This window comes from Prunus dulcis, chromosome 1 (genome assembly GCF_902201215.1).
Source record: "Prunus dulcis chromosome 1, ALMONDv2, whole genome shotgun sequence".
Lineage (NCBI taxonomy): Eukaryota > Viridiplantae > Streptophyta > Magnoliopsida > Rosales > Rosaceae > Prunus > Prunus dulcis.
Window position 1 is genome coordinate 36,666,274 of NC_047650.1, and position 135,326 is coordinate 36,801,599.

At 36.7% G+C, this 135,326-nt stretch overlaps 23 protein-coding genes and 1 pseudogene across 41 annotated transcripts; 13 read left to right on the forward strand and 11 right to left on the reverse strand.

Moving 5' to 3' along the window:
* The first annotated feature begins 8,060 nt into the window (after positions 1–8,060).
* Positions 8,061–12,537, forward strand: LOC117615567 (E3 ubiquitin-protein ligase KEG). 6 transcript variants are annotated; one of them, XM_034344704.1, is made up of 5 exons: positions 8,061–8,189; positions 8,968–9,341; positions 9,437–9,528; positions 9,625–10,098; positions 11,302–12,537. In XM_034344704.1, the coding sequence occupies exons 2-5, from the start codon at positions 8,976–8,978 to the stop codon at positions 12,266–12,268; spliced, it is 1,899 nt and encodes a 632-aa protein (XP_034200595.1). In that variant the 5' UTR covers positions 8,061–8,189; positions 8,968–8,975; the 3' UTR covers positions 12,269–12,537. The 6 variants fall into 6 exon arrangements, with proteins under 6 accessions (XP_034200595.1, XP_034200874.1, XP_034200803.1 ...); XM_034344983.1 differs by having other exon boundaries at positions 11,305–12,537; XM_034344912.1 differs by having other exon boundaries at positions 8,079–8,189; positions 8,807–9,341.
* A 211-nt stretch (positions 12,538–12,748) lies between these two features.
* LOC117615479 (myosin-2 heavy chain, non muscle) lies at positions 12,749–16,186 on the reverse strand. The gene is made up of 2 exons (XM_034344596.1): positions 15,793–16,186; positions 12,749–15,260 (listed from the first exon to the last, which is right to left on the reverse strand). Exons 1-2 carry the CDS (start codon positions 15,853–15,855, stop codon positions 12,984–12,986), a joined length of 2,340 nt encoding a protein of 779 aa, XP_034200487.1. The 5' UTR covers positions 15,856–16,186; the 3' UTR covers positions 12,749–12,983.
* Positions 16,187–23,688: 7,502 nt separating this feature from the next.
* LOC117616421 (adenine phosphoribosyltransferase 5-like) lies at positions 23,689–27,785 on the forward strand. Of its 4 annotated transcripts, none has more exons than XM_034345739.1 (7): positions 23,689–24,110; positions 24,242–24,352; positions 25,669–25,761; positions 26,437–26,586; positions 26,701–26,759; positions 27,181–27,253; positions 27,537–27,785. In XM_034345739.1, exons 1-6 carry the CDS (start codon positions 24,020–24,022, stop codon positions 27,250–27,252), a joined length of 576 nt encoding a protein of 191 aa, XP_034201630.1. In that variant the 5' UTR covers positions 23,689–24,019; the 3' UTR covers position 27,253; positions 27,537–27,785. The 4 variants fall into 4 exon arrangements, with proteins under 4 accessions (XP_034201630.1, XP_034201631.1, XP_034201629.1 ...); XM_034345738.1 differs by having other exon boundaries at positions 23,713–24,110; positions 27,139–27,253; XM_034345740.1 differs by lacking the exon at positions 25,669–25,761 and having other exon boundaries at positions 23,710–24,110; positions 27,139–27,253.
* Positions 27,786–28,322: 537 nt separating this feature from the next.
* Positions 28,323–34,325, reverse strand: LOC117613802 (PX domain-containing protein EREL1). Of its 6 annotated transcripts, XM_034342376.1 has the most exons (10): positions 33,812–34,325; positions 32,841–32,951; positions 32,147–32,245; positions 31,868–31,954; positions 31,519–31,627; positions 30,619–31,403; positions 29,917–30,081; positions 29,543–29,785; positions 29,009–29,203; positions 28,323–28,830 (listed from the first exon to the last, which is right to left on the reverse strand). In XM_034342376.1, the coding sequence occupies exons 1-10, from the start codon at positions 33,899–33,901 to the stop codon at positions 28,639–28,641; spliced, it is 2,076 nt and encodes a 691-aa protein (XP_034198267.1). In that variant the 5' UTR covers positions 33,902–34,325; the 3' UTR covers positions 28,323–28,638. The 6 variants fall into 6 exon arrangements, with proteins under 6 accessions (XP_034198267.1, XP_034198269.1, XP_034198268.1 ...); XM_034342378.1 differs by lacking the exon at positions 33,812–34,325 and having other exon boundaries at positions 32,147–32,237; positions 32,798–32,946; XM_034342377.1 differs by lacking the exon at positions 33,812–34,325 and having other exon boundaries at positions 32,798–32,946.
* A 4,107-nt stretch (positions 34,326–38,432) lies between these two features.
* Positions 38,433–39,189, reverse strand: LOC117615057 (putative lipid-binding protein AIR1). The gene has a single exon (XM_034344051.1). It carries the CDS (start codon positions 39,084–39,086, stop codon positions 38,697–38,699), a length of 390 nt encoding a protein of 129 aa, XP_034199942.1. The 5' UTR covers positions 39,087–39,189; the 3' UTR covers positions 38,433–38,696.
* Positions 39,190–42,112: 2,923 nt separating this feature from the next.
* Positions 42,113–44,035, forward strand: LOC117615114 (vesicle-associated membrane protein 711). The gene is made up of 4 exons (XM_034344120.1): positions 42,113–42,579; positions 42,665–42,855; positions 42,959–43,122; positions 43,641–44,035. Exons 1-4 carry the CDS (start codon positions 42,363–42,365, stop codon positions 43,729–43,731), a joined length of 663 nt encoding a protein of 220 aa, XP_034200011.1. The 5' UTR covers positions 42,113–42,362; the 3' UTR covers positions 43,732–44,035.
* Positions 44,036–44,527: 492 nt separating this feature from the next.
* Positions 44,528–47,544, reverse strand: LOC117615113 (protein FAR1-RELATED SEQUENCE 6-like). The gene is made up of 2 exons (XM_034344119.1): positions 47,406–47,544; positions 44,528–46,588 (listed from the first exon to the last, which is right to left on the reverse strand). The coding sequence occupies exon 2, from the start codon at positions 46,586–46,588 to the stop codon at positions 44,582–44,584; it is 2,007 nt and encodes a 668-aa protein (XP_034200010.1). The 5' UTR covers positions 47,406–47,544; the 3' UTR covers positions 44,528–44,581.
* A 2,065-nt stretch (positions 47,545–49,609) lies between these two features.
* LOC117615112 lies at positions 49,610–57,550 on the forward strand. The gene is made up of 10 exons (XM_034344118.1): positions 49,610–51,154; positions 51,694–52,167; positions 52,262–52,563; positions 53,087–53,809; positions 53,890–54,168; positions 54,381–54,542; positions 54,696–55,634; positions 55,732–55,947; positions 56,448–56,708; positions 56,906–57,550. The coding sequence occupies exons 1-10, from the start codon at positions 49,762–49,764 to the stop codon at positions 57,251–57,253; spliced, it is 5,097 nt and encodes a 1,698-aa protein (XP_034200009.1). The 5' UTR covers positions 49,610–49,761; the 3' UTR covers positions 57,254–57,550.
* A 1,231-nt stretch (positions 57,551–58,781) lies between these two features.
* LOC117637363 (ACT domain-containing protein ACR2) lies at positions 58,782–62,038 on the forward strand. Its single transcript, XM_034372240.1, has 8 exons — positions 58,782–59,015; positions 59,489–59,560; positions 59,668–59,719; positions 59,799–59,913; positions 60,018–60,085; positions 60,242–60,952; positions 61,196–61,300; positions 61,424–62,038. Exons 2-8 carry the CDS (start codon positions 59,490–59,492, stop codon positions 61,775–61,777), a joined length of 1,476 nt encoding a protein of 491 aa, XP_034228131.1. The 5' UTR covers positions 58,782–59,015; position 59,489; the 3' UTR covers positions 61,778–62,038.
* Positions 62,039–62,340: 302 nt separating this feature from the next.
* On the reverse strand, positions 62,341–66,134 carry LOC117619312 (probable glycosyltransferase At5g25310). Its single transcript, XM_034349237.1, has 4 exons — positions 65,844–66,134; positions 65,463–65,638; positions 63,759–64,116; positions 62,341–63,006 (listed from the first exon to the last, which is right to left on the reverse strand). Exons 1-4 carry the CDS (start codon positions 66,132–66,134, stop codon positions 62,341–62,343), a joined length of 1,491 nt encoding a protein of 496 aa, XP_034205128.1.
* Positions 66,135–67,381: 1,247 nt separating this feature from the next.
* LOC117614682 (probable glycosyltransferase At5g11130) lies at positions 67,382–69,716 on the reverse strand. The gene is made up of 3 exons (XM_034343569.1): positions 69,595–69,716; positions 68,176–68,527; positions 67,382–68,044 (listed from the first exon to the last, which is right to left on the reverse strand). The coding sequence occupies exons 2-3, from the start codon at positions 68,512–68,514 to the stop codon at positions 67,382–67,384; spliced, it is 1,002 nt and encodes a 333-aa protein (XP_034199460.1). The 5' UTR covers positions 68,515–68,527; positions 69,595–69,716.
* Positions 69,717–70,931: 1,215 nt separating this feature from the next.
* LOC117614681 (probable sucrose-phosphate synthase 1) lies at positions 70,932–77,463 on the reverse strand. The gene is made up of 13 exons (XM_034343568.1): positions 77,138–77,463; positions 76,960–77,052; positions 76,295–76,539; positions 76,056–76,119; positions 75,209–75,907; positions 74,967–75,083; positions 74,656–74,787; positions 74,330–74,506; positions 73,568–73,621; positions 73,423–73,485; positions 72,340–73,290; positions 71,969–72,096; positions 70,932–71,542 (listed from the first exon to the last, which is right to left on the reverse strand). The coding sequence occupies exons 1-13, from the start codon at positions 77,318–77,320 to the stop codon at positions 71,269–71,271; spliced, it is 3,180 nt and encodes a 1,059-aa protein (XP_034199459.1). The 5' UTR covers positions 77,321–77,463; the 3' UTR covers positions 70,932–71,268.
* Positions 77,464–79,834: 2,371 nt separating this feature from the next.
* Positions 79,835–83,491, forward strand: LOC117615005 (synaptotagmin-4-like). Its single transcript, XM_034343965.1, has 14 exons — positions 79,835–80,079; positions 80,194–80,297; position 80,567; positions 80,743–80,793; positions 80,913–81,033; positions 81,136–81,263; positions 81,357–81,458; positions 81,595–81,669; positions 81,864–81,943; positions 82,062–82,212; positions 82,296–82,526; positions 82,759–83,055; positions 83,139–83,252; positions 83,345–83,491. The coding sequence occupies exons 1-14, from the start codon at positions 79,975–79,977 to the stop codon at positions 83,489–83,491; spliced, it is 1,707 nt and encodes a 568-aa protein (XP_034199856.1). The 5' UTR covers positions 79,835–79,974.
* A 4,066-nt stretch (positions 83,492–87,557) lies between these two features.
* Positions 87,558–89,123, forward strand: LOC117614011. Its single transcript, XM_034342677.1, has one exon. It carries the CDS (start codon positions 87,648–87,650, stop codon positions 88,809–88,811), a length of 1,164 nt encoding a protein of 387 aa, XP_034198568.1. The 5' UTR covers positions 87,558–87,647; the 3' UTR covers positions 88,812–89,123.
* A 2,499-nt stretch (positions 89,124–91,622) lies between these two features.
* LOC117628593 (uncharacterized vacuolar membrane protein YML018C) lies at positions 91,623–95,819 on the forward strand. 2 transcript variants are annotated; one of them, XM_034361083.1, is made up of 8 exons: positions 91,623–92,025; positions 93,032–93,433; positions 93,669–93,883; positions 94,069–94,139; positions 94,238–94,339; positions 94,840–94,957; positions 95,065–95,200; positions 95,458–95,819. In XM_034361083.1, the coding sequence occupies exons 1-8, from the start codon at positions 91,945–91,947 to the stop codon at positions 95,518–95,520; spliced, it is 1,188 nt and encodes a 395-aa protein (XP_034216974.1). In that variant the 5' UTR covers positions 91,623–91,944; the 3' UTR covers positions 95,521–95,819. The 2 variants fall into 2 exon arrangements, with proteins under 2 accessions (XP_034216974.1, XP_034216982.1); XM_034361091.1 differs by lacking the exon at positions 91,623–92,025 and having other exon boundaries at positions 93,038–93,091; positions 93,177–93,433.
* A 601-nt stretch (positions 95,820–96,420) lies between these two features.
* On the forward strand, positions 96,421–98,951 carry LOC117628609 (ER membrane protein complex subunit 7 homolog). Its single transcript, XM_034361099.1, has 7 exons — positions 96,421–96,674; positions 96,769–96,812; positions 97,308–97,416; positions 97,577–97,640; positions 97,726–97,842; positions 97,943–98,051; positions 98,478–98,951. Exons 1-7 carry the CDS (start codon positions 96,580–96,582, stop codon positions 98,567–98,569), a joined length of 630 nt encoding a protein of 209 aa, XP_034216990.1. The 5' UTR covers positions 96,421–96,579; the 3' UTR covers positions 98,570–98,951.
* A 516-nt stretch (positions 98,952–99,467) lies between these two features.
* LOC117622581 (hydroxyproline O-galactosyltransferase HPGT3-like) lies at positions 99,468–103,370 on the forward strand. Its single transcript, XM_034353317.1, has 12 exons — positions 99,468–99,810; positions 100,010–100,073; positions 100,320–100,369; positions 100,456–100,643; positions 100,751–100,811; positions 100,920–100,992; positions 101,355–101,478; positions 101,581–101,668; positions 101,796–101,846; positions 102,198–102,269; positions 102,422–102,534; positions 102,905–103,370. Exons 1-12 carry the CDS (start codon positions 99,686–99,688, stop codon positions 102,925–102,927), a joined length of 1,032 nt encoding a protein of 343 aa, XP_034209208.1. The 5' UTR covers positions 99,468–99,685; the 3' UTR covers positions 102,928–103,370.
* Positions 103,371–103,395: 25 nt separating this feature from the next.
* Positions 103,396–107,681, reverse strand: LOC117622546 (cysteine--tRNA ligase, chloroplastic/mitochondrial). 3 transcript variants are annotated; one of them, XM_034353279.1, is made up of 9 exons: positions 107,237–107,681; positions 107,087–107,150; positions 106,583–106,744; positions 106,161–106,331; positions 105,670–105,951; positions 105,395–105,520; positions 104,751–104,954; positions 104,209–104,310; positions 103,396–103,909 (listed from the first exon to the last, which is right to left on the reverse strand). In XM_034353279.1, exons 1-9 carry the CDS (start codon positions 107,578–107,580, stop codon positions 103,673–103,675), a joined length of 1,692 nt encoding a protein of 563 aa, XP_034209170.1. In that variant the 5' UTR covers positions 107,581–107,681; the 3' UTR covers positions 103,396–103,672. The 3 variants fall into 3 exon arrangements, with proteins under 3 accessions (XP_034209170.1, XP_034209161.1, XP_034209178.1); XM_034353270.1 differs by having other exon boundaries at positions 103,421–103,909; positions 105,299–105,520; positions 107,237–107,679; XM_034353287.1 differs by having other exon boundaries at positions 103,421–103,909; positions 105,299–105,520; positions 107,087–107,154; positions 107,237–107,581.
* A 682-nt stretch (positions 107,682–108,363) lies between these two features.
* LOC117622566 (heparanase-like protein 3) lies at positions 108,364–111,695 on the reverse strand. Of its 2 annotated transcripts, none has more exons than XM_034353306.1 (9): positions 111,286–111,695; positions 110,550–110,586; positions 110,262–110,445; positions 109,950–110,098; positions 109,640–109,870; positions 109,341–109,530; positions 109,116–109,241; positions 108,915–109,014; positions 108,364–108,814 (listed from the first exon to the last, which is right to left on the reverse strand). In XM_034353306.1, exons 1-9 carry the CDS (start codon positions 111,532–111,534, stop codon positions 108,476–108,478), a joined length of 1,605 nt encoding a protein of 534 aa, XP_034209197.1. In that variant the 5' UTR covers positions 111,535–111,695; the 3' UTR covers positions 108,364–108,475. The 2 variants fall into 2 exon arrangements, with proteins under 2 accessions (XP_034209197.1, XP_034209189.1); XM_034353298.1 differs by having other exon boundaries at positions 108,364–108,817; positions 111,286–111,693.
* A 1,862-nt stretch (positions 111,696–113,557) lies between these two features.
* On the forward strand, positions 113,558–114,037 carry LOC117619321 (TPD1 protein homolog 1-like). The gene is made up of 2 exons (XM_034349248.1): positions 113,558–113,615; positions 113,724–114,037. Exons 1-2 carry the CDS (start codon positions 113,558–113,560, stop codon positions 114,035–114,037), a joined length of 372 nt encoding a protein of 123 aa, XP_034205139.1.
* Positions 114,038–117,165: 3,128 nt separating this feature from the next.
* On the forward strand, positions 117,166–117,799 carry LOC117616366 (uncharacterized protein At1g05835-like). Its single transcript, XM_034345668.1, has 2 exons — positions 117,166–117,248; positions 117,403–117,799. Exons 1-2 carry the CDS (start codon positions 117,188–117,190, stop codon positions 117,714–117,716), a joined length of 375 nt encoding a protein of 124 aa, XP_034201559.1. The 5' UTR covers positions 117,166–117,187; the 3' UTR covers positions 117,717–117,799.
* Positions 117,800–120,296: 2,497 nt separating this feature from the next.
* On the forward strand, positions 120,297–120,893 carry LOC117619330. Its single transcript, XM_034349259.1, has 2 exons — positions 120,297–120,354; positions 120,580–120,893. Exons 1-2 carry the CDS (start codon positions 120,297–120,299, stop codon positions 120,891–120,893), a joined length of 372 nt encoding a protein of 123 aa, XP_034205150.1.
* A 1,138-nt stretch (positions 120,894–122,031) lies between these two features.
* On the reverse strand, positions 122,032–124,383 carry LOC117616659 (pheromone-processing carboxypeptidase KEX1-like). Its single transcript, XM_034346039.1, has 3 exons — positions 124,074–124,383; positions 122,699–122,757; positions 122,032–122,613 (listed from the first exon to the last, which is right to left on the reverse strand). Exons 1-3 carry the CDS (start codon positions 124,197–124,199, stop codon positions 122,241–122,243), a joined length of 558 nt encoding a protein of 185 aa, XP_034201930.1. The 5' UTR covers positions 124,200–124,383; the 3' UTR covers positions 122,032–122,240.
* A 579-nt stretch (positions 124,384–124,962) lies between these two features.
* LOC117626347 lies at positions 124,963–132,251 on the reverse strand (annotated as a pseudogene). Its single transcript, XR_004585545.1, has 25 exons — positions 132,105–132,251; positions 131,385–131,753; positions 131,107–131,286; positions 130,876–130,989; positions 130,620–130,778; positions 130,186–130,399; positions 129,959–130,082; positions 129,788–129,858; positions 129,571–129,715; positions 129,355–129,464; positions 129,191–129,260; positions 129,047–129,120; positions 128,873–128,968; positions 128,703–128,798; positions 128,479–128,606; positions 128,154–128,388; positions 127,903–128,067; positions 127,536–127,676; positions 127,158–127,268; positions 126,835–127,014; positions 126,536–126,664; positions 126,349–126,444; positions 125,956–126,144; positions 125,551–125,717; positions 124,963–125,386 (listed from the first exon to the last, which is right to left on the reverse strand). The product of XR_004585545.1 is annotated as a protein TPR3-like (transcript).
* Between the last annotated feature and the right edge of the window lie 3,075 nt (positions 132,252–135,326).

Consider the following 135,326-nt stretch of genomic DNA (forward strand, 5'->3'; position numbering starts at 1 on the left):
TAAACGCAAACCCTGCGTTCACATGAACAAATAGCCAGTTTGTTTGAAAAAGTAAGTTAGTTTGGCCATTTTTTCCGGGAACGGGGAATTTTACTCAACGAACGCAACCCATGCATTCGCGTGAACAAATAGCCTTTTTTCTTGAAAAAGTAAGTTAGTTGGGACCATTTTTTCGGAGAACGAACAACTTTACTCAACGAAAGCAAACCATTGCGTTCGCGTGAACAAATAGCCCGTTTGTTTGAAAAAGTAAGTTAATTGGGCCCATTTTTTTCGGGGAACGAGTAACTTTACTCAACGAACGCAACCCTTGCGTTTATGTGAACAAATAGCTCGTTTGTTTAAAAAAGTAAGAAAGTTTGGCCATTTTTCAGGGGAACGGGCAACTTTACTCAACGAACGCAACCCCTGCGTTCGCACGAACAAATAGTCTGTTTGTTTGAAAAAGTAAGTTAGTATAGCCCATTTTTTCAGGGAACTGGCAACTTTACTTAACAACGCAACCCCTGTATTTACGTGAACAAATAGCCCGTTTGTTTGAAAAAGTAAGTTAGTTTGGCCCATTTTTTAGAAGAACGAGCAACTTTACTCAATTAACGCAACCCCTGCATTTACATGAACAAATAGCCCGTTTATTTGGAAAAGTAAGTTGGTTGGATATATTTTTTCGGCGAACAGAAAACTTTCCTCAACGAACGCACCTGTTGCGTTGGTGTGAAAAAAATACCTCGTTTGTTTGAAAAAGTAAGGTGGTTGGGGCATGTTTTCGGTGAACAGGTAACTTTTCTCCAGGAACGCACGTATTGCGTTCGTTTGAACAAATACCCTGTTAGTTTAAAAAAGTGACTATGTTGGCCTTCTTTTTCGGCGGAACGTCGAGTAATTTTGAACGAAAGCAAACCCTTACGTTCGTTTGAACAAACTCCCCGTTTGTTTGAAAAAGTAAGTTGGTTGGGCCCATTTTATGGGGAACGGATAACTTTACTAAACGAACGCAACCCTTGCGTTCACTAGAACAAACACCCCGTTTGTTTGAAAAAGTAAGTTGGTTGGATATATTTTTTCGGCGAATAGAAAACTTTCCTCAACGAACTCACTTGTTGCATTGGTGTGAAAAAATACCCCGTTTGTTTGAAAAAGTAAGGTAGTTGGGGCATGTTTTCGACGAACTAGTAACTTTTCTCAAGTAACGCACATATTGCGTTCGTGTGAATAAATACCATGTTGGTTTGAACAAGTAAGATTGTTGGCCCTCTTTTTCGGGGGAACGTCGAGTATTTCTGAAGGAAAGCAAACCTTTGCGTTCGATTGAACGAACTACCAGTTTGTTTGCAAATGTAAATTGGTTGGGCCCATTTTTCGGGGAACGGGTAACTTTACTGAATGAACGCAACCCTTGCGTTCGCTAGAACAAACACCGCGTTTGTTTGAAAAAGTAAGGTGGTTGGGGATATTTTATCGGCGAACAGGTAACATTTCTCAACGAACTCAATCCTTTCGTTTGTGTGAACAAAACCCTCATTTGTTTGAAAACGTTAGTTGGTTGGGTTAATTTTTCTGGGTAACCCTTGCGTTAACATTTTAAACCATCCATTCTATTATAAAGGGCATTTGAGTGACTGCCTCTTTGACTCTATCCATTACAAATGCATGGCTTCCTCTTCAAACCAACCTCACGTTGTCAAAAACCCAAAACAGCAAGGTTGGGATCCAAATGATCCCAAAGTTCATGTTACGACTAACTTCTGTAACCATGTTCCGCATGATTTGCGTCCATGTGGACTTTGCAAGGATCTTTTAATATGTTCGGCTTATTGCCCCTTACCGTTTCTCATGCTCTGTATTTTGGTTCATTTCGCCCTTCGATTTATAGTTCAAAAAATAGGTCTAATTATGCATGTACAAAAAAATATGATCCATTTTTCCTTATTAGGGGTTTGCGCACAGTCACTCTTGCATTGCATCATCGTCATGCAATTGCATATGTGAAATGCAAATGCAAACCGGCTGTGTGCAAACTAAACATACCTTAAAAACGCAAACCTAATTAATGTATAGCGCAAAGACAAAGAAAACCAAGCAAATACTTTATTATGACCATATGTCTATTATTCAATATTAGGTTAATCACATTGTGTTTTACGAAATTCGGGATTTTTTGGAAAATCATTTGTGCTACATAACAATGTCCATTACTACGTAATTTCGATAATAGGCCCATTTTTCCGATGAACGAGCAATTTTACTCAACCTACCCAACCGTTGCATTCGCATGAACAAATAGCTGTTTGTTTGAAAAAGTAAGTTAGTTGAGTCTATTTTTCCGGGGAACATGCAACTTTACTCAATGAACGCAACCTTCTGCGTTTGCGTGAACAAATAGTCTGTTTGTTTAAAAAAGTAAGTTAGTTTGGCCCATTTTTCTGAAGAACGAGGAATGGGCAACTTTACTCAATGAACGCAACCCCTGCATTCGCATGAACAAATAGCCCATTTGTTTGAAAAAGTAAGTTAGTTGGTCCAATTTCCCGATGAAACGACCAACTTTATTCAACGAACGCACCCCTTGCGTTCAAGTGAAAAAATAGCGCGTTTGTTTGATAAAATATTTTAGTTAGTCCAATTTCTCGGGGAACGACGAGCTTTACTCACCGAGCGCTCCCCTTGCGTCTTCGAAGTAAAATACCTTTTTTGTTGAGTAAATCAAGGAGTTCGTTGGGTAATTTGGTCAACGAACAACATTATTTACCCGACGAACGAGTCGCTTAGCGTTCTTTAGGTAGGTTTGTTGGGCATAAATTACTGAATATAACTTTCATGATTTACTACTAATTTAACCCAATGAAGTATTGAGAATAAAATTGAACTTTGTTGATTATCTCCAATTATTCCTATATTGTTAATTTAAAAAAAATTCAATAAAATCAAACATATGATTGTTGGTACAAATATAAATTTAAAAGCTTTCAACAAAAATTATTACTTAATGGTCGATTGATTGAGTCACATTGAATTGACGAAAAAGAAAATTGGACTTTTTCAATTATGATCAATGCCCAATTGATAATATATGACCACGAAGTGAAGTGGAAATATGAGAAGTCTTCTTATATCCAATCTCATTGCTTAGCCCACAAACGAATCATATTCCAAGGATTGTTGTGCTGTTATGATTGTAGACTAAATAACATAGATGAAAACAACGATTTTGCCCATAAATGATGGTGAAATATCCAAAAAAGAACGCAATATCACATGTTTGGCTTTAAGGCATATATTTAATATCCTTTCATATTATTTTATTTTACATAATTCAATTATGTTTAACGTATGAAATGATCAATGTGCCCTCATATTTAATGACAGATTGGACGAAATGTTAGGGAATTAAACGGCAGGGGAGACATTGGCAATAAAGAAAATTCATATCCGTAATATTATAAAAAAAAAATGTCATGCGGTAAATTGAAAATTGGATACAAGTTCAAGGACTAAATCAACAATTTAACCATGTTAATGGTTTTTGTGGGCATATATCGCATATTTGATAGCACGTGTGCAATTCGCAATTTACAGTATCCATATGCATATGCCTGTATGCAATCTCGTAGCATATGTGCAATCTCATTTTACAATATGCAATTGCATATATATATATATACGCAATTTCGTAACGTCTGTTTGCAATTATTAGTTTACAATATGCAATTGCATTCCGCCCTTCTTTTGGTTTTTAACTTTTTTCATTCATATACTGTATGCAATCTCGTAGCATTTATGTGCAATTCTCATTTTACAATATGCAATTGCATATATATGTATGCAATTTCGTAACATCTGTTTGCAATTCTTAGTTTACAATATGCAATTGCATTCCGCCCTTCTTTTGGTTTTTAACTTCTTTCGTTTTTACTAGAAGGCTCATTGGCTCACACTCTTATAACGTATGCAAAGATCACCAAATTTCCTCTTTTTGGCTAGAGGGCCTCTTTTTTGTGTGTGTTCATTTGCATGACAATACGGATAATCTACTACTACCTAAAAGCTATAGAAAATTATATGTGATATCATCTATTTTCTCTAACCAAGACTACATGTCACATAAATAAGAAATAAGATCTCAAAAAAGAAACATAAACAAAGAAAACACTTCACCTAAAATATTTTGTAATACGTTTAGCTCAATTTATAACTTGTAGAGTACACAAATGTTAGCCCCTAAATATTAGGCTCTCAGAAGGTGAGAATCTCACCAAGTATGCATGAAAAGTCCAAGTGAGCATACCCCTTTCTGCAAATGAGAGGGAGGTAGAGAGAGATTATTCAAACACTGTGATGGTATCTCAAAACACATATTTCAGTGTAACAAAAATGCACTTGTCTTAACTGCTCTTTTCCTGAATCCTTAGCCAGAGCAACCAAAATATAGCAGTTACGGCAATCACAACAACCAATATCAATCATGAACATCACATTTAAACCATACACTTACAGATTTAGCAATACAGTCTTTGAAATGGTAATGGCAACCCAAGACACTTCACCTTAAAAAAATAAAAAAAAAATCATGTCTTCTTCTTTCTCGTGAACTCTTATTTTTTCTTACCGAACATACCAACATTTAAATTTATCAAATGAATGCAACATACTCAACGAACGAAACCTCAATTGTTACTAGATTGTTAATGGGTAAATAACTCAATGACATAGCATTCAAGTCAAGCGATTCTTTAAACATCACACTATCGCTAATTGCATACAGGGGGTCAAAATTTGCATAAACTGTATGCAATTGCACAAAAACTATATGCAATTGCACATAAGAAATAATATAGCCAAAACCAAAACCAGTTATGAGGTTTCTCAGTTAAAGAACTCATCTTTCTCTTTTGATGCCAACCTCAGTTCTCCACTAACAAGCCCGAAAACTCCAATTGGATTCATCATGACCAGAGTTCTTGAGTAATAAAACAAATCTCAAATTGAAAAAAAAAAAAAGTAGGAAGAAAATTCAAGAATCCAAGACTTTAAAGAAAATCAACAACCTGATTGTTCAAAATTTCATACCTTATTTTGAAGCACAAATCCATAACCTCATACATGGAAGAAAACAAATCCTCCATAAAACGAAAATTACATGGGTTTGATGGAGAAAGGATCACAGTGGGTCTGATGCTGTGATGAAATTAAGAGAAAATATTAAAATATTAAAATATTAAAAATTATTAAAAGAGGGAAAAAAAAATCACCAAGATTCAGTCCAAGGCGTTGAATTTTTTCTCCCATCAAAGGCTCTGCAACACAGACATCCTCACTCCAGATTCAATACTAAGTCGTTGAATTTCTACCCAAATAAAGGCCTTTCACACCACCCCCGTCGAACTGGACTGAATCACCCCACTTTGTCTCCTCTCCGATGGTTCTTGCATCGTGGCATCGGCAGAGAGGAGATGCTCAGATTCCGACTTGGGGACAAAGATGAGGATTGGATTTGAGAGAGAGAGAGAGAGAGAGAGAGAGAGAGAGAGAGAGAGAGAGAGAGAGAGATATATTGCAAAGATGAAGCAGCTTCCAGTGCACACTACGTCTTCCTCGCGTTCGTCAAAGCTTTTTCGTTTGTTTTCTCAGTCACGTGTATTTCACGTGCTCTTTAATAAAAAAGGAGTGAACAAGTCATCAGCTCATTCAATCTCAACCCTTAATTTTTAAAATGAAATATGAACCCTTAGATGATTGGCTGTACCGGTACAGCTAAGGCACCACATAATTTTCCTACATTGAGTTAGATCAGTTGATCAAGTCAACATGTCCGATCCTTTGCATATGAATTCGATCTCATTTTTATTAATTAGAGTACTTTAAACTATCACTTGTGTTTTGAAATATGTTGAGAATGCAAAGCCATAACAGTTTTACCAATACATGTTCATCGCCACACGATGGTGACCAATGGCAGGAGCGGTGGATGGTGTTGATGCTCTCGCACTTCGTTTTTGCTTTGCCGTCACAGCCTTTACATGGTTAACAAGAAAAATAAAAATAAAAATAAAAAAAAAAAATTGGGCAATGTGGAGTAGTATTTGGACTTTAGTTCAAGGCTATTATTCATTCGGCCAAAAATTAAGCCGGATGCATTCAATCATTATTGGGGAACAGTCTCAATACAAGAGCTATAGACATTTCGTGCGACTTGTACTTAAACGAGTCACTGATGAGTAAAGCTTCCGTTCATCCAGTTCCAAACAAAGGCGGAATCAAGAATTTTTTAATTGGTGGATTAATTAAAGTTATTAATTTAAAATTTAATAATTATATTTTTTAATACTTACAAATAAAAAGTATATATTAAATTATATAAATTATGTTAATTCATAGCTCTATTGATTAATTCTTAATAATCTCTAACATAAAATAAATACATATTAAATGCAACCGAAAACACATTATTAAAATGAAAGTATGTTCAACTTGATATTGTACATATTTTAATATGTATTTTTATTGATGCCCAACAATTAAATTCATAAGGAATTAGAATTTTTTGATTTTAAATTAATACATATTGGCTATATTTAGAACAATCCAAATATATAGTTTCTAATTCTTAACTAAATAAAAATGGGGAATTTCAAAATTTTCTGAAATTTTGACTGATAAATTCTTGAGTGATTAAGAAAAAAAAATGATAATTTTTTGTGTGAAAATTCAGCTAGACGATACGGATGTATATACCGGCGGAGGATATGATCTAGGAGATGTGTTAGTTAACAAATTGTAACGTGGTTGGAAACGTTATTTGAGGTCTAGATGTAGTAATTATTTAAGCTGGAAAGATAGAGAATTAGGGAAAGGCACTATGAAGAAAGGTTGATTTATGGGTGCTTTGGAAATTAATTATAAGATTTTGGGGTTTCTACTTCTTGGATTGTGTAAACAAGAAGGTCATTGATGACCAAATAAAAGAATTGAGTGTTTGTGTAAACAAGCAGGTCAGTGAAAAGTATGTAATCCTTAATATGATTAATTGTGGTATAGAGATGTAGTAATTATTTAATCCCAAAACCTTCTTGGGCCAGCTACGGTGGGCTGTAGCCCATAGGGTAGCTCCGCCCGTGGTTTCGAACAATCACTTGTACGCATGGAAGTTTGTTCGTTGTTAATATGATCAGGAATTCATTTGTATATAAAGATAGGGTAGTTCCGCCCGTGGTTTCGAACAATCACTTGTACGCATGGAAGTTTGTTCGTTGTTAATATGATCAGGAATTCATTTGTATATAAAGTTACGAACAAACTCTTGCACGCATGAATAATTATCAATCACCGATGTGATGTAGGACTCATTGGTATCCAGCGTCAAACAACCATCTATTCTATATGCTGATGGACAAATGTGTTTAGTCACTGTTAGTGTGTTTGATTTACTTAACCATAATATACAATTGTTTTGACAACTCGTACGACCAACACTAGGAAGTTTTTACTAAGGGGGACGAAGCACAATTTTGCACGCAAACAATATACAATTAAATGAATCGACAAAATATTTTTCTAGTTTTTCAGCTAGTCATAATAAGCCACAGAAGAAGAAAATGAAAGTACCATTTTGACCATTATTGTCACTTCCAAAACTTGCAATTCTCTCAGGAGTAACTTGCCCATCACTACCGTTTATAAAAATTTAGAAAATTAAAATTAAAAAAACAAGTGACAGATGTGAGCCAATTAGTTTCCCAATAAAATAAAACAATTCAACAATCAAATTATTCTTCTTTTATTTATTTATTTATTTTATTTTTCTTGGGTCAAAATTCAACATCAATAATTCCCTGTCATTAATTGCTTCTTAAACTCCTCTGCCTTTGCCATATTCAAGAGAGATTGATTGAAGAAGAAGCTTGATGAAAGTTTATTGGCGTGCACACTTTTGTAAAAGGCTAATTTGGCGCAGCATTTGATAAAGGAAAATTATAAAAAGAAAAAGAAAAAGAAAAAGAAAAAGCTTCCGGATTCGCAGGGGGCCCAGCTTCACCGCTACAAGCCCAACTAGAGGAGTTCCCATTTGCTGTATATACACCATTATTAGTCTCTATCTCTCTCTCTCTCTCTGAGTCTGACGCATGTAAATTTTCTCTAAATTCGTCAAAATCTCAAACTCATCGGAATTCAACAACATAGTCTCAGTTTCAGTGAGTATATTGTTTATCTGTAAAAATGCTTCTGACCCTTTTGTTTATTTATTTAAATTTGTAATTTTTCTTTTTAGTCTCTGTTCCGTTGAAACATTTCAGGTGAAAAGTTGAGAAATTTTTCATGTGGATGCTATGCTGTCTGATGATTATCATAGAATGATCAAATTGGGTAGAACCCATATAGCTTTTTTGTTATTGGGTTTAACAGAAAATTATGAAATAGTTGAATTACTAGAGGTAAATTTATCTGTGCTTCTCCGATTTCTCAGCAACCAAAGGGAGCTTTGGATACTTTTATTTATGTTCCATTTGGTTTCTGGGAAAATTGAAGAATCTGAAAGAAATTGAAGTGTTGGTGCCTTTAAACCGCACGTAAGGGTAAAAAACTTTTGATGCTTAGTTATGAAGTGTGAGAATTGTAGTAAGAGTAGTGCTACCTTGTGTTCCTGTAAAAACGTTTCAGTCACGCTTCGTAATGTCATATGAGATTTTGAGCTAAATGAACAGAGAGGGGAGAGGATCTTGGGGCTCAAAATAATTTTATTAACATATGCTTTTCGATTATTGTTTGACACTTTTTCAGCTGATAGGGCATATACATATCTGATTCACAGTGTGCCAGTTCGCCCGTGGTTCAGTGGCAGAACTCTGTTGACAAATACTCCCTTGCAATTAGAAGATCATAGGATTCTTGTTCATTTGTATGATTTTGTTTAAATTTTTTTTTAATGGTGACCTCAATTAGAAATTTTTCAATAATAAAAAATCACTTCAGATCGAGGAATGGCTAAACAAGTTGTCGCCGCCCAACCGTCAGTTTCATTTGAGTATGAGCTTTTAGATGGTGATTCTGATCACCTAAGGACTGTCGTAGGCTCTACAGACCAGAAAAGTCCGTGGATTGAACCTTCAAAGTTGAAACTTAGACACAGAATTGGGCGGGGACCCTTTGGTGATGTTTGGTTAGCAACCCATCATCAGTCGACTGAAGATTATGATGAGTATCATGAGGTGGCTATCAAGATGCTTCATCCAATTAAAGAAGACAACATGAGAATTGTGTTGGATAAACTAGAAGATATGTTCCGTAAGTGTCAAGGAGTAAGAGGTGTTTGTTGGCTACATGGAACTTCAATAATCAGTGGAAAGGTGAGTGACATTTTTGTACTCGAAGCACTATCAGTAGATTTCCATACATATATGAGTTCTAGCTTGCTAAAATCAATTCGAGTTTGTACTCTCAGATATGCATCATAATGAAATTATATGAGGGATCAGTTGGTGACAAAATGGCTCAAATCAGAGGAGGAAAGCTTGCACTTTCTGATGTTCTGAGGTGATTTGAGTCTTGATTAGACAGTAAAAAAATCCTCAATTTTACTATTTTTCTAAGCTTTCGGTGCTCAGTTCTCACTTGGGCTATTGGTTACAGGTATGGGATAGGGTTGGCTGCGGGGGTTTTTGAACTACATTCCAAAGGGATCTTGGTTCTTAACCTAAAACCTTCTAATGTTCTTCTAAATGAAAATGACCAAGCAATACTTGGAGATTTTGGTATTCCTTATCTATTGCTTGGCATTCCATTGATAAGCTCAGATATGACTCGGAGGATCGGAACGCCAAACTACATGGCACCTGAACAGTGGCAACCAGAAGTACGAGGTCCAATATCCTTTGAGACCGACTCTTGGGGTTTTGGGTGCAGCATTGTGGAACTGTTGACTGGTGTCCGACCTTGGGGTGGGAAATCTGTTGATGAAATATCTGATTCAGTAGTCAGAAGGCAAGAAAAACCAGATATACCAAGTGGACTTCCTCCTGCAATAGAGAATCTTCTTCTTGGTTGCTTTGAGTATGACTTGAGGAGTCGCCCTTTAATAACGGACATATTGAATGTATTTAAAAGGTATGTGTCTCTTCTATGTTTATATCCTGTTTTGAGTTTTTGAGATGATGAATATAATGATGCCTTTCTAGGTAGTTGCAGGTACTCCTGTTAGGTTGCTTTTCACTTATATATTGCTCTTCAGATGATGGGTTGGGATCTATAACTTGCTGTAGGTCAGGGGCATATACAGTGCCTGTTTAATATTGGCTGAAGTAGCTTATATAAGTTGAGAGAATGATCATAAGAGTGAATGATTCATATTTAGATTTGTTAAGCAATATTGGGTACAAACTACTCTACCTCTAATACATGTACTTGATGATAGGACTCTATCTTTCAACTTAGATAATAACCAAGATTGGTAATAAAGCCACCGTCAAGGATACATCAGTAATTGTAACAGATTCCCCAACTAACACTTGACACGTGGCTAACAAACTATCCAAAACTGTTTTACAGTTTTGGCTCCAACTCCTAATTCCTATCATTTGATAAAAACCTCATTGTTCTTAATAACCCAAATCAGAATATATGCATACAAAGCAGGTTTTATGGTGTGAAGTATTGATTTTTAAGGTACATGTGAGCAGGAGAAATCACTTCGTTGTGTGTTATGTGGAACCATATTCATATACACTTCGAAAGATTTAACTTATGTTTGTATCATATATAAATCTAGAATCATAACTAAAAGTGTGGTTACCTTTTTCAGTATAGGCAGTTCTTTAGGTCCACCATAAACAGTCTCTTCATTTAGAGAATGCACATGTGCTTTACAAAGTACAAACAAAACTTTGCTGGTTCTTGTGCCCAGCCAGATTCGATCATGCAAGGTTTTTAATATTAATGCTTAATTAAGTTGTTATCACATGATTATTATATGGTTGTGGAAGCCTTTGTATTGCATGAACTTTCTGTAATTGCATAGAAAGCAAAAAATTCTGAAGAAAAAAAAAAAAATTGCAAAAATGACTTCCCAGGCAACATTTCAAATCTCATAATTTAATATAGAGAATATGCATGTAGGGTTATCTCTGCAGATGTTGAAAGAAACCCTTTGTAATGGGTTGGTCAATATCACAAAATTTTGCAGATGCTTATTTATGCCCCTCTTCATATAATTATATAATCAACTGTGTTACTGCTTGCTGCTTGTTTTTGGGGGGTGAAATAGAAGTGTTCACCGCTTGTACCCATTTTTATTAATTTCTACCACACTAGCAGCTTGCAGAATGCAATCTCCAGTGGTGGAGACTGGACAGGTCTTGGGACTAGAACAATCACGGAGAAATCAAGTAGCACTGGTTACACGGAGTGGTTCCTTTCGAAGGATCATCTCCAAGTGGGTGACACAGTGCGTTCCAGAAAGCCAGCAAACTCCTGCAAACCTGAAAATATGTATGTCCCAGAAGGCACAGTAGTGGGTGTAGAAGGTGACACAGATCACCATGGGTTTGTTTTGGTGAGGATTCATGGCATCCATGACCCATTAAGGGTTCATGTTTCAACACTGGAGCGGGTAACTTTTGGCTTGGCAGCTGGTGATTGGGTGCGCTTGAAGAAAGAAGACAAGAAACACTCACCAGTAGGTATTCTTCATTCCATCCATCGCGATGGTAATGTAGCTGTTGGATTTATAGGGTTGGAAACTCTCTGGAAGGGGAATTCTTCAGAGTTTCAAATGGCAGAATCCTACTGTGTGGGTCAGTTTGTTAGGCTGAAAGCTAATGTTTTGAGCCCTCGTTTTGAATGGCCTCGTAAGAGGGGAGGGATATGGGCTACTGGGAGGATATCGTGGATCCTACCAAATGGGTGCCTTATTGTGAAGTTCCCAGGAATGCTGACTCTTGGGGATGAGAACTCGACCTTTGTAGCTGATCCTGCTGAAGTGGCATTGGTTACGTTTAATACTTGCCCGGGAATCGTGAAGAAGTACCAACATCTTGAGGATTTCCATTGGGCAGTGAGACCACTTCTGGTTGCATTGGGGCTATTCACAGCCATGAAGCTAGGCATCTTTGTTGGGTCAAAAATGGGGAGATATAAGGTGAGGAAACAACAGACTGGTGCTGCACAGAATGAGAATCAACACACAGACGGTCAGAATTCCGGCAATCCGGCATGGAGGCCTCCTAACGTGGCAAATATCCTTTTCCGAGAGGGTGCTTCAACAGGTCTTACTCGGTAGTTTTATGCACAGTTCATCTGCCCAGAGCTAGTGAAGTTTGCTGTAAATCATACTTATCTGCTGTAACTAGTTTGTTGGGTAGTATAGGGCATCTTACTATTTAACTTCTGCGTGCTGGAGAGCAGCAGAACAAACAATTATCAGTGTCAAATTTGGGGCAAACAGATTCGCTCGTTATGTATATAAAAATGTAAATATGTTAACTGACTTATTTGTGTGATTAAGACTGCAATGTATCCAACTTTGACCCATAATTTTATGGGGTATCATTTCCTGGAAACTACGAAAGGACAAGGTCGAAGCTTTCCATGTGAAACAAGCCTGTATCGCTTGAAGGTCATGCTGCCTTTCAAGTTTCAAGAAGAGAAAATAGCTTGAAATACAAGAAAATCAAGTATAAATCAAGGAACAGGAATCTCTATCGACCCTTTGGTTTGGTGCTCATCTTCCCATCTTGTGTTTTATGTTCAAAGCAAGTCGTTTTGTTGTTTAAAAAATACATTGAAAATAAGAAAACACCAACTAAATTTTATACAACTCATAAGTCATATTATACAACTCATAAGTCATATTATACAACGTTTAACATCTCGACATTAGATGCTATTTATGGTGGTGAGTGGTGCAAACAATCACTTCTACCAAATCTAAGAAAGTAGATCGGTTGGATATCTGTACAGAACACGATATCAGGTCACTAACTTCTGAATTACCTCTATTGCCCTGCAGGCCCTGCTCTTACAACAATACCAGCCTCTTTCACAAGCTGATCGGTCAAGGCCAAAATCCGGGAAACTTCTGTTGTAACCTCCGTTAAACATTCATCATTCTCCGCCGCACTTCTGCTGGGATCAGAACCATTTGGCAGGAAGATGGTGGTATAAGCATCAGCCTCAATGCTCAAGCTAGCCTTATGCAAAAATTCCCCGCTCATTTCTGCAAGTTTATGGAGTGCATTGGTTGCTGCTTCAACTTCCAGTTGGGCTGCCTCAATTTGAAGCTTCTCGATTGCCAAGTCTCCGATACTCTTCTCCCCTAATCTCTCTTGTGCCAAAGCATATAGCTTTCTCAGATCATTAGGATCTTCGGCCTCTTCTTTCATTTTCTTTACTTCTTTTTCTTTTGCATCTAATCTCCCCAGAACCATCTTAAGCTCCTCATCTTTGATTGTGAGAGCCCTCTGAAAAGCTAGGACTTCCATTTCTTTTGTTCTTAAGCTGTCCCTTGCTAATTCAAGCTCAGTTTCAAGCGGTTTTATCTGCAACCTAAAATCATCAGCTGGATTCTCCAATAGTTGCTGCAGTAAGTCTTGGCCCATGTCATCAAACGTTCTGGGTGCATTGGAGTCGTCATCCTTGATGGATATAACCAACTTATTAGTGAGCTCTACAATCCGTCCTACCACAGTTTCAGCTTCTGAATATTTCAGCTTTGTGTCATTCAACTCATTTTGCATTGTGTTTACATGTTCGTCTTTCTCCTTGAGCATAGTAGTTGCTTGAATAAGCTGGTCCTCTTTACTGTTCAAAAGCATCTTCAGGTCTGCAATTTCGTTGTTTACTTCCTCAAGCTTATTCCTTGCATTTAAAAGTTCCAAATCTTTTTCGTCCAAAATAAGCTTAAGTGAATCCTGCTCAGATTTCAAATGCTGAATTTCGAGCTTAGCCTCCACCATTTCTGATTCTTTAACCTGAAGAAGATCACGCATTTTCCCAAAGTCAGCATTTTTCTTGTCTAGCTTCTTTTGGAGCGAAGAAATCCCATTGATAGCCTGATGCAGAGAGTATCTCTCTTTCTTCAACAGCTCTTGTAACTCTTCCATAAGCTCCTTCTCCATGGATAAATCCCGTTCAAGCTCCTTTTTTTGAGCCTCTGCAACCTTAAGCTTTGCTCTTTCACTCTGTACTTCTATTTGGGCATCTTTCAAAGTTGTTAAGTAAGTCATAACACTTCCCTTGTGTTCTTCGAGCTCTTCCCATTGAGTTTCCAAAAGCTTCTCTTGTTCTTCCATTTTCTGTCTAGAGGAAGCCAGAGATTTCTGAGAGGAAACCAACTCAGACCTCACATCAGCGAGAAGCTTCTTCACTCTTCTGAAATCCTCTAAAGTTTCATTAGTTTCTCCAGCATGTCTAGATGCTTCCTCTGCTAGTTTCTTAAGTTCTTCCTGTGCCAATAACCACTCCATTGTTTGCTTCTCCAACTTTTCCTCTGCAACTTTGAGCTTCTCCACTTCAAGTTTCCTTTGCATCTGAGAAACTTCCAATTCTTCTTCTTTCTCCTGTAGAGATTTCCGGAGTCCTTGAACCTCAACTGCTTGTCTCTTGACCACTTCATTGGCTTCATTCAGCAGGTGAGACTTGGATTTAAGCTCAGACTCAGTCTTAGCAGCTTCTTCACTCTTTAGCAGCAATTCATTTCTCATTTTGTCCAATTCCTCTTCTTTCAAAGAAAGTGTGGACTGTGCAGCCGCGATCTCCTGATCTCTCTCTCTCAGCCGAAGCTTTATGTCATCTATGTGCCTGGCTTGGGAAGCTAAGAGGAGATTAGCCTGCTTCAATTCCTCCCCTATTTTTTCATACCTACAAGAAGCTGCAGCAATTTCTTTCTCCCGTTGCTCCAGCTCCTCCTTTGTGCGGTGTAATTCACAATGCTCGAAGAAAACCGTTCTTTCAGCATCCTGCAAATCTTCTTCCTTCTTCTTCAGTGCTGCCAATGCAGCATGAAGATCAGACTCCAGGATTTCAAGGTTAAAACCTAGCTGGATATCCTGAGGATGATGAGAATTTCGGTTCATCTGTTCTTCCAGTTTCTGAGTCTGTGCAAACAACCTCTCAAGAAGAATCCTTGCAGGTTCCGATGCTCCATTGCCACTAATGCTCGACTTCCTATTATTTAAGACCGATCTAATAATCCTCAAGGAAGAACCTTTTCGCTTTGTGGTAGTTATAAAAGCTACTTTATTCTGCTTCCTGCTGAACCTAAGGGAGCATAACTGCAAAAATGTTGCATCCGTATAAGTAACTACTCTTCTGATAAGAAACCAACCAAGCATTAAAGTACAAAGCGTTTTTCGCAGTCAAAATTCCTAAACAAAAGCAATTAAATGGGAAAAACTGAAATCACACTGCATGGCAATAAACAATGATAGCTAACCGATATCACAGACCCATGCTGCAGGAACACATCAATTTCCAAAACAGTTCAACTTTGTCCACACTAATCTTAACCCCTGCCATTTGCATAAAACCCTAATGTCCTAGAAAGCTCCCAAAAAATTCATTTATTGACATTATAAACCCTAGCTTTTACTTCAATTGGAAATTAATGAGCAGCAAACAACTAGCCACTTCCAAAATTTCATTCATACTCACCATATTTCCCTACTTTCTTCTTCTACTTTCACGCAAACCAAACGCAAGTTATGGCTATTTAAACCTACAAACACACACGCAAATGCATACATACATATATGTAGAGAGAGAGAGAGAGAGAGAGAGAGAGAGAGAGAGAGAGAGAGAGAGGACCTTGCCGTAGGATTGAGAAGAAGAGGTGGGGAGATTGGAGCGAGAAGCGGCAGAGAAGGCCATGGTTCAACTCTGGAGCACCTCAGGGCTCCGCCATCTCCGTTGGATCGATTTATGATCTGAGCCAGCGATTATCCATTTGAATCAAATCTTTGGGTTTATACCAAAACAAATTAACTTCCGACCGAAAAATTAAACGCAGAGAATCTAAAGAAGGAGAGGGTCCGAAGCTTCCGGAGCGAAACACAAGGGCGCTACAGGCTCACGTTAGCATCCACCAGTGAGCCTGGGCCTTTCTGCTTTAGCTTCCTTCACTCTTCAGGGGCTTTCTGGGTGAAGCTATGTTGCGCCTTAGAGATAAAAATTAGCAAAAATCAAATCAAATCAGAAAATGACATATTGGATAAAAAGAATCCTACGTGTCAGCCGACGTAACATGGGAGGACAAATTGGTGTGGAAGCGCCTTGGGCTGACACGTGTGATAACTGGAACCATGAATGTGCACGGGAATTAATTACGTACACAACAACTTGTGCGTCAAAAGGGTTCTATTTCAAAATCTTTTGATTTTATAGTTATGAACACAACAAGACGTAAGTCAAAAGAGTTTTGGGATGCCAAACTTAATTATTTGCAAGATTATATGGTAGAAAATGCGATGATTTTGACTCAACCGTGATAAGTAGGACATGGTTTGATAAAGACAAATAACATAAATCAAATTTAAATATAAAATTTTAAGAAAACTTCATAATTTATATAAATAGGTTTTTATCAATAAACTCATTTTAGCATGACATAATATATAAAAATCCGTATAGAGTCTATTTGGAGTGACAAACTCAAAACTAGCCGCTTGTCATTTTCTAATTGCCCTGATCTCTTGGACCCCTGTAGTCCAAGAGATTTATGGTCACTCACCGTTGGATGTAAATTCAACGGTTCACTCATTTATGACTTGAATCGGATAATAATCATTTATGTCATATTGCATTTATATATATCATTTTAAACCATTGGATTAATATCCAACGGTGGGTGACCACAATCTCTTGGACTCCTGTGGTCCAAGAGATCGGGACTGTTGCTTCTTATAAAATTTTAACACACTAAGAACTAATTAAAAAAACGACAAGTGGCTAGTTTGAGTTTTTCTCTCCAATAGGCCTCAAAGTCATGACATTTGCTAATGGAACTGAGAATTATAGAATTTGGTTACCTCGGATGTAGACATGTACAGCATAGTTCCCTTCCATGTGAGGAAAGTTCTGGGCTGAGCGCTTGGTGAGAAGTCCAAAAATCCGTCACAATCAAAACATCAAACACTTAGCCGACAACACGATCGAAAATTCACAACTATACCAAAAACAAAGCAAAAAGAGAGAAAATGTATTGCAATTAGTAGTTACCAAAGGAATTGGGGCTGTTGAGTAGTGACAAAGGATGTGGGGGTAGAGGAGAGCTCGATTCTTCGGAGGTGGTGGTGGAAATTTATGGAGGGCAATATATTTATAAAGTATAGCGGCGCTAATTTTTAAATATATTCGAATATTTAAAGAGTATACTTGTGCGGCTATACGCTTTAAATATTCTTTAAATAATTTTTTTTTTCATTTAAGGCGTATATACGCGCGGTTATACTATTTATATATATTTTTTATTTAAATAGTATGGACGCACTGCTATACTATTTAAATATTTTTTTTATTTCACTAGTATAGCCGAGCGGCCATACTATTTAGATATATTTTTTATTCATAGGACATCCGCCCGGTTATACTACTTAAATTTATTAAGGATTATAGCCGCGAGGCTATACTATTTAAATATATTTTTTAATTTAAGTATAGCCACCCGGCTCTACTATTTAACTATTTTTTAAATTTAAAGAGTATAGCCGTGAGGCGCTAATATTTAAATAATAAAAAAATTTGTTACAGGAGTATAGCCGTGCGGTTATACTATTTAAATAATAAAAAATTTGGATTTTTTAGGAGTTATAGTTCCTGAACTTATACCTGAATGACATTTTAGTCCCTCAATTGCAAAAATGGCTGTGATAATCCCTCAACTCTACTTTTGTTAGCATTTTTTGTCTTGGTGTTACTTTTGTTAGCTATTTCCGTCATTTTAAGCACCTGATGCACTGTAGAGAGTCAAAAATGACTTTTTGCAATTTATTTGTCATCACAAGAAACTTCACTTTCAAAAGTCTCCTAATTGTAATCTGGTCATTTGCATAAGCCCACGTAGACCCGAACCCAATCAAGTGAGAGCGTCTTATAAGCCCAATTGTAAGGACCCAAACCCAATGAAATGAGCCCATGACACCGTTGCAATAGCACATGATCGGACTTGTAATAGTCACACAACAAATTTATGCAATACATAAACAAATTGGATTATTTGAAACTAATGAAGAGCTTCAATTGGGGAATCCTTAAAATAAATTTATTTGAGAAACACTTTTGTGAAGCTCATTATATATTGTATTGTATTTTACTAATTTATATTGTTTATTTTTTAGATATTTACTCAAAGATCATTTATGTAAAAAAAAATTCAAATCTGAAACCGTTTATGCTTGAATCTTATATAAAATTTTATGGGTATGTATGTATGTACAGACCCGTGAAACATCATTCTCTTGTTGACTTTAAAGTATATATTCTGACAAAACTTAACATTATCAATCGTTCTTATTGTCTAACAACATTAATATCCACATATATTAGCAAAAAAAGGTTTCCGTACATACATACGTACCCACACAATTTCATATAAGATCCAAGCACAACGAATCTAGTGCAAAACACTCAACATCCAATTTAAATTGATTGTCTAAGTTTATGTCCCCAACTTTTCCTAAAAACAACCACTTTCTTTAATCTCAATGTCATTATCAATATGGCCATAATTTAGTGCCCAAGTAGGAGCTCCGGGAAAACATGATTGGTGAAAGGTGAGACCACATGTATCCATAGCCCTAGCCCACAAATCTTCCACTTCGTGCATCTAGTTATGGAGATCAAGAAAATAATAAAATTAAATACAACTATTCACGATAACCGATGAAAATCACATTAATAAATCCACAACCTAAATCTCCATGATAATCCTTTTTGTCTCAATCACCAATCACCAATAATGAAGTTTTTTTGAGGACCTTTCTTATTGAGAGGGGCGATATAATATACTAAACTCACACACACTACACGAATGCTATGACTCAAACCAAGAATCTTGCCTGAATGAGTAAATACTCTAACCCACTACACTAGTGGGTCATTTGCGCCAATAATGAAGCTTAAAGCATAAGAAAATGAACATTTTTTAACCCTAAAAATTTCGTTGTCTCGTAAAAAAAAAAGAGCTAAATTAACAACCGAAATGAGATTGTCTTTTGATATGATATCTAAACAAGAAGCATAGGTGGACCCAAAATGAGCACTTTTTTTGTAGCTAGGAGTGTGACTTACTCAGATAAGGTATTATAAATTTACAACATGGTCGCTAATAAACCAAAACATGTCATTATTTAAGTGAAAGAAACAGCTAAAATACACTATCGCCTAGTTGATTATCTTATTATTATAAAGTTGAAGATTTGGTTAAGGTTAGGTATTAAGGGAGATGTGAGGCCATAAAGGATAAGCCTCATAATAACCTCATGGTACGAGGTCCATGACTAATTAATTAATCATAAACAAGATCATGCGCTAATATTAGTAGGTCCCAATCCCAAAAGGATTTGATTTCATATCAACCACAAAATTGTAAAAAAGGGGTAGGATTAAGAAATAGAGGGAGGAGGAGAATTTACTCTTTGATACCAAATGAAAGAGTATTCGACTTTATGCTTTGCATGCTCCTAATGAGGGCATGTTTTTTTTTCTTCTCTTTTTTTATCTTTTTTCTCGTGAATGAAAGAATAAATAACGAAGTTGGCTTATGAAAAAGAATATAAATAATTCGAAGAAGAGGGTTGAAGAAGTAGAGTGGAGTGTGCGGACCTTTTTCTCTTTTACACTTTATCCTTTGCATTTGACTTTGCGTGTAAAATAGAAAAAGGCAAAGATCTTGGATGATATAGTAGGCGATATTGATTTAGACGGCCATGATGGAATCCTAGAGTACGTTAGTGGATCTCCACCATCCAAAAGCAGCCACCGTACAAGAAGACCTCACTCATAAAGATGGAAGGAAGTGATGAGATTGTAATCTAATAAAGAGATTTTGTTTGTGAGGTTTGAGTTTTTGAGATTTTGGGGAGAGAGAGAGAGAGAGTAGAGAGTAGAGAGTAGAGTGGTCCTCCGTGCGTATCCAAGGAGACCTTAATGATAATGTTATCATGTTTTTTGATGGTACACTCGCGTGCATATGAACAGCGATCCTGTACGCTGATCTTAATTCGTAGGGCCCACCCTCTGCTCCCACTTGCTTTTCTACTGCATTTATCTCACTTGCTAATTTACTTAAATTTGCTAAACACAATTGCTAATGCATGTTAGAGCAAAATCTAATCGTTGATGCACTATGCATAAATATTTAAAAATCATCTTATTGAGTTCAGAGCCTTAATGTTATAGCAAAGCAATAAGGTCGCTCTTAGTGGTTCGAACTCAATTGAATTTTTTAATTAATCTGGACAATGTTTTGGACACTGTTTGATGAACTTATAAGTACTAAAATTAGACTTATTAAATTGAATAACAGTCCACTATGTTGTGTTTTACAAATTTCAAACTTTTAAGAATTAATTTGACTTCAATTTAATTCAATTCAAATGAGTCACCAACGAACGAGAGCCTTGAAAAAAATATATGTACACATCGTTTCGCACGCGCCAGGTTGAAAACGAGACATGGTTTCCACTAGCTGGGAACAATGGCGTCACTCGTATCTACAGCTGGGGCCCGCAACAATAAAGTAACAATGGTCAATAGATAAAAGAGACAAAGTAATGGGTCACTGATCTCCAAACGTGGCACGCTCGCAAAGCTAGTTAGTGCCGTAACTCCTTCATCATGCCACGTGTAGGGTGCACATCAGTTCAATTAGATTTGCTAGAGCCACACAAGCACGTAGTAAAAAGGGTGGGGGGGACCACCTTGGGACCACCTCCAAAATCTGTAAAATCTCCTGCGGCTGGATTCTTTGCCAATACTTCGCCGTCAATTTGTGTGGAATGACGATAATGCTCCTTTACCTCGTTATTCACAAAAGTGCACGCCGGGCAATTGGGCGAAGTCACAGTGGAATTGGGCGCTGGTATTGTTTTTACAGCGGCACCTAGCACTGATTTTCACAACAGGAATGCTAGTCTCCTTTGCACATTCTCTTTTGTTTTGGATTAATAAGTGTTATTCTTTTTACATTTAAAATAATATTATTAATATATTATATAAGTTAACTTTTACTTTTCAAATTTATTTTTATTAAATGTATTCAATTTATTCAAAAAAAAATCACAACTTTCTTACCATCTTATTAATTAAACGTCAATTATTTTTTTAAAGAAAATGTCAGCTTTTTAAAAAAAAGAGAAAATGTCCTTTTTTTAAAAAACACAAAGGACTTTTTTTTTTCCTATCTAAACCCTTTGTGTTTTTTTTTTTTTGGTTAAAAAGGACATTTCCTCTTAAAAGCATATATTTTCTTTAAAAAAAATAATTAACGTTAGAAAAAAATTAATAAGATTGTAAGAAAGTTGTGATTTTTTTTTGTTGATAAATTGAATATATTTAATAAAGATAAACTTGGAAATCAAAAGTTAACTTGTATAATATATTAATGACATTGTTTTAAGTGTAAAGAGAATGACACATGCAAGCAAAAAATGGAGAAGGTGCAAAGAAGAAGGTTAGAAAGAAGATTGTTAGCATTCCTCTTTTTGGAAATAAGTCTATTCTAGCATCACAATTTATAAACAAATCATTCAAGTTCAATTCTTCAGGAAAAATTCATGTTATACTTTCAAGGGTAAAAGTTGTAACACACTAAGAGTATATTCATAAGAGTCTCTAAATTTTAGCTGAAATAGCTAGAAAGTCAAATAACCAAGTTTGATGGAGCTGCGTTTTCTCCTCATTTTAGCCAAAATGGCTAAGGATCAGAATATAGCAACTCTACTGGAGATGCTCTAAGAATCAGAGTATAGTAACTCTGTTGGAGATTCTCTAAGAACCAATTAGAAAATGACAAATGATTAGTTAGAGAGTTGGTTTTTTTTTTTCTTTCTCCAAATAGACTCTCTAACGATTTTTGTATAAAATGTAATATTCGAATGAGTCTATTTATAAAAAGCACTTTAATTTACCAATCTTTCTAACAAATTTTGATTTGTCAACACAACCTATTACCAATTAATAAAATTAAGAGTTTAAAATAAAAATAAGCATTTATTTAACTTTTTGTGTGTGGTTGTTTTAAAAGAGTTCTAAGTGTTTGTGTGACAAATTTCAAGCTCAATATATGAATAATTTAATGGTGTGACGTGAAACACGTGTGAATGTTGAGATTGAATAGTAGGCAAAACATACAAGTTTAGATTTCAAACTCAATATTAATTGGTAATGAAAAAGCCAACTAACTCATTAGTCCCCATAAAATTTCTTAATTGTTGAACGGGATAGATCGTGGCCGTTGGATTATGGGTTGCAATAGTAAATGGAAGATCGGGGGCATAAAAACTTTCGTTTCTCGGATTTGGAAAACGTAGGTGAAGTAGCTAGATACACTCAACAGGGAAAAACATCCACAAGTCAGACCTCTCTCTCTCTCTCTCTCTCTCTCTCTCTCTCTCTCTCCCTTTTTACTACGTCAAATTATGGCGCGTGATACCTTTTATTTTTTAGTTTTTGCTACCACCCCTCACGAATTAATAATTGATAAGTTTATATATGTACACTACACATCATCAACTAATAGAATAGGTGATAAACAAGTTTTATCTACAATAGATATACATTTTAAAGAATCAATACATACTAATATAATTTTCAATATGGAAAATAGTTTGTTGTTTACTAAAGTTTATATTTTTCTATAAATAACTTAAGAAGCAGTACAAAGGAAAAATTTATTTAACTTGAAATAGAAATTGAAACAGGAAACATAAACATGACACATTCAATGTAAGATCCCACATCAACTAACGGAGAGGGGTGATGTGCCTTATATGTGCACACCTGCATCTATCTAGCACGAGGCCTTTTGAGAGCTCACTGGCTTCGGAATCGTAGGAACTCAGAAGTTAAGCGAGTTGGGGGCTAGAGCAATCTCAGGATGGGTGACCCACTGGGAAGTTGCTCGTGAGCTCACAGAAACAAAACCTTGCGGGCAGAGAGGGGGGCCCAAAGCGGACAATATCGTGTTACGATGGAGTTGATCCCGGGATGTGACATTCAATAATAATCTCTACAACAAGGGGACTTCAATAAGTTTGAAACGGCAACTAGGGAAGCGTTACTCATGCTTTTCACTTAATTTATTCCACTTGTGTATGTTGAAACAGAAACTACAGAAGCATCATTCAAACTTTTTACTTGATTTCTTTCACTTTTGTAAATGAGTATAAATAACACTTGTTTTAATAATGTAATTAAAAAAAGTTGAAATTTTGCGAAGAACTCAAATAGTGCTACTCTCTTCATTCATTTGTGGCAAAATATATAAATGCAAACATGACATTTGACTATAACTTGTTTGTTTCCTTGTTCAAGCATGTGGTAAAACTTGTTAAGACCTCTTGAATTTCAATCAAGAATTTGAAAAGAAGAATCATCATCAACTTTGATATGAATCATGGGAAAAAGCATCGTGCAGTACACGTGCATTAAAACCGCGTCACCATCAGCTTCACCTACGTATCTTCCAAAGTACTGTGGTTTGGCCAACATAATAAATGAAGAAACAAAAAACCACTTGCAGGCAATTACTCCCTCCCTCTCTGTCTCTCTCTCTGTCTCTCTCTCTCACATACAGAACCCAACACAACACACAGAAAGATTTGAGCTTTCAGGTCAGTTTTAGGAGGGAAAATTCCAAATTCCAAAACCCAAAACCCAAAACCCCATTTGATTAGAGCAAACAAAGAGAGAGAAGGGCCAAGGCAACAAAAGCCTAAAGATTTATAAAGCCATTGAAGTGTTTGAAGTTTGAAGAGAATTTCGACCAAAAAAAAAAGAAGTCTGAAGAGAGCGAGAGAGAAAACCAGAGAAAAAAATGTTTGCAGCAGAAAATGGACTCAAAGGAGACCCAAGGCTCCAAGCCATATCTGAAGCCATAAGGGTTGTGCCTCACTTTCCAAAACCAGGTTCCTTGCTTTTTCTCTTCTTCTTTTTCTTGGGTAATATTTTAATTATTATTATATTTATTTTTCAGCTGTCAGTGTTTGTTTGTTTAGTTTGATCAAGCAAGGCTGTTGTTTGTTTACTATGTTGGCAGGAATAATGTTTCAAGACATAACAACATTGTTGCTTGATCACAAGGCCTTCAAGCATACTGTCGACATTTTTGTTGATCGCTACAGAGACATGGACATCTCTGTTGTTGCTGGTACATTTTTTAAGTTTTTTTTAAAGGTTTATTAATGTTTTGAATATTGAAATGTGGGCTTAATTAGTTTATTTATGGGTTTCTTGCACAGAGGATGGTACTTTATCTTTGCCTCTTTCGTTTGGCTTTTGCTGCTACTTTGATTGTTTGGAGATATGTTTTGGTCTTTGAAGCTGCAATCCTTGTTGATTTCATGGATGATTTTTAAGGGCTCGATATGGGAATGGGTTTTTTTTAATATTTTTTTTTGGGTATCACAGTATCACCCATCTTAGTTTAATATGACCACTTTTATTGATTTGAAAATATTTTCTCCAATTTACCCCCCTCAAGAATTATATCCGTGGAGGAAATACAACTACTCTAGTTTCACAACAGAGCAGATTAGTTCCTTTTCCTTGGGATTTTTTTTTTGGAGCTATGACAGATTATTTTAGCTCAGTGCTATCAATTTGTTATTGTTGTTGATACAAGCGATATTCTACTTTAATCTAATCTAAACTATGGGGGAGGGGATTCAAACTCGGGTGCATAGTTGGGAGCACATCTGCTCTAGCCAACTTGGCTAAGCATATTTCTGCAGTTCTATCAATTTTTATCCATACGGTTAAAGAAGGTTTTGATGAAATTCAATTTTTTTTTCTTGGCATTTCATTTAATAATAAGCTATTTGCATTTTCTCCCGCATTGCTGCAGTTTTGGTTGCTCGGAACGCTGTTTCTGATTTTTGAGGATATTTTAGCCATTTGAAGAAAAAAAATATCCTTAATTTTTTGTTTTCAATCAATAAACTGTTGACCTCAAACTTATCCTATCAACAATATTGTGTGACTAGCACGGTTACTATTACTCTGTGTATGTTAGTGTCTGGTTTTTTCTAAACCTGTCATTTGCTGTACCACATTGTCATAGTTAATTTCCTGAGCTGAAGGGTAAGGACCAATTGTCCGCATAGATCAATCTTTGTGCTCCTTGAAAACTTACGTTCTTGTCGGTACTTTAAGTGAGTGAAGAAAGCTAGCTATTGATGTTGATGGTTAACTCCAAGTGGAGTTCTTCATTTTTTGCTGTCCTCATGACAGATGAACAGGCACATGAGTGTCATTGTTAAAAAAATGGTTGTTTGAAATGAGTCTATGTCGTTAGACTATCTCAATTATTGGTCTTAATCATTCACTATTTTCTCCAAGTTGGTTGTATAGTTTACCCAACAGTAGTAGCATGATGGTGACCTTGATTAGAAAATCTAATTAAACATAATTGTCTTTTTTTTGGTGGTCTGCTTTGCATACTTCTCATCTAGTGATTAAATGCAGGAGTGGAAGCCAGAGGGTTCATGTTTGGTCCTTCGATTGCCTTAGCTATTGGCGCCAAGTTTGTCCCTTTACGTAAACCTAGAAAGTTGCCGGGTATGCTACTTTAGCTCTGCTAATTTTTTGAAAGTCAAGGGGTTAATTACTCTTTAATTGGTGCACTCAGTCCACCTTAATCAAATTTTGAAGGAGATAATTAAAGTGAGTGTCCTTTGAGCCTTTGAAAGGCTGATTTAGGCTACTAAAAATTCAACCAACAGTTGAAGTAAACAGTGGGCTAATTTAATATGCTTGGCCATACTTTTGATGTCTGGTAATGTCGCTTTATCAATTGCTTACTTTCATTTAGGTCTTCACGAGGGTCATTATGAGCAGCAAGCTAATTTCTTGAAGGATCAGTAAAAGACATCTTTAATATGTAAACAAAAGCTATTCCTCCATTTCTATTAAAATTCAAGAGTGATTCAATTAATTATAGTCTTGTGCACTTGCCAAGGTCTCAAAATACTTTATTCATTTCTTATTTGGTGGACAGATGAAACTTTTCTTAGCACCTTGATCTAATGAACCTTAGCCAGATCTAGCTGTTTCTTTAAGAAAAGAATAAACCCTTTGAATTCGTTTTAAACCACCAGCGCGTCCACATCGGGAATTCTTCTTCCCTACGACTAGCTATATACAACCATGGGTCTATCTCTCGGTGTTTTTTTCGTACTTGCATTTTTCACATTCAATGTACTTTAGTCTTCACTTCAGATGCTGCTTATGCAGGAGAAGTAATTTCAGAAGCATATGAGCTTGAGTATGGGACTGATTGCCTGGAGATGCATGTTGGTGCTGTTCAGCCTGGTGAACGTGCATTGATAATTGATGATTTAATAGCTACAGGTGGGACCTTGTCAGCAGCAATAACACTTTTGGGTGAGTAGTTGCTATTAGGCCTGTGATATTTCTTCTTCATTTTCTTTCTTCTACTGCTTCTTTACCCAACTGGAAACTCACATCATCCCAAAAAAAAAAAACCTGTTTTTCTAGAACGTGTAGGGGCTGAAGTGGTCGAATGTGGATGCGTTATTGGTTTGCCTGAGGTTAAGGTAAAGTTTGAGCCTTTATCAACTTAAAAATGGGGTTAAGTTATGATTTTGCTCCTTATAGTTTGGCCGAAGATCCGCTTTTTGCGATTTTAGGCGTGTAGTTTAGTAGTTGTTGCAATTTTAGGACAATTACTTGATTTCACCAAGTTTAATGTGAGGGTAGGTTGCCCTCAAATTACGAAATCACGAAAATTGAAACTACATGTACCAAAGTAGAACTTCGGACAAACTGTAAGGACCAAATCATAATTTGTCCCAAAAATTGGAGGTATTCTTTAATGTGTGAGGAGCATTTTGTTATTCATTTTCAAATTTGAAAGCATTGTGTATTGAGTGCATAGCCACTCATGCTCTCTCATACTCCTTTTCTTATCTCAAGTGCTATGCAGTTGAGCTGCTCTTGATGATTGTGACCTTTCAGGGACAGTGCAGGCTTAATGGAAAGCCACTTTATATCCTTGTGGAGCCACGCGAGATAGATAACTGTTGTTGAGGTACTGCACCATTGTCCTTAGTTGGCAATTCAAAATTGTATGTAGAGTTTTAAAAAAGAAAAAAAGAAAGATATCTTTTCATTATTTAGGGAAGAAAAAAAAAAAAGTTCAGTCAGTTGGGATACTCTGACAGCCGTGTTTTGCCTTCTATGGCTGACTGTTGATGTATATGGGGCCTGCATCTCATCAACGGTCAGAAATCGTGCAGACTACTGACCATAGTAAAATCCGTGGCATGCTTACAAGTTCTCCAAGTTAATTCTTTACTTTTTCATTCATGCAGATCTGGTTTAGTTCTGCTTGGGCTGACTGCAGAAACAATGATGCTTGACTTTGAGCAAAAGAGGCCATGAATGTCTCGGGTGACTGAGTTCTGCCGCACAAAGCTCATTGCGTCGCCTGCATCTCTTGTAGATTGCTGTGTAACATTAGCCATTTCGAACAAAATTCATGAACAAATGTTGTTTTGAGAGATTGATTTATTCTTATTCAAATGGGAAACCTTTGTTGCCGCATTATGCAATTTTGTTTTTCCTTTTTAATGAAAAATTATACGTCTGCTATTTTGTTTTGCTGAAGAGGGTAAAGCCAACCACGAGTATCAACCAAGCTGCTCCAAAAGGACATTGAAAGAATCTAAACATGCACCTCAACTGACGTATGACATCACAAGCATTTGTGTACCAAATAAAGGCAAAATCTTATCTCCTGTGGTACATTTTTGAGGACTGCATTTTTGTTCTCTCTTCCCCAAATTGCATGGTACATTTTGTAGATATGGCGTGGCTTGAAAAGGTACATTTGTTGTCCGCCAAAGAAAATGGTTCCTACGTTTGAGTGCTATTATTGATATACAAGTTACCTGATAAAACTACGATTGTGAAAGAAGAAATCGAAAAGATTCTGTTTAACCCGAAACAACCAGCCAAAAAAAAGAATTCGAAAAGTTACTGTTTAAGCCAGAACAACCAGCACAAAAAATGTTACTGGCATTTGAAAATTTTGAGAAGTATTTTTGGATCCAGTTCTCAAATCATGCACATAATAGACTAGGGCAAAATTGCTTTCGATCTCTAAGCCAATACGAAAAGGAAACCGCTTTCCACTAGTAATTTCCTTTCATCTCTTTCTATTATTCATGCCCTTGAAAAACAGAAGAATACAACATTGTGCTAATGCAGAGAATGCACAAACTTTCTGGAGACTTGTACGTGTGTAACCACAAGCTTAAAGAGTGTCGTGTGTAAAGAGAGCTATATGAAACAACAGATGATGAAGGACTCAGATTATTCTTTTTCTTTTTTTTTAAAGAAAAAACAAAAATTTACAATATTCATCCCTACATTTTCCTACTTACTCATGAGTGAAGTTTGTCTTGAGGGGCATCAAGACGGGATGTCCATTTTGCAAGCCTGACGTATAACACTGTTCACCTGTTTCCGTAAGCTAGCATTTTCAGAAAAAATGTCGGCAAGCATCTTCCTCAACTCATCATCAGTTGTTCTTGTATCATCAACAAAATTGTCAACTTCACCAACATCAGTAGTGGCTCCATTGTCTTGAGCTAGGAGTTGTACCTGATCAATTGAAGCAAAGTTTACTTGAGATATGGTTTAAAAAGAAGGCTAGCAACAAACGAATTTTAAGTTCAAGATTTTTAGAAGCCGGGCCAAATTGAAGTGTTGAATAATGTGACAAGATGCCAGAAAATAAAGAGTGGCAAACAAAAGAGACTGGGGAAGAAATAAAAGTTACCTCTGAAAGTAGGAGGCTAATACGATTGTCTGATGTTGCCAACAAATCTGAAGCCTCTGGTAGCATTGACGGGTCTTCAGGAAAATTGATATTACACTCTTGAAGCTGCTTATGAAGAATCCTACAGTCATGCAACAATCTTTTTCTAGCAGTTTCTCCAAGCTTGCTTGTTTGTTTTTCCTGTTGGAGAAGCTTCTGAAAAATTGAAAAATAAATGAAAGCTTTAAACATCAAAGTTTCATTAATAATTTACTCTCTGATTCATCTGCTACATATCAATTAATTGAAGTTACTCGGGAAAACCATGAAAAATGAATGGACTTTTTTGTTTACATTTTAGAATGCAAAATGATAATAAGTCCTATTCTTGTATGCAAACATCTATCTTAGAAGAATAACAGAAATGCAAGTAATAACAAAAATGCAAAGAAGCCAATTGTTAAGAAGAATAACAGAAAGCAGAACCACTTCAAAACAATAACTAGTTAGAAATAGTTGGAATTTAATAATGCTTTAGCAAGGGTAACAAACTACCTCAGCGTCAGATTTCTCCTTTAGTGATTTACTGAGTTCATGCTTCAGTTCTTTTTGGGAACTGCGTAAGGATTTAACTTCTTTAACAAGAACTTTAATATCTGCTTTAGATTTTGCCTCTAGCTCTTCATATCGCTTTGACAAATTATCAAGCTGCTCCTTATAAGGATCCAACTCCTGCGGCATTATGCCTTTCTCCTGAACAGTGGAATCTTTTGTTGTATCTGCACATGACTTGTTATCCTGGTACCATTCAATGTATAAATCCCAAATCATTAACAAATGACAGAAGCAAACTGACACAAAAGAAAAAAACCGTGACAGATGCAAAAGACATAATAAAAGTAGACAAGACAAACATTAGGAATTATAACCTGTTCAGACTTCAACTTCAACTCCATCTCCAATGACTTCCGCCGGAGTTCCTCCATATCCCACTGCATTTTGGTAAACCTTTCCCTCTCAATTAAAATAGCTTGCTGCAGGTTTTCTTTACTTTTCTGTCTAGTAGTTTCAAGTTCAACTTCCAAATCCTTGACCTGCAGAGACCCAATCAATTAGGCCATGAAATCCATCTGTGAAATCAAACGGTGTACGAATTCTATCAGCAGACAACTGTAACTAATTTTTATCAACATTTATAACTTCACAAGTGCGGCAGCTATTGCCTTCATCATTCTTACACAATACACCAAACTAAGATTTACAACGCATAATTATGCCAATTAATCTTCTAAGAGTATGTGAGCAAAGCATACTTCATAACTGGACACTGCACATTTATTAAATATATAGATTACTCTGGTGAAGAATTTTAGACATGAATTTATGACAGGATTCCTAGTGCTCTTGGCAAATGAAAAAGAACATTTTCTTACAGGTTGTTTATAATGGCTTACTTCTCTTATTAAGCATTCTTAATACTAAAACTGTACTTTCTAATTTTTAATTTTATTTTAAATATCAAGTTACAAATAATCAACTTAGATATAATCAAGAAGTTCATCTACAGCCCAAAAAAATATAATTCCAAAAATTGACACCACGAAAAGCATGATTAATTTAAATTGACATACCTTTGTTGTGAGGTAATCTTTCACTGCTATTTCTTGATTTAACCTAGCTATAAGATCTTCCATGTCTGTTTTTGCCGTGACTAGTCTTCGCTGCATAGTCAAGAGAACCCTGCTTAATTTATGCCGCTGATCTAACGGGAGAACTACCTGAGTGCCACCTGAAGTTTGTAACTCTGCGTTGCCAAGAATTTCTGTGATGCTTGAAACCTCGGCACCTCCAACAAGGTCGAAAGAACCATCACCAGATGAATTTGGAACCCCAGAGTTAGACATTTCACTACCTCTTTGAGAACTAACATCACTTCCCACACTTTCATTTGAGAGCTTGCGAGAATGGCCGAATACTTTACTATGCTCTGGTGCAGAGAAAAGTTCCATTCCATTACGAGCTTGAATTGAAGTTTTAGAAGCATTTCCATTATATGTATCCTTCCCTATAACATTATTGACATTTCTTGCATGCACTTTATGCTTAGGAAGGCCTTCCAACTGCTCTAGTATAGTCTGTCCCATAAACAGTCCTTCGTCAATATTGGTCATGCCATACTTCACAAGCTTTTCTATTGGGCTTGTTAAATCTTCATCCAACAAAAGATCTTCGATACCAATTTCAGAACTGTCATCCCTTGCTAGCCTAGGTGTTCCTAGCTCAGATGTCTCATATGCGGTATCACTTCCATAATCTGATGCGATTGATGAACTACCAACAATGACAGGTAAGGCAGAATTGGGAGGTGATTGAAGTGAATTCACTTCTGAAGTGTTTTGACTTGCATCTTGGAATGCTGAAATGTATTATGACAAGGAACTGATACATTAGCATCTACAACACTTAGTGCACAAGGTATTACACAAGATAAAGATGTATTACAACACTTAATGCACAAGGTAGTCACATACAAGACCTAGCTGCAGACTCTAGTTCCAGAAAGGATGCAACTGCAACACTTCTTGATATATCAATATCAGAAAGCAGCTTTGTCATCCAAGCCTCCAAAGAGCATCTTCTCTGCAACAAAACTAAAACTTCTTAGAAATATTAGTCAGCATCTCGGAAGTGTACGAGTGTATGCACAGCCCATGTTTGAAGATTGCAAATAATACTGTTTCTTGGAAAAAAATTACTTTTCAGTTAAGACTTGAGACTAATCTTCCCTTATGTGAATATGAACAAACCCGAGGGAGTTTCTTGCTTTCCGTTGAATACCACTCATGTTAAACTGATTAAGCAAGAGAACACTTCACCTACCTCTTCCAACAGTTCCCGGCTCTTCATCCGCAAAAGCCCCTTGGGTGGAGTTGGTGGGAGATTTTTCTTGGGAAATGCTTTTTTAAGCTGCAAGTGACAGCACACAAAGAAAATAATAAGCGTCCTTTGATTAGTTTACTTAAAAAGAAAAAGTCATGAACACATTTCCTTAAAGAGTGCTCAGAGAACAGTCAAGTAGCCATCATGATGTGAATTACCATACTACCATAAAGTAAATACCAATTTTACTGAATATGACAGCCTGAAGTCAGTACTTACATCATTAAATAACTTCAGAAAATCATTAAATCTTCTTAGCACTCCACTTGTAGTTGTAATACCTTCTGGTGATTGTACACCAACCTGAACCCTGTAGAACTGTCCCTTAAAATGTTACAATAGAACATGCAAAAGACTGGTATAGACTGAAAAAAAATGTGAAAGTCTAAAAGATGAAGTATCAGCTTGAAATAGCCATTGTGCATGCAGGTAGTGTAAATGTTTATTTTGCAAGAAACTAATATATATATATATATATATATATATATATATATATATGTTTATTCACATTCAACCGAAAAAGTTAAATCTATCCAAATGGGAATCTTTGTATGGTCTGAAAACATTATTTTTGAATAGAGTCTGAAAACATTATAATGTAATACAAGGAAGACTTGCTAGGGTCAATGATGAATGACAATGCACCTACAGGATCACCTACAACTTTATGTTCACCAAACTGACTGCTATACCACCCAAATGCATTGCAGAAACCTAAAAGACCATGAAGTTAATTAAACACATTTAATTTACTTGTGGACGAGGCTACCACCATATTATTCAAAGCTTCAAGCATGGAAAGTTCAACCATGGACATAGATTTCCTAATTGTACTCGGATCCCAAAAGATGATATAAAACAACATCTAACCCTGGGCATAGATAAACACTGGAGAGTCATTCAATTTGAATACCACTACGGGATCTGAATTTCTTGATTTTGGAAGGACAACCCAGGAGGGTATAATGACACAATAACTCCACCCTGTGCGAGGATCATGTGGCCAAACTGTGTCCCGCCCATTCTGCAAAATGAATGTGAACCTTTTGGATTAGAAGATACCCAGAAATTATGTTCAACTTTGATTGACAATAAATAGTGCAATAATGGCAAAAGGGGAAAAACAATTATCCACACTAGAGAGCAGAAATGCAACTGTTGAGAAAAGGTCAAATCTGTTCTTTCTGATGAAGAGCTCGCTTAACCCCCCAAAAAAAACTACCCACCATATAAAATGACAGAAAAGCAATTCTTTTTTCATCTTTTGGTAACATGATGTTCGAAGTGTGGATCCACCTCAACTTATGTTTGCAAGATTAATGGGTATTATTCCTAAATGCTATGAGATTGCTCGATGAAGAAATAGAATTGTAATCTTAATTAATAAGTGGCATGACTTGTGAAGAAATTGGGCAACAAGAAATTTTTTATGCCAAATTGGAAAGCAGCTAAGGGAAAAAAAAACAAGAAAGCGTTCAAATTTAAAGCGTAGATAGTCTAAACACACAGAGTCCAAGAAGTCATACCCATTGACATTAGATGGAACCCTGGGCAAGAGTGATTAAAGTAATGGTAAGAATTGAATGCCTAGAGATGATTAAAAAGTAAAAAACTTTTCAAGAAATGTGAGTGCATTGCTGAAACTGTAAGAGAACAGAGTTGAGGAGGTGCATCCAACCACTATAACCGATGAACTGATCGATTGTATAAAAGACAGGATTAAACTAATAATTAAAAGCTTAAATTAGAAATTAATGAGCTTAAAATTAGACCAAGTAAGCGGAAGGCTCGTATTTACAAACCCAATGAGAATGTAATTCAAAGTGAGGAACTTTAAATGAAACTTGAAATGAACGGAATTGAAGAGAGCGAAAGCAAACGAACCCATTTCCGCGGAGGAGGACTCCAATCCATCCCAAGGGGCAGCGGCGAAGTCCCATCGTGCCGGTGCTTCGGAGGACTCCGTCTCTGCATTTTCCGATCTTTCTACAACACACTCGCTCTCAAGAATTCACTTTCTCTCACTAAGAATTGAAATCGATCATCGCCGGCTCTCTCTCAGGAAGTGGGAAAGAGAGACGGAGCTAGGGTTTTTGATGATCGGATCGGACGGGCCGGCCAAGGAGAATCTCTCGGTCAAATAGAAACAGAAACAGGTGGCCTCCGCACAATTTCCATTGCCCGCTTCATCGTCACTGCGAGAGCGATGGCGCACGTTAGCAGAAGAATGGGCAACGTGGCTAATCGGAGCCGCGAGCGTTGCGTATCACCTGCAGCTTCGATTCGTTCTCTTTCTTCTTCTTCTGTAGCAAAAAATTTCGAATGGCGAGTCTTCTCTCTCTCTTTCTCTTTCTTTTTCTCTTTCTGGAAAGAGAGTCTGCCTGTTTTTTTTTTTGGTGGAAAGAAAGAGAGTCTGTCAGTATTCGATTCGAAAGGCCACCACCGATTGCACCTCTTTTCTTTTTTTTTTCTTTTTCTTTTTTCCTTTTAAAATTTTTCGATTTTATTAAATAATATTTTTAATTTCCTTTTTGGTAATATTAAACAGTCTCACCTAACTGTCTTCATTTGCAGTTGCATTGAGCTTCACGGCGGGGACAGAAAAGCAGGCGGAAGGCTACTTTGGACCTTTGCGTTGAGTGAAAACCCCTTATTACCCTTGGGCCTTTACGGCATTGGCATCAAATGCTTCTTTTGGTGTTGTTTAGGGTTCTTTAATCAATTCAACCCACTATCTAATTTAATTGTTTTTTAGATTGAATTGGTTGGTTTGATTCATTTGGGCTTGACCCATGAAAGTTCCTTTTGTTTTTTGTTTCACTCTTTTGACCCCAAAAATTGGTGGGTGTGGCCTTTCTTTGTGTATAGATTGGCCCATGAAGTTACATTTGTTTCTTTGCTCTATCCATCAACTTAGCATCTAAAATTGAACAATCTAATGGCTCCGAAGCTTAATTGGGTACCCTCAAGCATGCCAAGTCTTTCTCATTGGCCATTTGTTGAACCAACTTTGGTTGTGTGGGCACGTTGGCAGAGTCAGAAATTCATGTTATGAGGGATATTTTGGACTATGTGAAAAAATTTAATAGAATGCCGTAATAAAACGTAAAGTGAACGATTTTCTTAGAGATCAAATTTCATTTGTAATACAAATGATAGATGATGAAGATAATGGTCTATATAAAATTTTCCATTTTTCATAGAACCAAATTCAAAAAGTAGAGCAATACAGATGAACATAACTTTGCCACAGAGACAAACCAAAAATCCCAAAAGATTTGTATGTGCGTTCACCTTTTATTGCCATCTATAGATGGCAAAAAAAGACCCTCCTTTCTTTATCTTTTGACTCACCTTTGTTCCCAAAAATGAGATTTTGACAATAAGATCCAAAACAAATCCCAAAGCTTTGGCTTTTTTAAAAATTTCCAACCCAATTTTAATAAAAAAGCAAGTGTGAGCTTCCATGGTCATGATAATCTCTGAATAGAGAGGAGGCAAGACAAGACCCATGTTTCCTGAGCTTCAGCAAAAGGACTTCACACCCTTTCTGTAGTACTCAGCTGCTGCTGCTGCAACCATCACACGCATTCTCTTACAGTGTGAAAGAAATGTGCTTGGGATTGATACCCAGGAATCATAGGCTCTATTTTACTATATATACCCACAAACCAAAGTGAAGAAAACGCTTCTTGTACTAATTACCATCAAACTTTGTTGTATACACATATTCACCATGTTTTATCTCACAAAAGAAATCATCTCGATATATAAAGGGAACTGTTATTCTCACTCTCGGCACTCTTATCTCATACAAAAGTGCGGGAGAATCAACAACAACCGTGGCGAGGGTAAAGTTTTACTTAAGTAACTAATCCTCCGCTAACAGTTTATACATGGGGGAAATTTTTTTTAAATATATTTCTATTATTATTATTTTGCAAATTTTGCACTAACTGTTACATATGGTCATGAATTTCAACCCTCACATCCTGATTTTGTGAGTATTGATTGGAAATGATAATGCAGAGAAAAAACAATTAATTAATCTGTACAATTGGTCACGCACTGAAACACATGTACATGCAAGCCTAGAGCTACAAGAGTTATAACAGCATAAAACCAGGCCTAATCTCAGGGGTGGTAGCTTAGGCTTCCCTGCCTTTCTAGGCACTTCCCTTGAACCAGCCTATTTGTCGGTGCAATTACAGTGACATTCAAGCAATGCCTAATAATATATTTATTAGGAAGAACATGACAAGTTTGAGGCTCTCATCAGTGCCTAGTCTACCTTAGGTGGCATTTTCTTCAAGGGAAGGAATCAAACAAAGGGAAAGGCACTTTGGAGTTTCCAGAGCTGCAGCAAGAAAAGAAAAAAAAAAAACTAGACAGAAATTTTTACAAATTCCCTGATCATATGTTTCTTAATTGCTTGCAATCTAATTCTGTGACTAACTGTTCAAGATCTTGCAATTTAAACCACCTGCATGAAAAGGGGTAAAAGGAGAAAAGGGCTAACACAGAAGCTTACATTTTATAGAGCTAGAAAGAGGATTTTCTTTCAGAATTGCAGTGGCAAAGTAGTGACCATTGAAGGGCAGAGAGAGAGAGAGAGAGAGAGAGAGAGAGAGAGCTGTAGAAGGAAGATGAGAATCTTTTTATGACCAATTCAGATCCTGCCAGTGGTGTTTCACAGCTTTCTTGAACTGTTTTTGTGCTATTGGAACTGCATGAAAATTATCTGATAGTTCCTGAAAGGGCACAGACGTTCAAGAAAGCTGTGGAAAATCACAAGGAGGATCATCTGTACACACATCGAAAACTTCAACTTATGATTCATGGGATACATGATTTCTCAATTCTAGCATAGCATCTGATGCTTATTCTGATTTTGAAGAAGGAAATGGAAAAAAATGGAGGCATGTAGGTGATTGATGAACTGAGAGGTTATTTATAGAACAAAATGTCAGTATTTTCTGATGATCTACCAATTACATTCTAGCACATCAGCACCAAACACAATTTGGACCCACCACTTGGCACTGCCATTTTGGTCATTCTTAATCAAAAGCAGCTGATTGAATCAGTAACTAATTATATTGATTAACTTAGGGAGGAGAAAGAGCTTTTGATGATGCTTTTATGTTCACTTTCCAGACTGAATTTTCAATATCAGATCTCTATAAGTCTATTTCTATGTGCCATCAGTATCACTATGCTAGAAAAGATGCATGGAAATAGCCATATCTAAAACTATAACACTGAATGCAATATCCACTCTATCCCTCATTTTATGAAATGTTTTGGGAAAAGGTGCATTTGTTTTGCTTAATCAATTTATTAGTGACCTTGTTATTCACGCCGATTAGTAGTACATAAATGCAAAGATAAGTGGTTCAACCATGTGTTCCACGTGGCTCGCGATATTTAGAAAGTGTTTCGAGAATGCATTCCACGTGCATCACAACATTCATAAAGTATTTCGAGAATGCGTTCCACGTGGATTTTCATATAAGATATTACGTACTACCAAAAATCATAAAAGAAAACTTGAGATGAATAGTATTTTTCATGTATAGATATATAAACCAGCTGTGATGTTAGGGATGTTAGTTTTCTCAAACATCCCAATTTTTTGGTCATGTGTGATGAAGAATATGATTAACCCTTCGAAGTTCCTTTTCTTCTTGAGTAGGTTGTAGGGAATAGTTTTAAAATCCCAAAAGAGAACTTACTAGAAAAGAAGGTTCAAAAGAAAAGCTTCTGAGGTTTGCTTTTCTCATATTTGCTCTTCTTTCAGATATAAATGGATGATGGTTCTTTTGTAGCTTGACAGGCATGGAAGTTAGGGCCATTTATAGCCAGAATTGGATTTTCTTGTATTGGTTGCTATGCAATCGTACCAGACTTAATGTCCAATTTTATATTGGGATCCGGGCAAGATTTCATGTTCAGATTTCTTTCGAATCAAATTTTCAATTCTCATCCATTGAACTAATTAATATGTATATAAAAAAAAAACATCCCATGTTACAACATAGTTTTTTTATTTTATACCAGCAATAATCTATATATATATATATATATATATCTCATATCTATATATATAAAGCAAAAGACAAAAAATTGTGAAACATTTAAAATACCAAAAAATGCCATTAGTTAATGCAAACATTAAGAATTGAAATTATTAATTAAATATGGATAATATGGTTAATTCATACTTTTTCATATTAAAAAAAAATTAAAAGAAAAATCAGATAATTGATCCTATTTTTTTGGAACACAACTACCCATTATCTTTTTTAATTCTAAAATAAATTTAAAATCTTTTTATAAAAAAAGTCTCTTGCAGGCGCAGAAGCGTGTGTTGGGAGGGGAATTAGAACTCAGCTATAGAGTGGAGAGCACATATGCTCTTGCCAACTTGACTAAGCTCATATATGCTGATACAAAGCGATTTAAAGCAGCAGCTAAAATGCATAATTCATAGCAACAAATTACATAAACAACAACAATTATATAACAATAAAGGAAAACAGGCAAACAGGCTTGTCTGCTTATTATTACAAATTGGGCATTGCCCTACAAGACTATTAATTAATTAATTAATTTCCTTGTTCTAGAAATTGGAACAAACAAGGCAAGATAAAGGGCATAAAAAACCAACATTGGAACCATTAGCAACATACAACAACAACACTGTACCTCACACATCCTAACAATCTAATGCAGCACAATTTTAAATAGTACTAAGAGCTTGTAATTCTCATTCACATTTGAAACCAGGGGGCACTGATTTTTGGCAAGCACTAACTAGCAAACTCAATGCAACTGGCACTTCCAAGTTGACAAGCCCTAGCACATTGGCCTTGATGACAGTGCAGAGACAAAGGGCAGCTTCCAAATCAGCCAAGCCTTCAAGCAATGCACAGCATTTGCTTGTAGGAGGGGTCCCAACTGGAAGGTTAACAAGTCCTAGAAGATCCAGACAAACCCCCAACTTCAATGTGTCTTTTGGGCAAGTTTCAGGTTGGGGTGCTGGTGCGGGAGGCTTGGGGTGAGGCTTGCAGGTGTTGCAAGCAAGAGAGAATGTTGATGAGTAGAAAAGGATTGAAAAGATGAGAATGGTTGCAGAGAGCTGCTTGTTGGAAGCCATGGCTGAAGTGGTTTAAGGGTTTGATGAAGGGTGCCTCTATTTTAAAGGCAGATTGTGAGGTTCATGTTTGAGAATCTGATTGAGTGGAAGAGAAATGAAAATGGATGATAATGTACGGCAGTAATTTTTTGTATGCTTGTGAGGAAGAGAAGTATGTTTTTTTTTTGTTCCACTAATATAAAAAAAAATTGTTCATTTCTCAGAATCTCTGTTCCCTCTGCTGCCAATTTTCTACATATTACATGTTCAATGCTTTTCTGGTAACAAATAATGTGAGGCTCTGCATGTACAATGTACATCCCATAAAAGGGTAAAACAAATTAAACTAAAAAAATTAAATTGAAAAAATAGGAAAAGAGGAACAATTGCATGCCAATAGCAAAACCTATTTTGGGGTGCTGCAGAAAAATTACCTTAAGTTAGTCATTGAAAGCAATTGTTGTGGATGCATGATCAGTAAATGGGTTCCAGCTTGTGGGTTGTGACAAAGATGAAAAGGCCCATTTGGCTTTTTGGTCGTTTCATTTTCTTGTCTATTGGGATATTCTTATGTCAATAATTGAAGGCAATGTGGCTAGGTTCACATGGGATGGACACAATTGTCGCAGGCTGGGGGCTACTGTTGGAAATTTTTTCAAAAAAAAGGCAATAGAGCCCCACTTTTTTTCTGTACAGAAAATAATCCAGATTTCAGTTTCAGCCAATGTGGTAAAGAGTTGATGTACATTTGAAATTATAGTTGGATTTACATGTAAATTGCACGATTCTCTAACAAGGATCGGATATTCAGACAAAAATAATGTAGATTAAGTTAGTTGATCAATATAATATGTCAGCTTCCATGAACCCAAGTTCGATCATCCTCTCCGTATGGTTTTAAAGTTTACAATACAACACCAAAAATAGGAGCAGACATTGTGTGGTGGGGCTTTTAATAACCCAACCTACTGTTTGCTAGGCCCAAGCCTGCCCAAGGCTACTATCTTCTGGGCCAAGCGATGTTAATTTTGGGTCCCAATTCTTACAAAGGAGTTTGGACAATTCCATAGCTCTGAATCTGATCAAATATAGGCCTTCACCAGAAGATACATGCGAACACTTTTTTCTTTTTCTTTTTTTGGGGGCCGAAACCTATGAACTTCTTTGAACTTTTGAAAAGGGATCATGTCAACCACTGAAGAAGATATGTTATCAGATATTTGGTATGTTATGTACAAAGATGTGTATCAAGGAGGGAGGAAACTTACATGACTCTGATTCACATTTTGGGGCGACCTTAAGTGGCCTTGGCCCCCTCTACCTTCTCACCTCATTGATTATATAGAGAGTATAAGCCTAAATTGCAAAAATAATAATAATAATAATAATTCGCACAACCAGCTTTTGAATGTGGACTAGGACGAGACAAGCTGGAATAAAATTTTCCTTATGATTTGGGATGGGTAAGGAAACCTAGAAAATATGAGCCGATTCATGAAAATGAAGTTGAATTGGGCTTTACATGCCAGGTATATGGACCCTATATTGGTATCTTCCTCCTTACATATGACACCACATGAGGAAAGATATATAAATAAGGGTTGCACATATCAGTAGCAGTCAAAAATATTTTTTTTTCGTGTATTAATTTTTGATGCAAGCGATATTGAGGGAGTGGAGGGATTCGAACACACTACTCCAAGAGTACAGAGAACTATTAACACTCGAACTGCAAGTCCCTTGCAACTATACATTAAGAAATTAGACATGATCCATTTAGTTGATTTATAGTTTGATTACATAAGATAGTGATGAATTTATGCTTCCAAAGACATGGGACATATAGCAATTCAAATAAAAATCCCAGAAATATCTGTACTGTGTTAAAGAGACCATTTACGTTGGTTGGCGGGTTTTTGTTTTTGATATTTAAGGCGGGCACATCACAGATCACACACACACGCGTGGGACCATCACAAAACCCGCCTTCGTTGTGCTTTGGATATGGGCCACTCAAGTCGTCAACCACCAGCGCTGGCCGCCCAAACACTTCAAAATTTAAAACTATTTTGTTTCCTTTAAAAATATATATATACACAAATGGCATTGTACTTGTAGCTAGCCGAAGCTTCCTTGCCTTTTGTTATAGCTATTAGCACCTTCCTCCTTTTTTTTTTTTTTTTTTTTTTTTTTTTTTTTTTTTTTTTTTTCTGTTTAAACATTTCTGGAAAATATATTACAGGTGGATAAAAAGAATTGAGAATCGTTATTGGCGCATCATACACTTCTTCAATTGTAATTTATTTTTCATGTTTTTATAAAGTGAGTATTGTATGATGATTTTTTTGGAGTGTCAATAATTACTCCGTTAAAATTTAATTTAATTTTCTAGATGTGTGAATAATCAAAGTTTAATTAGTATTTGAATAATTTGAAGTTTGAACAATTTGGAGCAATATTCTCTTAATAATAGCGCATGGGCAATTTGAAGTTGGAATCATCCATCCAATATTATAGAAAAATTATTGTACACATCATGTCGCATGAAATCCAACGCGCCCTGGAAGGAAACTTCTCCACATTGGATGGCTCACTTCAATATACAGTCCACCCATATAGGAATGGACAACTATATTTAGCAACTGTTGATAAATAAATTAAAAACTTCGAACTGTAAAATTGTTAATCTTTAATCCCGTATTGAGGAGAACAACTTGTAATTGTATGTTGATGAGATAATATTATTTTGTTATTCTTAATTATTTAAATTTTATTATATGAAAAAGTTATCACGCGTAATTAGATGAGGGACTTACTCCAATTGATAGTCAATGTAGAAATATGCTAGCTACAATTGTTTAACATTCGCATAAGTGGATGTTAACTGTTGATGCGTTGTAGGACTCGCTTGCATCAACGGTAGACATCGACCGTAAACCTCCAATCCACATGTCGGCCATGTATTTGACAAAGACCCATTCCACATGTCGCCCAATTATCGTTTCGTTGTATTTCAGTTTTATACCAATCCAATAGGCCAACACTACAAACAATAATTTCACCCATTTTCTGACCCCAAAAAAAAATAAAATTACAGAGAGAGAGAGAGCGCTCTCAACTTTCATATTCGAAGATTCAATAAGGCTTGATTTGAGGTCATACTGAACCAAAAGCGGAAAAGTCGGTCGCCATCACCACGAGCTCACTGTAATTGTTTACACAGAGAGAGAGAGAGAGAGAGAGAGAGAGAGAGGGGGGGATTTGAGCTGATCTTGGTGGTGGCTGGTGGGTGGGGAGATGGCGATACTGTACGCGCTGGTAGCGCGGGGATCGGTGGTGCTGGCGGAGTTCAGCGCCACGTCGACGAACGCGAGCACAATCTCCAGACAAATCCTCGAGAAAATTCCCGGCAACAGCGACACCCACGTCTCCTACTCTCAGGATCGCTACATCTTCCACGTCAAGCGCACCGATGGCCTCACCGTCCTCTGTATGGCCGACGAGACCGCCGCCCGTACGTCGTCGTTTCATCAATGCCTTCCCTCCAATTCCCCCAATTTCCCTCCTCAAATTTTCAATTTTTGATCTTTTTTGTGCAGGGAGAATGCCTTTCGCTTTCCTCGAAGACATTCATCAGAGATTCGTCAGGACCTATGGCCGCGCTGTTCATTCGGCTCAGGCATACGGCATGAACGATGAGTTTTCTAGGGTTTTGAGCCAGCAGATGGAATACTACTCTAATGATCCTAATGCCGATAGGATCAATCGCCTGAAAGGTGAAATGAGCCAGGTAAATGTTTAAACTTTGTCACTAATTTATTAGGTTCAATTATGGATCCGATTTTGTTTTTGAATGTATTTTCAATTTCTGTTTCATTGTTTTGAATTTGTAGGTGCGAAATGTGATGATTGAGAACATTGACAAAGTTTTAGAAAGAGGGGATCGCTTGGAATTGCTGGTTGATAAAACTGCTAATATGCAAGGGAATACCTTCCGATTTAGAAAGCAAGCTCGCCGTTTCAGAAGCACTGTGTGGTGGAGAAATGTCAAGCTCACGTATGGTTTCTGAACTCAAATCTCAATTGCTCAAAGAGTAACTTCGAAATTACAAATTTTTTTTGAAATTTTAAATTATGATTTGTAAGATTCTCGTTTTATGTAATGGGTAATGTTTTCGTGTCAGACAGTGTGGCATACATTAGGCTAGAGTGTCAATTCAACTATGTATTCAAACCGCAGTTTGTGCATATTATGTTGCTAGAGTGTCAATTCAACAGCAAATTCAAACCACAAGTTTGTGCATGTTACTTTGCTAGACTGTTAATTCAACTAGGTATTCAAACACAGACTGGGTCAGATTTTATGGAAAGAGCGTTTTATATAATGGTAATGTTTTTATGTCAGACAGTATGGTGTGTTCCATTTGTAGACTGTCAAGTCAATTCAACTACGTATTCAAACCACGGTTTATTGTTTAGATTGTCTGGCATGAGAGTATTTTCCTTCGTGTAATTATGATTATGCAAATGCATTACTTGCATGCCCTCACTTACCAGATGCTTTGAATCTTGCAGGGTTGCATTGATATTCCTTGTGCTGGTGATAATTTATGTTGTGCTGGCTTTTGTTTGCCATGGCCTTGCACTACCCTCCTGCTTGAAGTGATAGTGAGAAACAAGTAGATTGGAATGTGCTTCCTCTTCATATTCCTCCTCTTCTGGGTATATGGGATTCTTCTATTTAAACTTCCACTGTTGTAAGTTGTGTCAGAGTGTCATTTCTATGTGATTTGAAATGGCTCAGTTGTGTGTGTTAGCCCGTGGGAGTTTTGAACTGGTTCCGGTTGTATGTTTGTTTTTCTTTTTTGGCCAAAAGGTTGTATGTTTCTTAAAACCGTGGCTTGATGAGTTTATATTTGTGGCTGGTCTCATTTATCTAATTGTTTTATTCGATTGTGAATTTTGACTAATTGTCCGAAGAGCTTAATTTATGTTCATCGACAAACTGCAACTTGTGAGACACATGGGTGATATCTTCTTCTTGGTTTTGCCTATCTTCCACGTCTGTACAGTAATCGGCTGTAACTTTTTACTCAAGTCTGTTGCCCGTATTGATGTGCATTATTATTGTGCAGAGTCTCATATTTATTTTTGAGTAGGCAAAGCAGCAGCTAAATATGAGGGAGATTAGAAAGTCAAGAATGAAACATAGAGAATGAATTTTGTTACTTCTGCGGTTCTAAATGCACTCAGATCAGAAGAGCTTTTATTTGATAACTTGTATGCTTGGATTTCTCTGGGTTGGCAGGCCTTATCTAAATTGAATCAGTGAACAAAAAGCTTCTGGACTTCGTCTACCTATTAGTTGGCACGTGCTGTCCACGAATGCTAAGAACAGTTTCTTAGTCACAGAGTTAATTCTATTGCCTTAGTCAGAAAGAAGGATAAAAGGATTCATTGAGAGAGAGAGAGAGAGAGATCTTTGTATACATTTAAGTAATATATATTGTTCTATGTTACACTAGGGTATCCTCTACAAGATGAAACTTGTTTAACAACTCCTCCAATGCTTGCAAGGTAGTCTTATAATGTTCTTCAGATTGTGCCCCTTCTTCCGCAACCGGAAGGGCGAGTTTATAAAGATGATTATGCCAGTACACTGGGTTATACACATCAATATTACTGGAGCCATGATGCAGAAGATACCTGCACTTGAAATCTTTTCTCCACCGCGACAGAATGTAGCGCGATGGGACTTCTTCCACGCCGCTATAGTTGAGAACGTTTAATGCATGCCTGCATAGGTAACCTTTGTAGTTGAACAAACTGCAGATGCATCGGATATCGACTTGTGTTGTTTCGTACAAAACCTCATAGCATCTGACTTCCTTCTCCTTTCCTTCAACTTCAACTCGTTCTTTGACTATGTAGGTTATTATAGGGCCATTCACACTCACCTGCCTCGTGTTGAAGCAGGAGTACATCCCCTCAACCTCCAACTGGAACCTCTTGAAAATCTCCCTTGTATATACCTTACATAGCTGCACTTCAAAATTACATTTTGTCTTCAGTTCAAAGCTTGAACTTCTTGACTCCAGATCTGCCACCACCTCTTTCATGCGCTTCCTATGTAGAGCTAGATCGTACTTATCGACGAATTCCTTAAACGACGTATGTTTATGTACATAACCATCAAAAAATGCAGTTAAGCTCTCGTTTTCTTGGATGGGGATCATTCCGGAAAAAAATGTGTCTTTCAAGTAAACTGGAACCCACATTTGCCGATCTTCATACAATATCTGAAGCCATCTATTCTCTCCCAGTTCATGACACTTTACCATTTCCGCCCACGAAGTTTCAAACTCAGCTATTTTCAATGAATTATAGACTGATTTGTGCAATTGTCTCTTGATTGCTTCATAGCCCTTCAGTCCTCCCAACTTCTCCGGAACTTTCTGCATGATATACCACAAACAATAGCAATGCCGAGCATTTGGGATAACCTCAGACACTGCAATTTGCAAGGGCTTGCATTGATCAGTAATCAAAACTTGCGGTGGCTGCCCTAGCATGCATTTAAGCCATGCCCTGAGCATCCAAACAAAATTTTCTACTGACTCATGGCCAAGGAAACCACAGCCTAACAACACAGATTGCCCGTGATGGTTAACACCAACAAATGAAATCAGGGGGATTTCATACTTGTTTGACAAGCATGTTGTATCTATTGCAACTGTGTCACAGAAGTAGCCATATGCAGCCCTGGACCTGGCATCCGCCCAGAACACATTCCTCAGGTGTCCGTCATCATCAAGATCCATCAAATAATAGAAATTAGGGTTCATCAATTTCATGCGGCAAAAGTAGTTGTAAACTGCATGAGCATCTCCTTCTTTAAGTTCCAAGTGCTTAAAGAGATCAATAGAATTCAAACCTTCACTTTCAGTAAAATTTGAGTATCCATTGCTCCCAACATCCATAACAGGCGTTCGGTACAGCTTGATCGTATGAATTTCTGTCACCGGCTCTGGCAGCGGTTGCGCGCTTTTGGCAGCAAGGATCATTTTCTTATGTGACTTGTAGAACCTTTTGATTTGTGGACTCACCTGATGGTTGTGTTCAAGCTCTACTTCAACTATTCTCCACCTTTTCGAGTCCACCAGTCGGATAACTACCATGGCAGGACAACCGGTTCTTGTTTCTGGTCTTGGATTATTGGCTTCACTCTTTTTCTTAAAACCTGCACTGCTGCAACTCAACTTTGCTCGATACCGCTCTTTTCTCTTTGACCTGAACCATGAGTTGCTTACTCTGATGCCAAAGCCCTGTTCTTTGCCATAGATATTATAAAAATCATAGGCTTCATCAAAAGAATCGAACTCCAAACCCACTGTGGGTGCTGTGGGGTCCTTTCTTCTTTGTGTTTCCCCAGTTACATTGTCATGCTCAGTGAAGTCTCCCTCTAACTCATACTCATCACCTTCCTCAAATACTGGCTCACTATTGAGACAAACTTCTTCCATCTGAAATGGCAAACATAAGAAGACAAGAATTTTTACAAAAACTTTTAAAAATTTTAAGATACTTTTCCAACAAATGTTGATTCATTTGTCAAAAGTTTGACAATGATCCAAAAAACAACAATTGTCCTCTTCTTCCAAAAACTAGTGTAGTGGTTTGAAGCAAATGCTCTCCAGGAAAGCTCATGGGTTCGAGTCCTATCATTTGTGTAATGTGTGTGAGTTTAGTATGTTACCACCCCTCTCAGTAGGAAAGGTGGTAAAGAAACTAAAGGGTAACTAGTTTTTAACCCCTGTGAAATACAGTAAAATCAAATATTGTAACATGGTGAAAAGATCATCACTTTGAACTAATTTTTCAAGCAAGTATTTCCAGAAATCTTCAAGGTAAAAAGGCTAAAACCCTTCATACACTCAAACTACTTAACACAACTCCACAACAAAGATTTACCAATTCACAATTCCACAATCAAATGGACAATCCAGAGCTTGTTAATGGGGAAAAAATGGTAAAAGAAAAAAAAATGAAAGACGTGTTCTTTCGTTGAATTTGCTTCCTTTGGCGCTTACTTAGAGAGAAAAAGCGCTAGAGGTTAACGCAAAATTAACCCTTTTGCTTTTCTAACCTACCAAACGGATTAAACACTATTTCAGGCCCAAACAGGTTCGCAATTTAACTTCTTTTACTTTCCCACCTTTTCTCGGAATCCAAACAATTTACTAATCGAAGTCGAAGGTCAAAACTATCCATTTAACCCATTATTTAATGCAGAAACACATAAAATTGAGGATGATAGAGTGAGGGCTTAGGCGATCTTACAGCGATTTACCGGGTCGGATCGGCGAGGCGGGTAATGAACTGTCAGAGGAATTGGGGCTGAGTCAGGGCTCCGAGTTGGCTGTTGCTGAAGGAAAAGTGCGAGTCACACTGGGGATTACGGACCTTCCACAAATCTATCGATCCTGCGAGCTGACACGTGGGCTCAACGTTATTATACAGTTATACTGTTTTCTCTAGGGTTTTCCTATTTTCTTTTTTAGAAGATTTGTAGAACAAATAAAATAAACATTTTGACATCCTTTCATAGTTTAAAACTCTTTCATAAAATAAAATAAACACCAGATTTTTATGTTTGACAATGTACTTGGAAATGCAATCCACAGGATATTGATTTTATAATCAATCGAAGTTTTTTTTAGCCTCATGGCCAAAAAAAAAATTTATTTTTATATTTTTATATAGCTATTATTCACTTATCCAAAAACTTTGTGTCTTCATTTTATATCAATTCAATAAACGAGTGAGTGAATAAAGAAAAGTATATATGATGACTTATTTAGAGTGTGAATAATAATTTTCTTTTCATTTTAATTTTAAATATTCGATTAGTTATTGATTTTTTGTTGCGTTAAGATCGAAAATAATGTGATTTGTGAAAGGCTTTTCAAACACTCAACTATGGATAAAAGCTTGCATCTCACAAACTCATACTCCCTTTCTTTCTCTCTATATTTCCTTAAGTGTACAATCAATGAGAAAAAAAACAGCAAATGAGTATGAATCCGTGACGACTAAGTTTTTCTCTAATTGTAAGCATTCACATGCTCTATTATATTCCACATCGAAACCCGCATTGAAGAATCTTGAGTTGTGAGTGGCGACATTTATAACTTCTACTCGCACTCCTTGGTGAAATATTATATGTTTTAATGTTGAAGACAATTTATATGGGTAGCACCCCTCATTATATAAGTATAGAGTATTTTAATTTCAAAACCAAATGATCATTGGTCTTTTTGGACAAAACAATCAACAAAAAGTGGTTTATGAAAATAATTTGAAACTTGAAGGGGTATTCGTGTAATTTCTTAAATCTCATGGATTTTTGTGAAAACACCAAACTCCATAGGAGAGTTAGTGTAAATAGCTCATATTAAGATACAGAAATGAATATGATATGTGCGGAAAATTGTTTATATAAAGGTTGAAATTAAATTAGGTTTGAAGCAGATGTCAATTTATTTTTGTATTTTTTTATATTGAGTTACATTATCATTTTGAAGAATTCGATTCTTAAGAAATATATATATGATTGTTGATCGATTATTTGGGAATCTCAAATACAAAATTATAATCCCAAATTAAAAAGGTTATAAGCTATGTCTTATACCATGATCACGAAGTTATATATGCATTAACATCAAAGATTATTAAACCATTGCACCAAAAAATAATGGTTTAATCTTCCAAAGTTTTATCCTTTTATCACAAACAATAAATACATCAAAAGATTAAAGAATAAGAATATAAGACGAGGTTAATAGTAAGTCTTGATTTTAGTACAAACGATAATCTAAAAATATTTTAATTAATTTAAATTTAATACAGGAGGTCGAAAACGAAGTGCACTGTTCTCTGACCTAAATTAGATCTGCAATTTTAATTTTGCAAATAACATTTTAGCTTATAAATAAGCACTAAGGGCAAACTGTGTAAGTAATTAGTTGGCACACCAAATCTCAAAGTACGTTACACGGTAAAGGAAAGCTCCCTAGTATTTGTAGAAAAAAGAAAAGAAAAAAAGAAACGCAATGCTAAAAAAAGCGGCAAAATCATTAGAATCATGCGACCCATGAATATTATTGGTCCAAAACTTTTGGTATTGCAGACGTGGCCCTATCCCAGCAGAAGACGAACAGCCCAGGCCACAGCGGATCTTCCCGAAGCACGTGATGCCATAACTCCCCAGTTGGGGCCACGACCTCTGCGGGTCCCATAGCACGTGCACCTACGTCGCCAGATCAACGGCCGAGACAAAGCGACAAACCTCGTTTTCACGTAACGATATAACACCAGGATGCAGAGGATTATAACCCGCCAAACCTCAGAGACGCAAAACTAGGAAAAAAATTACCACAAAAAAGGAAAAAAAAGGGAAGGGGAAGGGAGAGGGGAGGCGCAGGTAAACTATGATGCGCCGCTTATTGTCCAAAGTGCCTTCTCTCTTCTTTGTTTACCCTCTCAAAACTCACCACACAGCCTCCTCTCTCCTCCTTCTGTCTTCCCTAAAACAAAAAAATTGATCAAAAATTTAAAAAAGAAGGAGAAATAAAAAACATTCAGAGACTGATAGAGATAAAGAGAGAAGAAGAGGCGAAGAAAAACGAAACCCCAAATGAAGCAGCAGCATCAGCAGAGCTCGTCGTCTGAGGCGGTATCATCGTCGTCGTCGTCCTCCGCATCCACTTACGTGGACCAATCACAGCCCGCAACGTCGTCGCCGAATTCGGGAGCCTCCGATAAGCTTCCGTCGATACCGGCGGCGGCGCTGGAGGACCTCGCCGTGGGGTCCAGGGATGGTGGCGGGGCGCAGGAGAGCGTGACCGTCGATCGGCGAGGCGAGTACTCTGCGGTTTGCCGATGGACGGTCCAGAATTTCCCGAGAATCAAAGCTAGGGCACTGTGGAGCAAGTACTTCGAGGTGGGAGGATACGATTGCCGGTTGTTAATATACCCTAAGGGTGACTCGCAGGCTTTGCCGGGGTACATCTCCATATACCTCCAAATCATGGATCCTCGGGGCACCTCGTCGTCCAAATGGGACTGTTTTGCGAGTTACCGGCTAGCCATCGTCAACCTCGCGGATGATTCCAAGACCATTCATCGCGATTCATGGCATCGGTTCTCGAGCAAGAAGAAATCTCACGGTTGGTGCGATTTCACGCCCTCTTCTACTGTGTTTGATTCGAAATTAGGTTATTTGTTCAATACCGACTCCGTTTTGATTACCGCCGATATATTGATATTGAATGAGTCTGTTAATTTCACGCGAGATAGTAATAATAACAATGAGCTGCAATCGTCTGCGGGCTCGATGATGATGTCCGGTTCAGTGGTTGCCGGACCGGTTTCTGATGTGTTGAGTGGCAAGTTCACTTGGAAAGTGCATAACTTCAGTCTGTTTAAGGAAATGATTAAGACTCAGAAGATAATGAGCCCGGTGTTTCCTGCTGGAGAATGTAATTTGAGGATTAGTGTGTATCAGAGCTCGGTGAATGGTGTGGAGTATTTGTCAATGTGTTTGGAGAGTAAGGACACAGACAAGACGGTTGTGTTGTCTGATAGGAGTTGTTGGTGTTTGTTTCGAATGTCAGTGTTGAACCAGAAGCCGGGGTCGAATCACATGCATAGGGACTCGTATGGGAGGTTTGCTGCTGATAATAAAAGTGGGGATAACACAAGTTTGGGGTGGAATGATTATATGAAGATGTCAGATTTTGTTGGGATCGAGTCGGGATTTTTGGTGGATGATACCGCGGTGTTTAGTACGTCCTTCCATGTAATAAAGGAGTTTAGTAGCTTTTCGAAGAATGGGGGGTTGATTGCAGGGAGGAGTGGTAGTGGGGCAAGGAAGTTGGATGGTCACATGGGGAAATTCAATTGGAGGATTGAAAATTTCACAAGGTTGAAGGATCTTTTAAAGAAGAGGAAGATAACGGGTCTTTGCATCAAGAGCAGGAGGTTTCAGATTGGGAATCGGGACTGTCGGCTCATCGTCTATCCCCGAGGTATGCATCGTTATTGCACAGGAGAATTCTCTGTTGTTTTATTCTTGATAATTGGTTGTAACCATCAATAACTCTTTCTTTTTGTGAATTAATGTGTTGCAAAGCTATGAAACCATGTGATACATCATTCACATACAGATATTTGAGGACTAGTAGTACCTTTATCATCCTATTTGAAAATGGTTTTACATGTCCTTCTGTATAATCCCACCACTTGAACGTATTGGAGCTGCATCTGTAGTTACTTGGCATCATGGGCCACTGCTGCAAATCTGGTATGTATTAATGCTATCAAAGATAGCATAGGCCACCATGATTTGCATCTTTTGATTAAACTCTGCTCTGTGTGCTTGATGTTACTTGGGCATTGTTGAGGCATGCTCATTTTGTTCATAGGGTTGTGTATGCCAAGGAAATTTTAATATTCCCTATGTTGGAATGAGATAATTTTTTGATGTGATAGAGAACATTAAAAATTGCTTAGCTTGTGCTTTAGAGAGTGAACTGATGAAAAGATTTCATATTCTCTGTGGTATCAGGGCAGTCTCAGCCACCATGCCACCTTTCAGTGTTCCTTGAAGTTACAGATTCACGGAACACATCCAGTGACTGGAGTTGTTTTGTGAGTCATCGTTTATCAGTTGTGAACCAGAGGTTGGAGGAGAAGTCTGTCACAAAGGAGTCTCAGAACCGCTACTCCAAAGCTGCAAAGGATTGGGGTTGGCGTGAATTTGTGACTCTTACTAGTCTATTTGATCAAGATTCAGGGTTTCTTGTTCAGGACACTGTTGTATTCTCTGCGGAGGTCCTCATATTGAAAGAGACGTCAATTATGCAGGATTTAACTGATCAGGATACCGAGTCAAGCAATTCTGGTTCCCAGATGGATAAGAACGCGAAAAGAAGTTCATTTACGTGGAAGGTGGAGAACTTCCTATCTTTTAAGGAAATAATGGAGACCCGAAAAATCTTTAGCAAATTCTTTCAAGCTGGGGGATGTGAGCTTCGAATTGGTAAGCATCAGTCGCACATTTTCTTCACTAGAAGGGTGTTTCAGTTGTTTGCATTTCTTAATCTTACTGACAGTTTTTTTTTTCCTTGATGCAGGTGTCTATGAGTCCTTTGACACTATATGCATTTATTTGGAGAGTGACCAGTCAGTTGGTAGTGATCTGGATAAAAACTTCTGGGTGAGATACAGGATGGCTGTTGTGAATCAAAAGAACCCTGCCAAAACTGTGTGGAAGGAGTCTTCTATATGTACAAAGACTTGGAACAATTCTGTTTTGCAATTCATGAAGGTGTCAGATATGTTGGAAGCAGATGCAGGGTTTCTTGTTCGTGATACTGTTGTTTTTGTTTGTGAAATATTAGACTGCTGTCCTTGGTTTGAGTTTTCAGACCTAGAGGTTTGTGTTTACAGGCCTTTTGCATTTATACACTGCCTGCTAATGATTATTGACTTGGTCCCTTTTAAACTTTACTACTTTAGCATGCTAAATGGCATTCTGTCTGATGTTGAAGTTTCTTCATTCTTGAATGCTGACCAATCTTGAGCTTGAGATAAGGTTTTTTGAATTTTCTGGGCAGTTATGTGTGGTTCTTTCATTTTTAATTGATTTCTTAGCTAACATGGTTTCGGATACATTCAAAGAGTTACATGGGATGTTTGATGTAAGTATGTTTACTTCACTCCAATTGTTTTGTACAAAAATGTAGTTGAGGATAAGGTACAAGTATGTTTGTCACCTTGTCATGTCTCTGCCTTGAGCTGTAATATTTCAATTTTACTTGGAGCAGTTAAGTTATACGTCCTTTGGCTCATTATTGGAGGAACGTAATTTGACTAAAACCAGAGTTATATTTTTTTTCATCCTTCCACTATTTTATGGTGTTTGCCTATGCCTGTATTGATGTGTATTTTTCTGTCAGGTGTTCGCCTCAGAGGACGATCAGGATGCATTAACAACAGATCCTGATGAGCTCATTGATTCTGAAGATAGTGAAGGAATAGGTGGTGATGAAGAAGATATCTTCAGAAACCTGCTTTCTAGAGCTGGATTTCACCTCACATATGGAGATAATCCTTCACAGCCACAGGTCACTTTACGAGAAAAGCTGCTGATGGACGCTGGCGCCATTGCTGGTTTTCTGACTGGACTCCGTGTTTATCTCGATGACCCTGCTAAAGTAAAGCGCTTGCTACTTCCAACCAAGCTGTCTGGTAGCAGTGATGGAATGAAAGTCATAAAGAATGATGAATCTTCCCCTAGTTTGATGAATTTGTTAATGGGAGTCAAAGTTCTGCAGCAGGCTATTATTGATTTACTTTTGGACATTATGGTTGAGTGTTGCCAACCTACAGAAGCGAGTTCTAATGGTGATTTGTCTGATACAAACTTAAAGTCTCCAGATGGAAGTGGAGCTGCTAGTCCTTTGCAATCGGATAGAGAAAATGGAGCTGCAGAATCTGTGCATTGTCCTGTATATGAGAGATTGGATACCAGTGTTGATGAAACTAGCAGTAGTGCTTCGGCTGTTCAAAGCTCTGACATGAATGGGACTGGTATACCTGGAAAACCTCATCCTGGGCATCCAATTTCTCCCCCCGAAACATCTGCCGGGGGTTCAGAGAATGTGTCTCTTCGTTCTAAGGTACAATACTTTGTTCCTCAAGTATTTTAAATATTTTGCTTAAGTGATAGTACTGACTGTTTGAACAAATTGAAAATTAGACCAAGTGGCCAGAGCAATCTGAAGAGCTCTTAGGATTGATTGTAAATTCACTAAGAGCTCTTGATGGAGCTGTTCCACAAGGCTGCCCTGAACCAAGACGTAGACCTCAGTCTGCACAGAAGATTTCTCTTGTACTGGATAAAGCTCCTAAGCATTTGCAGCCCGATCTAGTTGCTTTGGTGCCTAAGTTGGTGGAGCACTCAGAGCATCCACTTGCTGCTTTTGCACTTATAGAACGACTTCAAAAGCCAGATGCAGAGCCTGCATTGCGGACACCTGTAAGATTTCCTCAGAAGGCGCATCCATTTATTCATTTACTTATTGTTTTCCCAAGATTAATATCCTTTTCCTGGATGGGTTAAATATCTATTTAAAAAAGCATTTTTGGAATATGTCTTCTGGAAAACAGTATGGCAAGTCTGTGCACGTTTGCACAACTTAGTCTCTCACTACATTATTCTTCTTTAAGTTATATTATCTTGCTTCCCAGGTTTTTGGTGCTCTTAGTCAACTGGACTGTGGCAGTGAAGTTTGGGAACGAGTTTTATCTCAATCTCTCGAGTTTTTGTCAGATTCAAATGATGAGCCGCTTGCTGCAACTATAGATTTTATATTTAAAGCTGCATCCCAGTGCCAACACCTCCCTGAAGCGGTATGCATATAACTTATTCTGAATATTGGAAGTACTTTATTATATTATTCCTAGTAGAATAAAAATAAATAAATGACCCCCTTATATTATTTTACTCTAGTTTTGACGTGCTTTTCTCAAAGCATATTTAATCTTCTTTGTTCACCATTGTAGGTCAGATCTGTTCGTGTTAGGCTAAAGAATTTGGGTGTCGATGTTTCTCCTTGTGTTCTTGAATTTTTGAGTAGAACTGTAAATAGCTGGGGAGATGTTGCTGAAACCATACTTAGAGATATTGATTGTGATGATGATATGGGCGACAGTTGCTCGACATTGCATTCTGGTCTTTTCTTGTTTGGTGAACATGGACCTAGTTCTGAACGGTTTCATTCGGTGGATGAGCAGGCTTTCCGTGCTAGTCGTCATTTTTCTGACATTTACATCTTGGTTGAGATGTTATCTATACCTTGTCTTGCTGTTGAAGCCTCTCAAACATTTGAGAGAGCTGTAGCTCGTGGTGCCATTGTGGCTCATTCTGTGGCCATGGTTTTAGAAAGGCGCCTTGCTCAAGGATTGAATCTTGATGCTAGATTTGTTGCAGATAATTTCCAGCAGCCAGATGCTGTAGTGGAGGGAGAAGCCAATGAACAGCTGAGAGTCCAACGGGACGATTTTACTTCAGTTCTTGGCCTTGCTGAGACATTGGCCCTTTCTAGAGATCTTTGTGTTAAGGGATTTGTGAAGATGCTGTATACATTATTATTTAAATGGTATGCTGACGAGTCTTATCGAGGGCGAATGCTAAAGAGACTTGTTGACCGAGCTACTAGCACGACAGATAGTAGCCGTGAAGTTGACCTAGATTTAGATATATTGGTGACTTTGGCTTCTGAGGAGCAAGAAATTATTAGACCAGTTTTGAGTATGATGCGGGAGGTTGCTGAACTTGCAAATGTTGATCGGGCTGCTCTTTGGCACCAGTTATGTGCCAGTGAAGATGAAATTATTCGCATGCGTGAAGAAAGGAAAGCAGAAAATGCTAATATGGTTAGGGAAAAAGCTGTTATATCGCAAAAACTGAGTGAATCTGAGGCTACTATCAATCGTCTTAAGGTACTTGTTGTCTTAACTGGTGATATGGCTAGGATTATCGCATCTTGTTTATTCTTTTCGGGGAATATTAGAATTGATGCATGTCATGATGTGGCAGTCTGAAATGAAGGCTGATATTGACCGCTTTGCTCGTGAAAAGAAGGAACTTTCCGAACAAATACAGGAAGTTGAGAGTCAGCTTGAGTGGCATCGCTCCGAGCGGGACGATGAAATCAGAAAGCTCACTACAGATAGGAAAGTGCTTCAGGATCGTCTTCATGATGCAGAGTCACAAATCTCTCAGTTGAAGTCCCGAAAACGTGATGAATTGAAGGTATAAATTGCTTTTCTTTCGTGTCATCTCTGATGACCTCACAGCCTTTTTACATAGTATGGTGTTCTTATGTAATTGATATTTTTCTCTAAAAAGTCTTTTCTTCTTGTTTTCATCTCTGGTCCTTTGATGCACCAGCAATCAGCTTTTAGGTTTTAATGTTAGGCTTATTTTTTATTATTATTACTTGTGTTCGAGTTTTGTATGCGTTCCATTTGAGGTTTAACTTTTGAGTCTTGACATCTTGTTATGAATTGTGATTTTGGATCCTTCACTAGTGGGTTCTTCTTGCTATTTCTGGATCATGTTTTGGCAATGAATTTGATAAGTATGTACTCTATGGATCTGCATGTTTAAATAATGTTAGTGACCATGCCTATTTAATGAATTTTTTTTATATAAAAAAATCTTTATGATACAAATTTTTTTGTTTGATTTTTGTGTCTTGCTTTTGTGTCAAGCCATGCCTTTCTCTTAACTACAATTGATGAATGTGACAGAAAGTGGTGAAGGAGAAAAATGCTCTTGCCGAAAGGTTGAAGAGCGCTGAAGCTGCCCGTAAAAGATTTGACGAAGAACTTAAACGGTATGCCACAGAGAATGTTACCCGAGAGGAAATTCGGCAGTCTCTTGAGGATGAAGTAAGGCAGTTGACACAAACAGTGGGACAAACGGAAGGAGAGAAACGGGAGAAGGAAGAGCAAGTTGCTCGGTGTGAAGCCTATATCGATGGGATGGAATCAAAATTGCAGGCCTGCCAGGTTTTTGCCTCAATATAGCCAATGCTTTTCCCCCCTTTCTTTCTCATGTTCACCATTATCTTCCTCTTTGTCTTCTAATGATCTGTTTTATCACCAGATGCAGCTAGTTGTGGTGCTTACTGAATTAAGCTTCATATTTTGATTTACCATAAGAATATCAGAATGTGGTTCGATTGATGCGACCTTATCTCTTGCAGCAATATATTCACACCCTCGAGGCTTCACTTCAGGAAGAAATGTCCCGGCATGCTCCTCTCTATGGGGCTGGTTTGGAAGCTCTATCAATGAAGGAGTTGGAGACGCTGTCACGCATTCATGAAGAAGGGCTCAGGCAGATCCATACCCTTCAGCAGCAGCGTAAAAGCAGTCCAGCTGGCAGTCCTCTCGTGAGCCCTCATGCCCTCCAACACAATCATGGGTTATATCCTGCGACACCACCCCAAATGGCCGTCGGATTGCCTCCTTCACTCATCCCAAATGGTGTTGGGATCCATAGCAATGGGCATGTGAATGGTGCTGTTGGACCCTGGTTCAACCATTCTTAGATCCTGGGGTCATAGCTCTCTCTGTGCCGATGCAGGCATTTGTTCGCCCAATCGAGTTGGGTGAAATTGCTATTTTTTTGAGTTACTGATTGGCATTTTGGCTGTTTGAGCTGTTGGAACCGAGTGGGATAGGAAAAAAGAAAAAGAAAAAGGAATAAGATGATGAAAGATGCAAGGCGTAGGTAGGCTATGAGGGAGTCCAATAGAACTAACAGTTGCAAATGCCAATACTCATTTGCCCCCCTTCTTTTTTCTTTTTATTTTTTCCCTTAAAAGTTAATTATAGGCTTTTTGAAATTTTTTGTTAATCATGTGTTCAATTTATTTTTTGAACCTTATCTCTTTACTTCTCTCAACTTCTTTGATCTCCACTTAAATTTATGGTCTTTCAAGGGTGAGGCAGTTTATCTGTTTTGTCATTGAGGCAGACCAACTAGCCCGAAGGGAAATCAATCACTCGATGCCCTCGATTAAACATCTGGGCGGCACATTTTATGTCATTTGTGTCTCGCTTTCCTCATGTACAGTTTAGCCCTAGAAGAGGCAAGGGAACACAAACTACAGTCCTGTATGGGGAGTCAACGGCTAGGTTATGACTCAGCCGGATAATGATTATCACAAGACGGGATCGGTTATCTTTGACTAAACCGCTAGCGTACCGTGAGGGTTAGGAAACAGACAGAATTTACTTTGGAACCCAAAAGAAAAAAAAAGAAGAAAATGGAGCCAACTTTGCCACACTGATCGAAAGGAAAACAAAATTTTTACATGCAACCTCAAGCCCCTTTAAAAGTGCACAATATCAATTTGTACAGTTGAACCGCGTGGATTTGTTGTTGACATGACACACCCATCTTAATTACGTGATAGGAAAATATGTGTGTAATTTGCTTCATGCATATCATAATTTTGTTTACACCTCACTATCAATCAAATATACAGATACATATAACTATTTTCCGCAGAAAGTCAATGGTCCATGTCAAAATGCATTACCGTAAATTTCGTTATTGTATAATATTATTATGTTAAATTACAGGTGAAAATAGATATATATATATTAAACAAAAGAAACACTCCATCCATAAGCTTTGCTATTTCATCGCATGCATCTAGAGAGAGAGAGAGAGAGAGAGAGAGAGAGAGAGAGAGAGAGAGGACTAAAATTTGTGACATAATTTGGTGACGTGTGTCAGTGATTTGCAGGTGGGTTTCCATGGCAAGAAGAGGGAAGAGGGGAGGGATCCAAGAAGGTAGGAAATTATGTGGAAATAAAAGAGGTCTATCTATGATCAAGTTGTGGGAGAAGAAATAATCAAAATAAAACGTGGCCTGATAAATCTCATTTGACTTCTCTGCGTGTCCCTCTCGCACTAGGAAAATTATATTTTTTGTATGATTTGTCTTCGAGCTCATCTCTTCTCCACACACAAACAAATAAACTTGCCAACCTATTTAAGCTAATCCCACCCCTCATTTCACAATCACCCAAAATAGTTATCGCCAGCCAGGACCCAGCAATTCTCTCTCTCTCTCTCTCTCTCTCTCTCTCTCTCTCTCTCTCTCTCTCTCTCTCTCTCGCATATATATTTATTGAGAGATTAATTAATTTGTTGCTCATAAGCTAAACCTCATTTGTTTGTCAAGAGAGAGAACTGAGATTCTCTCCATTCCTCTCTCTCTCTCTCTCTCTCTCTCTGGCATTGCTGGGCAAATTGGCATGCGCTAAGCTTCTTCCACTACTAGCCACCACATTACCTGTGTAAGCTGCTGTTACCTCACCTGAACATTTTAGCTTTTGCTGCTTCTTTAAAATGAATGCAATTTTACAACCAAAACCCATTGCAAGTCAAATTAGCTACTTGATCATATATGTATATCTGGAACTTGGATATACAAATATGATGATCAGATAATCTCACTTTAAATTTTTTTGGAAATTGTCTCACTTTTGCCCCGAAATTGTTGCATTAATTGTAGAAAACGTGTTTGTAGTTGCTCTAAGAATTATTTGACCATATCTATATCCATCCATTTAAGCATGTGTTTGAGTTGTTTTGCCAAAATTTGCGGTCAGCAATATATATTTAAGTTTGTTTTACAATATTTTACAGCCACAAATCCATTTTTGGGATATTTTGACTCATTATTCTTGCCTCATGTTTTGACCTTATTTCTCTCTCTCTCTCTCTCTCTCTCTCTCTCTCTCTCTCTCTCTCTCTGGTGCATGTGCAGCATGAAGAAAATTTGTTGGCCTTACTTTGATCCTGAATTTGATAATCTCCCAGAGAGGATATATGGCCCTACGTAAGTGATCGAAATTTCCAATTCTATTGAACCCTGCTTTTGATTCACCTTCGGCAGTCTCATGAGCCCTGGAGTAAGATTTCTGATTTAGCTTAATTGATTTGCAGGTGTAGAGTATGCATTGACAACGAAACCTGGGAAGATTGCACAATAGTAAAGGTTTGTAAATTAATTATAAATAAATTAGTTAATTAATCCAGCTATGATGAAGGTCATGATAGTATATGATGTGGTGCAGGTGGATAGCGTGAACAAGCAAGGGCTTCTCCTCGAAGTGGTGCAAGTATTGACAGACGTGAACCTCACCATCACTAAAAGTTACATTTCTTCTGATGCAGGATGGTTCATGGATGGTAAATATATATTTCTATGATTCAATTAATCCAATTACTTTTATTTAATAAAATAATCAATATTTTATGACCAATAATAATTTGTGCGCTTGCTTTGTTTGCAGTGTTCCATGTGAAAGATGAACACGGCAACAAACTTACAGACCAGAAAGTCATTAACTATATCCAGAAGGTGATTATCTATAATTAGGTTTCTTCATGATCAATGAGTTTAGTTAATTAATATTATTGACTTTTGTCGAGAGGCCTTGATAAATGATTTTGCATATATATCATCACAATGTCAACTACAGTAACACGCTTAATTAACTCTGACCTAATGATGCAGGCCTTAAGTACAAGCACAGGCACCCCGGACTCAGCCAAGGCCTATACAAATAACAACCCTACTTTATTCTCACCCACAAACCCTACCGACCACACCACCATCGAAATGACCGGAACAGACCGGCCCGGTCTGTTCTCCGAGATCTCCGCTGCCCTAGCTGACCTCCATTGCAACATAGTAGAAGCCCATGCATGGAGCCATAACGCCCGCCTTGCCTGTGTAGCTCAAATCTCCGACCAATCAACCGACCACAACCCGCGCCGCCTCGCAACCATCGAGGACCACCTCATCACCGTCCTCCGTGCCACAACCGCCCTCAGCCCGTGCGGGAAGGAACCCAATAATGGCCAACAAGAAGTAAAGACCATAGGGCTCTTGGGATCAGGAGATCATAATTATGTTCATCAAGGAACCATGAGCACCAATGTAGAGAGGAGGTTGCACCAGCTCATGCTTTCTGTCAGGGACTTTGATGGGCCCAATGATGGGCACGAAAGCTCGCCTAGGACGCCGTTGGGGTTGTACAGTGAGGGGGAGGGGAGGAAGACGGTGGTTTGGATTGAGAGCTGTGAGGAAAAGGGGTATTCTATGGTGAGTATTGAGTGTAAGGATCGGCGGAGGCTCATGTTTGATACTGTGTGCACTCTCACTGACATGCAGTATGTGATCTTCCATGCTTCTGCAAGTGGCCAAGACGGTTATGCCTTTCAGGTACATATTCATATGTTCCTGGTCATTCACGATGTCTCTTATTTTGTACCATATTTACTGATCACATTGTCGTTCGGTATTAAATCTTTAGTAGACTCTCTCTAGTAATTAATAGATGTACAGTCTGACTTATTTTATTTAAGCGGTAAATAAGTGAATCTCATTTTGATCATTTTGAGAAACGATGAACAAGGTGACTAAATTGGATATGGGGGACTATATTAACTAATGTTGTTTTCATAGGAGTATTTTATCCGACATATCGACGGGGATGCCTTGTGTACTCAAAGCGAGAAAGAAAGAGTTATAAAATGCTTAGAGGCTGCTATAGAGCGTCGGGTTTCTGAGGTGAGTATTGTCTATTTTTACGAGATAAAAGATATGATCTACAAATTAATGTGATATAAGTAATAGAATAATAATTATAAGCAACAACATTAATTTATTCTATGTATATATATATTTTGACAGGGGATTAGGCTAGAACTGTGTGCAGATGATAGGATAGGGTTACTCTCTGATATAACTAGGGTTCTACGAGAGAATGGGCTTGTCGTTGTTCGAGCAGATGTAGCAACTCAAGGAGAAAAGTCCATAAACGCCTTCTACGTGAGAGACATTTCAGGAAATGAAGTTGTAGACATGGACATTGTTGAGTCGATGAAAAGGGAATTAATGGGTTCAAATCCAATATACGTTCAAGTCAAGAATGACACACGGATCAGACCAAGCTCACCTGAAAGGTCGTCTCCTCTCTCTAATTTTGGAGACATGCTGAAATCTCAACTTGAGCGTTTGTCTAACAATTTTGCTAAGATCAAGTAGTGGTATAGTACTATATGAACGTGTATAAATTAAAATGATTTTTTTTTTTTTTGAATTCATGTACATACGTAGACAATAGGCAATTTAATTCTAGGGCTGTACATGCAGAGATATCGAACCGTATTATTTCTAGGGTTGTAAATAATAATTTTAAGGATTGAAGGAGATCAATTGTGTAAATGCCATTTACCAGTGACTTATAAGCTAGGAATATTACTTGGATGATTTTGTACATAAATGTTAAGCACACATTGTTTTTTCCTTTTTTTTTTTCTTTATCAATAAGTAGAAATTGTATATATGGGAAACAATGTTTGTGTCAGGTGTTCTTAAAGTGCATGTAGTTTTGGCTTCAACCTATTACACGTAAATACATATTGTAATGAACAAAACTATTTATACTACCTTTACTGACTGTATTGTTAATCATGTTTTTTTCTTTTTCTTCTTCCAAATATGTAATCTATGTAATCTATGTGAGAGATCTAGTCAGCAATATAATCAGTAGAGATGTAATATATAATGTTTTTTAAGTACACCATATATAAATGAAATAAAACAATCTAGGCAAATCTAAGGTTAATTCTCCTAAGCCACACAGAGTGCAATATCATATGAAACACATCAAACCTCTTAGCCGGCTGGTTCAACTCAAAATGCCTCCTCACAACCCTCAAATTCTCCACAAGCCACCTATACTTCTCCTCCGGCACCGCCATCAAAACCTCCTTCAACCTCCAAATCTCAGAGACCTCAACCCTAACAGAAAACGCCTCCCACCTCAGCACATCACTAAACGGCAGCGCATAGTGCTCAGACAAAATCACAGGCACACATTCTGCATAAATGGCCTCCACAATTCTTGGGCTCGCCACCTCATGCCCGCTAGGGCACAGACAAAACCTGGACTTGAGCATCATGGAGGCGTAGTCTTCGCCTTCTGGGAGGTATTCGTAGACCCGAAGGTCTTCGTCGCGGGTTTTCCAGTGGGCCAGGAGAATGGGCCTTATTGGGCCATGGAGCCCACCGGCGAAGAACCCCAGGTAGGGACGTGGGATTTGGGGTGGCGGGGGTGAGATGAGTTTGGAGGGGACGTTGCCGCCGTAGAGGTAGATTTCAGGGAGAGAAACGTCTTTTTGAGGGTTGAAGCCTTCGGAGGTGTTGGCATTGCAGAGGACTCGGATTGATGTGTTGTAGAGAAATTGGTTGCCAGCAGATGCATGTGGAGCCTGAAATAATTGAAAATTCTATTACAATTCGAAGGAAGGAAAAAAAAGAAAGAAGTTTGCTTAAACGTTTCATAGTCTTGAAATTCATATCCCTCCCCACATGCAAGTCTTTTGAACTTCAATGTTGTTCAACTTGATTTTCAATCGTATCAAATCAAAATTGAATTTTGAAACTTTCAACTGTCACCTACCAAATTGGCTGGAAATTAAATTTTTTAGTTATTGTTCAATCAAGGAGGGAGGAATTTTAAGTATTGAGACATTCGAACATTACCAACAAAAATACCTGGGGTTCTTTTTAAGAGTTAATTGGTATTCAAAAATTCTTTTTTTAGTTTTAAACAATTTTGATAGTCTAAACTACTAAAGTATTCTAATCAACAAAAAGAGAAATTCAAACTTGAATGCAAAAAAATGATTACACTACCCCGACCAATTGATATATCTATTCCGCATGTTATTTTCAGTATATTTATGTTACCTATGATAATGTGAGGTAGGAAGGGTATACCAAGAATGAGCATTTATCCTTTTTGTGCGAACATATTATATATGTCCAATTTTAAAAGCTTTCCTGAGGCCCCAAAGTGGAAACTCACTATATACCTTCACAAAATTATCAATCCAAGCATGCCAACAAAGTTGTGATCACCAAAACGGAAGCAAAAAGAAATCAATCAAAAGGCAGAAACTCAAAGTCATGAGAGAGAGAGAGAGAGAGAGAGAGAGAGAGAGAGAGAGAGAGAGCTGACCCAATCATGACAACCAAGCATGAAGTGATCTGCGCCACGAGTCCTATTCCAAAAGGGGTGTCTCGAAGAGATTACTCTCACGTAATCGGCCACAAAGTCCCTCAAAGGGGTGAGGTTGTAGGTGAGGGGCTTGTAGAGGTACTTTACCATCCAAGTCACACTGAAGGGCATGAAGTAAACATGAGCTCTTTTGGGGCTCTTGGTCTTGAACCTCCTGCCCACTGCCCCATTCTCCATTTCGTGTATGAACCTCCCTTCAATGGAGTATATGTCCTTGCATGGCCCATCGTGTGCCATTGGTGGGTCCCCCTCTGTGTACACATACACCTTGAATTTCTTCTCCATTTCAAGGTAGCTCCTGCAAATCAATTGCAATGGACGCATACATTATGGAAAAGAAAAATGGAGAAGGGTATATATGTCAATTCACGTTGTACTATGAATACAAAGGTAGCTCCTAATTAAGACTCTGAGTAACATCGGAGTTAATTAAATCCCATTCCTAATCATCAATCATGGCATAATCATAAATGAATTATCGATTACATTATAATTATGGCTCGAAAATAAAGATAACTATTACCGATTAATTAGCACAATCAAGTGCTAACACATTTGATTATACTGCATATGTAATTATGCACAGCAAAATCTTATTGAATGACTAAGTCTAATTTTTTTTTTGTGGTCGAAAATTGCTTTAGATAGAAACCCAAAAGACAAGGGCAGGCAAAAGTCAAGAAACAACAAAAGTACACGGGAAAGACCTTGACCGCACTATGGCTCAAGCGCAAGCCACCAATCAGAGATGAGGGCATGAGAGACCGTCAGAATTCAAAACACCAATCAGAGATGGTGGTGGCCGATTGGCCCAACTGTTAAGTTCCACCACTCTTCTTCCAATCGAAGCCGCCACATGGGACACTAAGTCTAATTAGCTTAGCACAATATAGTGAACCCATTTGATTGGATCGATGGGTGGCTCTATGTTATAATCAACATACTCCATTTTACTATTTAATTTGAGTAAATAGACTTCAAAATGTCAACTTCTAATAGTAGTTGTTTAGGTGGCTGAAAATTTGCCAGAAAAACTTGTATGGAACGAGAATAACATTATTTTGTTATTTTTGACCAATCACAAATTATTAAGTGAAAAATTTATCACACATGACATACCGTGCTTAACTGAAAATAGCATAGTAGTGTTATGCCCGTTTTATATAAATGTTTCTCATAGAAGGGACCATAAACCCACAGATTAGCATATCGACTCCTGGTGACTTTGTGAGGCTTACAACTTATGGAGCCGGTTCGTGTGACCAGGTTAAGTTGGTGTCTCTAATATTATTAATTTAATTATGTCTAAAACAAAAATAATTAAAAAATAATTAGCATGTATAATAAATATTAAAGGAAGGCGGCACCCAGAAGTATATACTCTTCTCGCCGGGTTCATCACTGCGCTTTTTCAGCAGCAATCATGTATCCGAGAGTGTGAGTGTGGGTTACGGCAGAGCAGAAATGAGTGCACACTCAAAACGTTGCCTTTCAAGCAAAGCATGCAAGTCAACAGCATTCATTAATCTGACGAAATCTGACGCTTAATTTTCCAATTTTGTCCTGTTCTTAAATTTAATTACTCCGACCGGAAAAAGAAAACGGGAACGAAACCAATTAAAGAGGTGGCTTAGGTAGGCTTACTGATAAAATGCGCCGGGGTTACGATACACAACTGATCCACCGGGAAATGAAACGTCGTCGTCGAATGTTGACGAACGGTTTGGGCTCCAGACCGCCCGGCGAATCGAAGCTCGCGCTCGCGCGAGGCCCTGTTCCAGCTCTTGCTCTCTGCTCGCTTTGGGTTTGGGGATTTTCCTCTGCATCAATCGATCATTAATTTCAGCAACAACGAAAAAGGTTAAAAGTAAATAAAATTACAGTAGAATAGAAATATACGGAAATTTTTTATAAACAAAAAACTAAAAGAAGACAGAGCTAGCTAAAATGAATAGAAACTGCAAATGGAATGGCGGTTCGAATTCTTGGATGGAAAATTGATGTGAAAGTGACGATGGAGCTTACAAGTACAGTTTGATTCACGAGCTCGTTGATGTGAAGGTGACGATGAAGATGACTCGAGCGATTGGCATTGGAGTTGATGGGGTGATGATCGGAGGCGGCAATGACCTTGCTTCGGAGCTCAACCAATGGAATCGAAACTGGACCGTACTGATATAGTTCTGCACCGGAGATTCTCACCGAACGATCGAAATGATGGCCGCAGATCATTGAAACGGCGATGATCGACGCAATGCAGAGTGAGAGCAGCACAGATACCAAGGAGTATTGTACATGGAAGCTCCGGCTCTCCATCTCAAAACACTGTTTTAGTGTAAAATTTTTCTATCTAGAGAAATGAAATAGACTGTTTGGTTGCTGCGCTTCTGTTTTCCTGGGAAGATTACGCTCTCTCTGTTTCTCTGTTTTATGGCTCTGAGACTCGGAAAATTTGAAGGCGTGAGTGAGGAGTTGAAAGTGTGTGACGGTGTGAGGAGATAGTGGAATGACCGATTTGACCCTCTATGGTTATGACTTATAACTTATAGTATGGGGCGTGAGCTAGTGAGAAAGCCGATCATGTGCTAAAGCCTATACACGTGACTACAAGTCTACAAAGTCATGGTTGTTTCGAGCGCTTCATAATCGTAACTAATTTTCCCTCCAAATTCCCAATTTTGTACTTTTTCAATTCTCTTTAACTTATTACATTTCCCAAATGAAAAAATAAAAATGAAAATCCCAATTACCAAACTGATAATTGATGGAGTGAGATCTACCGAATCAATGGTTCACACATACCAAGAGGGGATTCGAATTTAAGACTACTTTTATTATTTAGAAGAAAAATACTGTTAAATAAAGAGCTAGTTGATGACATATCTGATATCAAAACTTAAAGATCATTAATACATTGTGCTTAAATCCAAAATCGCTGTTTACTTATCTTCTTAATTTAAACTCTAAAAATTAAACACTAAAACGACATTATTTTGATTATAATTATAGTATATTAGCATGTAAGGTTACTAAGAAAAAAGAAGCCTATTTGATTAACACATATATCTTCTACAACATAGCTTGTTTCTAAAATAATACAAATTTTATTTACTTACTGCCCGTTTGATAATCATTTCAATTTTAGTTTTTAATTTTAATTTTTAATTTTTTGTGCTAGAGTATGGAGGAAAAAGAGGGAGAATGGAAGTGAGAATTATGAGAGTGGAGATGAGAGGGAAGATGAGAGAAGAGGATGGAAGGGAGTAACAAAAGTGAAAATAAAAACTAAAAACTGAAATATATTTCAAATTGTTTTCACTTTCAAGATTTTGTTTTCACTTTTGTTACTCTTCCCTCTCATCCTCTCTCTCAATCTCATCCTCACTCTCATTTTTCTTTATACTCTAGCATAAAAAATGAAAACTCAAAATTAAAATTGAAATGGTTATGAAACGTGCCCTTAATTAACACAAATTCTGGCTATAATATTCTATACATTAATCTTCAAGATCAATAGGGAAAAACAGAAAGCACAATTGTACACGAAAACCCCCATCTTGGCATCACCTCAGCAGCCTCACATTAAGCCTCCTGAGCCAAACTGAGTGCATCACCATATGCAACAAATCAAAAGGCTTGGCAGGCCTATTGAGCACAAAATGGCGCTGCACTTGCACGACCCTCTGTTGCTTTCTCAAATACTCATGCACAGAAACTGTTTGCAGGATTGCCTTCAACTCCCGTATCCTTGCCACCGGCACGTGAACCGAAAACTTAGACCAGTTAAGCACATCACTAAATGGCAGCACATAAGAGTCAGAAATAATCACTGGGACACAGCCTGCGTATATGGCCTCAACCAGTCTAGGGCTCGCAACTTCCCACCCACTAGGGCACAGGCAAAACTTGCTTTGCGCCATTAGCTGTGTGTAGTTTAGGGTTTTGGGAAGGTAATCATAGACTTGGATTTCCTTGTCTTTGTTTTTCCAATGCTTGAATAGCAGCTTTCTTACATTCCCGTGATCGCCACCTGCGAAAAAAGCAAATATTGAACGGTTTCTAGGGGGGTGGGTGAGGAGGGGAGGGCCTAAGTCTCCGAAAGGGATATTGATTTCGGGCAGGGAGACGTCTCGGACTGGCCGGAAACCTTCTGAAGAGTTGGCATTGCAGAGTACTCTAATGAAGTTCTTGAAAAGCTCAGGGTGGCCAGCTGAAATATCCGGTGCCTGAAAATGTTATCAAATAATCAAGGAGAATTATTAGTTGAGTAAACATGTGATAATTATGTTCGAGTAATTTTACATGTATCATATTTACTGATTATCGGGTTGTTACTAATTTTAAAAAAGTGACATACCCAATCATGACAAGAAACCAAAAAATGGTCAGCCCCGTTGCTTCTCTTCCAATAAGGGTATCTCTTCGATACGATGCCAATGAAGTCCTCAATAACGTTCTGAAGCCGGACGCGAGAGTAGGTGGTGTAAGGCCTGTAGACATATCTCACAATGTTGACGACACTGACGGGAAGAAAGAATGCGAGGGCCTCATCGGCGTCTTTTGCAGAAAATGGGCTCTCTCCGCTCAACTCGTCCATGAATTGTCCTTCAATGGAGTATATGTCGTTCATTGGCCCCTCTTGGAAGAGTGGTGGCTCTCCTTCTTTGTATGTCCAAATTCGAAATCTCTTCTCCATCTCTATGTGGCTCCTGTTCATAATAATGATTTATTATACGTTTAAATAAATAAACATTATGTGCTTGAAATGTGGTCCTTTTAGTTCATTCATTATTCCTTCTGCGAATTTCGGAATGTGATTGTCAACTTTTTCTTAGAAAAGGCATGACCTACATAAGACACTACAGGGCAAAAATTAATGGTGCCGATTGCCATTTTGGTGCCTACCCTTGAATCCATAGAGTCTACAGCTACCAAAGCCTACTAGTTTTGCATGTTGATGGGCGCATGCAGAGTCACATGCATGTAAATATTACAAATGCACCCATTTTTTGCTATGTATAATGTTTCCTCCATCAGGAAACTTACTTAGTTAAGGGTACTATATTCTTAAATGCCTGCGGATGGGAGACCATAAATCAGAATCCTAGAGTGCACAATTCTCAGAACTAGATGAAGAATATGAGGGTTTGTGTAAGCACAGAAGAGGCAAAGCTCATTCACTCAATGCCTATGGTGCACCACTACATCACCCATGCTATGTTTCTATAAAACCCAAACAATTAAACAAGGCACCTTGGGATGCCCAAAACGTGATACTGACTTTTAGCCGTTGTTCATAGATCGTATATAAACTACAAAATATACATTGTTAGTTCATTTTCTGACAGCTTAAGCTTTTGGGGCAAGTTGTTTGATATCTAAATTAGTATTCTGCCTAGATCATCATATGTAAAGAAAATGCCCTAAAATATGTGTATTTTAAATGAGAAATCGGTTACAAAAAGGGATCATTATTTCATTTGCAGGGAAAGTTGGAAATTAATTCCATTAAAGTCATTTCATTTTCAACCAACCAAAAAAAATCCACAAAAGGGATTCTCCTATTTAATGGGTTTAAATGATTTAGACGTAATGTATTAGCTAAATGGAACATTTTCAGGAAAAGAAAAATAAACATTATCATATAGTAACTGCTTGGTAAGCGAGTTGGCACACATTGACTCAGAATTACTCGGATGAATTTGACCCAAAAATGGTCAAAAAACACAAAGACCAAGTCTAACCAAAGAGAAGTATAGGATAAGAAAATCTTAACTGATGAAAGGAATAAGGGTTGATGTAAACCGATCCTCTGGGAACAAGGGCCTCCTTTTTGTACGATGTGTAGCTTCTTGATCGAGCAGCTTCTCGTATTGCAGCTCTTGCTCTAGCCAACCCATCTTCCATTTTCTCAAATTGGTTAACGTTCTTCCTCACTTGCATCTGCATATACAAAACAAAATTGAAACCCATCAAAAATATTTTTTTTGCCATGAGACACAACAAAGCACCATAAGCCCATATCCTAGAAATGATCTGACTCTCTCTCTCTCTCTCTCTCTCTTCTCTTGCTTGTTTCTCTTTCAAAATGAGCCAAACACTAAGAATGCGATCAATATATATATATATATATATATATATAAGTTGTGTAACTTACAGGAGGCATATTATGAGTGGCACTATTTCTGGTGGCATTGTAGAGATCGTTGTTGCAGTCATTGGACTTGTATGGAAATGGGAAAAAGTGGAAATGGGGGTTTACGAAAGAGAAGACGAGGATGAGAAAAAGAGAAGGGTATATCAAACAAGTTTGGGTGCAACCAGAGCCAGCCATGGTCAAACAATCTGGCTAGCTGCACACACTGCCCTCCTTTTAATTATTGTTCTATTTAGAGGGAAAAAGGAAAAGGAAAAGAAAGAAAAGAAGGAGAAGTTGAAGTTGAGTGTTTTGCTATGAGTATGAGTCTTTCAGCAATGACTAAATATTAGGTTGATTTTTTTGTGGGATAATTAATATGATTTTTTTTCCTTTTTGGGATAAATATTGATGGAGCTGTTAGGCGCTTAGTTTGATTTCAAAAGGATTTTGTATCTGAGTAGGCCTTTACATTTCCGGTGAGTCATCATTATACATTGTACCGGGTAGGCTGAAAAAGAAAAAGAAAAAAAAAAGTTGTATTTGTTGAGATTTTCTTTAGGAAAAAAAGAAAAAAGAAAAAAAAAAATACCTTGATTGAGATCTAGAACAATTATTATCAATTTTTGGGAATGTGAAACATTAACGGAGTGAGAGTAATCCTAGATATGTGAAACATTAATGGAGTGAGAAAGTATGCCCAATTATGCTATTGAAGCAACCAAACAGCCTCGCCATATCCTCAATGAAATTGACAAGATCAAAAGGGATTTCCTTTGAGGGTGCAAACAAAAGGATCTGAAGCCCCATAGTCTAGGGTGGCCTTGGCAGCATTAAAGTGATAATTAAGGTAGTAAAACAAAGATTAGCCTAAACATAGATCCTGTTTTAGAAGAATCAAAGGTAAGTTTAAGAGCAAAGCTATGGCTAACCGCATCGACCCGAGTTATCGTCACATTTAACAGAAAATATCTTAATGATTGCAAAACACATAGTTAAATGTAAGAGAGACATCTACATAATCAGAATATGCAACAATGGAGGTCAGTTCTCCACTTATATAACCATAGAGAACAGCAACACTTCCTTTGCTGTTGAACAAAACTAGAAAATTAAAACAAGTGGTTTGATCCCTAACAGAGAAGGGCCAAGCTAAAAAGCAGAGCATCCAAATTGCTCATGTTGCAAAAATGCCAAAAATACAAGTACTGTAAAGAAGAAATTTTTGAGGGACGTCGTGTGATTTGCAGTTCAAGAAAGCCGGTTAAAGAGAATGTGGAATCTAGCACTGAAAGTGCATGAGCTGGGGTTGTTCTACTTCTTGAGAATCCCTAGTTTCGACAGTGATGCTCTTATGTTTTCTTGGGAGCATCCTTCACTTTGAGTCATATTGGGACTGTCATTTGGGAATACATCTTCTAAAGAATAGTTTCTGTTGGCATGAAGCTTACGAGCACCGCAACTAACTCCCTTCAGTATGACAGTTCTGTGTAACCCACCAAGCAAGCCTTCATAATCCGTGTCCCCAGATTCTCCCACAAAGACAACAGCGGTTGACAAGTTCAAGCCCCAACGGACATACAGATACCTGGAGACCAAATATTAGCGATACAAAAGAGACGTAGACACTACAATTGCTATCTAATCCTTAGAGAGACGAGGCAGTGTAAGATACAGAGGAGAGAAATAGGATATCATGGATTCGAAGGGATGCATATAAGTAATGAGCTTTCATTCTGTTTTCCTACATCATTGAGCAAACATCTCTGTTTTTTTTTAATAAAAAAAATTATCAAGTCCAGAGTGAGTCTCCTTTTGTAGTTAATATTTTAGACTTATCTCAGTATATGGGGCAATTAATTAGCGGGACAAAATAAAATTTGAAAGTTGTGAACAAATTAATAGCCTGTAGAGCCAGTGGTTTGAATCAATTTCTAATATATAAAAGTAATAAACAGCAGAGATAAATTGCTGGCTAAAAACCGGGGAAACAAAATGGCATCTGCATTCGTACCTGAGAGCTTGTGATCTAGAAGCCAAAACAGGGATAACATTCAGCCTGGTACCATTTTGAGAATATATAACGTGGCAACGGAGACCCTGAATTCTCATGAGTTTCCGGAGTTCCTTAACAGGGGGAATCTGTCATGACATAATAGACATCTCAAGTAATTTAAAAGCAAGAAATAAAGAAGCAGTTCTAATGAAGCAATGAACCTGAAAGTAATAAGGTAGTAAAATGTAATTTGCAACACTAAATATAAAGCTAGTTTAATAAGGTACCCTTGACACAAAGACACACACAAAGCACATGGAGGGTTGATGAGGAAATATCACTTTTTTTTCAAAGGAGATTTTCATGAATGAAACGGAAAGAGATATTACCAATGCCAGATCTTTCACTTTGTACGCATAGCAATGGTTAGTTGATACTGATCTGTCTTCTGTAACAGTTTGCGCTCCTTTTTTTTCATTGAAAGAAGCAACCCAACGAACCAATGTCTTTCTCAAACATTCTCCACCCCAACGATATTCAATGTGTGAACGGTAATCTAAATCCACCACAAAGGGAAGCCCAGAAGGACTATCGTCGGAGCTTGAAGATGGATAGTAGAGCTCACCGCCACTGTTACAGATAAAAGCATCGAACTGAGACGGACTCAAACCCCCCGAGATCAAAAGAGAATGTATCTCAGATATGGCCATGGCTGTTGACAGTATAAATCCTATAGATCCTGGATCCTTGTCCTTCCCTGCTGCCTCAACAACCTTCTCAATGATCTCAGTAAACTCTGATGTTGTATCACAATCCACAGCAATAACACATACATACTTCTTTTTCCTGAATCCCGGAAATTTACCAGCCCCAGAATTATTGTCTTCTTTCTCTGCCTGGCCAGCCTTTGGACTTCCCCGTAAGACACCTTTTGACAATGTCAAAACAGTATTCTGCTCCTTAATCTTCCCTCCAGCGGCACGATCATCAGACTCTAAAGCATTATCAAGAGCACCAGTCCCTTCAGTTTTGTCACCATCCAATGAGAGCTTCAAGTTCAAAGATATATCTTGTATATCCCTCAAAGAGTCACTAGGTGAATCTGAATCTGAATTGTCAAATTCAGCATCACTTCTTTGCCATTGTGGCTGCCTTGGTTTGCAACTGGTAATGCGAGATAAGTATGTTTTGCAATGCTCTGGCCATGAGAAAAGGTGAATGTTTTTCAGTCCATTCTGCCTGCATCTTGCCCAAAGTTGCTTATCCGAAACAAGCTTCAGAAGGGCATCCGCAATGGACTGCTGATCGTGGGGGTCAACTAGTAGACCATTGTCAAGAACCTGTCACAATTCAGTTGTTGCACTCAGTAGTCAGTATTGATAATAGTATTGAACATTTAACTCACGACAGCTCCACTAAGCAAATGAGAGAATCTTTCAATTGAATAGGAATGTGCTCCAGGACAGACATACCCGATGAATATCAACAGGACCCCCATTTTGTGTGGCAACAATAGGTAGACCATAAGCTGCTGCCTATTTAACAAAGGATCTTGTGTTGGATTTTATAAAAATTAACATTTAACATGTATTCCTCTGATAAGGTAGAGACATGTACCTCAATTAAAGTAAGTCCAAATGGCTCAATGAAAGCTGGATTGATGAAAACACCCTGCAAAAGAGAGCCCACATCATATGTACTAACTTGAGCCATATAACTTTTCTTGGTCCAAGAGCTGGATATCACGTCAAAATGGATTTCCAAGTGAAAATGAATAGGCCTAAAAGACATTATTCTGTGTCAAAACTAAAAGTATTGAAACTGGAAAGTTCCTACTGTACCATTTACGCCACAGAACAAAGATTCATTATAATTTATAACCAAGGTATTCATTATGAATTCCCCTTCCTCTGAGGCATTATACAGGTGCCAAGTTAAAAAGAGATTTTGATCTTTAGTTCTTCATTAAACACCATCTTTACTCGTCTTAAATTGTAATATGAGAGGTAGCCATTTTTCCTGTTATTTTGAGCAAATACAAAAACCGCTTGCATAGCCACTTTTCCTTTTGTTATATAGGAAATTAAAAAGCTCCACCAGTTGATCAGAGTCAGGATTGGTTTCAACATTAAATAACCTCAGATTTCTTGAGCAGAAGATTTAAGTCTAACTTCAACTCAAATAAGTGCTCGCCACAATCATGCCTAGCCAAATTTGGTTCTAACTTGAACTTAGTACGACTCTGAGCCAGACTAAGCATATACCTAAAGAAAACTGCACACAGCAGGCACTAGTTGAGTTATTTGGTACTGTTATATCCTTTGAGGAACTGCAAGTGATTCCACTAGTTGTAATACTACTATTAAGAAATAAAAGTACCTTTGTTTTTGCTGCCAGACGATAAATGTCAGGAACATCAGACTGCTTGTGGTGTTTTGGATATGCCACATGGCCATAGAGATCGTATCTGTCAATCAGCTTAAGAATGGAAAGAAGCACGGAGGCATTTGTGCTGGACATTTCATCAATATCATCACGGTTTCCCATTATCAGTGTCTGTCATGACAGAAAATGAGAGAGTAACTGAATAAAACATTCTTAAAACACTCTTTTTACAAATTTGAATGAGTAAAGGAAGCCTCGCCAATTTTTCAGCAGTTATGAAATAGATGGTAGGAAGGTAAAGTTAAAAAATTTGAACATACAAGGTTAGCAAGTTCCCTCAGTGGGCGGCACTCTCCAAATGCTTTGACTAAGGTCGTAATATTCTTTTTAGGGTCTGCCCTGGCAAGGGCAAGTATCATAGGCTTCCGTGGATTGGTAAAGAAACGCATGATCTGCTAATACAAAATCATAAATATTAACAATATAATCAAAATAACTACTGCAAAGAAAAAAAAACATATATCTCAATGCATAATATCATATGGACGACATTACACAAAAAGAGCAACAACATGAATGTATCAGGCTTAAAAATCGAAAGTATAATATGAGAAGAAAGAAAAGCCATAACCTCTGACCAAATTGGCGGGTCAGGAGAAGTAGAACTATCATCATGTCTTTCCCCTTCACCATCTGCGTCACCATCATGTGGAATAATATGATGAAATTCCATTCCGGGAGGTATTACCTAAGCAACACAACGAGAATTGAAAGTTAGTAAGAATAACATTTCTATCACCGGATACAATGTCCTTTTAGTGCAGAAAAGGAGGCCAAAAGCTTAATAAAGGACTATGGAGAGATAATACTTACAACCATGCGAGGCATAAACCTGCCATGACAGCTTACACCCCTTTTGATTCTTGCTCTCAGTTTACGTTCTAGTATTGGGTCAAAGCCATCATACAAGCGCCATTGCGATTCTATCTCTTGTCTAGTGCTGGTTATAACAATCTCAGAGGCATCAAGAGTTAGCTCCTCTGCTTCTATCCGTCTCATTATTTTGTATGTAGTATTTATTTCTTCTCTTGATTGACGTCCTTGTTTCAAAAGTTGTTCAAGCTTATCTCGTCCAAGTGAGTGACCAGTAAATACCATTGGGACATTCAAAGCACCAGATAGAAGAGCAGCAGAGTCACCTGCATCTGCATAATGTCCATGAATTGCCACGGGCCAAACTGGTTGCCCAGCTCCAATTTGCTCTCCCAGAGCTTTGGACATCTGTATAATGTGGTTAAGTGCACCATCAACAAACTCCGGAATGTGGGGCCAAAGGTTTTCTTTTGGAATATATTTATCTTTTGGGCCAAATGGTATGCGGATTATATAAGCTCCACCACTCTCCCCATGCTCGTCCTTTGAATTCTCAGAGTTTATTGGATTCAGCATTTCAGTTGGTTCCCCATAACTCCAATCCACATCTGGAGCTGACACTTGTCTTGTTAGCAAATCGACCCGATAAACTCCAGGCATTGAACCTAAGGCCCTGGCAAGTTCTACTACATACTTGACCTGATAATGATGAAAATATTTATACTCCAATGCAAGTAACAAAGAAGTTTAAGATCCAGTTTATAAATGCATTCCATAATCATCGATTAAATGCACAACCACATAGAGATTAATAGTGGAAATAACAGTTTCCATTTGCAAAAGTTACCTGGCCACCAGTATCAGAATCACGACCAAGCTCCATGTTTTCGCCACGGATCAAGCCATGAAGGCTGCAGGAAGACTGCTTGTTAAAAAAATCAAATACTACCATGCATTCCATAGATATCATAAATCACTTTATTCAGACATTATAACTAACTGGTCTTTCACCTGTATGAAAAAAAAAAAAAAACCAGATAGATTCCATATCTGAAAGTTAAATTACATAAAAAATTCAGTTCATGCCTTATTAACACGATGTAGAATTTCTTATCTTTTTGTTGACTAGCCCAATTCTCCATCGCATCAACAGAACTGATTCTTCTCATTTTTCCTCCTCTATTGCTATCACTATGAGCTGAAAGGTCGCCCACTGTGTCTCCTTTCTCTCCTTCAGATAAGTCTTCTGACATATCCTCAGTTGCCTCTCTCCTGCCTCGTTCACGTTCAAGACGCCATTTCGAAATGCGCTGAGCTTCTTCTCCCTCAAGCTGAACAAGTAGCAGAACAACACCAGCAACATTTTAATGCCAAAAACTAAAACCACCCCCTCTCGGAAAATAAATAAATAAAATCACTTCCACCTAGTAATTGCCTAGAGAAATTGTTTTAACAAGCACAAATATTCCATAAAAAGAAATGGAATTAGTATTAAGACAAAATCCCAACTGTGAGTGAGAATGATTCAATGGAACTAGCAACCGATATTTGATATTCCAAACCAAAGTTTCTGAAAATTTGAAATTTCTCTATCCTTTTTAATGAAAAATTTTCACTTTTTTTTTTCCTTCGCTCAGTTAAATATCAGAAAATAAGGCAATGATAATCAGCTTAACATATCGATCATGAAAAAACATTAGAAGACAAATTAAACAAAAACAGGGAATTATATATTATGTATATAAAAAGACCTGCTTCTTTTTGCGAGCCAAATTCCAAATCCGCCAGCACATGTTCTCCAACCTCGTGTTCCTCTCCTCCGGGCTCCTCGCCGTAGCGGCAGCCTGAAAACATTTTTTTTTAATAAAAAAAATGAGAAAATCGATCCGATTCAAAACAGAAATAGCATGTGATAGAAATCGAACGTACTCGAACCCAGGAGCGGTGGAGATCGGTCTCGTCGTAGCGAGTGATGACCTCTTCGACAAAGTAACGAGTGGGACTGAAACGACCGCGTTCTCGGAGAAGCAGCGACGATTTGGCGTCGTCGAGGCCCGGTCCGACGTCCAGGATCGCCTCCAAGTAACTGTTCACCCAGTCGTTTCCCGCCATTGTTTACAGAGCCTGAAACAGAGCACTCTGCTCACAGTTTTATATATAGCTTTAGAGCTTTCACACAGAGAGAGAGAGAGAGAGAGAGAGAGAGAGAGAGACGGTTATGGTAATGTGTTGAAGATTGGTGACAATGACGGAGTAGAGAGAGAGAGAGAGAGAGAGACGTTTTCGGAGAATTTTTCCTTGACTTTGCGATTTCTCTGGAAAATTAAAAAGTTGTATAACTTACTTTTATTTAATTTTTTTCCTTGTTGGAAAGTGTTAAGCTTTAGATACACTCATCATTCTACTAGGACCGCACTTGTCACTTATTACGTGGGTAGTAAGTAGTAACATTGGAGAGGAAAATGAGCATTGCTTATTTGATGGTGTTACGAGTTCATTTAAATTAGAGGTTTTTTTTTTATTCACGCGTACTAAGTGCGGTTTACAAAGTTAATATTTATTTTTTAATTGTATTTTTTTAAATGTGTGTCTTTTATCGCTTGACTTACAAGGTTTTTTATTTTATTTTTGCAATTGTATTTTGTTAGATGCCCATTTCAATAATTTATATGCACGATTAAAAGAAAGAAATGATTGAGACAGATGAATCACCTTACAAAATGAAGTCATTGATTGTCTTATGGTAGACGGAATTAAACTCAATTTCCAAATCATGCCATGGGAAACCTGTAAGAATCAAGATCTGTGTTTCTGTAACCAATATTTAAAAAAAAGTTAAAAAGAAATTTTATACCAAAACAAATGCAATATAATATTTTTCAATTAGTTGAAGCATCTCATCTGTGACGTGTAGACCGCATATTATGAACCCTGAATAAATTGTTGTGCATAAAAAATTGAAAGTTAAAAAGTGAAGTCATTAGAAAAAGAGAGAGAGTAAAATAATCACAGAATCAGCAAAGCACGAACATTTTTCTAGAAATGGAAAAATTTATGAATAAAAAAAAGAAAAAAAAAGTTTTGACAAAAAAAAAAATATATATATATATATATATGCATAGTAATAGTTTTGTTTTGTTTTTTTATACACACGATGTTTTATTTTAATTTAATCTAACTACAGAAAAAGAGATTCGATCTCAAATGTAATATGAAAAGTACATATACTCTAACCAACTTGACTAAGCTCATATGAAAGATAAACAAGAAAATAAGATTGCTTGGATAAAAAATAAAGATGAATTTATGGAAAAGAGGCCGCATAATTAGAAATCTTGAACATCCGAGATATGGAGATGATGAAAAGGGAATAATACGATTTGAGAAAAAGCCACGCCCGCAATCAGTCATGTCGCCAATTATATTAGCAGCAGGTATTAAACGTACGTGCATGCATGCATATTATGCCAAGTGTACTCTTGGCTTTGACACGTTTAAGAAGAATAAGAAGAAGAATAAGGAAGAAGAGATATATATTCCAAGTCCCAAACGAAGATTTATATACCAAACTTATTATATTAGTTTTTATGTTGGAGTGATGTTCTATAAAATAGATTTACATGTTTTTATATTTTCCATATTTTTTTATAATATTATATTAATTGAATTAAAAAGTCTGTTATTTGGGCACAAAATATTAAAATAATAAAAAAAATTCAAATTACTACGTAAGTTAACAAATTTTAATTTGCTATTATTGGAAATGCTCTTAAAACTTAAAAGAACAAAAGAGTCTAGCATTAAAAACAATAAAAAAATAAAAAACAAAGATTTACATTCCTTTGGTGTTTGTGGGTCGCTAGTCTGTGAATTTAATGTGAGAGTCTTATATTTGGCCTTTAAGTGAAGTCATATCACTTAACTGTTAAATTAAGCTAACTAATTTGATCAAATAGTTAAAAAATGAGATCTCACATAAGGATCATATATAAGGCTAGAATTCTTATTTAAGGATAATTGATTAATAGCCCAAATTGTGGTGATGTGGGCCAAATCCACATTGCTATCCAATTGGCGCCTAAAGCCTGTAAATGGCGGCAGCACGTCGCAAACCGGCAGTTAATACAGTTGGGTCACCTGAGAGATTGTGGTTTAAATAGGAAATCGATCGAATCAGATACCGCAAAGCGTATTATCTCTACAAATTCTTGTTCTCATTAATAGCCCTAGTGTTTATATTATATATTTTTCTGTTCTGTTTTACACAAATATTTATCTTATTTTCTATTGTATGGCCATAATATAATATATATTTTTTTTTAACGCTAGAGAGATTGCATGGATAAATTACTCCATAAGCACAGTACAAATAAAAAAACTTCAGATAATTTACGTCTAGTAAACTGTTCATGAAAAAATATGTGGCAAGATGAGTTTTCCCTTTTCATTTATTTTTTATTTTATTTTATTGTTGCCTAAAAGATAAAAAGGTGAGAAAAATTACATGTAAACAAATAAAAATAAAAAACCAATCACTTCCTTCTTTTCGGATCAAACTAATCACTCAATTAATGCTCCTATCAATTCATTCACACAAAGCTAATCCCTCCCTACCCCTACAGTTTCCCCACCATAAACCAACTTCCAATCCAATCATGTTGGACCAAATGTCCCTGTTCTTAGAAGCTCCTCTGTGTGGCCAAATATAATTTCTGAAGCACAAGTAAAATTCTTGGCATTGGAAATCCTTGTGGAATTTGAACAAAATGGGGTTCTTCTTTGGAATGATTATTGGCATTGCCATCGGCATCGGGTTGATCGTGGCTTTTGCTCGGGCGGAGAGAATCCGATCCAAATGCCGTTCAGATTTGGTACATTGCAATTCAAATCAAATCTTGTTGCACCATGTTTGTTTGCTTTTCTTTCATATATATATATATTTTATTTTTTTTGTTTCTTGGTTGATGTATTGTGTGTGATTTTAGGCCAAGACAGTGGCAGCGTTTGCAAGGATGACAGTGCAAGATTCTAGAAAACTTCTCCCAAGCCAGTATTATCCATCTTGGGTAGTCTTCACGCAGCGCCAGAAGTTGAGTTTTATTTCACAAACCCCCCAACTTCCCTGTTTTCTCTTCTTCATGTTTTGCCCTTTGTGTGTTTGCTTTATGTCACATGCACCAAATGTCTCACATTCAGAAAGTACAATTTGTTACTCTAAGGTAAAAATATAAGCTGGGTTTGTAGAGGTAAGTTTCGCGCATATTAGTTTCACCATGCGATTGTGTCAGATTCAATATTAGGGAATGCGCAAAATATTGCAATGTCGCGCACAGAAAATACTGGATGTCTCCCAACTAGAGTTCTGATATCATATTAAACAGTTACTAGTACTCAAAAGCTTAATAGTGTCAAATGTCCCACATCGAAAAAAATTTGATATCATGAAACAGTATATGAGCTGAGCTCTTCCACACCCTTTTCTATGTATATGTATATGTGTATATATCTAACAAGCATATCTTTATGAATTACAGTTGAATTGGCTTAACCACCATCTTCAAAAGATGTGGCCTTACGTTAATGAAGTAATGCTTGTTCTCTCCCTCCTTTTTTTCTTTCTTTTCTCACTCTTTTAGTTTCACCTCTTCAATAGTCAATCTTCTGGTTTTTTGTTGTTTCTTTTGGGTGCGTTGTGATGGATTAGGCAGCATCAGAGCTGATAAAGAGCAATGTGGAACCGATACTCGAACAGTATAGGCCAGTCATCTTGTCGTCACTCAAATTCTCCACCTTGACCCTTGGCACTGTGGCTCCACAGTTCACAGGTTGGCTTCGTTCTTCATTGCTTACAAACTAGCACAAGCTTGATCCTATTCGTTGACTGGATTTCGGCATTGATACTTATACATGTAGTTGATGCCCTTTAGGAGTTACCATGGTTGAAAGTGAAAGTGTAGCTGGGGGAGTCACTCTGGAGTTGGAGCTTCAGTGGGATGGAAATCCCAATATTGTGCTTGATATCAAAACCAGAGTTGGTCTTGCACTACCTGTTCAGGTAAAATGCTCATCAACTGATTGCTTATCCTCTTGTAATTTTGTTTAGTGAAATAGAGGCTTTAAGATCTTCTTTTTCTAACTGTTCGTCTAGGTGAAAAATATTGGATTCACTGGGGTTTTCAGGTTAATCTTCAAACCGCTAGTCGACGAGTTCCCTTGTTTTGGTGCTGTTTCTTATTCCTTAAGAGAAAAGGTTTGTGATAAGTTGCTGCTATCTTATTGGTTTGTAACATTTTCTGAGGCTTAATTTTACATTTATAGATTTATAAATTTGTTTATAACTACATTTACATGTAACATACTTGATTTTCTTGTATCTCTGCCTGCAGAAAAAGCTGGATTTTGTGTTTAAAATTTCTGGTGGTGACATATCATCAATCCCAGGCGTTTCTGATGCTATTGAGGTTTGAGCAAACTTTGCCTTATTGTAATGAAAGATTGTGGCATATTGCACAAAAACCTGAATTCTCTGCCACACATGTAATTAAATCATATCTGCAGAACTTCATCAGATGATAGAACGTCTTGTTCAACATGACTGTTAATTTGAATTACTCTTCCCACACTGCCCTCTAATGGAATTGTCGTACTATTTCAGGAAACAATACGAGATGCTATCGAAGATTGTATAACTTGGCCAGTACGCAATGTTATACCGATAATACCTGGAGATTATAGGTATACAAAATTATAATGAACTCTAGAAATCACAACAATATGGCCTAATTGATATATCAGTGCAAATTTTCTTACTCTGCTAGAAGTTTCTTTCATCTAAGATTTTGTTACGTGACAGTGACTTGGAGTTGAAGCCGGTTGGAACATTAGAAGTGAAGCTTGTGGAAGCCAAGGAGTTAACAAACAAGGACCTGGTGGGAAAATCAGACCCTTTTGCTGCGATATTCATACGTCCCCTTCCTGATAGAACCAAAACCAGCAAAGTCATTGTAAGAAAAACTCATGTTTTCTCAAAGTGGATATGATTTAGATCTTCACTTAATTGAATAGAAGCATTTATCATGTGGTACAGGATAACGATTTAAATCCAATCTGGAATGAGCACTTCGAGTTCATAGTCGAAGATTCAACGACTCAACATTTGACAATAAGAATTTTCGACCATGAAGGACTTCAGGCTGCAGAACTCATTGGCTGTGCTCAAGTGAAACTGAGCCAGCTTGAGCCTGGCAAAGTGAAGGATGTGTGGTTAAAGCTGGTGAAGGATTTGGAGGTCCAGAGGGATACTAAATACAGGGGCCAGGTGAGAATAGGATTTACAGTTTACTTGCATTGTCCGCATACAAAAAGGGTAGAAATTTTTGTACCGGCTACTATCTACACTACATGGTACATTGTCGATACTATATTTGATATTTAGTCAACAATGTCAACAATGTAACGGATACTGTATATTATAATCCGGTACCAGCCAATCACTCTCGTACGAAAAAATTGGTGTTCTATTCTATAATGCACATTGTTGTTGGCTTTAGGTGCACTTGGAGCTGTTGTACTGTCCTTTTGGTATAGATGGTAACATTGTAAACCCATTTGACCATGACTTCGCGTTGACCTCTTTGGAAAAGGCTCTTAAACATGAAAGTAATGAGACAGACAGTTCAGAGTTGAGAAAAACCGCTGCTCAGAAGAAGAAGGAGGTCTTTGTGAGAGGAGTATTATCTGTAACAGTTATATCTGCAGAAGACTTGCCAGTTGTGGATTTTATGGGGAAAGCTGACCCTTTTGTTGTCCTTATTATGAAGAAATCTGAAACCAAAGCCAAGACCAGGGTGAGATTTTTGACTTTCCAAATTTTTCTTGCACTTTCTAAGTGTTCATTGTGCTATGTCTCATGTTCTTCTGCTTTTCTCAGGTTGTAACTAACAACTTGAATCCAGTTTGGAATCAAACTTTTGACTTCATGGTGGAGGATGCATTACATGAAATGTTAATGGTGGAAGTTTGGGACCATGACACTTTTGGAAAAGTAAATGTCTTCTTACTAGTTTAACTGTGTGACCGGATACAACTATACTAACTAATTTTCATTGTCTTTTCTTTTTCTTGTTCATTTTTCAGGATAGAATAGGGAGAGTGATCATGACACTGACCAGGGTGTTAATGGAAGGGGAATATCAAGACTGTTATGCCCTAGATATTGCTAAATCAGGAAGAATTTATTTGAATCTAAAGTGGGTTGCACAGCATAAAGTCCGCGATACGTGATGATTTGATCATCCTCTACATTGTTTTTGCTCTTGCTGGAGTTCAACTTCTGATTTCTTTGCATGAAATACTACAGGAAAAACAACAACAACAAAAATTCAATCTTTCATTCTTTTGCACATATTATTAGATTTCACCTTTCTATCAAAACTGAAAGAAAGTGTTACGAGCCACTTGTAGTTCAGATTACTTTACATTTCATATTTCTTAACCTGTTCATATCTATGATCTCTTATTGCAATCATGTTTTTTGATACAACTATTTGTAGCATACTTATCATTTGAAGTTTTGATATTGTTGAAGTTCTTCTATGATGACATGTTCCTTTACTTGGAATATGAAGTGAGGGATCGGAGAACTTAGGAATTGAAATTGAATCAACTACTGCCCATATTTTATCCAATTCATGGTTTTGAGCTATGTTGAACAGATACAAACACGGGGACACGAAAACTTGACACGGCGACACGGAAAATCTCAATACTTCAGTGTCATAATACAATAAAACAAAACAAAATACTCATATTCATCATCTATACATAATAATTAATCCACCACAAAATAAGATTGAGCATGAGAGGAGGCCTCATTTGAATTAGCATTACTCATCTTTCCCTAAACAAAATAAAGCACTATACATATATTTATTCACACATAAAACGATTTTCCACCTCAAAAAATAAGTGTGTTTTGCATTAAAAAAAGAAGAAGAAAAAAAGTGAATGAATTACCCATTCAAAAGATGCTACACCCTTGATATATATATATATATATATATATATATTTATAGTTTTTAAAATAGTCTAGCCGTGTGGCTATCTTCATTTTTTCAAAAATAGCACTATTTTTGGACACGTTGGAGCCTAGGCGTTGGGCGGGTTATCCTTTTTTTTCTTCCTATAAATAGTATAGCCGCGCGGCTATACTATTTTTGACACATGGGCTCCTAATCCCTAAGCGCTAGGCGGGTCCTCTTTTATATTTTTATTTTTTAAATATATAAATAGTATAGCTGTTTGGCTAGACTCGTGTTTTATTTATTTATTTATTTTTTAAAATAGTATAGCCGACCGGCTATACGTTTTTTGACATGTGAGATCCCACATCGACCAAACGGAGAGGGGGTGATGTGCCTTATATGGCACACCTCGCATCCATCTAGTAGGAGGCCTTTTGGGAGCTCACTGGCTTCGGGTTCGTAGGAACTCCGAAGTTAAGCGAGTTGGAGGCTGGAGCAATCCCAGGATGGGTGACCACCCTGGGAAGTTGCTTCGTGAGCTCCCAGAAACAAAACCGTGCGGGCTGGTGAGAATGTAGCCAGGCCCAAAGCGGACAATATCGTGCTACGGCGGAGCCGGTCCGGGGTGTGACAGATTTGGTATCAGAGCCACTCTGCCGTGGGGTGCGAGTGTGCCGACGAGGACGTCGGATCCCTTAAGGGGGTGGATTGTGAGATCCCACATCGACCAAACAGAGAGGGGGTGATGTGCCTTATATGGCACACCTCGCATCCTCATAGTGGGAGGCCTTTTGGGAGCTCACTGGCTTTGGGTTCGTAGGAACTCCAAAGTTAAGCGAGTTGGAGGCTAGAGCAATCCCAGGATGGGTGACCACCCTTGGAAGTTGCTCTGTGAACTCCCAGGAACAAATCCGTGAGGGGGGGCGTCGGCCCAGCCCAGAGCGGACAATATCTTGCTAGGTGGAGTTGGGCCAGTCCGCTGCGCCACTCTGACTTAGAGGAGGCCTCTTGGGAGCTCACTGGCTTTGGGTTCGTAGGAACTCCGAAGTTAAGCGAGTTGGAGGCTGGAGCAATCCCAGGATGGGTGACCACCCTGGGAAGTTGTTCCGTGAGCTCCCAGAAACAAAACCGTGCGGGCCTAGGCCCAAAGCGGACAATATCGCGCTACGGCAGAGCCGGTCCGGGGTGTGACATGACACGTGGGAGCCTAAGCTCTAGCGGGGTTCTCTTTTATTTTCTACAAATAGTATAGCCGCGCGGCTATACTCTAGTTTATTCATTTATTTATTTTTTAAAAATAGTATAGCGCACGGCTATATTGTTTTTGACACATGGACTCCTAATCTCTAGGCGCTAGGCTATTCCTCTTTTTATTTTATTATATATATATATATAAATAGTATAGTTGGGTGGCTATACACATTTTTTTATTTTTAAAATGGTATAGCTGTGCGGCTATATATATATATATATATATATATATATACTCGGATCCTTTTTATTAATTTTTTTTTTTGCCGATTTTCGATTTTCGATTTTCTATATATATATATAAATAGTATAGTTGGGTGGCTATACAGATTTTTTTATTTTTTTATTTTTAAAATAGTATAGCTGTGCGGCTATATATATATATATATATATACTCGGATCCTTTTTATTATTTTTTTTTTGCCGATTTTTGATTTTCTATTTTCGATAATAGTAGTTACCGCATTATCCAGTACTATTAGCCGTGAGTCTCTATTATCCCCTTCTAATTTTTAAATTTCCAAAGTTATTACTCGTATAAAGAATTTAGCATTTTAATATTTAATACTCGTATTATACACGTAAATAAGTATTTTTCAATAATACATTAGTATTCTGTACACGTCTTAAACGCTTGGTAAAATACACATTTAAAAAAGAAGAAGCAAACATACAATACTCGTATTGTAGACGTACATACTTATTTTTCATGTTTAATACACTCGTTTAAAAAAAAATTAATAATAAACACAAAATCCACTTATTATACACATAATTTTCACATATTATTGAATAAAAATATTATATAGTGGGTGAACTTTTCAGTTGTAATTTGCCAAAATTTTGCCAAATAAAACACGTACGTATTGTATTTGTATTTTTCCCGTTCCGTATTTTACTAACTATGAAGCAATGTGAGAGGCTAAGATTACTTCTTACTTGTTGTAACAGAAATGCAAGATGGTTGTTTTGCAATCTCTTTGCCAACCAGAACAACAATTTCAAACAAAGATTTATGGGCATAGTAGTAAGAGAGGTGATAGTATTCTTCATGTAAAGTGTTGTTTGAAATGTGAAGCAACAACAAAGAACACTCCAACTCAGCATGCAATTCTCTACAACAAAAAATGTGTGCAATAAAAGAATTTAGTAACACTTGAGAAAACGAGGTAGATCAAGGGCAAACATTCCCACAAAAAAAGATGAAGAAAAAATTGAATTGTAAGATTGATTTACTGTGAAATTTCTCTATCTTCAATATATGCTTTTAGGTATGTTGAAACTAGCAAATAAATATATATAAAATAATGCAAAGGTCTTTTAAAATAAAATATTATTTTAATAAAAAAATATAGCCGCGTGGCTATATATTTTTAATATAATATATTTAAAGAGTATAACCGTATAGCTATACTGCGGTATTTTTTATTTTAAAAAAATAGTATAGAGGCGCGGCTATACTGTTTTTTGACACGTGCACCTAGGCTCTAAGTTTAAAGACATTGAATCACATATTTTAAGATAAGAACCACATAATTTTTTATTCTTTATGTATATTTATGTGATAGTAAATGTGGGAATGTTATGAATTAGAATAATTCTATTTCTTCTCATACCTATCGATGGTAAATAAACATGCCATAAAAGTTCATTTTATATCATACATAATTAACCATATTAACAAATGAGATTAAAACTTTTCTTTGACAAATGTGATATTCTATACCAGTCTCGATCTCTTGAACCATAATTAACCATTTTATTTGTAGTCACTCACCGTTGGATGTAAATTCAACGGTTTACTCACTCTTGCACTCCTTTTAAAATTTTTTTTTTAACAATTAGATTAATATCCAACGGTGGGTGACCACAATCTCTTGTACTGATCTAAGAAATCGGGACTTTTCTAAATTATTAGGATATAACAAAAGGAGTTCGAAACTCTAACACAAGAGAGCGGGCACAGTGCATTGTTCAACTGGTGGCGTAACTCAGATTTGCTAAATGAGATTTGGTGGCATTACGTCCACTCTAATTTTAACGAGTGCCGTATGCGGTTTGAACGGTTAGTCGGCAAGTCCGTGCCTTTAATAGACTGGTAGGTGAGCCACTTTCTCAAACAGCTTCAAATCACTGAACTTCGAACCCAAGCAAGCAAAGCAACCATGGACGAAGCTGAGCAGCAAGTAGAGAACCAACATCTTCTCCCGCTGCTAGAAGCTCTGAAGAAAGCTTCTAAAGACCTACAAAGCAACCCCATTTCAATTATATACAACAATTACGACATAAGCACCGCGATTGAAGCTCTTCTAGAGCTCGGAACCAAAGCCGACCCCGTTATTTCCATAGACCCAAGTCTCTTCAAGCTCAATCAGTTGCTCAGCAACCTCAAAACCCTTTTCGAAAAACTCGAAAAACTGCAGGGCTATGGCCTCCGGTCCCTCCTCCACCGCCAAATCACCAATTACAAAATTTCCCAAATTGGGTACGCCATGGAAGCAGAGATTCAAGCGTACGTAGATCAGAAAAATGTTCAAAGTTTTGTGAAAACTATGGAAGAGTCTGTCGAAGACGATAAAAAGGTGAAGGCTTTGATGGGTTTAGAGAACAGGTTGGGCCAAGGGTTTGATAAACAGTATCAGCAGTTAATTTTGAGAGCAAAGGTATTTTCTTTTCTTGAATTTATGGTTTGTGACTCAAAGTTTTCGAATTGGGTTCGAGACCAGGCTGCTCTTGCTGTTCTTGGTCTGGTTAAATTCAATAAGGATGTTTTTGTGGGATTGGTACTGATGGGTCCGATTGTTAGAGCTTTAATTCAAATGGGTTCATCTTGTTCGATTCAAGTCCTCACCGGACTAGTCAAAATCATCAGAACCCCTCTGGTTGATGACATCAATGGAGAAATCCCAAGAATTATCAGCCTCCTGGGCTCTGAAGACTTGTCAACTAAAGTGGCAGCCATGAATTGCATTCTTGAAATTGCGTTTTTGGGCAGAGAGGAAGTGATTGGTTCAATGCTTGAAGAGGACCTGATCAAGAAGCTTATGGGTTTGCAGAGATTGGAGGTGGGTTTGCAGTCCAATGTGGAAGAAAATGGAAGTGTTTGTGTGGAGGAGAGAGAGCCAAAAATGGAGGAAAGTGTGGAGAAATTTCCATTTTCAAGGTGTGTGGCTAGTTTTGCAGTGCAAGTGGAAGTTGGGGAAGGATTGGAGCAGAGTGAGAAAAGAGCTTTTAAATTGGAAATACTGAAGAGAGTGAGAGAGGCCTCTGTTTCTGATGCAGAGGCAGCTACTGTTGTTGCAGAGGTGCTGTGGGGTTCTTCACCTTGAAACTTTGATTTCTTAATATAGCTTAAGGTTTTTTTATTATTTATTTTTTGAAGTTTATTTATAGTTTACATTTTTAATTGAGTGTATAAGTGTAACTTAACGAGGTATTAAGTACTAACCCAAGTTATAGATTAGGGACACCTAATTTTCAGGTGTGGTGTGCCCTGTTTCTTAGTTAAGTGATTAACAAATAGGATTGTAGTGTTTGTAATTGTAAGGGTTTGTCATTGTTGGTTATTATGAGATGACAAAAATGTGTTAGCTGGTATGAAGAGCTTAATGAAGCAAATTAGTGATAATGATTATTATTAATTGTATTTTTTCTGCCACCGATGATCTCTGCCAATCCAGTCAACTAGTGTAGTAGTTTTCTTGAGAGAGAGAGAGAGAGAGAGAGAGAGAGAGAGAGAGAGAGAGAGAGAGAGATGATGTTCAGCCCAATTTAGATCAAACTTCACTAAAAAAAATCGAATTTTAAGTTAACTCAGCCCAATTAAAAGTTCATAAGCAGTATTTGATAATTTAGAAATTGAATTCATTTCCATAAGTTGATTATGTCAATGTGATCGACCCTTGCACCTGTTAGTTTGGAACTCTATCTACTCCATAAATTGTAATAATTTAGAGTAGCTAGAAATTGAATTAGTTTTTGTTTTTTTTGTTTTAACAAGCAATAGTCTAAATTATTCTAAATTAATCTAATTTATAAGAAAGAAAATTTGAACTTGAGTATAACGAGACAGGCTCACTGCCTTGGTCAACTAACTTAACTCAAGTATGCAGAAGTTTAATTAGTTTAATAGATACCTCATCTACCTTCGGAATTAGCTAGGATACAGGTACAGAGGTTTTTAAAAATTTTAAAAATAGGTTGGTTGACTTGCCATGGGCATCTCCATATTGAAGCTATGTGCAATGGATTGGAGGGAACTCAAGTCTCAAAGTGCCATGCTTTCTTTCAGTAAGATTTAGCCCAATTACTGACCTATTAGAGCATCTTCAATAGTAGTAGGAAACTAAAATTTTCAAATTGAAGTTTGTTGACCTATATAGCAATTTAAAAAACTTTGTTTGCTACTTTAATTTTTTGTGCCCTAACAGACTCTTAAATTCAATTAATGCAATGTTATTGAAAAGAATGAAAAATATGAAAAATGTGAACGTATTTATTGTATGAAAAGGAAAAATACATGTTTTTAACATTTTGATGGTAGGTTTTATTTTTCCGGAGTAAAATTAGATGTTTTGAAGAGCAAAGGTCAACTTACTAGTTCTGAAGATAGAGAAAGCGATTGCAGCTTTGATAATTGAGTTTGACAAGAATGTTGGAGAGGATTTTGATGATGTGGCACACCTATACCTATTTTAGCATTCCAAAGTTGTTAAAAAGTTCGTTGAATATACTCTTAGCACGTACTTCGTGGCTCTCGTAAACTTGACACTGCATGCTCAAATCTTGTAGTTTGGACTCAAAACAAAATTTAATTTAGTGAAATAAATCCATGACAAAAGTTTATCAAAAAGTGATGAGAGAGGGGTAAGCTGTCGGGTTAGGATTAGTACAAGTTTATGATTCTATTTCCCCGAACCTAATCAAAACAAAAGTTAAGCTATCTTCTTTTAAAATATATATATATTGACAGAGATGAAAACACTCAATACCAGATTTTGTATTCTGAAATGAAACATAACATGCTGCTTTTGGTAGATGAATTTTCTGCTGCCCAAAAAATGTCCTTATATTCTAATTTATCTACATATAATTATCCTCTTATATATAAATTTAAATTTGTTTATGCATAAGAGGAGCTACGCTTATTAAAATTAGAGTACCTAATCCATAATCCAAAATCAACTGATAGACGAAGATACTCAAACACCTAACCCAATACGAGATTTTATATTACGTACGTAACATGCCGATTTTAGTTGGTGTATTTTCTTTACTTAAAAAACAATGCATGATAAATTTGTGAACATCACTGTCCTAAAAATAATGCCATTATCTACACATGTTTATATTTTTATTCTCTTCCTACCTGCAACTATCATTGGAAATGTCATGTTCTTTGTATAAATGCTTTTTTCTTTTGGCATGCTTATTGTCTTTTCTACCAACAACGATTATTTTATAACGCATACGGTTCTCATCCCACACACTTGATACATAATTATAATTTGATATTTATAAGGAGCATCTTTTCTTTTTCTATTAAAAAAACTTTAATTCTATTAGAAAAATTAGCCTTTTCTTCTAGTTGAAGATAACTTATTGTTTTTAGTTTTAATCATGCCTTGTATTTGGATCAACATACCGTCACAACTCAATGAAATCGAATAAGTGAGTGGGATATGCGATTTATATGAAAATGTCATAAAGTTTCGAGGGTCCTATAAATAGATTTGAATTTTATAATTAATCAAGACATGGGAAAAAGAGAAAGAAAGGGACGGAAAATTAATAACACAAAATTCTAAACCAACAAAAATTATATATTTCATTTTTTATTTTTGAATATAAATGATAGTCTAAATTATAAGAGGAGGGGCTCACACACACACCGAAGTTCGATCAGTTAGAGCCGTTGGCTCACTTTTTTTTTATTTTCTATTTTATGTGAAGGGAAATATACTTTTCCATTGTACAATTATTAAACTTTTTATTTTTTGGTAACATTACCGTATGAAAAAGAAGACATATTTTTTTTTTTAGTTTTACCAAAAAAAAAAAGAAGACATATTTTGTAATAATAAAAATTGAAACTTATAACAGACATGTAATAGAGAGGGTATTGATTAACTAATAACCACCAAAACGATTTCAGTTCTTTCTTTGTTTGTCTCAACACTTTCCCTCTCCTTCTCTTTCTTCCCGAAATTTAGGATTTCTTTATTTCCTGCAAGAAAGCCAACCCGATTCCCCTTGTCTCACACCAGCAGCCCCGCCCCAACCGGGCCTCTCTCTCACCTAAATATACGCCAGATATTGGAATTCGGGACACCCTGTCACCCACACAAGATCTCATATGCTATAAGGTCGGTGACCAGGGAAAATATCAAAGGCAATTTCAAAGATCTAAGGAGCACCAACCAGATCTTTGAAATTCCTCTGGTTTCTCTAACTGGGTTTATTATGGGCTGGAGATACAGAGCTGGGTTGTTCTTAATTGCTACTGTTGTTGTCATTTGGGTTACCTCTGCAGAAGTCACCCAGGTTAGACTCCTTTATTTTTCTCTTTCTAAATTTGTCATAACTATTTTTGGAGTTTTGGGTGAAATATGAATGTGATTTGTAATTTTTTTTTTTTTTTTGCCTGATGGGTTATGGGTTATTAGGCTTCATGAAAATATTGGAGTTTGATATGGATTTGTACCCAATTGATGAACTTTATTAAGTCAGCTACCTGTGTGCTCTTGCTGTTTTGTCTTTGACCTCTTCTATAAAGGAAGAGAAGCTATTCATATAATGGAAGTTTGGATGTTTGCTTGAATTTATTTAAAGCACTCAGCTTCACCCATTCGAGGAACACTGTAAATATAATATTTTCCAGAACAGAACTAGCATTCAGTTGCATAAGCACGGTCATCTGTCACCTTTGGTGTCTAAGGGACTGAAGGACATACCAAAGAAAACACCAGCTAAGATTTAACCTTTTTCTGTTATTGCCTCATCTTAGTTGGTTGGTATTAAGTTCAATCTGAACACACTACATGTTTAATTGCTTTCGAGTCACCATGCATCATCTCAAACTTAGTAGTGAGCGTTTTAAATGATTAGTTGGTAAACCAATGATGACTATTTTGTTGAAGTGAGTTTTGAGTTTATATAGTGGCCAAATTGAATCCTTTAGTCAACAATTGTGACTATTTAATCATCTTGACCATGGGAGAGCAGATAACTGCTTAAACTCAAGCTACTTCCTGAAAGCTACATGGAATTGAGACCCTTTTAGCAGAAGATTGTGTCTAATTGCTTCAAGCGAAATATTTCTGCATATAAGACTTTGATTGGCAATCTATTGGGATCTGATATAAGGGTTTTTTCCCCTTAATATCATTGTATGGAGATGCCTGAAAATTTATTCATAAGCTATAGAAAATCTTTGATTCCATATTATGATATGGTGCATTGTATTTACTTATATATTTAATAATACTGTGTGCTGTGCCCACGCTCTATATCTTATTGAGGTTCTAGCTGACCAATACTGTCTCTACAGGATATATTTACAGACTATAAGCAGCCATTTGCAGTAACATATCTTGGAGCTTCTCTTATGGTAGTTTACATCCCAATAGCATTCATTAAGGATTGGTTGTGTAATTTACTAAAACGTCGCTCTTCTAAAAGTGGTAAAAATGCAGAAAGCATGAATGAGTTTTCTGCTGGATTTAGTTCTCCTCTAAAACACAATGGAGGGCAGAAAGACTTTGAATTGGAAATTCATGGGTCCTTGACCAGAAAAGACAGTGATGCAGACCTTTCACCTTGTGCAGAAGCAATACCTTTGGTTTCTAAATACAAAGATGATTTAACTGTGCCGAAACATGACAAAGAGGTTACTGCAAGGCAAATTGCTACTTATGGGTTTTACATTGCCCCTCTCTGGTTTTTTACAGAGGTAAGGAACTTCCTAAAGCTACTTTATTGAAGAATACATTTCGATTGAATATGAAGTGTTTTTGAGTCCCAGACACGTGTCCCAGAAATTTCCTTGCAGACATGAAATTTTACATAGATATGTGTTTGTCTAATGAGATGCATTTCGTGGAAAGGTCTATTCATTTTTTGTGGATTTGATAATATAAAATCAGTTTGAAGGACATCAAGAAAATTCTTATTCTTTTTTTGTGTAGTATTTTTCAAATGCTGCCCTTGCGCGCACAAGTGTTGCAAGTACAACAGTATTATCCTCGACTTCAGGACTCTTTACTCTTTTTGTTGGTGCATTCTTGGGTGAAGATACTTTAAATATAGCAAAAGTGGTGGCTGTCTTTGTCAGCATGGCTGGTGTAGCCATGACAACTCTGGGCAAAACTTGGGCTACAGATGAGTCACAACTGAGTGCTGCGTAAGCTTTTACTCCATCTCTGTTGCTGACATCCAAATTATTGTTGACTTCCATTATATTTGTCTCTTCCTTGATGGAAGATAACATATCATTTTACGTACCAATATCATTTGTTCCCGATATTATGCATCAAATTGCTCTATGTAATGCATGTTTTGGCATTGACAGTTAATATTTTTGTTCAGCAATGGGAAACGCTCTCTTGTTGGAGATCTTTTTGGCCTTCTCTCAGCCATGTCATATGGTCTATTTACTGGTTGGGAAATATATTTTTTCATTTATATCTTGGCATTCTTTTTTCCTAAATTATTTTGACGTTACTATTAACATTTATTTTACTGTTAATGGATATAGTTCTCCTTAAAAAATTTGCTGGCGAGGGAGGAGACAGGGTTGATGTGCAAAAGTTGTTTGGGTACATTGGACTTTTTACACTTGTAGCATTATGGTGGCTTGGTAAGTGTTGCTTGAGTATTAATGCTTTCATCTATCAATTACCAAAGTTCACAAAGAGGGTTCTTTATGCACACAATGGTTTCCATGTCCCCAGTCACCTGGGTTCTTTTCCTCTACTTTACATAGGAATGCAAAAGCATCTATGCTATTCTACATAGCTTGTCTGTAAGAGGAATTTACTTTTTCTAATTGTAATAAGTGGTACAATAAGAGGCTATTTTTATGGCATTACTTCAGTTTTTCTCCTTGTGAATATGATATCTAGAAATCAAGCAAGGCACATTGCTAGCTTGGTGGAAATATGTCTGAGGTTCTTAAAGGGTAATGATTTCCCCACTCCAATTTTATCCACTTACACTCCTTTTTTAGTTATAAAATGGAGTGTAAGTGGATAAAATTGGAGTGGGGAAATCACCACTCTACTTCAATAGGAAGGCAATCTGTCACTTCTTGACTGAATAATATCGTTTTTCTCTTCTTTTTATTTTTTATTTCTCCAGTTTGGCCATTGACAGCATTGGGCATTGAACCCAAGTTTACGATTCCTCACTCTGCTAAATTGGAAGAAGTTGTTATTGCCAATGGCTTTGTTGGAAGTGTACTCTCAGACTACTTCTGGTATGTTAAAACAATCCTTTTTTCAATCTGGGATTCCCACACCTGTGTTGTCACATGTTTTAAACTCCCACTTCTCTTTTTGGCTAATAATAAAAAACTTCCTACAGGGCGCTATGTGTTGTGTGGACAACTCCACTGGTGGCCACCTTGGGCATGTCGCTCACCATACCACTCGCTATGGTTGCTGACATGTTCATCCACGGCCGTCATTATTCAGCAGTTTACATACTTGGATCTGCTCAGGTATGATATTATCATAACTATGCATATAGCATCTGTAGTTAGTAGTTAGTAGTACGGTAGTACCTTTGTAAAACTTTGTTCAAGAAGGAATTTCGATTTAGCATTTCAAACTCACTTTTGGAGGAAATGATGTCTAGGTCTCTATATTATATTACCAAGTTTCTCATTCAATGCTGTCTGATGCACAAGATACGCATTCAAACTTGTGTCATGTTGCATCTATGAACTCTTTACGTAGCGTTTGTTGTATGTTGCAGGTATTTGCAGGATTTGTGATAGCAAATCTTTCAGACTGGTTCTCGAAGAAACTGGGGTTATAGCATTTTATTGAACACTACTACTTGCTTAGTTTGGCAATTCTGATTCTTTTATGGGGGCAATTTTTCTCTTTCCACTCTGGTCGGTTGTCAAGTTCTTGAGTTTACCAGTAAGGAAGTTTCTCCTCAATATGGGTGGTTGGTTTGTGTGGGAGGAAAGTGAGGGTGAAAATATAATGTTGTATCATACTCTGTGTACATCAATTCTTGGGGTGAGGTTTGTCTTTTCACCATCATCAGCTTTGAGTGTGAGCCCTGTATGTAATAAACCTTTTGGGTTGAAAAAATCTCATTTCACGCACCTTCTCAATGTTTTTTTTTTTTCCTCCCAATTCCTTTTACCTAAAAAATAATTTTTATATTATCACACCTCCTCTCATTGTCTTGACAATTAATCTAAATCGTCTATTAGAAATTCAATAGTTCTTCCATATTGTATAGCTCAAAAAATAAATATTAGTCTTTGAATTTTTAGTAGAGGATTTGGATTATAAAAAAAATAAAATTCCAACATTGCTAACACAAGGAAAGAGTCTACATATGAGTTCAAATCTTTTGCTAACATTTTAAAGCCCAATGTAGTCAATTTTCGAAGGATGGGCTAGCTAATTTTTTATGGATGACTTGCTGGCTGCTAGCATAAATTCAGATTTTTTGTTGTTGAGAAATTACAAAAAAGATAAAAACTTAGAACTAAGAATTAGAATCATGAGTGTTTTAGCTAGGGATTTACTTTAAAAAAAATATTAATTGAGTTCAAAAATTACCGTAGGATGCTTATAGGCCTACTCAAACAAACATTAGCGATTCGTTTCAGTTATAAATAAAATAATAATAAAAAAATCTTTTAATTAGTAATTTTTTTATATATACTAGTTTAATTAGTAATTTAAAATATAAAATAAAACAATACCTATTTGAATCAGAATACGATACGGGCCTGATTTGGCTTCTACTACAATAATCTAGCTAAGTGCGTAACACCAGATCGCGCAAAACTCTTCGAACAAACAAGTATCTCTCTCACTCTGGAACTCTCGCAGAAGCTCTTTCATTGTTGTTATGGCGCGGAGCTGGCGATCCAAACCGGCGATTCTCGTGCTTTTCATACAGCTCTGCTTTTCGCTTATCTCTTCGTCGCTCGCAATTTCTCCCGGGTAAGATTGAAAAGTTCTTCTCTTTACCCAAACGATGCGTCAACGATTTTGAAATTAATTTCTTTTATGTTTCTGCTCAAATGATTTGTTGCAGGTCTGCTGATGGGTACACCATCCATGGTCGAGTGAAGATCCACAGTATGTATTTCAAGTGAAATTAGCTTCCTGTTCATTGTTTTTAATGGCAAAGTTTCAATCTTGTATTCAGTTATGGGGAATTTTCCATGTCAATCAATCGATAAACTACTTCAAATCGAGAATTTGAATGGAAAAGGAAGGTTTAAGCTGTGCGATACTTTAACTTTAATTGCTTTTTTGTGTTGGGATGTCTGGATACATGTCAAATCTGATTAGGGCTTGTGGAATAGGGCTGCTTGTGTGGTTAAATTAATCAGTTTATGTGTGGACTTAAGGAGTTTTACCCTGATTTGATCAGTGAGAACTAGCTTAATATTTTTTGGTGCCTTGCTCTAGGTGGGTTAGTCCGGATTACCCTCTACTTTTCAATTTTTTTAAGTCCAAGAAAAAAAATCTTTAATGGTTGCATTCTGCTATTTAGTTCATTCACCATGTCTCTCTCATCTATAATTAACTGCATAGCTCATGCCCGTTATTGACGAATTTGCTCCGCAGGTATGGGGGCGAAAGGGTATGGCCTTTACCAAAAAACATCAAATGTCAAAGTCATACTAAATGCTGGTCAAAGTGTTACCTTTCTGAGGCCTGATGGATTTTTTTCATTGTATCCTTTTCCGTTCTTATGATAAGTTCATTTCTGATACCATCTTTTGTGTCAGCCTTTATGTTTATGTATATGATATTGCATATACTATAGTATATCTTCATGAAATGAAATGCCAATTACTAGGCATACACTATTTCCTTAATGTGTTTATTTAAAGCCATAATGTGCCTGCGGGGACTCATCTGATTGAAGTGACTGCAATAGGCTATTTCTTTTCTCCGGTGAGATTCTTGTATCTATAAATCAACTCTTTTATACTTCTTGACATGAAATGATCACAAATCTGATATTCCCATGCTTGCATAGGTCCGAGTTGATGTTAGTGCCAGAAACCCGGGCAAGGTTCAGGCAGCACTGACTGAAAATAGGAGGGGCCTAAATGAGTTTGTTTTAGAGCCATTGAGAGAGGAACAGTATTATGAGGTTGGTTTATATTTTTAGATTTTCACATTCTTTTTTATACATTCACTATTTCTGTATCATTATGGATTTTTGACCTCATGTCATGTTTATCTCATTCCAGATAAGGGAACCCTTCTCCATAATGTCTCTTGTAAAGAGCCCAATGGGTCTGATGGTTGGATTTATGGTAGTTGTTGTGTTTCTGATGCCGAAGTTAGTGGAGAACATGGGTAAGTGATCTATGCTTCGTATATGTTTTAAATTTTTCGTCCATGGGCCTGAGACTCTAGTTTACTTTAGATTTACTTGCATCAAAATGACTCATGGGGATGGCATCCTATTCTCTTTTTATACATACACTATTTCTGTACCATATTTTTTTCTGACTTGGACATGTAAATTTTGAATTTTTACTCCTTAGATGGCTGTACACAAATTTATAAACACTTGGTTGTTACCATTGAATTGTTGTTTTTTCATCTGTATGTGGATCACTTACGGTTTTATCACCTCCTATGGTGCATTTGTTCAAAAGAATCCCATTTGTGTTGATATTACACATGCCCTTCATACTCATGCCAGTCTATTGACTAAATATGTTTATTGATCCCCGCATTGTCAGAGTTACTCAATCAATCTTTTTATGTTAACGACAGATCCTGAAGAAATGAGGCGGACACAAGAAGAAATGAGAAACCAAGGGGTTCCATCGCTAGCGAGCTTGTTACCTGGTGCTGCGAGGAGTTAAAAACTGAAATGGAGAAGTATCAACCTCCTCTTCAGGTGGACTTCTGTTTTCCTGCTCAGGAGCTGAGAGATTGTGTATCATTATGGTTAAGAAAGATATTCCAAGAAAGATTACGAGATGCCAGGACTTCTCTCTCTCTCTCTCTCCCCCCTCTCACTTTTTTATTTATTTATAAATTTTTGTTTTTATTTTTTGGCTTAGAGCCTGATGTTACAATGCTAGCAACGCATTTTTCTTCTTCTCAACGTTATGTATTGATAGTGTAGTTTTACATTGATGTAAACATTTGGGGTTTTAGGTGTCTATCATCTGATTCGGTTGTGATGCTGACAACCAGCCGGCCGTGATTAACGGTGTATTAGTTTTTGTTTGCTTATTGTTAGATTGCATGTTATCTTAAATTAACGGTCTAGTATGTTATCTTAAATTATGATTGCATATTCAAACCATAATCAATGGTGACGAGAAAAAAGAAATCATTCTTCAACTTAAATTCCTTCTCAAAAATCAACCGTAAAGGGAAAACGTTAGTATGCAAAAAAAACATACAGAATTCGACTTTTTTTTGCTTTAATTTTTTGCATGGTAGGTGTGAGCAAAAAATTGGTCGTTCTGCTTAAATCAAATTAACATGCTTGGTTTAGTTTGGTCGAGCACTTTATTTGCAAGAGTTTGTGTTCCAGTGATTGAGAGCATTTATTATGATATCTTAGGTCGATTTCCTCCCTCCTCAATATTGCTTATATCAAAGAACCTAATCGAACTAAAGCGTAACTAATTTGATATAGTTCGGTCTCGCCTAGGAAACCAACAAACATATTCAAATCCATAAAATTTGGAGGCCCAATATTCACAGAAAACCAGGACCTTTAACTAGTTGGGCCTAGAAAGTAACCGCTCCATTTAATCTCTCTCTCTCTCTCTCTCTCTGTGAAAATTCAAAGTTTTTGTTTTGGTCTTCAATTAGTTTCTGGATTTCAGATTCCTTACCGTATTCAGCTTAATCTATTATGTCAGTTTCATAATTTCTGTCTGAATCAGGCACTAAATTGCATCTACAAATTTCGTGTCCCTCTATTGCGCTGCTCTTTCTCTCTCTACTGCTTCAGAATTGAGATGGAAGGCTTACCCACAACGACGAAATCAGAGAGGCGATGGAGATCGAAGCCTCTTCAGACGTCCAAGCCATCTATCCTAATGGCCTTCTTCTCTTGCGTCGCTTGGCTCTACGTCGCTGGCCGGTGCGTTCTTAATTGCCTACGAAATGTTTCAAAAATGAACTTTCAGCTTTAAGTTTTAATCCAATGCAATGGTTAATTTGAAACGTAGAGTTTCAATTTCCCAGCTTTCTGTTTGATCTGATACAATTTCATGATTTTATAGCATTTTAAGAATGCGCGGTTATTATAAAGTTGATGACTTGTTTTTTGGGACATCCAGGTTGTGGCAAGATGCAGAGAACAGAACAGTACTCACTAATATTCTTAAGAAGAACTTAGGCCAGGTTCCATTCAAACCTTTTTATTTGAGACTTTAATTTAATTTAATTTTTTCTACCATTAGACCTAGGAAGACATTGATTCAGCTCAATTAGCAATTTCTAGGTAAGAAAAGAATGTGCAAGACTCAAATTTCTTGTTCAATTTCCATTTTCTAAGTTAACCCAACAACCAAAATGACATATGGTGACAATTTATGATGCCTGTTTGAATTCAATTTAACTTTAGTGATGTTTCTGTCCATCTGTCAGAGACCAAAGGTTCTTTCAGTTGAAGACAAGTTAGCGGTCCTTGGATGCAAGTATGCTCCTACTTTTTGTTTTCCTCGAATCAGATTACTTGAGTTGTGCCTTGTATTAGTTTTGTATTAATGGTAGTGTTGTTCAGAGACCTGGAGAGGAGGATTGTGCAAGCTGAGATGGACCTGACGTTGGCCAAGAGTCAAGGATACCTCAAGAATCACTTGCAACAAAAGGTGTCTTCTTCTGGTCAATTGCTCGCTGTTATTGGAGTTTATACTGGATTTGGTAGTCATTTGAACCGAAATATGTTTAGAGGGTCTTGGATGCCTAAAGGTCAGTTGGGATTTCTGATGGAAACAACTGCAGATTTACAATGTGTGCATGGCTTGAATTCAGATGAATTGTTGATCGGTCTTAGTACTTACACTCAACGTATGCAGGTGATGCTTTGAGAAAACTAGAAGAAAGAGGAGTAGTCATACGCTTTGTAATTGGTCGGAGGTTTTTCCTCGCACTTTAATCCCAATACTAGTACTAGTGTAGCTGTTTTAACTGTGGTAGTTACTATGGAGACACTCTTCTCATAATTTTTTCGCTTTGAACTTGCAGTCCCAATCAGGGTGATAGCTTAGATCGCAATATTGATAAGGAAAGTCGGTCGACAAAGGATTTCTTGATTCTTGTAAGCAATAAAATCTCAGTGTTATTGAAATACATCTGGTTCAATATTTTACCCCAGGCTTTACAAGTATTATGGTCGTTTAAAAACTGTAATACAATGATATGTTACTCATAAAACAATTTAAAAATCTTCAGAATTTTTTTATAGCTAAAATATATTTCAAAATTCTGATTTTTTTATTTATGCATAATTGAAGGGATAGATATTTGATGATATGACTTTTATTGTATTATCTTCATAATTTGTAATAAACCAAAATTTGCGCATTTTTGTAGTTGCAGGTTACCTCTTATATATGGATAACTTAAGATTTTATGATTGTGGAAAATATAGAGTTTGAATATGTAATATTATTATATCAGGAAGGTCATGAGGAGGCTCAAGAAGAGTTGACCAAAAAAGTAAAGTTCTTCTTCAGTACTGCAGTTCAAAATTGGGATGCTGAGTTTTATGTCAAAGTCGATGACAATATCAATCTTGATCTTGGTAGAGCTTCGCTTCCTATAAATTTGCGAGAGCATTCAAGACTAAATTTTATCAGAAATTTTTTGTACATCATTTACAACAGTTTTTCCTGACCTAACACAGAGGGGCTAATTGGACTTCTTGAACATCGTCGTGCTCAAGATGGTGCTTATATCGGTTGCATGAAGTCAGGAGATGTGATTTCTGAAGAGTATGTACTTTACTATCCTACACCTCTGTGCAATTTGATCGTACTTTTCCAATTTTATTTGCAGAGCTTGAGGCTGATAGGGTTACTACGATGCAGCTTTTGACTTTGAAAATGTTTCAATTTGCAGGGGAAAGGCTTGGTATGAGCCTGACTGGTGGAAATTTGGGGATCAGAAATCGTAAGTGATTGAATCTACTGAATAAAACAGCATCTAATGGGCATTGCATGCTGTATGCTGTGTTGATAACTTGATACAGACTCTGCGAACACACACAATCCCGCTCTAGTAAAGAGTTTAAATAGGGAGGTCATTTGAGTTTTTAATCATGGTCATAGAAAGAATCTGATGGCCAAAGATTTGCTACTTACTAGGGCCTTTTGTATGTGCGTGTGTGTTTTGTATGTAATGCATGTTCCGAGATACTGTTTTGTCTATATATTTTATAAAGTCATGTCATGTCTGGACTGGTCTAGTTGCTAATATTTTCAGATTTGGTTATCATTTCCACAATTTTTTTTTCCCTTCCAGGTATTTCCGTCATGCAGGTAGTTCACTCATAATACTATCCAAGAACTTAGCTCAGTATATAAACATAAACAGGTTTGTTGTGAATGTTATAAACAGATTTTCATTTGGATATAAATGTCGTTATAAGCTATCAAGCTATGAGAATGAATTTGTTAGACTTATTTATGCATTTCATTATCCTGTGAATAAATCACAGTCGCATTTCTGTCTACTTTCATATGCAGTGCATCTTTGAAGACTTATGCTCATGATGATGTATCAGTGGGTTCATGGATGATGGGTATCCAAGCCACATATATAGATGACAACCGCCTTTGTTGTGGTAGCATTAGACAAGGTAAATTTACTCCATGCTTTGTGTTGTTTTTATAAATAAAAAAATAAAAAAATAAAAAAATAAATAAATAATAAATAAATAAATAAAAAAAAACCTCCCACGTTTTGCTCACTGAAGTTACCCCATTTTTGTAAATTGGATTACAGGAAAATAAAAAAATGTACAGATGTTTTTGGGTCTTCTAGCTTGAAAGAAAATACTAAAATAGAAAGCAAAGACACTTTAAATTGATTTAAACCCCGCTCCCCAAAGAAAAAATATTTATGAAAAAAGAAAAGAATTCCCTTATGGTTTAGGTCTTTTGGTTATGTTTGATTTAATGGATGCAACTTGTGTTGACAATTTCCATTTAACCCTTCCACTTTTCCAGACAAGGTGTGTTCTTTGACTTGATCAAGGGGATATAATCTTTTGTTCGAAGAGTATTCTGGTCATGCAAGTTTTGCGCGAGCATCAAAACAATGTTCAGAGCATGGTGGCCGTATCCATGCTCCACTAAGGTGCTGTGAAGGTTGGTTGCAAAGGATTAGCAACATCATTCTTTTATATGTGAAGATCGGCGAGAAGTTTTCTTTTCATTTTTAGTCAAAGTGTTAACGGATTGACTAGACCGCCCCCTGCATTGGGTGATAGCTTGGAGACTTTTGGATGAATTCGATATGTTATTTGTTTTACATAGTCAATAATATTAAAGCTTCTCCCTTCTATTTCCATGCAGCCGTTGCTCTCGTGTTAAAAGAGAGGGCATTACTGTTGGGCTGATTGGTCTTGTAGCTATTCTATTTACTGTATTCAGATCCCCAAAATTGTATTTACAGACATCTAAAGTTTCACAACATTGATTTCAAACGCATCAGCAGATGAGGAAATATGTAAACTGCGTTGATAAAGCCGAAAACCATTAATTGACAAACTAAAAAATTGGGGAACCAGACTTGGCCCCCAAAACTTCATCAATGGTCAATCAAATTTCTTCTCATGGTTATCAAACCTGAACTTGAATTTACCTTTTTCTATCATTACATTTGGAAACCCAAAACCTATTTTTCAGAATTGCTTACGAATGAAAATTGTAAGTACCCTAATCCTATATGGTATGGTACTGGCAAATTGTAACAATGCTGATAGCGTGAGCCATTTAAGTTATTGAAACCTGCTGTTCTTGAATTGCAAGAGGTACGGCTGGTCTCCATGTTGTCCCATCTGGGCTGTCCATTAGAGCAATCCCCACAGCAGCTAAGTCTTTTCTGATTATATCTGATCTTTCATACTCCTTGTTCTTCCTTGCTGCAGTTCTTTCATCAATTTTTTGCAATACTTGATCTTCTGTTAACTTTGCACGCTTCAAGGCTTTATCCCTCAGCTGCTGCAGAATCTGCAGCATAAATTAGTTTTTATCTCCTATAATAAACCTTATTGAACAAGAAAAATAATTGAATAAAGGGTTTTCAGATTTCAGTGTCCATGACGCTTGTTGGGATTGATTCTTTTTTATCATGTAAGGTTCCCATACTTTTCGGAAAAGGGGTCAACTTTTGTCCAGGAATCAAAGTATATTATACAAATATATCAATATGTAGTCACCTTTATGGTAAATTTCTAGTAAAATGCTATTTAAAAAAATCTCATAAACTCATAATGCAATGAGTAGTAGTATCGACACAACTTCCATACCTCAGAGTAACTTTCAGGCATCAATCCTAAAGTGCTCAAAACATTCCCAAGTATCTTCCCAAAAGCTGCAAGCGACTCTATCCGCAATTCTTGCTTCTTCCCCTGTATAAATTTATAAAGTACAAGACAACACAGAGCTCAAGAAAATTTGAGAAATAAAAAGAAAAACAGAGCATTTATATCATTAGTGAGAAAGACGATCATGTTTATACAGCTGGGAGAAGAACCACAGAGTCAGAATTCTCAAACTACTATTACCATGTTAGCAACTTTTTTTTTTTTTGGTTCCTAGGTTCAACACTTTTTCTTGGTTAAGGTTGAACACATTGATTTACAAATTTCTGTTTATTCTAACTCAAGAGATGCTTGGGTTCAATAACCTTTGAATCCTTATTTGATATGTAAACAAAACTAACCCTAAAAGTATTTGTACTGCAAACTAAAATCTACATCACATCCTAAACATAAAGAGTTTCTAAAATGCTGTATGCCACGTTCAGTTAATTATAATCATATTAAACTTAATGAGTATGACCCAATACCTTACGAGTATGAAGCAGATCATTAATAGTTTTTAATGGGTCTGATAGTGCAGCCAAAACAACAGGAGTGTGAAGATCATCTGACATTGATGTTACAAAAACTTTATAGAAGTTATTGATGATGTTCACTGTATCAGGTGGGATGGTATCTTTCAGGGTAACCACATCACGCTGGCTTAGCGCACTTTCACAATCATGTAACGTCTGCAACAAGAATAAATTTGATCAAAAAAGCAAAATGGAATCAAAAAATGAATAGATAATAAGACATCTCTAGATTCAGGGAAAAAACCTCAAGTATATAAACAATTTAAAAAGTTCTCAAAATTTTTTAAATCCTGCTGGCATCTAAAACAAAATATTCACATATATAAAACTACATCTTCCATCAAGGACCCAAAGCAGACAGATTGACCTGAACCCCAGCAGATTGGACCAGAAAAACATTAACAAATGTGATCCACAAAGTTCAGGTGTTTCTCCAGCTAAAAAGAAAACACACAAATTCAGGTATTTCACTCAGCATTTTGCATATGTGATGTCTTTACATTCATGTGTCTGTGTGGTGTTGGCTGGGAGGAAGGAAGGGAGAGAGAGGAGAGACAGGCTTCTTCCATCTGCAGAGAAGTAGGATACTGTGGTACCTGATAAATGTAGAAAATCCGATCTGAAGCACTTTCAAGCAGCACATCAGCGTAGTTGATTGGAGACTGATAGTGGGTCCCTAACAAGAAAAGTCGCAAAGCCAGGGGATGGTAAAGGTCTATAACCTGTAAGATCCAATATTTACAACAAAAGGAAAAGTCAGATAAGACTTCAATTCTTAAAGCTCACTGACCAATGACAAAGGCATGTGCCAAAAAATGAAAAAGAAAGAAAAAAAAGTGTGACCACTTTAAGCAGAATGGAAGCCTTTTACCTGCCGAATTGTGAAAAAGTTTCCAAGGGATTTGGACATTTTCTCTGAGTCAACAGTGACAAAACCATTGTGTATCCAGTAGCTTATATTACTGTGGTTACACACAGCACAACTCTGAGCAATTTCATTCTCGTGGTGGGGAAACACAAGGTCCATCCCTCCACCATGTATGTCAAAAGAGTAACCCAGATAAGCAGCACTCATAGCACTGCACTCGATATGCCATCCAGGTCTACCAGGGCCCCATGGACTGTCCCAGAAGGGTTCTCCTTCCTTTGCAGTCTGTAAACATTAAAACATTACCATAAAATCAACATCCCACCCAACTGTGTTATACAACATGTTGCATATGTCTTGTGTATGCATGTAAACAAACAAGTTAGAATGCTTTATAGTAAGAACATGAATCAGCTAAGACCCAGGCAGCTTTATCGATGAAAATACAATGTCAAATTTGCCATCATTTTTCTGATAGTTATTACAGACACTACCTTCCATAGGGCAAAATCAGCAGGATGTTTCTTCCTTGAATCAACAGCAACCCGCTCACCAGCTCGATTATCTTCTAATTTTCGCCCAGATAGACGTCCATAATCTGGGAACTTTTCAACACTGAAGTACACATCCCCATCAACGATGTAGGCATATCCATTTTCAATAATCTGCCCAGGGAGCACATCAAGAATGGGTGTGAGAGAGAGTTAAATGTAAATCATGAGAACAGAAGCATTTGTGATGTGTCTAATAAATATGCATCATAACATAAACAGTTGTACTTCTATGATCTCCAAACTTGGCAAACTATCCAGTTCAATCCTATAAGACTGCATACTCTTTGTGCCAGGACACAAGGTGCTAAAAGCCTAAACGTGATACTTTCAATAGATTTTGAAATATGGGTGGAAAAGAGTACCTGCTTTATCATATCAAGGATCTGTGGCATATGATCGGACACTCGTGGTTCCGCAGAAGGAGGCAGGCAATGAAGATAGACCATATCTCGATTGAACTCCTCGCAGTATCGTCTGCTCAAACTGATTGGATCCTCCCCCAACTCCTTTGCTCTAGCAATTATCTACAGAATTTGAAAAGTGCAGACTCAGGTATCCTGTCATGCCAATGTGGAAAGTAATGGGTACTTGGCATCCAACTTTTGTAACATAAATTCATCAAGCTGTATCAATACACTTAAGAACTACCAACCAAACTAATAAATAATCCAGGAATACAATAAACAACAGAACATGATGCATAAAACTACTGATAACCCTAGCAGCAGGGAAATTCAGTTGTGCAATGTGAATGAATAAATCCCATGCAACATAACAAAGATATCATTTAAAAGAAAAAAGAAAACCCATCACCCAAGTCTGAAGCTTGAAAACTGGAAACATTTAAACAAAACAAAGAAACTTACTTTGTCATCAACATCTGTGAAGTTCCGAACATAAGTGACTTGATATCCCAAATGCCTAAGATATCTGCCTATTTCTCAAAACAATGAGTCTCAAATCAGCATTAACAAAAACCTAAATGAAGAAAACACACAAATACAAGAGAGATGGACCTGTACAGAACATCGAAGGTAACATAGACCCGAGCATGGCCGATATGGCTGAGGTCATAGGCTGTTACTCCACAAACATACATGCCCACCTTCCCTACAGTTTTCGGTCTAAACACCTCCTTCTTCCTGCTGATTGTGTTCTGCAGCCACAGCTCCGAAAATTCTGGACTCTCCCATTTACCACCTATCCCAATCGACGGCTGAGAGTGGCTTGAAGTACTCACGCAACGAATTCTCCTTTTGGGCTTGAACAAGCTATGAAAACAGTGGGTTCCGAGTTGAACCGTCCGAGTGGAGTAGGGGATTGAGAACAAGGGTCTGTAGAACTTGAGCAGAGTGCTCATCTTGCTCTCTCTGTCACTGAACGTTTTCTGCGAGAGACTCTGTTAGCGCTTTATCTACAAACAAATAAGCGGGCCATTTTGTTTTTGGGGGGCTGGGTTGTTAATGCTCTGTTTTTGGGCTTTCCAAGGCTTTGCCTCCATTTCATACATATTTTATTTTAGAGTGGTGATTTCCCCACTCCCATTTTATCCACTTACACTCCATTTTATAACTAAAAAAGGAGTGTAAGTGGATAAAATTGGAGTGGGGAAATCATTACCCTTATTTTATTTTCTCATATATTCTACCAAATCCAAAATTTATACGAGTTATATCACATCTCTCCATTTTTTTACTTAATAGTTAACACTCGGTTTTATTTTTCTGTCTCCTTTTGTTTTTAAAAAATGTTTATCACTCGTTTTATTTATTATTAGGCTTTTATTCTAAAAGTTAAACTTTAGTTTACATTATTACATGGACAACTGTCAGCCGTTGATGCATGTGTGACCTACAAATCAACAATTGATAGTTGCACACACAAAAGTGATGACTTGAGAATTTGTCATTATTTGAATCATCGTGCCAGTATAGCCATCTCCCAATATCTTGTGGATCAAACTTGAGACTTACAACAAATTTTTTTAGACCTTTTTAGTACTCATAGATTGATGAAAGTGATGAGAAAGTAACATGTTGATCTAAGAAATACATGCATTTCACCCGTTATGAAGGAGGAGGCCTTATTGTTGCCTGGTATGCAATTTTGGCTTTCCAAACTCTAACTCTAATGTGCTTGCCTCTTCTGAATTTTCAAATTTTCATTTTATTTCTCTTTCCATCTTTAGGATAAGATAAGAAGGTGGACAAGCCTTTGATATGAACACCAAATCCCACCAACTATACAAGAAAACCCTACTTACAAGCCGGCACAGTTATGCCGGGAATGTGAACAAATACAATAGAGAAAGGTGCCACGGTTGTGGGATCTGATGACCCTACTGTTATTGGTTCCAAGGCTGGGATGTTCCCAGATGAATCTACACTTAGTGCTTTCCCATTTAGAAGCATTACTTTGCTGTGCAATTCCCCATCTTTAGCTGTTAGGTGGTATTCTTCTCTTACATTCTGGCTAGCTTTAGAACCCCGCAAGCCTTGAAAATTCAGATAACTGAGCTTGCCAGGACTTTCAGTCGAAACTCGGACTTGAACTTTAGTGTTACTCTCTAGGTTGATGAGGAGCACTGTGATTCCCTGCTGCATGAATTAATCATGAAATTAAGCTTAATGGATTAGCTAATTAAGCATAATCTTTTTATTACTTCATGTGAAATTTTTTCAATTTTTTACTTACTGTCTTCTTTGAACAATGAGCATAAGCACGTAGTTTCTTTGTCCCAGGGAAGCTTGTAGACAAGACCTTATTTCCCATCAAACGATGCCAAAGAAGAGCACTGTAAAAAAACACATACATTTGTGACATGGGTTTGGTTTCTTTCTTTGAAAGAGAGATCATTAGGAGTGTTCTTGGTCTTCATGATCTATATGTACTAACCTGTAGTAATCCGGATTCGGTACGAAGGTGTTAGTGTCAAGGAGGCCATAATTGCCACCAATCAGTGTTTGCCGGCAATATGTTTTGGTATCATAAGATGCTGACATTCCAAGCTGGTCCAGGTACCTGTTTGGTTAGTGGGAAAAATGCACAACCTCTGTTGATCAAAATGTTTAGATAGAAGAAGTAGAAGAAGAAAACAATTGGGATGGCAAGCTTAATTACCAGAAGCTAAACACAAATGCATTTGTTACATGATTATGGCCACTGTTGTAAGCACCTCCTGATTCACCAACCCATGCCACTGCTGGTGTGTTTGATTTCTCAAGAAGGCTTTGTAGGCTTTTGAAGGTCTGGGAAATACCATCAAGAACAGATGGGTCTAGAATCTTTTGAATAAGATCTCCAGCACTACCTTTAATTAATATGAGCAAGGAAAAGAGGCAAGTGTTATTCAAATGAAATGAAATTGCTTAAAAACACTTGAACCAAGACCAAGGTAATTGGCTTGAGAGTTAATTTACCTGGACCAAGGTTGTATATGTGGTGGGTAACTACTTGAAGAGACAGAGGTGTTTTATGAATAAACTCTGTGAACCAATTTTCATCAAAGAACCCTCCTGGTGCCAAGACTTGTGGCTTAGCTTCAAAACCTGCATAAACATTTTGCACTATGCTTTGGAGAGATTTTGTGTCTGATGCATATTGGCCTGCAGCAACTCTTGTTCCAACTCCATTCCCACTTAGTTCATTTCCTGATCATAAGCAGCCAGCTCTATTTTGTTAACTTAATTTCCAAGCATGGCTTAAATTCTCATGTGTTCAAGTTCTTACCAAGCTCCCAACCATGGATTCTGTATCCCTTTTTGACTGTATATCTTATTAGAGACTCAGCATTGCTTGAGTTCCAAGCACCCACAGCATCTCCTTGGGAGCTTATTGTCCTGCCTCTCAGTGCATTCAAACCAAATATCACAACAGCCCTGTTTCAGAAGCAAATTATCATGACGGTTTACGGGAAAATTTCTCTTGTCAGATTGTCTAGCGAAATAAGCATTTTTTTGGCAACATAAGTCCGTAAGAGAACATTACACACGGTTTATATATAATACGTTCATCAGGGCATATAATAAGAGGAATATTTACCCAGTTTTGTTGAAGAAAATATTTAGTTGGTCCCATCTAGACATTGGTAAGTAACCTTGAGTGAAACCAAACAACTCTGAACCATCTTTGAGAAATGAGGTAGAAGGTTGTTGGCTTTCTTCTGTCTGGTATATGACTTTGTCTTGCAAGGTGCCGCCCAGCCTAATTTTCAAGGGTGAAAATGCTGCAATAAAATAAAGGGGAGAGCTTTGTTAAGACTGTTATGGATTATGTATAGTCGTTTGTGTGTGTGCGGTTGTTATGAGTTCAAGAAAATGACTCCTTTACCTTTTATAGCATTCAGAAGTATGGCATTGTCAAGATCCTACCAAAAACCCAAGGAAATACTATTAGAATAAACAAATAATATACTTCTGAAATTAGAAAAAGATGCATGTAGATAAGCATCATCTTGATTAAAAGTTTTAATTCCATGTTGAGAATAGAATCTTTGGAATATTTCAATAATCAATAATACTAGTCGACAAGAAAAAAGCTTGGTTCCTTAAGATTGAGGAGGAGTTCCTCCTTACGGCCAATGTAATTTTGACACGTGTTAAGTAATTTTAATATTCTTTTTATTTTTTTGTTGAAACTTTGTCAATATTGCTGAAATTTGACAAGCATCAAAATCCGATTGGTTTTAAGGAGGAGCTCCTCAATCTTAAGGAGCAAGTCATGCTCTTGACAAACTGGTATCCAAAATGCTAGCTTTTTCTTTGTCAATGGAACAGCTGCTATCTACATGCTCTTCAACTTACAGGGTCAAACTGAGAAGGGCGATTTACAAGAGTTGGGGGGTTTGACACTTTAAGGGAAAGGTTTAACAACAACATCAAATCAAGCTATGGATTGAAATGAAAACTTAACATAAATTTAGTTGTGCAATAGTATGAAGATTAGGAGATTAAACCCAACAACAAAAAAGAGAAAAAAGCAAAGTGAGACCTCTATTGGATTGAATATGCCTTGATGATATTTTGAGAAGCAAAAAAGGAAAATGTTGGGGAAGCTGATGGCTTACAAGATTAAGAACAGAAGCAGAGCCCCAGCTACAAGTTCCATAGTCACATTTCTGAGGAGGCCACCAATCAATTGTGGCACAGACAAAGTCATCATCTATAAAACCAATAGCAGCTGTTCCATTGACAAAAAGGGTTCCTTCAGTGCTCTGTGAAGCCACAGAGATTGATGACTTGTGGCTGTGAGTTGTCATGTACACCCAATAGCAAAGCAATGATAGAATCACCAGAGAACGCATTATTTCACACATGCAACCAAGAAAAAAAAATAACAAAAAAATCCTGCGCTCTCTCTGTGTCCCTGTATTGGTTTGTGATGAGGAGGCCTTGCAAGTTCTGCAGGCTTGGTTTTAATGGTGGGATTGGATTTGCATTGATTGTAAATTTGTAAAGTTGGTAGAGACAGAGAGTGGATAGGTACTATAAAGGATGGGAAGATACTACTGGGGAAGCTTGTGAGTGAGTGAGGCACTCATTTTCGCTTTCAATAAAGTTACTTTAATTAGTCTATGAAGCATAAAAGATAAAAGAAAAAACAATTAAACAAAACTCAAGGTATTAAATATTTATTTTGGCGAAGATATCAAGAGAGTCTGAAAATACAGAAATATTTGAAAAGTTTGAGTAAATTGTGTTTAAAGGAAAGTATTAAGGAAATTTCGTTGAACAAAAAAACAAAGAAAATAAATTTTGGAAGATATTGGAAGCATCACGTCATCACCAAACCCACCAAAGGAGGGATAAATTTTTGTGTGGTAAAAACCAGCAACAGCGGCAAGGGTCTCTTTCTAGTCGCTTTTGACGGCTCTTATATAAAAACCAATCAATTATGCAACAATGCCGATGGGATGTAGCCGAGTGAAAGTGGATCTTAATTTGCAAATAAGTGGTTTCAAGTTTGAATTTTATGGTATCTTAATAATGTGTGTAAAAACTCTCTTCTCTCTTTCTAACTTGGGCAAAAATATAAAACAATCATGCAACAATTTTTCCAGCCATTTCATATGAATATTCAATAGCTCTAATTACAAGCTACTTTCAGAATCAATTATGAGATGCTTTTCAGTTTGAGATCAAATAGGCAACCAAGGCAGGTGAATCTCTATTGCGTTTGGTACACTTCTGGGGAGGTAGGTCCTCCCTCCTCCAATCTTTAGGCACAACCTGGGTAAACCTTCATTTGGTCAAAAGCTCTAACAATGATAGGATATAGGAGTTTGTTATAGAATAACAAGGTCCCATCTAAATGAACCCCTTTCTATACGACAGGACTTTTAACGCCCGACGAAAATGAAAAGTAATTAATTTGAGTTTGGGATAGGGTTAAGCTTCAAGGTTGGTTTGGGATCCATTGTCTACGACGGGCCTAAAGGTCTGAGGTCTATGTTTTTAGGCCCAGATTGGGATCATGTGTCTAGGGTTTGGGGTTTCAAGTTTAGAATTCACGGTTTGGAGTTGGGATATTCTATACGGTTTGGGAGCCATGACGTCCTAAAACAAGAGTGAAATCAAAAGGAGAAAATTTCACCTGACGAAATGCATAATTATTTCTTTGAGACGTGAATAACTTCTCCTTATCATGTTGCATTGGTGAGATTAATGTATTCTTACGTTTTCTTTCTTTCTATACAATGCCGCATTTATATTTTACCAATGCATGTGGCCTAATTACCGCACATTTGTCATTAAATCAAATAATTACCTTACATTTCTTTTATCATCCATTAGATTAGAGTGCTACTATTTCCACCCTCTATCATATTCTCTCACTCATCTTATCTTCTCACTTACCATGTAAATTTGAAAAAACACAAACGTATCTTTCCACCCACCATTATTCCTAAAAAACCCTTTAATAATTCAAGCAAATTTTCTTTGCTAATCATTAGTAATTGAGATATGAAGAGGATCAAACAAATTAAACAGACTATGTTAAATGGATTGGGCTTTTAGGTAGTGTGTCTCCTTACCTAAATAAAACAGATTATTTACTCTTTTTTTATTTTTTATTTTAGGAAAGAGAATTTGCTTGATCCTCACCATATCTCAACTACTAATGATTAGTAAAGAGAATTTGCTTGAATGGTATTTTAGAAATAATAGTGGATAGAAAGATAAAATTGTGTTTTTTCAAATTTAATTACATGGTGGGTGGGGAAATAGGCACGGTGAAACAACACTCCACTCCTTATAAATTGGGTCAGTTTGTAACTTTTTCATCATTCAACAGGGCCGGAGAGAAAAAAGAACATTCTACTGTTTGTCTTCAACCCAATGGCAACTACCATGAACTTAGTCTGCGTTGTTTTCCTTTGCAGTCTCATTGTAGGAGGTAAAGTTTCATCTCTATATTTGTGTAGTTATTTTATGCCATTTCAATTTTTTTTTTTTTGGGGGCAAATTATACTTACTGACTTACGTGTTTCTTGATATATTGCAGGCAACTGTCAACCTTGCACTGAACAAAATCTTAAAATTACACAGTCAAAAACCGGGAAAATGGTGCAAAATAAGCCAGAGTGGAATGTGAAAATCACGAATGATTGCCCGTGTTCTCAACTGGATGTTAAGCTAAGCTGCGATGCATTTCAAACTGTGGAAGACATTGACTCTTCAATCTTGAGCAAATCTGGCAGCGAGTGTCTAGTAAATAATGGTCAACCTATCTATCCTAATACGGATTTCAATTTCAACTATGCTTGGGACAATTCGTTTTCTTTCAAGCCAGTCCACTCCCAAGTTGGTTGTTCTTGAAAATGATGTTTGTTTGAAGAGTTTTGGATTTGGATGGTTTTGTTTCAGTTTAATTTCTATGAAAAATAAGTGCCTGAATTTGGGCAACAATATAATGTAACTTAAAATGTAGGGAGTTGATTTTCTAACAAGAGTGTAACTGGACCCGATCCAGGTTATGAGAATTGGGTCCGATATCACTTACTTAAATATAATGTATTTCGTAAAGAACCCACTAGTGTAGTGGTTTGGAGTAATTACTCTCCCATGCAAGATCTTGGATTCAACTTCTAACATTCATATTGTGTGTATAAGTTTAGTGTATTATCGTCCCTCTCAATAGGATGTCCTAAAAGAATATAATGTATTTAAAACAAAATCGAAATAACTATATACAATGGAATATTATGAATTTGAAATTTATTAATCCCAGAGTATTATTTGAGTTGAAACGAATGCTAACAATATACTCAAACAATTGAAAATGAATTAGTGGTTTTTTGTCCAAAAGTAATTGTCTCCACTTATTTGTAAGAGGTCTCAGGTTCGACTCATATGAATAAAAAAATAATACATATTTATGGTGAAGTCGATATCTAATTGTGGTTACCACATCATTCCATTGCATTGACTAGATTCATGTATACCTACATCTTCTTTCTATACAATGACTTACCATTTGTATCCATTTGCTGTAATATACCCTCTATATCAGATATGGTTTGACAAAAAGAAAATTACATATTCATGCATTTATTTTCTCACCTTTTTATTATAAAACAAGCCCTTATAAATTGGGTTTGATTTATGTAACCTTTCCATCAAACATCAAGGTCAGGCAAGAAAAAGGAAAGAACATTTTGGTGTTTGTCTCCAAACTAATGGCAACTATTGTGAGGTTTCTCTGATTGGTTTTCTTTTGCAGTCTCATTGTAGGAGGTAAAGTTTCGCTATTCCTTATCGGTCTTGCTCTCATAGCATGACCTAATAATTGGTAGTGTCTTGTGTAGTTTATGCATTATATTGTTGTTTAATCATAATCGTGTGGGTTCTTTTAGATTAATATAACATTTAGTTGATAATTAAGATTGGTCTCACTTAGTAGAAATGGACTTAGCCAAGTTGGCTAGACGGATGTGTTTCCAATTCTGCACCCGAGTTCGAATTCTCCTCTCTAAACCCTAAACCATGTTGATCAAACTTGGTAACGTGTGTCTTGTCAATAATGGCGGACCTATCGATACTCATGCTAATTTTAGTTTCACCTATGCTTGGGATAATTCGTTTCCTTTTAAGCCAATCTACTCTCATGCTGGCTGTTTTTCAAGGAAAATTATTGTTTGAAATTTTGGATTTGGATGATTTAGTATCCTTTATAATGAATAAGAAGAGCTCAATTTTGTGATACAAGTGAGTAATATTCTCTTTTTTAAACATGTTATAGTATCAGATTATTAATTTGCATTCACGTATTCAAACTTAAAACTTGTTTCAGTATCAGAAAGAGAATATCAATCTTGACACTATAACATATATATAAATAAATAAAAACCAATTTATATATGTTTGAATATCAATCTGCATTCATGTATGCTTGGCATTGAGTTGCTTATCATTGGCCTTATGTTCGAATTCTCATAGCATCTTGATAGTGTGTGTGAGAGAGAAAAACTCTCATTTCTAACTTAACTAACATGATATTGTCCAACCAATGATGAACAATGTAGATAATAAATTTTGTTTTCATGAACAAGGGGGGATAAACCCCACAAACAGAAATGTAGATAATTATTTTAATTTCTCTATCTGGTGGAAATCACAATAACACATGGTATCATGTATTAATCATGCTTTTGGAAGTTTTTCTCATCGATCTCTCCTTTTAATGCAATTTTAGAAGCCATTTCTAAATTTCAGTATCTTAAAGGTATTTTCAAAAAGAAAATATCAATCCTAACCCAAATCCTGAAACAAACCCCCAAAAAAGAAAATAAAAATCCTAATCAGATTGTGCATTGATGTTTTTTTTAAGAGAACCTCAACAGTACGAGGATTTTATATTAATTATCAATGGAAAAATGAGAGGGACTTGGCTCCTTACTCCGATTACAAACATTATAAATCAAAGTGTCTAAGGATTCAAACTAACAAATCTATGCACCATTATGATGTTTACAAGTCCGTGTACATTGATTTGAATTTTTTTTTTCTTTCAACATTCTGGTAGTTGAATTTTGTATTTTGTGATCAAATAATGGCAGCAACTGCAATGAAATTCCTCTGCGCGGGTTTCCTAAAATTTATTACGTCTACATTAATCATTATCCCTCGCATTGAAATGTTGCTCATATATATATATATTTTTTTAAACGTAAACATATTGATTAGTATTATTGCACATTTTAATTTGTATCTTTATTATTTTTCTCTTACATATTAATGCAGGTAATTGTGAAAACTGTTTCTACTTAAATGTTAAAATTGAAAACAAGGGTTAAAAACATGCTCCATGGGTAAAAATTAGGACTAAACTGAAAATCAAATTTCCAATGATTAAAAATGGTTTTTAAGTACAAATTGGGATGCCAACGGGTCTAGCTGAGCGGAAAATGATCTTTATTTAAAGACCAATATGATCAACTTCATGGCATTTTGATAGTATGTGTGTGTAAGAAAGCCGCAATTTCCTTCCTTTTACTTAAAAAAATAAAAATCGGACAAAAAAAATTCAAAGTGGGATCTTAATGGTCAACTATCATTTAATAAAGGTCTTTAATTTTTTTATTGTATAGAAACTAGAAAATAAGGGTATTTTTTGCTCTGGCATGAAAGTAAACGAGTATTAAATTAAAAATAATTATTTATTATTTATTATTTATTTAATAGGAGCCTCAAGCGGGTATAGGAAAACTTAATTCTATTCTCTCACTTATTATGGTAAATTCTTATCATAGTTCTTATGGAGAAACTCTTTAAATGCACCGCCACAAAAATAGTATTATATTTTTTTATGGGTCTTGATTTGGTTTAAGCTAATAATATAAAATAATTGTAATATTTCTTACCATGTTAATATTTTGTTATTATATATATATATATGTGTGTGTGTGTGTGAGGTTGACTTACCAGACCACATAATTTGGCAAAAGTGAGAGGCAGCAACTAGGTGCAATGGCAAGTACCAGTCTCAACCTATTTTCAGCTATTCTCCTGCTCATCCTTCTTAGCAAAGGTAAGAAACAATGAAGTATTTTTTCTTCCGGCGATTTTAGCACTCTCAGTTTAACATCTAACGCTCCAAACTGAATATTTTATAATATTTGTACGCTTAAACTGTTGTGGTTTATAATTTCTTGTTATCATTTATCAATCTATTTTTATCACAGGCATAAGCCAAAAGTGCTCTACAAATGACCTGCAAATTAGCCAAGACAAAACTGGGGTTTTGGTGCAAGCAAAGCCAGAATTTGAGGTGAAGGTTCTGAATGCATGCCCATGTCTTCAAGGGAATGTGAAATTAGGCTGCGATGGATTTCAAACTACTGAAGAAGTCAACCCTTTGTCATTGCTCAAATCTGGGAATGAGTGTCTCCTCAACAATGGCTCATCTCTTATACCATTTTCTCAGATTAGTTTCAAATATGCTTGGGACACACAATTCTCATTCAAGCCAGTTTCCTCTGAGATCAACTGTAATTGATTGAGGAGAGAGAATTAGTGCTTTGATTTTTTGTTCCGCATACTTAGGTCAATTTATAGATCAAGAAGGAAAAAAAAATGTATTGTTGGTCCGTTGAACATGTGGGTTATACGATTCTTTCCCAACTCATAATTTTGTTTTGAGATTGATTCCAAAATAATTACAAAAAATAGAAAATTAAATATTAATTCAAAAGCTCAAGCATTCATTAGGCAAATCCATGTGTTTTTTTAGACGAAAATCCACGTGTTCTTTAGGATCAATTTAGGCCCATTTTTTAGGTTTATATCAAAAAAAATTATTAATGACCATGTGGATAAGCTAGTTGGTTTTTTTAGAATGATGTTATTTTCATCACTTGTCCTATTTCCTTATTTATTTTACCCATTTGTAAAATGACTTCTAAAAACTGAAAAAAAAAAAAGAAAAAAAAAGAAAAAAAAGAAGCAAAAATCCAGCAGCCACTCACTCAACTACACAACGCTGAAATTTTAAAGAACAAAAAGAGACCTTTAAATCTAGAAAAAATGAAAGACCTCTCAAGAGTTTCCGAAGATGAAGGAACCAACTTGCTTCATGGTGATGAGCAAGCAAATAAGAGTCCTGGGGAGAATAGAAAAAAGAAGGAGAAAAAAAACAATAAATTACTTGAATTAATAATTAAAGGATATTTTAGGAATAATGATGGGTGGAAAAATAGAATTTTGTATCTTTAAATTCACATGGTGGGTAGCACTCTTTTTTTATTATTCTCAAATTGATTTCTTTGTAATTGATTGAGTAAAAAATCATGAGTGCTGCTATTTTCCACCCACTTTCCTATTTTTCCACCTACCTTATTTTCAAAAATTTATAGACAAATTTACCTCTTTGTAAAATGACTTCTGAGGACTTAGAGAAAAACTTCAAACCTAAAATAAAAACTCAATTTCATAAGAATTAAAAAAGAAAAAAAATTCCATAATTAAAAAAAGAGACGCCAAACTGTAGCTCTTTTTTTCATATTCATCAAGTCATGTCTTTCCCATATGATTAACAGTTCTGGGCAATCCCTAATGTTCAATCCTGCAAATATGGACACCTGCGTTCCCACATGTACCTATTATTGTTGCAAGTTATTTTGATTTTGCATCATTTAAACTTATAATCAAATTCAAATTAAACAAACCCAGCCCCTAAAAAAAATATTCTACAGTTAAATGGACACCAAAAAAAAAAAAAAAAAACTTTACAGTGACAAAACAGACAAGAAAAATCAATCTACAAGGGATCAAAAGAATAAAGCATAAAGAAAATATAACTCCCCAATATTAAGGGGGGTAGACGCTTGTAGAGAAAGGAAGAAAGGCATTAAACTTGGCGCTTATTTAGGATTTTTTAAAATTTTAAATTTACGTTTTTTTAGGAAATATATTTGTATGTTTAAATTATGAGAAAACCCAAACTAAAGAGAATTTACTTGAATTAATAATTAAATAGCATTTTAGGAATAATGGTAAATGAAAAGATAGGATTGTGTTTTTCAAATTTACATCATTGGTGGGAAGACAACATGAATAAAAAAATAGAACAGAAGTTGAAAATAATAGCACTCGAAATCATGCAAATTGACATATTAACATTAAATATATGATATGTCACACAAATCAACATTAAATATGATTGCCCTATAATGGGTGGTCTTCCTTCAAAGCAACCTTGGTCTTAGAGCTTGCGGCAAATTGTGGGTCTTCTTCTACCAATTGGGTTCATTTTCTTATTGAATTAGATTTAGAGCCTAAAGGTCCATCTCCTCATTGATCATAAATTGTTGTTTACCAGTATGCTTGTGAATGGTTGATGAAGTTAACAAGTCAACTTGTTGATACAAGCAGCACAGGGGCCAAGAGAAGTAGAGAATCAAATTTCACGAGAATGCTCTTAATCACTTGAATTATAAGTTGTAGGTTTAAAATATTAATCTCTTTTTATGTGGAGCATTGTTGTGGAGCATTGTTGTATTACAGACCATTTAGCTAATTAATAAAATAACTGACTTTTAATATACAAATATTAAAACATTTGGGCCCCTTGTTAAAGGGCCCAGGCCCATGGCCGGCCTTGGTTATAAATGGTTACCAAATTAATTACTATTCAAAATCTTAGAAGGATTAATTATCATAAAATTAGTGAAAAATAATGTCCTATAAAAATAGGGAATTATTATTTACACTCAAAAAACAATGTCATGCACTACTTTCTTATAAAAATAAATTACAAATAAAAGAGTGAATTAAAATAAAAAAATAAAAAAAATTGGAGTGACAATGAAAATATATTATGGTCAACTAAAATAAATAAATATGTTACATGCTCTGTTTTTGGTTGCATAACAAAACACCCCAAAAAAAATACAATGTATCTCTTTAAGGTGTTGACTACCATATTTATGTCATTAGAACAAAGCAAATATTGAAATATGTAATTTCAGAGCGGATTTATGGCGTTACCAAAGTCATCTGTTAGAATTCATACTCCAGTGAATATAAATAAGAACATAATCCACCACCAAGGATCTCATCGCTGAAATATTTCTTAACAATGGAAGCCATTGCCAAGTCCTTCGTTCTGGTTCTTCTTTTGAGTCTCGTTAGCAAAGGTAAAAGTAGTAATGTAGTGTTTTTATCCATTGATTTACTTCGGCATCCGAAGTGCATCCCAAATTATCTAAATTTGAGACAACTCCTCTATAATAAAATTCTTGCATATGCACCGTAAATTTAAGACAACTTCTCTATAGTAAAATTCTTCCATGCAACGAGTGTATATAAAGACGGTTTTTCTTATAGCAAGGTTTCACATATTTCCTTCATCAAAATTGTAGGGTTTTGTGCTTGCACTTTGAACAACATTAACATTGGCACAACCAGAAGCGGGAGAGAGATAGGAGGCAAGCCAGAATGGAATGTGGTTGTGACCAACAACTGCGCATGTGCTCAAACGTCCATAGTTTTGAGCTGCAAAGGGTTCCAGACTACAGAGCCTGTTGATCCAGCAATCCTGAAAAAGCAAGGGGACGTGTGCCGCCTCATCATGGGCAATCTCTTGGATGCTGGTGCTTCTGTGAAATTCTCCTATGCTTGGGATCCTCCTTTCCTTCTATTGCCTAGCTCCTCTGTTATTAGTGGTGGCTGTTAATGAGAGGAGGCCTAGAAAAAAGTTTGAAGCTTTTGAAAAAAGTTATTTGAATTCAACTAGGGATTTTCGTTTCTAATCTAATGTAACAAAATAAGATATTTACATGCTGCAATAATATATAATAATGCTCAGTTATTTACATTATTTACAAGCTCCCAGTTTGACTGTATAATAACAATATTTTTGGATTATGCCCCTTCATATTATAAAAAATAGGAAATTGTGTAACATATTTAGACACCCGACGCAAATTTGACTTAATCTGGCCAACATTTTTGTTTAGAGAATCCATCTATCGTGTTATGGGATCCGAATCCTCTGCTAGGATCTAATTGGCTTTAATTCTAAGCATGCCACATCAGTTTAGTTTCATTCGAAGGCTAAAAACGTGACCCATCCACGTATTTTCTCTTCACTCTTCTATGCATTAGCTGCAGAAAACACAATTTTACTCTCTCCTCTCTCTCTCTCTCTCAAAGCTATGCAACTCCTCTTCATCTTAAATCACTATTCTGGTCCTTACTTTTTAATGACCACGCCTATGATTTGGAATATATAAAAAATTATTTATAAACCTAATTTTAACGAAAATGAACAACCAAGCAGAATTTTTTTTTTTTAAGGGGACGATGACGAACAGAGTATTTTAAGTGCAAAGAGAAGAAACTCTCATATGAAGATTATTAAAGTTGCTGACAAAAAAACATAAACGAAGTGGCTTTAAATTTTTTTAATTCACTTCTTCTGTATATGGTGCCAAGTTTGTCCGTTTATATTTTTGGGATTCTTTTTAATGAATGATTGAATCCAATATTAAAAAAACAAAACAAAACAAAAACCAAAAATGAAATACTGCTTTTATGCCATGTATGACGTTGTGCCTACATTTGAGGAGACAAACACAAGTTTTCAAACGGGAGAAGAGCTGCTTTTGAGAGAAAAATGTCCAGTTCTTTGCAGCTAAAATGGAGAAGAAGACTGAAGGGAACAGATGCACTGTCACGTTTTTAGATTTTTGATGAGTTTTAATAAAAACTAGAGGAAACCCAAGAAGATCGGAATCCCATGTTACATATTTGACCATCTATCAACACAATCAGATAGAGCTTTGTGATTTAGCAACCAAATGTTAAAAGCATCCCATAAATTGGCATTGTCATTTCCATCCGCAGAGAGAGAGATATATATATTAAAGGTGTAGAACTAAGAATTTTGATAGCTTAGAGAACAAGTACAGTGAACATTTCTACCATATGTGGACATGCCACCTAAATTACTCAACTCCTACAAACCCAAATTCCCGGTAACCAGAAAAGGCAGCAAAGTTAAAAGAAACAATGAAAAACTTCATTTCCTCCTCTTAGCAGGTGGCTGAGGTATCTCTTCCTCCTCATCTTCCTCATCCTCTTCATCGTCCTCAGTGTCTTCCTCCCCATCATCGCCGTCATCATCGTCGTCGTCGTCGTCATCATCATCATCATCATCACCATCCTCTTCGCTCACACCATCACCATTGGCCTCAGGCTCGTCTTCTGGATTTGCTTTACCCTCATTCTCTTCCCCAGATGCATCATCCGCATCACCTCCATCATCATCCTGGTCATCACCAGCAGCAGCATCATCATCATCATCATCATCGTCGTCATCGTCCTCAGTTTCACTTGCATCTTTGTTCTCTGGAGCAGGTTTTTCCACTGCAAAAAGCTCAGTGATAGGAAATCTGCAGACAAAAAAATTGGCTTCACTGACTTCCCCATCAAAGAAAGACAACATTAAATGACGAAAAAAGAAGTCACAACACTAACCCTGTGAGTTCCTCAGGTTCTTTGGGAAAAACAGTGGTTGTGTTAGGAATAGATCCCATCTGAAAAACCATAACTCATGGTGAACGAAGATAAAAGGAAGAATTAAGTATTTTGCTTAACAAGTATGTAGAAAAAGTTAAAGGCAGAGGCTAAAAGAGCAATAAGGTGAAACTTGTATAAAATCATGTAGCTGCATGATAACTCAGGCCACACGAACACAGAGGGTCAGAAAAAGTTTAGCTTGAATGGTCACTAAGCTTCATTTACTCAGTCTTAAAAGGGGAACTTTTTATCAATTGTTGGAACTATAATCAATGACTACTTCATTTTCAGCAAAGAGATGGAGAATGCCTCCAGCCAATAACAAGGATTTTCATATTTCAATCCACAACAGCATGAAAAACGAAGCAAACTTAAATGTTCCAGCAACAAAAATCAAACTAAAAAAATTAAAAAAAATCACCCTCTCGTTTGCCTAATTCTTCAACTTCTCTTTGGTATGGGCCTACCTAAACAACACTCTGTCTCATCCAGAGGACATATTTCAAAGTAAAAGTGATAATGAGAACAAGCAGTTATTTCACATATCAATTCTATCACAGATAATCCGAGATAATCAAGGGGTATGCATCGATCAGGCCATCATATAATTCAACCCACAAAATAAAATTTATTCTGTCATATTTCCAGGTAAGAATGATTCAAAATTTGACAAGGTTTGCTCCACAGGCAATTCAAAGTCAAACTCTATACAAAGGGCATATTTAAATTTAAAAAGCATATCCTCTCCCAATCTCTTCTCTTCTTTCAAGTTTATATAGCCTGCCTACTTACTTTGGGGGGAAAAAACCTTTAGCCCAACACAAGTTTTTTTTTTTTTTTTTACTTTGGTACTAAGCCAGTTCAAGTTTGAATCAGCAGGAAAATTTTCAGCAAATTATAAATACAGTAATCAAGACCCCACACCATCAAAGCTCTTATAAAGATATGACAAAAAAACTAAGATTTGGGAAAGACATATCTAAAAATTGAAAACAAAAAAGCATCTCATAAAATTCTTATAGTCCTAAATAGAGTAAAAACTATGAAAAGCTGAGGGAGTGAAAGAATCATCGCAAACATAAAAGCAAAAAAAAAAAACCCCAAAAATCCAGACAAAGCCTAAGCCACATATGGAAGAAAACCAGGTTCTTTAAGTACAAAATAACAAAAAAAAACAAAACCCCAAATACTCAGAGAAACCCCAATGCACTAGACCAAACAAAACCAAGTAAAAGCATAAAATTGAGAACTTACAACCAGGAAAAAAAATATTAAAAACATTTTAGAAAAACATGTTGATGCAAAATTAATTATAAAGTAAGAGAGCACATACCATCCAGAAGGACAAAGCAATAGACTTGGCAGCAGCAATGGCTGCCTCAGCTACCATAGCCTGCACTACAGAGCAGAGAAAACCATCCAAAACGAGGCTGTTGGAGCAGAGGCTCTGCATCTCCATTCCCAAAAATATTATTTTTACAAAGAGTAAACCCTAATTGAGAGAGAATTTAGAGAGAGAATTTAAAGAGAGAAAATCTAGGGTTTTGGGAAATTGAGGGCTTAAGCTAGGGTTTTGAGGATATCGTAATTGGGGGAGAGACGCTACCGTAGCCACTAGGACCTGGTTCTGGAAAGAGTAACACAAAAGATATAGTCACAGCAGGTAAGTATCACAGGACAAATTTGGGCCGTCGGATCTGTAGAAAAAGACAAGACCATGCTTGTGAAATCCGATCTAACAGCGATGGTGTTTAACTGTCGTTGTTTTGTCAAGGAAGAGCTGTCAGGCTAAGGCTAGCTTTCATTGACTTGTCGGTTTTACATTTGGGCTTTGTATTTTGGGTTAATTACGTTTTTAGCCCCTGCAATCTGCGTAGATTTTAAGTTAGGTCCCCAGAGTTTCAACTTAGCAAGTACCCTGTCCTTTACCAGTTTCGGACCAGCTTTGAAATTTAAAATTCAGTCAAATGAATTGGAAAATTAGGCCTCCTTTTTTTTAGATATCAAAATTTCATTCAAGGGTTTTTTTTATATCAGATAAAACATTTTCCAAGATTTTATTCAAACTTCCATATACTTTCTCCATATTCTTAAGTAAGTTTTGTAGTCCACAAGTCCGAGCTCCCATCGTAAATTTTTCCAACATCAATACTTTGTCGAGATAGAGAAAAACCAAGCCCACCCCAATTTAAAATCTTGACCAAAGATTCAGTCCCATCTTCAGCAATAAGTTAAATATTTCATTGCAAAGCAAGAAAGTCTGAGACAACTACTACTGGGCACAAATCACAAGCACATGGGACTTGCCCCAGAAATTTAAAAGATCCAACTAGGCCTGTAGAAATGGCCAAAATAAAAGAAAAAAGAAGAAAACTAAATTAAACTCCTAAGGCTTTATTAAATTATGGAGTCTCAAAAGTCCTAACTAGGCCTTATCAAGTCTAGGGTTGATCCAAACTGGAAGCATTGACTGGAGATGTAGTATGGAAGACACTTTGTAACCCATTGTCAACAGGTGGAGGCACACCCCATTTGTCTTCAGATTCAAGGGGTTCAACTATCACAACTGCACCATCAGTTAGCCCTACAGCAAACTGGTTTGGCTCTTGTGGATGTGCAGCTACAACTAGAGGGTATGATGCAGAACTGCAGCAGAAGAAAGGAAAAATAGAACAGAAATTAAGAATGAAATGACCATCGACATTCACAGCCGTAACAGTTTGTTCAACTTAGTATAGGGATGAGATGCAGAACTTGTTATTGTAGTATGGTGTATGCTCTTTTAAGATATCAAGGAAAATACCAATCACCTGAAATCGGGTGGAAGATAAGCATTGGGATTAATCTGGCATTGCACTTGCAGATTTGATGCATTAAACACGCGCACAGTTGCATCCTGAAAGCTGGCATACACTAACTGGCTATCACAAGAGAATGCTGCATGCGAGATTGGCGCTGCAGATTCTCCTACAACCCACTGAAACATGATATAGAAAACATGTCACATATCACAGTGCAGCAAATCATAATACTGAGAGTGCTCCTGTCAATTATTAAAAAGCCAAAGCATTTTAGCAGTCATTTGTTCTATTTGTTGGTGACAAGTGAAGTGCTTCTCAATACCATGATGTGATTAAAAAAATTCAGGGGACAAAAGAAAATTGTTCAAGAGCTAAGTGATCCACTGAAAAAAGTGTGTGCTGAAATGAAATTACCTGCTTTTCACATTCAAGTTTCGATGTTTCATATACTGCAAGTTGAGTCTCATGTATAACAAGGAAGTGTATCTGATCTTTGTGATACTGAAGCTGAGTTTCAAACATCGTTGCAGGTGTCCTCCCAGCAGGAATTTGCAAGAAACAGTTCTTCTGCCTTTCCCACTTATCAGAGTTCCACACAATAAGCTGGGGAAAAAAAAAATTGAAAATTATGATATGTCAGAATTATTCATAACCATCCTCTTTGTTTAATGTTTTTAATGTCTAGGCATCAGTAGGAAAGTGCCTGTTTTGCAATTCTCTCTGATATTAACTTGAAAAGCACACTGAGAGGCCTACTTAGAAAGATGTAGGATTATATTTCCAATTTGTTGAGGATGGAATACTAACCTGAGCATCTGCTCCAAGAGAAACAAGTGTATGCAGAACATGGGAGAAGGCAAGACCCGTGACTCTTTTGGAGTGACCCTTAAGCTTGTTCTTAACCTAACACCAGGAACAAAGTGATCACCTAGATATATATCTCGAGTAAGCGCAAATGCAATTCTATGTGCACTGTGCTACGAAACCACCATACCTCGTCTACACGGGCATTGTATATGTGAATGGTGGAATCATCCATGCCAACAGCAATTATATTATTGTCGTCCGGGTGGAAAGCAAGACTTGTTGCCACAGGGGGTGGACACATGAAAGTTGTCATCGTCTGTAGTTGAGCATATAAACTCTTATATTGATGTGTAAAAAATTGCAAAGAGCCCCAACCAATTTTTTTTTTGGGGTGGGGGGAGGGGAAGGGAGGGGAGAGGAACACATTTCTTAAGGTAACATGTGTAAACACAATAAACTGGATCCCTGTTGATATATAAAACTTACCTTGAATGTCATCATGTTAAACAAAGATATCTTCCCTCCAGAGGTTGACATGACATAAGAATCATTCTTGGACAAAGCAAAGCTGGGTAGTGCATATTCAGGTTTAGCACCAGTAAGATCATTGGTCATTAGAATGCCCGAAGTCGGTTGCACTAACTGTGGGGTAACCTTGGTTGTTGCCTAGACAATAAAAATTGCACAGCCATAATCCTCACTTTAGAATTGAATTAAAGAAGAAAAGAATCAGATTGAATATGAAGGTGGTATAATCATCAATTTGAATTATTTGCAACGGGATCAGAGCAAATATTGAGAATTTGTACTTTGATACTCGAATTATGGTCACCCCGTGGCCACCTCCACAGTAGATGGATGGCATTGGATCCCAATGCCAAAATGGCACTACCTGAATTACTGTATGTCAACCTTGAGATCTGTAATAGTAACAGAAGAAGCAAATGAGGAACTTACTTTTTCTTTTACAAGAAACAGAGGTAACAAAAACCTTTTTCCTATTTTTCTGAAAAAATCAGTGAACAATAAATTTTGAGAAGGAAAAAAAAAGGCCGAAGTGTGCAGAAGTAGAAGTGCATAATCAATGACCATAGGAATGTCCCCGTAAACAAATACCTACTTATTTCTGAAATGAATGAACAACACTTGAGAGTCCCTGATGCTAAATATTTGATAAGAAATCAAACCTTGTCTGATTTCATCATAGCCGAGAGCCTCAATGACCGAAGCTGAGCAGTTTCACTGATCTCAGTGAGCTTCCATATCCTTGTATTGACTTCTTCAGTTAATCTTGGTTTCACATCATCCAGGTTTATGGTGCTACCATTCTGTCAAGCATGCTAGATTCATTAGACTAGAAGTACTTTTATGACCTATAGGAGCAGGATGAAGCAAAAACTTCGTGCATGGTACAAAATTGCACAAGGAAAACATGATTTGGCCAGAACCATTAAATGCAGTTGCAATACTAGGAAGATTGCTTCTTGCACACAGCTTCAGGAAAGGAAAAAGAATCTTCTATTCAGGGAATTAATAGAAATCTGATAAGCTGACCTTTGTTACAGTCTCAGATGCATTTCTCAAGGAAATAAGCGAGTGACTTTCATAAGTGCGCATCAACCGGAGACCATCCATCGTAGCTAAAATTTTGACTCTATTTTCATTTGCAGAAACAGCCAATAAAGAGCCCTCCTTGTTGAAGCGAATGCAAGGACTTGCCTTAAAATGGAAAATTAAAAATAATGTATAAGTAGAGCTACCACTTTTAGAACAGAAGTATGCTGAACATTTCAAAGGAAGCTTACTGGTAGGCCTCCTTCAGCATCAATATTAGTCAAAAGATTGGTATTATCCATATCCCAAACTTTGATTGCATAGTCATCTCCAACAGCCAAAAACTTATTCTTGGTTGTATCAAACTGAACAACACCCAAAGAATGTTTTTGAAATCCTACATAATTCCTCTTTATTACACCTTCATTTTCATTCCATTCAACAACATGAGATTCTCCATCTTTGCTTGTCCCACATGAAAAGAGCCTGCATTGCATTTAGTGTAAAGATCGAACTTTAATGTTTCCCAAAATATAAGCATAGGTCGCAAAAACATTAGAATGGCCGTAGACCAACCTTTTACCATCTGCACTGTAGACCATTGTTGTGCATGAGCGGCCAGGAGCATCATAATCCACCCTAGATCCCAGATTGTCATACAACCATGCTCTTATTTTTCCATCTACTGATGTTGAAAAGATAAACTGAGACAGATGAAAAAGACATAGAGTAAATCATCCATAGAAGGCAGATGAAAAAGGACTAATCAACCAAAAACAATTACGAAGTGAAGTCCTCACATGGACATTCTCCTTGTTGTGAGGGCACACAGAATGGACCGGAGCATCATGACCTTCAAAACTATACAACTTTGACCCATTTGATGCATCCCACACCTATAAATCACAAAATTGGTGTATAAGATATCGTGTTTTCCACGACCAACTATCTAACCACTTTTCTAACCAACCTTAATGGCCTTATCATCACCACAAGTAATGACAGAGAGTTGCTTGGTCGGGTTACAGAACGCCAGATCATTAATGCTACCAACATGGGCATCAATCTAGAAAATGAAAAACTTATTAGAAAAGAAAACAGCAAACTTAAATATTCTGAAAAGGTAGAAGATAGCAGAACCTACCTCCAAATGTTGGCGAATCTCATTCCCACCCAAATAAGTGTATAATTGCATTAGGTGTTTAGAATATGCAACTCCTGTTTGAAAGAACAATTATGTTAAACCTGTTTCTAGAAAAAAGCTGTCGTCCTATATATTCAAACTTACCAAATAGAGAACCATCAGGGCTCCAAAGTATACGCTTAACTGAGACACATGGATCCTTGATCAGAATAGCCTGAGTTTCATTAGAAATCAATTAAGTTAAGATGATCCCAGTGAAATAAAATGTGAATTTGCTCTCTAATATCTCTTGTGATAAGGGAACATACCTTTAGCATCATTGAACTTGCTCCGATATCCCATACCTGAAAATTTCTTGATACCAACTTCTCCCTTGAACTAACTTCCCACAAGCTTATATCCCCCACATTAGTTCCAACTGGTGCAGGAAACACTTATAAGCTTACAGCTTAAACAGATACATGTATTCTAAAAAATAATCATCTTATATTCCAAATATGTCCTTAAAGGAAAGCTCAACAAACCTAGAAGCAGCGTATGCTGAACAGGATGGAAGTCCATGCTTGTGGGAGCTGACCCCTGATTCAGAGTTCGAGCAACCGTCTTGGGGAATTCTGTTGCGTTAAATGTAGTACTACTTTGACCTGGATTAATCCCTGGCAACATAACCTACAGAGGGCATAAATAAATATGGTCCAAATTCAAGTTGTGTGCTCATCATGTAGTCGGACCTAAGCTTACCCTGTCTGAAACACCAGAGAATCGCGTTCTGAAAAAATCATCAGAATCCCCAGGACCCCTCAATGATGAAGCTAGACCAGGCAATAGAATATTATCAGAAATGAAAATACAAGCTTATTCATGATTCAAAGCCTTAGAAAAATTACTCAGAAATAAAAATTAAAAAACTACCTGGATTTGTTAGACTACCAAAACCGATACCCCCTCCAGAAGCTGCTGGATGATTTACAATCGAAGGAATAGACATCCATGCAGATAACGGAGGATGAACTGGCGCTGGTGTGGGTTGGAAGGACTGATAGGAAAAATTCAAACAATAAGCATAAATAAGTTAACGTTTAAACATTCCAGCAGCACTCCGAAGAAAAATTAAGAAACAAGTAATCTATGGGCAGTACCCCATTTACAGAACCCATCAGCTGACTGTTTGCTGTTTGTACAGAACCCATAGGAAGAAAACCATCAACTCTTTGCACAGAACCCATCAGCTGATTGTTTGCTGTTAATTGAGCGAATGAATCATTGGAATTTTTACAAGAGTGATCCACAAATAGGGTTCTTATATCAGGATTCTGTCTAGGATTTGAACAAAGGGAATGCTGCCAATTCAAGCTGCCATATTCATTCTAAAATCAGTTCATTTGCAAAATATAGAAGAGCATTATTGAAAAAATTGCAACACTTCTAACATACGAGAACCTTTTTATTTTTCTGGCCACACACAAACGAAATTCCATAAGACAAGTTACAAGGAAAAAAAAAAGAAGAGAATTTCACTCACTTGAAAGGAACACAAATTTTCTTTTTATTCTTTGTTACGTTACCGGTTTACCTTTGGTTAATGAGCATCCGCAACCTTGAAGTTCTTAAGTTAGGAAACTCTGTTTTTTCACGGAAAAGAGGATTGGCCTCGATAAGCTTCTTAAGTTCAATGACCATAATTGCTCTTGCTGTCTTCGTATCTCTATAGCTAGCTAGTTGAGCATTTTCCCTGCATAACGCAAATCAATTTCACAATGCCAGTTGAGAACAACACTATGAGTTCACAAGCAATTTTGAAGCTCACAAAATTGGTTTAGAACATATACCTAAAATTGTCTAATGTCAGGAGCTGAGTGATTTCCTTGAACAAATCTTCATTAAAACCTGCGAAAACCTTCAGATCCTGCACGAGGATATCTACTGCTTTGGCTCTATCCTGTCTGGTTAATTTCAAAAATTGATTAAACTATATACAACGTTATAAAAAAATTCGAAAAAAGAAAAAAGATATGGAGCTGTTTATAAAAAGGGTAAATTTTTATGAATCAAATGCTTACTTATCTAATGCCTCGAGATACTTCTGCTTACGAATTTCGAAGAAGACCTTCATCGAATACCGGTTGTCATCCACTTTAGTGAACCCCAAAAGATACCGCTCGACCTCATCCCAGTTCCCACCAAGTACTAATTCCTCAAAATACTTCAGATTAAAGAACAATCCTGATTCTTGCTCAAGCCTGATTGAGGATTTCCAAAAACAGAAATTGTAAATAAATCAATAATAGCTGCATAACATATCCAAGATAAAGACAGGGAAGTTGGGATTAGTAATTACTTATGAAGAGTTTGAACTTTTCCTCTTCAAGTAACTGCAAGATCAAGAAGATGAGGTCCCTACTGAGAGACGACGTCATTATAATTACTTCTCCTTATCCTCGACCTGCAAATAAGACGATATCACCAATAACAGCACCCCCCAAAAAAAAGCAAGAATTTCCCCAAAATACAAAGAAAGAACATGCAGGCAACAGAAGGGCCTGTTTGTTTTAATGGAAAATGTAACAATTTATCAACCCCAAAAGAAGAAGAAGAAAAAATCACATCACCTGGAAAATATTGAGAAAAACAGTCAAAAAGAGTCAAAATTCTCCATGGAATTGATATTTCATTGAAAGAGACAGGGCTTCACACCAATCAAAATTGTCTGAGATGCACCAAACCACAAAATACACCAATATTTTTTGTTAATAAAACAAAACTCCTGTGAAAAAATCGGATACAAGAAATCGTCCCTCACGACAACCCAGAATTATTTGTCATCGAGGCTCAAGAACATTCATGATTTGGCAAAAATGGAGGGCTGAAAGCAAGAGCTTTCAACCCATGTCAGAGAAAATTAGGGTTCTCAGAAATCAAAAACAGTAAAGTAGCCACAACCCAGTAAAATTCAAGAGGGCATAAAGAAGAAGGTGGGATGAAAAATAAGGCATAAAGAAGCAAAAGCTGACCTCTTTTTCAGAGGTAAAAGTAAAAAAAGATAAACCCAGAAGATTACCTGCAAAACAGAGAAGAACAGAGCCACTGAAGAAGCAGAGGACTGAAACTCACTCTCACGCTCTCTCACTCTCTCTCTCTCTCTTTCTCTCTCTCTCTATATATATATATATCTCAGAGAGCTGTCTTCCCTATGCTACTATGCTGCTGCTGAGAAATGTTAATGGGACTGAAGGGGAGGGCAGAGAGATATTATATATAACGAGGCGGTACCTACGAGGTATAAGTTTCCCTGCTTATCAATGATAAGTACGATAGCAGATCGGCAAGCTTTGTCCATGTGAGACAAGTGTCTGTGGGCCCCACCCAAGAAAGCTTTAGTCCTGACAGCTGTTTCAGCTTTGTCAAAAGAGGACAGTGACGGTTGAGGTGTTTCCAGTCTCCAGCGCCCGTTTTGGGAGAGTGTTGGTCACTCTCTTCCTTTTACTTACAAGCTAAGGTTTCAAGATAAATTTCTATAAAAAAATTTTTGCCTTTTTTTTGTTTTTCTCCTTCTACGGCATATACAATGCATCGGTGTATAGCATTATTAATTATTAAATTAAGAAACTAAAATCCAGTCGTTGATAAAATAATATACTGATACATATGCACCGGTGTATCGTATTATTAATTATTAAATTAAGAAACTAAAATTCAATCGTTGATAAAATAATATACCGGTACATTGAACGTACCACATGATTACATTTTTATTAATAGAAGATTATCATTCGTCCTCTCCGAATAGTGATCGCAACTCTCTCAAGTAATGTTTAAAACTCATTCTTACAAAAAGTCAAAATTTAAAGAGCCTGAGGAAAATTAAAATGCCTAAAACTTGAATATTTTAAAATTTTCAAAATTTTCAAGGAAAAACTTGTGCGCATCCCGTGTATAAATATGTTTTTTCTTTTACATATTTAACTTTGTCGAGTGTTAATTTTTAATAGCTTAAAGTTATAAAGAAAACAGTGATGTATTTAATATCCATAATGTGCCTGTAGATACAAAACACTTAGAATATAAATCATTGAAGCTACCAACGTTGAAGTGGCATCATTTGAATACTTTCTAAAATCTGAACTATTGGTTTTAGTCATATGCAATAGGATATTTTCTTATTTGTAGCTAGAGTAGCCTTGATGTTCTATTTAGGTTATTGATTGTAAATATATGTGAGACGTAAGGGTAAAATTAGAAATTTTCATGAGAGTGAGCAAAATAAATTTTTTCTCATCTATTTTGTCTGAATGGTTGACTAACTTTTTTATTTAAAGTTATTTGAATGGAGTGGATCAATTTTTACCAGGCAGGTGGGCTAATTCCCACTAAATTAGATGGATACTCTAAAATGTAGCACTAATTCTAAAGTTCTTAAAATTTTGTACTTGGCTAAAGCCCACCCTAGTTTAAGGGTCGTTCCCATCTTCGACTGAAGTAATATGGTTTGTGCCTTCGATTTATAATGTGTAGTTCCCGTGGTATCTTCAATGGTCTTTTTCTAGTCAAAATTGAAAATGAGTTTGAATCGTCCAAGGTGGTTTCTATTCGATCATACTAAAGAGAATTCTTAGACTCTAAAGCCTTTTTGGATTGTATTAGACGCCCTCACCAATCCCCTAAGGTCATTAAAGGTGATGTGAATCTCATGTGAGGATGGTTTGACATTCTTTTCTATAACGCTTTTTTTTTTCTTTTTTCTTTTATTTTTAAATTAAAGAAATATATCGGAAATTCATATGGTAAAGAAAATATATAATACATTTTCAGCAACAAAAAAATTTGAATACCCAAAATGTAGTGTATATGAATTTGTAACGACCCCATATACAGCCCCCGCCCTAAGCCAGGGCAATCAGTGCAACTGCTCTGGCCCTGACTTAAGGGAGGGCCCCAAATTTTTTTTTTTTTTTATGTGGTCATATTTTGGTAACTAGTTATATAAATAAACACATCAATATTATCTTAAGTTGACTCTACGGTGGTAAGGTCTCTAGTTTTTAATGCACACCCAACTTAAGTTCGATCCCAGCATTTTGTATGTTTTTTAATTTCTTTTCTAGGTGAATACATGGTTCTTTTTAGTTTTTTTTTTTTGTCTTCAATCATTTCTTATATACAATAAATAAATAAAATTTTGTCCAAGGCCTAAACTTTTTGTATGGTTATAAAAGTTTTATTTTTAATATTCTACACACAAGCACAAATAAAATCAAATGATTTTTCTTGTGTGTGGAGCTATAAATACATAGGATGTTCAATCATTTCTTATATACAAAAATTAAATGACACTTTGTCGGAGCCCTAAACTTTTTTCTATGATTATAAAAGGTTTTATATACATGCACTTGCAAATAAAATTAAATAATCTTTCTTGTGTAAAACTATACATACATAGAGTCTATTTTCGACGTTGACATAGGCCTTAAAAATCTCATAGCCGGTCCTGCCCACGTGGGGCGTCCGGTCAAGCACCCACATTCCAATTCCCAGTCATGGATTAGCCTCCTCTACGGATGAATGAATTTATATACTGCAAATTTTAAAAGTGAGATTTAGTCGTGATGGCATCAAAACCAAACGCAGTAAATAAAAAAGAAAAACGAAGTTATTTTTATATATTTACCTTCACAAAGGGGTGTGCGTAGATATCACGCACTCTAAGGTGGGTAGGCAGAGAAAAAAGGTGGGTTGGGTCAGTGCATGCATGACTCTATCTGACGTTAGGACAAAAAAGAAGTCTTATTTGTGGTCCAAACGTATGACAGTGACAGTGACTCGTATTATATAAACACTCTGGGCCCGCACTCACTTTAATGTTTTATGTTTTTGAGCTTGAACTGAGTGTGACACGTCTCTAAAACGGACTCTTAATTATTTTGGACTGGATAATTTTTTTTGAGATTATCATTGTTGAAAATTTGATTAAATAAAATAAAATATATAATGGATTGTTTCATTATTAATAGCGTAAAGACATTTTAAATAAAACTTCATATTTATTGAGCTTTATAGGTGATTAAATTGAAGACAATATCAATGTTACTAGTAATAAGCCATGAATTCGTCTCTCTCAAAACTTCGCATAGCCTCACCGACCTCAGTGATCAGTTAAGAGTTCAGTGAGGATGAAGAGAGAGGAGGATGATGGTGGAGATTGAGGAGAATGCTCCACCATTACTATTACCAAATTCTTCTCTAGTTTTTTTTTTTCAATTTCATATTTCTTTTAATTAAAAAC

Coding starts and splice junctions, on each gene's coding strand:
- LOC117615567 (XM_034344704.1), top strand. CDS start 8,976: ATGGCTAAACAAGTTGTCGCCGCCCAACCGTCAGTTTCATTTGAGTAT. Junction 9,529..9,624: donor GCACTTTCTGATGTTCTGAG/GTGATTTGAGTC, acceptor TATTGGTTACAG/GTATGGGATAGGGTTGGCTG. Junction 10,099..11,301: donor ATATTGAATGTATTTAAAAG/GTATGTGTCTCT, acceptor CTACCACACTAG/CAGCTTGCAGAATGCAATCT.
- LOC117615479 (XM_034344596.1), bottom strand. CDS start 15,855: ATGGCCTTCTCTGCCGCTTCTCGCTCCAATCTCCCCACCTCTTCTTCT. Junction 15,261..15,792: donor CTTCTCAATCCTACGGCAAG/GTCCTCTCTCTC, acceptor ACATTTTTGCAG/TTATGCTCCCTTAGGTTCAG.
- LOC117616421 (XM_034345738.1), top strand. CDS start 24,020: ATGTTTGCAGCAGAAAATGGACTCAAAGGAGACCCAAGGCTCCAAGCC. Junction 26,587..26,700: donor AGCAGCAATAACACTTTTGG/GTGAGTAGTTGC, acceptor CTGTTTTTCTAG/AACGTGTAGGGGCTGAAGTG. Junction 26,760..27,138: donor TTGGTTTGCCTGAGGTTAAG/GTAAAGTTTGAG, acceptor TCTTATCTCAAG/TGCTATGCAGTTGAGCTGCT.
- LOC117613802 (XM_034342376.1), bottom strand. CDS start 33,901: ATGCAGAGACGGAGTCCTCCGAAGCACCGGCACGATGGGACTTCGCCG. Junction 31,955..32,146: donor TTCTGAAGTTATTTAATGAT/GTAAGTACTGAC, acceptor TGTCACTTGCAG/CTTAAAAAAGCATTTCCCAA. Junction 30,082..30,618: donor AAGATTACCTCACAACAAAG/GTATGTCAATTT, acceptor GGGTCTCTGCAG/GTCAAGGATTTGGAAGTTGA.
- LOC117615057 (XM_034344051.1), bottom strand. CDS start 39,086: ATGGCTTCCAACAAGCAGCTCTCTGCAACCATTCTCATCTTTTCAATC.
- LOC117615114 (XM_034344120.1), top strand. CDS start 42,363: ATGGCGATACTGTACGCGCTGGTAGCGCGGGGATCGGTGGTGCTGGCG. Junction 42,856..42,958: donor TGAAAGGTGAAATGAGCCAG/GTAAATGTTTAA, acceptor TTGAATTTGTAG/GTGCGAAATGTGATGATTGA. Junction 43,123..43,640: donor TGGAGAAATGTCAAGCTCAC/GTATGGTTTCTG, acceptor TGAATCTTGCAG/GGTTGCATTGATATTCCTTG.
- LOC117615113 (XM_034344119.1), bottom strand. CDS start 46,588: ATGGAAGAAGTTTGTCTCAATAGTGAGCCAGTATTTGAGGAAGGTGAT.
- LOC117615112 (XM_034344118.1), top strand. CDS start 49,762: ATGAAGCAGCAGCATCAGCAGAGCTCGTCGTCTGAGGCGGTATCATCG. Junction 53,810..53,889: donor ATGTGTCTCTTCGTTCTAAG/GTACAATACTTT, acceptor ATTGAAAATTAG/ACCAAGTGGCCAGAGCAATC. Junction 55,635..55,731: donor CTACTATCAATCGTCTTAAG/GTACTTGTTGTC, acceptor ATGATGTGGCAG/TCTGAAATGAAGGCTGATAT.
- LOC117637363 (XM_034372240.1), top strand. CDS start 59,490: ATGAAGAAAATTTGTTGGCCTTACTTTGATCCTGAATTTGATAATCTC. Junction 60,086..60,241: donor TCATTAACTATATCCAGAAG/GTGATTATCTAT, acceptor CTAATGATGCAG/GCCTTAAGTACAAGCACAGG. Junction 60,953..61,195: donor AAGACGGTTATGCCTTTCAG/GTACATATTCAT, acceptor TTGTTTTCATAG/GAGTATTTTATCCGACATAT.
- LOC117619312 (XM_034349237.1), bottom strand. CDS start 66,134: ATGGAGAGCCGGAGCTTCCATGTACAATACTCCTTGGTATCTGTGCTG. Junction 64,117..65,462: donor AACCCCGGCGCATTTTATCA/GTAAGCCTACCT, acceptor ATTGATTTGCAG/GAGCTACCTTGAAATGGAGA. Junction 63,007..63,758: donor TGCTTGGTTGTCATGATTGG/GTCAGCTCTCTC, acceptor CAATTATTTCAG/GCTCCACATGCATCTGCTGG.
- LOC117614682 (XM_034343569.1), bottom strand. CDS start 68,514: ATGGAGAAGAGATTTCGAATTTGGACATACAAAGAAGGAGAGCCACCA. Junction 68,045..68,175: donor TGGTTTCTTGTCATGATTGG/GTATGTCACTTT, acceptor TAACATTTTCAG/GCACCGGATATTTCAGCTGG.
- LOC117614681 (XM_034343568.1), bottom strand. CDS start 77,320: ATGGCGGGAAACGACTGGGTGAACAGTTACTTGGAGGCGATCCTGGAC. Junction 73,486..73,567: donor TTGGACTTACTTTAATTGAG/GTACATGTCTCT, acceptor TTTGTTAAATAG/GCAGCAGCTTATGGTCTACC. Junction 72,097..72,339: donor AAGTGAAAGATCTGGCATTG/GTAATATCTCTT, acceptor ATGTCATGACAG/ATTCCCCCTGTTAAGGAACT.
- LOC117615005 (XM_034343965.1), top strand. CDS start 79,975: ATGGGGTTCTTCTTTGGAATGATTATTGGCATTGCCATCGGCATCGGG. Junction 81,034..81,135: donor TGTGGCTCCACAGTTCACAG/GTTGGCTTCGTT, acceptor GATGCCCTTTAG/GAGTTACCATGGTTGAAAGT. Junction 83,253..83,344: donor ACCATGACACTTTTGGAAAA/GTAAATGTCTTC, acceptor TTCATTTTTCAG/GATAGAATAGGGAGAGTGAT.
- LOC117614011 (XM_034342677.1), top strand. CDS start 87,648: ATGGACGAAGCTGAGCAGCAAGTAGAGAACCAACATCTTCTCCCGCTG.
- LOC117628593 (XM_034361083.1), top strand. CDS start 91,945: ATGGGCTGGAGATACAGAGCTGGGTTGTTCTTAATTGCTACTGTTGTT. Junction 92,026..93,031: donor CCTCTGCAGAAGTCACCCAG/GTTAGACTCCTT, acceptor CTGTCTCTACAG/GATATATTTACAGACTATAA. Junction 93,884..94,068: donor GAGTCACAACTGAGTGCTGC/GTAAGCTTTTAC, acceptor ATTTTTGTTCAG/CAATGGGAAACGCTCTCTTG.
- LOC117628609 (XM_034361099.1), top strand. CDS start 96,580: ATGGCGCGGAGCTGGCGATCCAAACCGGCGATTCTCGTGCTTTTCATA. Junction 96,813..97,307: donor TGGTCGAGTGAAGATCCACA/GTATGTATTTCA, acceptor TTTGCTCCGCAG/GTATGGGGGCGAAAGGGTAT. Junction 97,641..97,725: donor TAGGCTATTTCTTTTCTCCG/GTGAGATTCTTG, acceptor ATGCTTGCATAG/GTCCGAGTTGATGTTAGTGC.
- LOC117622581 (XM_034353317.1), top strand. CDS start 99,686: ATGGAAGGCTTACCCACAACGACGAAATCAGAGAGGCGATGGAGATCG. Junction 101,479..101,580: donor CAATATCAATCTTGATCTTG/GTAGAGCTTCGC, acceptor GACCTAACACAG/AGGGGCTAATTGGACTTCTT. Junction 101,669..101,795: donor GGAGATGTGATTTCTGAAGA/GTATGTACTTTA, acceptor TTCAATTTGCAG/GGGAAAGGCTTGGTATGAGC.
- LOC117622546 (XM_034353270.1), bottom strand. CDS start 107,580: ATGAGCACTCTGCTCAAGTTCTACAGACCCTTGTTCTCAATCCCCTAC. Junction 107,151..107,236: donor ACCTTCGATGTTCTGTACAG/GTCCATCTCTCT, acceptor AGAAATAGGCAG/ATATCTTAGGCATTTGGGAT. Junction 103,910..104,208: donor TGCCTGAAAGTTACTCTGAG/GTATGGAAGTTG, acceptor TTTATGCTGCAG/ATTCTGCAGCAGCTGAGGGA.
- LOC117622566 (XM_034353298.1), bottom strand. CDS start 111,534: ATGTGTGAAATAATGCGTTCTCTGGTGATTCTATCATTGCTTTGCTAT. Junction 110,587..111,285: donor CTGCTTCTGTTCTTAATCTT/GTAAGCCATCAG, acceptor GGTTTTTGGTAG/GATCTTGACAATGCCATACT. Junction 109,531..109,639: donor CATATACAACCTTGGTCCAG/GTAAATTAACTC, acceptor TATTAATTAAAG/GTAGTGCTGGAGATCTTATT.
- LOC117619321 (XM_034349248.1), top strand. CDS start 113,558: ATGGCAACTACCATGAACTTAGTCTGCGTTGTTTTCCTTTGCAGTCTC. Junction 113,616..113,723: donor TTGCAGTCTCATTGTAGGAG/GTAAAGTTTCAT, acceptor GATATATTGCAG/GCAACTGTCAACCTTGCACT.
- LOC117616366 (XM_034345668.1), top strand. CDS start 117,188: ATGGCAAGTACCAGTCTCAACCTATTTTCAGCTATTCTCCTGCTCATC. Junction 117,249..117,402: donor GCTCATCCTTCTTAGCAAAG/GTAAGAAACAAT, acceptor TTTTTATCACAG/GCATAAGCCAAAAGTGCTCT.
- LOC117619330 (XM_034349259.1), top strand. CDS start 120,297: ATGGAAGCCATTGCCAAGTCCTTCGTTCTGGTTCTTCTTTTGAGTCTC. Junction 120,355..120,579: donor TTTGAGTCTCGTTAGCAAAG/GTAAAAGTAGTA, acceptor TCAAAATTGTAG/GGTTTTGTGCTTGCACTTTG.
- LOC117616659 (XM_034346039.1), bottom strand. CDS start 124,199: ATGGAGATGCAGAGCCTCTGCTCCAACAGCCTCGTTTTGGATGGTTTT. Junction 122,758..124,073: donor TTGCTTTGTCCTTCTGGATG/GTATGTGCTCTC, acceptor ATGGTTTTTCAG/ATGGGATCTATTCCTAACAC. Junction 122,614..122,698: donor GAACCTGAGGAACTCACAGG/GTTAGTGTTGTG, acceptor TTTTGTCTGCAG/ATTTCCTATCACTGAGCTTT.